This window comes from Salminus brasiliensis, chromosome 4 (genome assembly GCF_030463535.1).
Source record: "Salminus brasiliensis chromosome 4, fSalBra1.hap2, whole genome shotgun sequence".
Classification (NCBI taxonomy): Eukaryota; Metazoa; Chordata; class Actinopteri; order Characiformes; family Bryconidae; genus Salminus; species Salminus brasiliensis.
The window spans coordinates 5,910,909-6,024,435 of NC_132881.1; the positions used below are offsets into that span (position 1 = coordinate 5,910,909).

Genomic DNA, 113,527 nt, shown 5'->3' on the forward strand with positions numbered 1-113,527 from the left:
ACGCTGGACTGGGTTACTTGGGTCTAATATATATAGTTTTATTAGATTTATTAGATTATTAGATTTTTTATTTAAGTTGTGGTGGAGATCTGACACATTTCAGACCAGGGTTATGCAGAAATACCGAAATCAGTCCACAGTGGACTGTTCAGCAAACATTTCATTAGAGCATGAGCAAGACTTTTGTCCTTGCTAAGCTAAAGGTGGATGGAAAATCCCCATAATTTAGGCTTAGTTGTGGAGTTTTTAATATAGTTTATGAGTAGTAACAAGCTTTTCTTTCAATATTGTGGGAAAGCGCATATTTCAAACCCACCAGAGATGCCATGATGAGTAATCCAGACAGAAGAGGAGAACAGTTGACAAGCAGCAACAGCATCTGTCAAGACGGCAGGCCATCTGTAGAGCAGGCACACACAGATTCAGATAACGCTTTACTGTAGCGCAGAGATAAAACACATCAGGGGGCGGCAAATGTTACCAGGATCCACATCCCGTCCTATCAGTTTAGATCAGGTATGCTATTATGTTAGAAAGTAGGCTGAGGCGTGACTATCAGCGTTATTAGCTCATACTGTAGAACTGCTATAATCCAAACCCACTTGCTCTTACCTCATTTTTCAGCTGCATGGTGTTGTGATGATTATATATCCTTTTAAATGCTCTTTACTGGAAATACAAGAAGATTAAAACATAGTTAATGTACTACAGAAGGTTCTTCAGAAGATAAGTAACAATAAAAAATAATAAAAACATTATATAAAATAAAATGTTATAAACATACACAAAATAAACAATATACATAAATCAATATGTTGTATAAATAAACAGTATAGTTGCCAAAAAATTATAACACCATATATATAACACTTTTATATATTTTATATATAATATATATATATTTTTATAATATTATAAAAATATTTTATATAAAATTATAGAACATTATATATTGTCGATGTCAAATAAAAAATCTCACAGCAACTTTCCAGGAAATTTTGTTCCATATTGTCATTTTGAAGAATTTCTATTGGTCTATCCATCCATTTAGATCACAAGTATATCAAATATATATATAAAAAAATACAAAAAATGAAAGAAAAAAAAATTATATATATATATATATATATATATATATATATATATATATATATATATATATATATATATATATAGGGACCTACAAGTAAGAAGGGATTCACTTAAATACCAGCAAATTCTGGAGGCAAACACCTCCACACCATCTGTAAACAAGCTGAAGACAAAAAGAGTATGACTTCTACAGCAGGATAATGATAACCCCGCAAATGAACACACCTCAAAATCCACAATGGTCTACCTCAAGAGCTGCAAGCTGAAGGTTTCCCTTCAGTGCACAGACATATAATTATCTAACATAAACATGACATATTATACATTATAATATATATATATACACAGTATATATATATATATATAAAGATCGATTTTTTTTTTGTTCGGGTGTTTTTCGTGACTTTAAGGCTTGTGTAATTCCTGCTTTATTGCCTGGTGAAATTCACAGGAGGCTTTCCCCTCAGTCCTGCACTAAACTGTTTGCCTCAGCTAATGTCGGGTCTCGCCCCATAATCACTCGCTGCCGTTCTGAAAACACACTGCAGCTGAGATAGCATTTAGTCAGTTTTGCTACATTAAATCAAATCTCCCCAAGCAGCAGATGCAGAGTCGACGGTTGTATGTTCACGCAACTAGCGGTAGCATAAACACCCTAAACACGGCTCGGGTGGAGACGGTAGTGCTTCAGCGCGCTGAGTCTCTCCATCGTCATTTGCAGAAGCTAATGTTAGGAGGATTAGAGTTCATACTGTATATACTTAGCATTTGCCCACACACACACAAGTAGCATTCATTTTCCCATGAAACTCAAAGTAAACAGTAATCCTCAGAGATGGTGGTGGGGTGGCGTCAAATCGTCTGCTCTGAGCTTCTCCTGGCAGCAGGCCACTCCTTGTTCACCTGTGCACACAGGTGCCAGCCTGATGAGGACAGACACCAACAGCAAACAAACGGGGGAAAGACAGGAAACACTGCGGCCACCTTAGAGCGTATCCGTGAGGATGGGCATTAACTGCAAACAGGTGGCCCAGTAGCGCATGCTATCTGTTCAGACAGAGTATAGTGTATTGCCTTTAACTGAAACGGTCAGAGAAACTGAGATCATTGATTAATATGGACAGCCTGTGGCAACTTCTTGTATCTCCATTTTTGCCACTTTTGACAGTGGTGTCAGAATTTCATGATGCTGGCCAATAGGAATGCTCCAAAATGACTGGGAATCAGACCTTTTGACCTTGACTTCCATTGAAAGCTATGAAGGTCTTTTTTTATGACTGTAACGTTGCCTATTTGGGGGGTACAAGGTTTGTTGTGTGACATTGATGAAATGAATGTGTTCTCTATTACCATACAGTCTATGCAAAACGGGTTGTTAAAGTACTGGTAACGATAGAGAAACCCTTCTCGGAGCTATACAGAACCACCTTTTAAAAAAATACATCTACAGAAGGTTTTCCACCAAGGCCAGGAGCGTCTTTACCCAGTCAGAGCTCTGTTTATGCATGCTACGGGCCCTATTGTAGTGTGTCCATACAACAGGAAAAGTATGCCATGCACTGCTCAAAGCGCACAAAAGTCATGTACTAAGTCTCTTAATTAATTATGGGTGTGTTTTGGGCATAACGTGCAGTAATAAACCAATCAGCGCGTCACTCGCCGTTCCCTTTAAGAGCCAGGTGCGGTCTGATTTATACGAGCGTCGGGCTGCACGCGCCTGTTTTGACAATTCACTGCCAAGATAGCAACGAACGTCTGACTGTTGACGTCTGCCTAGGCTGTTTTCAGTCAGTGGAGCATCCTGTGTTTTCCATTACCCAGATAGCAACACGCCAGAAATGTACCTGAACACCCCTCATATCGAGACCACCGTGCTCATCTGCGTAGATATATTCACAGGCACCATTGGATTTAAACTATGCAGGTGGACAGCGTGAAAACAGACTGTTGGCGGGGTGTAAGATAGCAATAGCATTGCGACGCGCCTTGTGCAGAGTGTATGATAGAGCCCTAAGGGTTCACTGATTTCTATGTAGAACCATTGAAGAACCCCTAGTCATTTAGATAGCAGGGGTGCACTTCTATCTAAACATCTGTCTGCAATTTCTAACAGAGACAGCACTGTTCCAGACCCACAGCACGAGACTGTTGTGTGCACTGGTCTGCAGCCGTGAGACATAATCACCACATGGATCTCAGAGTCAGACTCACAACAACATCTTTTAGAAGACCAGTCTCTTGACTCTGAGCCACAGGGTTGGGTTAATCATAAGCTCATTCCTGTGCTATCTTGTTTCTACTACAGGCAATATGATGATATCCTTATCGACATAGATGATGTCATGGTATGCTTTTCTAGGAGTATCATGGGAATATGATATTTTATGTTTCCAAATAGATTCTTCTTCTTTTTGTTGATGATTATTATGATCACAAAGCAGTGGGGAACCCTCAGGGCCTTCTAGACCTTCAGAAAAGGCTTACTATTTCCTGAGATCTGCATTTTTGACTTCAGACCAACAGAATCTTGTTATTCATGGCATACAGACACAGGCCAAGCCAAGCTCACCCACTGATTAGGCCTTCAGAAGCCGGACTGAAGTTTAACCATCAACATAATAAGGAACTGACAGAGGAACCAACCAGTCGTGTTTTGATGGTTGGACCAATTTTGTGACAAATGTCACTGTAGGCCTCCTAAAGTCCTATATCCTTCACTGGCTGGAAATGAACAGTATGAACAGTAATCTAGCCACACTAAAAACTGCTGGGTTGTTTCTTCTACCCAAACTCTGAGTTGAGCCTGTTGGGTCCTTTTACTGGGATATGTCCACAATGCTGGATAGTTTTGGGGTACTTTTATGTAGCTCAGCTGCTGGATACTGACTGTGGTCAATAAAAAGCCAGCTAATAGGTTAACTATCAGCATTGAATTTGAACTATATAGGGATTAAGGATTTGCATTGACCAAAACACAAGGCAAAACACAGACAAAAACCAGTCAAAAATATTAGATTTGAAAAATTGAGATTTGAGATCAGATTTCATTACAAAACTGATACAAAGGCAGCTGTAAATGAAAGGGATTCGCTCCTTCTGTGTAAAGCAAACTGTTACAGCTAGTGCTCCAAAAGTGTCACCTCCTACTATAACAGACTGTAAGCAGCTTTTGAGTCATGGGGTTTTCAGTGGACTCTTCACTCTCTGCTCAGGATTTGCAGGCGCTGGAGAGCCAGAAGGTCAGTAGGATTTTCCTGGGGAAGGTGATCTGACTAGGTTGATCCTGAAGAGCTCAGTTAGCAGTAAACAATACATGAACACTGCCGTTAAACAGTATTTAGCAGCAAACGTTGACTGAAACAATAGGTGATTAACAGAGAGTAATACCTTTATTGTAGTTGGCTAACATTGGCCTGCCAGCGGAAGGTACTTAGCTAACCAAGCAAAGTTGTTTAGACTAGCTCAGTAAACTGTTAAATACAGTACACTGTGAAACCTGATGAGCTAACTCAAATGGTTTGAGGAAACCAATGGGGGTACCCAGTATATGGCAGTATATACATGGTGCCAGGAGCCAATGGGAAGGGTGTGAGTTCTGTTCCTCAAGGCTGCCCAGCCCACACATAAGGCACACCCTAAAGGTCACCCACCATATGTCATCAAGACAACCTAATTAGTTGCATCAGTTACATTAACCTAATTATTCCACTGAGACATTCACTATGGGGTATACAGAGGGGGTGTGCCAATTGAATGATGTGCGAGTGTGTAGGGGGTCGGTTTAGTCCTTGTGTGCTGAGGAGTCTGATGGCCTGGGGGCAAAGCTGTTGCAGATTCTGTTGCTCTGGATGCTCTGCTACGTTCTGCGGAATGGTTGGAGGTGTCCAAAATGCTGGTGGCTTTGGGGTTTGATGGAATGGAGAGCTGGGAGGGGGAGATGAGCTCTCCTAAGTCTTGCAGGATGTTAAGAAACTCCTGGGCTTTCCTGGCTAAGGAACCGGTGTTGAGGGACCAGGGAGGTTCTCCACAGATCTTGGTGCTCTTAACAATCTCCTGATTGGTTGGTTCTGCCCCAGTTCGTTAGCCGCTTGGAGGGGGAGATGACCTCTTCTCAGTCTTGCAGGAAGTCGAGAAACTCCTGGGCTTTCTTGGCTAAGGAGCCTGTGTTGAGGGACCAGGGAGGTTCTCCACAGATCTTGGTGCTCTTAACAATCTCCTGATTGGTTGGTTCTTCCCCAATTCGTTATCCGCTGGACCTCCCCTCCACTGGCGCCCCGTACTGGTCCCTGTAGCTCCTGCAGTCCATCTGAAAGGTGTGTTATTGGCTGATTTTGAAATCTCTCTTTCATAAACATATTACATATTCTTCAATTGCAGTAATACACATTCTCAGCTTTGCTGGGAACAGCGCTCAGAGACAGCAGAATCAGAGCAGACAAAGAGATAATCCCTATGAGATCTGTGTGCTTTAATCCTGCAATATCCAGGCAAGGAATGGAAGTGGCCTAATGCTGCAGATCTTGTTCTCACTTAGTGGAGGCTTTGTAGACATGACTGAAACCATGATATCTATCAACGCTGTGTTTTAGCTTGCATGTATGGTTTAAATGGTTTGTACAGAAATGAATGGAACTGACTTCCCATATAACATGCCCAAGTGAGGCCTGTATGAATGGCCCATGGGTCCATGGGTTCCATGTTGGCCCCACATATGGATGCCCAACAGGTCAGTGATGAGACCAGGAGGGGTTAAACATGGGCCCTGTTTGAGTTGTACACTGCACATGGGGCCTAGATGGGATCCATGTAGACTGTAAAGATGGTGCCTGTTTGGAAGCCCAATTGGGTCCCAGCAACAACATCTGTACAAACCCACTAAGAGCCCATGCCCACCTGTAACCCACATAGCCCATGTTCCACCCATGTGAGCCTCACATGAGCATGTTGACTGGGTTTATACACAGATCACACATTTGAGGTCAGGACTTTGGTCATTATATGGTTGAAACACACAAACACAGGTTATGCTAAAGACATTTTCCCCAAAGCCCCAGAGCATGATGCTCCCACCACCATGCTTTACAGTTAGTACAGTGTTCTTGAATTGAACAACTCACCTTAACACCTACAAACCTCTTTGTCTCATCTAACCGTGAAATTGTCCTCGAGAAGGCTTTTTCGGTCCATAAGTTCAGCTGCAAACTTTAGTTGAGTGAGTTCTGAAGACCACTGGTTCGAATCTTGGGTCATGCTGCTTGCCATCAGAGTGAGCGCAACTGGCCTTGCTCTCTCAGCGATGGGTTGATGGCACTTTCTCCTCACATCATTCCCAGTGTGATGTTGGTCAGTCCTGTAGGCTGTCTGTTAGCTGTTGTATCAGAGCTTTCCTCTGAGCGTGTTGGCTACCTAGTGATGCTGCATCAGTAGCCGTTTGAAAGGATGTAGTGGCTGGTTTGTGTGTCGGAGGAATTCACATGTGTTGCTAGTGATAGAGGGAGTTCACATGAATGGAGATTGGGTAATCAGCCTTCCAATTCGGGTAGAAAAATGGGGTGAATAAATTATTAGGTCCATATCATGATATGGGACTTTGCACTGAGGCCTTTTAAACCCTGAAGCAACAAGGAGTTCAGGATCTCCTTACTCCCTGCAAAGTGTTCTACTAAGATCCATGGCAACCTACAATGGGCTTTTCCAGTCTATATTGTTCAAAGAGGCAATACACACACAGCTAAGAGCTGCTGTGGGCTTCCTGTGTAAATGCTTGTTGAATGGCAGTAAATCGTGGGCTCCTGAATGGCTTGATTTATATTAAGGCAATAACTTTTGCCTTCCAATTCAGATCTCTGCGCTTGATTTGATGGGTCAGTATTTCTCAAGTGCTAAGCTGTGCTTTAGCCAGCAATGCACTAGCACAGTATTTGCATGGCTCTAAATAATAGGCACACTAGGTGTTCATCTTGAGTCAAAAGTTAGAGTCCCTCGTAATGGTTTAAGTGGATTTGGTCACCAGGAAAGGGGGTTGTATTTATAGCAGCTGGCTAAGAGAAGGCCTTTATGTAGGTATGCTAATCCTGCCTGGTGTTGCATGTTTCTGCCTGCCAAGGGCTAGCTCTGCCCTGACAGGATTGCAAAGGCATGATAGCGGCTAAGTGTGAAAGGTAGTGAACCCTGAAGCCCAGAGCTGCCAGCCTACAATGCCACTGTGCTACCTTAATAAGGGCCAATTCACACGTCAACATGAGGGCAGTTTTGAGTCATGCTGAAGAGCAGGCTAAATAAACATGTGGTCAATTATGAGAGGCTGTCCATGCTAACTGATTAGCATGACAAACATTTGTTTTAATTCCAGTCTATACTGGGGTGCTTATGTGGTTTCTTTGTCCTTAGCTAAATTTGTAATTAGAAGTGGATACACAGTTGAGTTGTACCCCTGACTACTTATTACTTAGTTAGCTTATTATTTATTAGCCCAGTCTACTAAGTTATTAGGAGTGTCTCAGCTCAGATTAAGCATGATATGGGACAACATATCATATCAGAGGTCAGTCCTAAAGGCCCAGTATCATATGGCCAACAAATGTTACAAATGGGCCTCTAGGATAAAAAACAAACAAGGAAACAAACACTCCCTACAACTTTGGTAAACTGCATGCCATCAAAACAGCTGACTCTACACTGGTAAAAGTATAAGAATGTTGAGGAACTTATGGAGGTTCTTCAATATGAAACTGTGGAGAAACCTCTTGGGGTTTTTAGAAGAAGGTATTTGGCACCAAGACTGGCCATGCATCCCATAGGTAAGCAGCACTCAGGTACATGGCCATCCAAGTGATGTAACAGGACTTATCAAACCAGGCGACCTTCTTCCATCACTCCAAGGTCCAGTCCAGCAGCTTTTGTGCCCATTGTAGGCACTTCTGACAGTGGACAGGGGTTAGCATGGGCATCCTGACTGGTCGCATCCTGACTGGTCGCATCCTGACTGGATGCACTCTGTGTTGTGATACTTTGTGATACTTTCTTCTGTAACCATCACTAAACATTTTGGAGACTCGCGCCACAGTAGCTTTTTTTGTCGGTTCCACACAGATGGGATAGCCTTTGTTGTCCTCACATATTGATGAGCCTTGGGTGCCCAACACCTTGTTGCCCTTTTTTTTATCAGACCACTATTGATAGTTAACCACCATAGCTGACCAGGCTTTCTGCTTTGGAGATGCACCAACTCTTTTTCTGGCCATAACAATTTGCCCATTGTCAAAGTCGCTTAAGTCTTTTCGTCTGCCCGTTTCTCCTGCATCCAACATATTGACTACGAGGAACCAACAGTTCGGTCTAGTATACATCCCGGAAGGGGCTCTGAGTGGTCTAGTGGACTAAGGTGCTGCCACCATGACAAGAGGATTGAATGGTGTGAATCCCGGGTCATGCTACCTGCCATCAGCTGCCAGAACTAGAGAGAGCACGATTGGCCTTGCTCTCTTTAGATAGGTAGATGGCCCTCTCTGTCCCTCCCCACATCACTTCAGTGTGATGCGGGCTGGCACAGGCATCTGCTGGGCTGTTTTTCCAGCCCAGTTTCCATAGCTGGACTGTAAGGACTGGAGAGTGAAATGTACATTTGTAGACATTAAAACCTGAAGTACATTTCTAGGCTTCTGTGAAACAAGTCCTTTGCATTCCAGCACTCATTTATATGACAACATAAGCATGATCACCCCCATGTGCTGTTTCAGCCTCATGATATCAGCTTGCCATGTTCTTCAGGGCTCATTAAGCTAGCAACACAGCCACGCTCATCTCATCTATGCTCAAAACTGCGACTGAAGTGTGTGTGTGAGTGTGTGCGTGTGAGGTGCGTTGTTTATCAGTCTGCCCCACACTGAGGTGCAAAGGGCAAACACAGGCTTTTTCCAGCACCCCCAGCGGCCTGGCCAGGAGGCCTGCAGGTTAGCACATAACTGAAATGAAGGAACTGTAAATGTTCACTCACCCCCTACATTGAACACACACACACACACACACACCAGCATTCATAAACACACACACACACACACACACACCAGCATTCATAAACACACACAAGATATTTATATGTGTAATGTTTAAAGGCCTCATTCAGACACACTTGCTCTCTCACCCAGACCCCTACATACATACATACATACATTCTCAAACTATAGGCTTTGAATACACAGGCCATTCATGTGCTTACTGACAAGTGGGTAAGTAAATATTGCTGGTGGGATTCTGCTGACAACCATATGAACTACATTTGTGTTGCAGTCATGGCAACCCCTGGTACCTATCACCACCACTATGTAGAAACCTAAGCCTGTAGGTTTCTCCACAATGGACCCTTTCACACCAAAGTACAAGTGAATGACTTTCTAAACACCTCAGCCATTGAGTTCTGTGGAAGTGTGAAGCTTTGGTGGAACAATTGGTGGAGCTCTTGTTTAAAGAGTGCTTCACTGGGATGCACACGTGCATACTTGGCAAAAAAGTCCCACTAAACAGGACGTGACACCCGTTAGCATGAATGGTCGAATACAAATTACATTTTTTCTACTTTATTAAACTACACTTTAAGCAAAAAGGGTTCCGTACAGTACTGAAAAGGTTCTTTGGTGCTATAGAGAGTCTTTTTAAGTAGTGTCCATCTACAAATACATATACACCAATACAAAGAACCCAAATGCTTCTTTGTGGTGGAATGGTTCTACGGTTCTGTATAGAAGTCTTGCATTGAGGAAAGAACCCTTGAAGAACACTTTTATTATTAGTGTAGGTTTCCTATGGCCCGGGGGTCGCAAGTTTAAATCCAGAGCCATACCGCTTTGCCATCAGCAGCCGGAGCCAGAGAGAGCACAATTAGCTGTGGTCTCTCAGGGTGGGTAACTGGTGCTCTGTACCCTTGTCCTTCTTAAGCAATGTTGGCCGGCACAGGCGTCTGTTAGCTGGTGTGGCGAAGCTGGGGACTCTATCACTTTTCTCAGAGCATGTCGGCTGGCCGGCAGTGGTGCATCTGCGGCAGGCTATGCATGTATGGAAGGAGACGTACCCTCCTAGCGGCGAGAGCATTGCTAGTGCTAGGGGTAGGTTTTATGCTTCTATAAAGCACCATGTTTGTCAGAGAGAAGAAAAAAATAGTAAAATACTTTCCACCAGTTGAAGGTTTTTCAAATCTTTGCAATCAAACGTGGTTCTTCTATGGCATTGCTCAAAGAACCCCTTAAAGCTCCTTTATTTTTAAGAGCGTAAACAGAATCAGTATCATGAGCAAGTCGGATGACTGGACACTGTTTGAGACACGGACACATCAGAAGCTACACATCCACTGTTATCTAACCTGTTGGCTGTATTGTTAACTGTGCTGCTCAGCTGCTGTACTAAAGTTACCCCTCCCGTGCAAACAGTAGTCATGCTTCATGTGTTTTGCTTTAGTGAACATCCTCCATTCGTTCCGGAAGGGCAAGGTGGATACACCACTGCCTGGGGGAAGAGCTTTGTGAGAGAGAATAAAGGGCTTATGTGAGTGATTACATATTCAGTGCTGTCTGATTGTGATTACAGCCTTTCTTTTAGCAAGCATGTGAGAACTCAAGCCTGAGCCTCTTTCTCACACTGTACCACAACTCATTACCGAGAAAGCCATGATGAGTAATAGAACTGTTAGTAATTATGGTTAGCTAGAACCCTGAACCATTCAAACAGTTTCGTGTCAGACATAAAATTGTCCATCTGGCTTTTATTTGTTCAGGACTTTTGGAAAAATTTCAAACATAAAACTTCCACCTCAACTTTTGGAATCGATGGATAAATTCATGAATTCATAAATTCATTTTTCACAGTTTTTTGTACAGTATGTGTCGTCTGCTGTCTGAGATCTTGATGAAACTAAGCTAAGGTCAGTTTGATAATTCAGCTGGTCAGCCAGCATCGCCAAAGGGAACGACCTGCATGAGCAAACATGACAAGCTTGAGCATGCGGGTTGATGGGCACAACCAACATAACTAGCTGATGAAGCAGCATGACCAGATTAATTTACTTTATTTAAGTAAATTAATTTCATTTAATGGAGATTAATTAAGAACTTGGCACAGTGTGAGGCATGTATGTGATGATTTAACCATGTGGTGTAGTCCTAAGTGTTGAATGTTAGCTACATTAGCCTTAACCTAAGGAATAAAACATCCAGGCATCCAAGTAACGCATCCAGGTTTATTTTCACCCAAAAGGGAGCGCGGTGGTTCGGACGACAAGGGAAGTGACTTGTGTTTGCTCTCTCCCATAAGCAGAATTACTCGTTATCTGGCTTAAAGCAATGTTTACTGAAGGCCTGACACTCAATCCCACACAATGCAGCTCTGGTCAGCAGGTTCAACAACACAACAGAGAAGGACTTACAAAAAACCACAATGGCTTTTATTCCAAGTCGTTTTGGAGCATTTCTATTGGTCCATTCATCATGAAATCATGACACAATGTGAAGAACAACCCCCAGATTTAGATGACATCAAAAAGTGAAAAACGGTAAAAATGGAGATACAAGGTTTTTGTGTGACAGCAATGATGTCACACAGGTTCTCGCTCCCTCTTCCTCTTTCTCTACAAATGACTCCCAAGGGCCTTCACATCCAATCTCACAGCATGTATGAGTCATCCTTGACCCCCATGCCACTTCAAACCTCTCCTGGTTTACAGGGTCCAGGCAGGAGGGACACGGCAGGAAAAAGCAAAGACGTCTTTATTCCTTCCTGTGATTTAACGTGCCCCGAGGACTCTGAGCCACTAGACACCCATCCAGAGGTCACTCACCTTGACCTTTGCTTTTTTTTTTTTAAAGGCAGCAAAGCAGAAGTCTCGCTGGTGTTGAAAAGCAGCCGGTGTCAGTGTAACAGGAGCACCACGGAGGATCCTTTAACCTTCTTCTGAACCTTGACCATGTTTTTGTGTGTAGTTTGCCCTCTGCCGTGTGGTGCTGAATGGACTGAGGTGGGGGGATGTCACATTCTGGTGATACTATAGCATGTTAACATGCACTAGAGCTCGTCTGTACAAAAATACATACCACACTATTGCAGTCTGGTCTGTATATGACTTGTGGGTTATACGTGGGGAGCTTATAGGCCCCATTCAGCCATGTTTATCTTTCAAGGGTTCCTTCGTAAAGGCAGATTTACAAAGGTAAGGTAAACCCTTGCTATTTGGAGTGTGGTGTGTACTTCGTAGTACAGGCTGGTAGGAAAGCTCATAGTGCCTAAAGAAAAACCCTAAGTAATCTGCTTATCTCCAGATCAATAATGTGAAGATCAGTGTTGCGATACTGATAACAAAATCACATGATTAGCGGCTATGTTGCTGGTTTTACACCAGCGACAAGGCATTTTATCTGATCCCGAGTTATGACACTGCCCCTGTCTGTCATCACCTTTAGTATTTCCTTATTGTCTCTCTCTAACACCTTATTTATCTGGTGCAGCAAAACAGCCCTCACACCTTACCTGCTGAAGTTCAACACCTAAGCTAGAGAAATACTTAAATACTCATTGGCAGACACATGATCCAGCACCCAATTGGTATGCCGGTTCTAGACTTCCTCAGAAATGACGCTACGCTACGTGTATGCAAGGCGCAATACACACAAAAACAATAGGGGGCGCGCAGGTACTCAACAGCATCATCTGTGTGATGTGTCCTTGTCGCTACACAGTGACTAGCATGTTTGTTAGAGATCAGTATCATTTCGAGGTTGAAGTGGAAGCCTGATCAGTGTTCCCTGGTGTGCCCTCTAGTGAAAGCTTCTAATAGCACGTGTAGCACATAGGCAGGTATGTGAAGTCCATGTGAACTCATGGCCAAACAGCAAGTGTATCTCTAGCCTTAGGCTGTTTTCACACTGAACGGGGTACACACTGCACTCGCAACAGTGGAAGCTGCTCTTTGTAGCGAGGGAGGGTCTTGCGTATGGGTACTGGCTTATTTTAGAGGCCAAACATCTAGATAACCAGCTTGGGCTGACACCTGCTTCCATCCTGAACCTTTTCTTGACCATAGTTTTTTATAGACTGGTATCGTACAGCTCTTTGTGTTCAGAAGCAGGTAAACCCAGCCTATCCTCCATGTTCTCCACTGCTCTCCAGAATCAACCACGGCACAATTCCAGATCTGCCACATCGAAATTCATGCGTCAATTTTGCGTCAGTCCAATTCGACATTCGCAGAGAAGAAGGGAAAATGGGACAGCATTTGGGGAGTTCTCAGGGGTGGGATAGTGAGGTAACAGACTTCATGGTAATGGCTCTGTCTCAGAGTGATGGAAGAGATCTAGCCATAGAGTTTGACTCCATACCTTAAATGCTGTCATTTCCCTGTACAACACCCTGTTATCTAGAACAATGACCAAAAAGTGATGTTTCAGGGAAGCAGCAAAACAGGGGCAGAATGTCTCCATGCCCCCCTCTTTCCAGCTCTGTCTTTGTGCCTCTCGTTTTAATGGTGACTGGGATCAATGAAGTCATAAAGTCTCATGGGTAAAGTATTATTGAGCAAACACAAATAAAGATGACCTTCTCCTAAGTGTGTGTGTGTGTGTGTGTGTGTGTGTGTGTGAGATTGGGGGGGGGGGGGGGGATTGCTGGTGGGTGAACACTAGTATTTCCCCTTTTGCTCTCACCTCTTTAACTGTTCTCCATATCTGGTTCACTTTAATACCACCTGCCTGATATCGACCACAACAGTGCTGACCCACAACAAGGCATGGACTCCACAAGACCTATGAAGGTGTCCTGTGGTATCTGGCACCAAGACGTTAGCAGCAGATCCTTTAAGCTCTGTAAGTTGTAAGGTGGGGCCTCCATGGATCAGATCAGTGAGCCTCATTGGTTCTTGGGCCACTGCATGCCGGTGACACCTCACAAGACCTGCCTGATGTTATGGAGATGGATGTTCTGACCCAGTCATGGAGCTATTTTTTTAATATATATATATATGGGGGGAGATGTGAACAGGACAAAAACATGTCAGCTCTGAAAATGAGGTTTGTTTACCACAGGGTGGGATAGCAGCTGTTTCTAAAAACCAGGACCTCCTAATATGTGCATGATGTCGACTACAGAAGGACCACACCGCTTCAGAGACCTATAAATCTTGCAGAATTTAATTAAACTGAATTGAGAGTGAGAGAGAGACATGCAGACAGACAGACATGCTAAGTCCCTTGGGGTTAAAACCTATACCCTACATGCTGCAAAGAGCCAGTGGGAGTTTAATTAAACAGAGGACTGTTAACACAGCCTGTGTTATTAACACAGCATGAACGGTACCGATCACTGTCTGGCTATTTTAAAGATGTTCAATGCTCATAACACGTAACAGTGGTCAGTACCTACCAAAAGAGGCCCAAAGAAAGACAGCCAGTGGATATAGGTGCTCAAGGCTCATCGATGTGATATATGGAGGCCTCACCAAACAACATTAGCCTTAAGGTTAATATCGCTGGTGTGGTTCTCCCAAAGCTCAAACCCAAACCCATGTGGGTTTGCCATGGTTGTGTTTGCTTCTTCAGTTTAGCACTGGAGCTATGAGGCTGAAGAAGCTAGCAAGTAAAGGAAGCTTATGCTTTACCAATTAGCATGATGCTAACTGCATGCTGAGCTGTTCAGTAATCTTTAACAGACTAGCCTATGTGTTATCTAGCGTAGTTAAAAACAGCAGAAACAGCCATCTTGAATCCTCACTGTTTGTAGATGAACAGATCCGTAGATGAACAGGCCCATGTCTCCCAGTCTGTGCCGTCTGTGTACACTCCAGCCCATCCCTGTAAAACAAGCATTGTCTGTGTGTGCAGATTTATGGGCCACAAAGCTGTAAAGCAGCCGAGCAACTTTAACCTGCTCTGCACCTTCCTGCCTTTACGGCTCTGTCTGCTCATCACACACCAGACAGGCATGGTGGCCGTACACGTCTGCTGTCATGTCTGTCTCCTAACAAGAACCTCTCTGACTCTTGTTTTCTCCTCATGCTCTTATGGAGATCTACTTTTTAAGTCCTAGTTCCTCTCCATGTTCCTTTCCATGTGTCCTTTCCCTTACAGACTTGGGGGACAAGGGCCAGATTCTGATGTCTAGACTATAGGGTCAGAACACCTCCAAAACATCAGACAGGTCCTTTGAGGTGTTCACCTTATGCAGTGGTCAGTACCTACCAAAAGCACTTCAAGGAAAGACATCCAATGGACTGGTGACAGAATCATAGGTGCCCAAGGCTCATCGATGTGATATATGGAGGCCTCACCTCACAGCCTACAAACTTAAAGGATCTGCTGCTAACGTCTTGGTGCCAGATACCACAGGACACCTTCAGAGGTTTCAGAACTGTTTTGGAGGCATGAAAGGAACCTACACAATATTAGGCAGGTGGTTTTAATGGAATGGCTGGTTGATATGTGTGTATGTATGTGTGTGTGTGTGTGTGTGTGTGTGTGTGTGTACACTGACCTCAGAAGAACCTTCCAGGAATATGCATGTACGCCCTTTGCTGTTAGATTAGGGCTGATCTGCAGGTGGATCATAAGTACACAGAGTTGACAGAACAGAGCATTCAGCTTCCAAGGTACACTACATGGACAAAAGTATTGGGACACCTACACATTACACCTAAATCCATAGATATGGATATGGCGTTGCCCCCGTTTGCAGCTCTAACAGCAGGTTTGGAGCTCTGCAGTTATTGAGTCAGCAGAGCACTGGAGACTGTTATGCACTATGCGCTGAGCTCAGCACTCGGCCCTGACCCGGCTCTGTAACTTTACGTGGTCTGACACTTGGTGGCTGAGTTGCTGTGGTTCCTAAATGCTTTGTGGTGTGCAGTACCGCACTGGAAATCAGTTCTCTGTAGAACCACCCTATCTGTCACTAATGTGTGGAAAGGCAGACTGCATGGCTAGGCACTTGATGTTATACATCTGTGGGAATTGGACTAAATAAAACACCTGAGTTCAGTGATTAAGATACATTAAGTGTCCCAATACTTTATTTGATACCCTTGTGATACATCTATATTTTGTAGAATAGAAAGGGAATAAAGCCCTGTGATGATGATGATGATGACAATGATGATGATCTACATTAGGTTATGAACTAAGATCAAGGAGCAGGTCAAAGATTTAGAGTAAGATTTTTGGGCCAGCGCAGGTCTTAAGTGTACCAACGTCCACCAAACACTCAAATACAAAGAGCGTACAGTTCTGGTCAATGGTAACTGAAGGAGATCAACAGGAAGTCTTTAGTGTGTCCAGAACACCACTACACCACTACAAATTGGCGGAACCCCAAAGCAGTGCACACCCCAGAACCCTAAATGTAGTGAAAAGGGCATTTTGTAGGTCATTTAGTAGTGGTGGAACCTCAGAGTAGTGTACTATGTAGTGAAAATGGCATTTTGTAGGCCATTTAGTAGTGGAGGAACCTCAAAGTAGTGCACTATGTAGTGAAAGGGGCATTTTGTAGGTCATTTAGTAGTGGAGGAACCTCAAAATAGTGCACTATGTAGTGAAAGGGGCATTTTGTAGGTCATTTAGTAGTGGTGGAACCTCAAAGTTGTGCACTACGTAGTGAAAAGGGCATTTTGTAGACCATTTAGTAGTGGAGGAACCTCAAAGTAGTGCACTATGTAGTGAAAGGGGCATTTTGTAGGTCATTTAGTAGTGGTGGAACCTCAGAGTAGTGCACTATGTAATGAAAAGGGCATTTTGTAGGTCATTTAGTAGTGGAGGAACCTCAAAGTAGTGCACTATGTCGTGAAAAGGGCATTTTGTAGGTCATTTAGTAGTGGAGGAACCTCAAAGTAGTGCACTATGTAGTGAAAAGGGCATTTTGTAGGTCATTTAGTAGTGGAGGAACCTCAGAGTAGTGCACTATGTAGTGAAAAGGGCATTTTGTAGGTCATTTAGTAGTGGAGGAACCTCAGAGTAGTGCACTATGTCGTGAAAAGGGCATTTTGTAGGTCATTTAGTAGTGGAGGAACCTCAGAGTAGTGCGCTATGTCGTGAAAAGGGCATTTTGTAGGCCATTTAGTAGTGGAGGAACCTCAGAGTAGTGCGCTATGTAGTGAAAAGGGCATTTTGTAGGCCGTTTAGTAGTGGAGGAACCTCAGAGTAGTGCACTATGTAGTGAAAAGGGCAGTTTGTAGGCCATTTAGTAGTGGAGGAACCTCAGAGTAGTGCACTATGTCGTGAAAAGGGCATTTTGTAGGTCATTTAGTAGTGGTGGAACCTCAAAGTAGTGCACTATGTAGTGAAAAGGGCATTTTGTAGGCTATTTAGTAGTGGTGGAACCTCAGAGTAGTGCACTATGTAGTGAAAAGGGCAGTTTGTAGGTCATTTAGTAGTGGAGGAACCTCAGAGTAGTGCACTATGTAGTGAAAAGGGCAGTTTGTAGGCCATTTAGTAGTGGAGGAACCTCAGAGTAGTGCACTATGTCGTGAAAAGGGCATTTTGTAGGTCATTTAGTAGTGGAGGAACCTCAGAGTAGTGCACTATGTCGTGAAAAGGGCATTTTGTAGGTCATTTAGTAGTGGTGGAACCTCAAAGTAGTGCACTATGTAGTGAAAAGGGCATTTTGTAGGCTATTTAGTAGTGGTGGAACCTCAGAGTAGTGCACTATGTAGTGAAAAGGGCAGTTTGTAGGTCATTTAGTAGTGGAGGAACCTCAGAGTAATGCGCTATGTAGTGAAAAGGGCATTTTGTAGGTCATTTAGTAGTGGAGGAACCTCAGAGTAGTGCGCTATGTAGTGAAAAGGGCATTTTGTAGGCCCTACAAAATAGTAAATAGTGAAAAGAGCACAATTTTGGACAATTTTTGTTTTTTCTGTCTCTCTGTAGAATGAGGACCAGAAGATGTGACCTTAAGAGTGTGGAAGTACTGCCCTCTACAGGACAAGCATGAAGCTACACAACTGTGACAACTGTTCTGTGTATTTGGTGAATAATGTTGCTTTTTTAAGTAACTGACTGTTTTTCTATGGTTAACAATGATGGGTATGTAGAACAGTAATAGGTAGGCTGTTCACCTGCCTTCAACACTCTAACTGAACTGAAGCTGTGCTAGATTATCAAGAAACACCCATGGCGTGTGATCAACTGGGCAGGCCTAGGCTGACCCACTAGGTCACACATTGATTGGTAGATCAGAGCTGTTACCATTGATGTTCATTGAGCTGTTCATATACAGTACGATTGGCTGTGTGTTAAATGCCTGCTGCTCATAGACAGAAAGACATGGAGTTTGTGGATGCTGTAGAACATAAAGGAGTGTTTAATAAGCTAAAGTGGGAGGAGTTTCTATGGTGTGCTGTAGGGGGATGGATAATGAACCCACCATAAATGATAAGGCTAGTTCTGTCAGACGTATTGGTAGGCTTACTGGTGTATATTGTTGTGGGGGAAGAAAGGTTTTTTCTTTTTTTTTTTTTTTTTTCTTTTTTTAAAAACCTTGTCTTATGGCACCTGAACCAGCTTAAAGATGCAGTTGTTGGTGTCAGATCTTTGATGTATATTAAACAACCATGTCCCTTAAACCTTATAAATGGAAGTAGGTGTTCATAGTAAGTGACAAACAACCCAGACGCTCCATGTTAAGAAGAAGCAGAACTTCCAGTGTGTGTATTTCAGATGATTTTCTAGAAGAATGGGAGGAGCTTTCATACAACTCCTTCAGGCTGTTGGTTCTGAATCAACCGTGAGCGATGAAACTAGTTCTAACATACTTACAGCTGCTGAACGGAGGGCTGTTATGAACGTGGGTCTTGGTTTATTGGTCCAAATTTAACTCTGCTCTGTGTGGTTGCAGGTTTGGGGCATTGCTGGCCCGATGTGGGTGCTCTGTTATTTCAGGTCTGCCAGAAAGTGAGAAGGTCTTCCTCTGAGAGTACTGCAGTGTTGCAGTAAGAGGGTGTTTAATATTAAGTACAAGATGATGAGGTGCTTGTTTCAGGGTTTGCTTCTGTGGGCTGTTTTTTTCTATATTTAGTAGAAACTCTCTTTTTTTTTTTCCACACTCAAAGTTGAGCCAGAAGTTGAAAACATATTTTTAAAATTCACCACCATCAAGAACGTTGTGTATGATGTCACATTAGTGGGAGGAGTTTAGATGGATTTCACGCATCAGATAATGAATCTACCATAAATGAGAAAACTAGTTCCAGCATACTTACAGCTTCTCATCACAGCATGGTTATAAGTTTGGGCTTTGTCGTCCCAAATTTACCTTGTTTCACTTTCCACCCAGTGTTGGGGAGCAGGCTGGAGGAGTCTCTGATCCACTGTGGTCCTGAGATGCTTCAGGCTTGACTGAGAGTGACAGCTCTGTCTCTGACAGTCTGAGTGAGGGGCTTTCACCTGAAACCTTGCCCAGACTGCAGCAGTAAATAGTGAGCTCATGATGTTTAATTTCTTATTAGTCTATATTTGCTTATTGTTTTATTTTTTTTGTGTAACTTAAAAAAAAAAAAAAAAAAAAGGGAATTCTGGGACGCTGAGTTTTGACTTATTCTGCTGTTCTAGTGTTCTCGTCCGCGGTGAAGAAAAACTTATATATTAAGTTATTTTTCCAATCCACCACCATCGAGAACACCGCTCACATCCCAAGGTTTAAAAGTGATCATTGACTTTGCTGGAATCTCATTGGTTAGTTATCTAATTAATATGCAAATGAGCACTCTGGGAGTTTGTTGTACAAATCTCCCCATAGACCCCCATTATAATGGGTTCTCCCTCTCAATACACACATAAGGTCTCTCGCCCTCTCTCTCTCTCCCTGTTCGAGCGGTGTTATATGGGGGTGAGCTGGAGTTGAGCCGAGACTCAGCAGCTCATCATAGGAACTGCAGTGGAGATGTTCCTGACTGGAGGACTCTCAGGATGCTCTCTCTCCACACTTTGGAAGGAGGACTGGACAGCTGGAAGGAGGACTCTCACACTCTGATCTGTTAGAACAGCAGTTTAATCACACACACACTTTCTCTACAGTCTTTCAGCCTCTGTCTCTTCATCACGTTTCAGGAAGGGATGCAGTCCAGGAGCCAGAAGTCCAGTCAAAACAATCTGGAAAAGGGTGGTCTGTTGTTTTTAACACTGGTTCCACTGCAGAGTTTCAGCCTTTTGAAGAAACATTAACGTGGTTTTCTTGGCATCAGGGGGTCATGGCCTGGAACATTTGGGAGACAAAACATTCTCAGTGTTAAAAACAGATATTGGACGAAATTGAGACAGTCTTATTATATAAACTAAGTCTCACAGAGTCTTGTTTGTTAGCAGCTTATCGTTTTATCTCACTGTGCATTGATTGGCTAATGCGTTAGTTAGGGGCTACTAATAGCTTGTGACTAGGGTAGTCCTTCCTTTAGACCAGCCTTTCCTTTAGGCCTTATGAGAAGCTCAGCTGTTGGATGTTGGATTGTCTGGACATAAAATCAATTTTTTTACTGATGACAATGTGGGAACAATTCAGGGGGCTATCTTGCAGCATTAACCATCGCGGGGCTACCTACAGTACCAGCATTAACCATCAGACGGCTACATGCAGTACCAGCATTAACCATCAGACGGCTACCTGCAGTACCAGCATTAACCAGCAGACGGCTACCTGCAGTACCAGCATTAACCATCAGGGGGCTACCTTGCAGCATTAACCATCAGGGGGGCTATCTGCAGGACCAGCATTAACCATCAGACGGCTACCTACAGTACCAGCATTAACCATCAGGGGGCTACCTTGCAGCATTAACCATCAAATGGCTACATGCAGTACCAGCATTAACCATCAGGGGGTTACCTTGCAGCATTAACCATCAGGGGGGCTACCTTGCAGCATTAACCATCAAATGGCTACATGCAGTACCAGCATTAACCATCAGGGGGCTACCTTGCAGCATTAACCATCAGGGGGGCTATCTGCAGGACCAGCATTAACCGTCAGACGGCTACACGCAGTACCAGCATTAACCATCAGGGGGCTACCTGCAGTACCAGCATTAACCATCAGGGGGCTACCTTGCAGCATTAACCATCAGACGGCTACACGCAGTACCAGCATTAACCATCAGGGGGCTACCTGCAGTACCAGCATTAACCATCAGGGGGCTATCTTGCAGCATTAACCATCAGACGGCTACACGCAGTACCAGCATTAACCATCAGGGGGCTATCTTGCAGCATTAACCATCAGGGGGCTACCTGCAGTACCAGCATTAACCACCAAGTGTATTTATACATATTACAGGCCTTTTAACAACTCTCGAGATCATTTCCGGAGGTTGTGAGGATCATATAATGTTAGTGTAGTAAATAATAGTCGACACAGGCCCTCCAACCTGATCTTTAAACACCAGCTTTCACTTCAGTGTGGAGCTCCAGTCTCACAGCTGAAGCTAATCCTCACTAAGTAGTGTGTGAAAGTCTTTAGCATGAGGCTTAACACTGAAGGTTAGTGCTAAAACAGGTCAATTCATTGGCTTCACCGACAACGTTCTGTATTTTACTTTAGATTTGACTAATATCACATCATCATTATCATCATCATCATCAGTCTCATAAGAGCAGTGTTTGCTAGTAACTCACCTGATCTTGCTGCCTGTCTCTCCACTTCCCTTTGTCTGGAGTTGCTGGGCTGCCATCTTGTGCTTAAAGACGATGTTGCTCAATCTGCTGCTCCTCCTTAAACTAAATCAGGTGGACGTTTGATTATAGCTGTGTTTCTGACCATTTATTTACATTCTGGTTGGGAATATTTAAGGGGCGTGGATGTGAAGTTTAGCATAGGAAGTTTAGTATGTTAACAAGGTGCGGCCTTCTGACAACAGGAGTGTCCTGTTTTGGTCCTCAAAGGCTTAAACTGTAAATGTTCAAACCCAGAAGCTTCTTTCATCACTTTCAAAATATTACATGTGAAATACAAGGATGGGGAACCCTGTCCCCTTATTTTGGTGCCTCTTGGAGATGAAATCTGTCTTAACCAACTGAGAGTCCTGTGTGTATTTTGTGAAGCATGTGGACGGTGTCCTTTTGGAGTATTAAATAAGACTGAGGGCGAGTAACTACTTAGCTTGGATGTTTTAAGGTGTGGATAAAAGCTAATATATTGAGGCCACAAATTAATATTTTGAGACCAAGAGATAATATAATAAGGCAACAAAAACGGTTATAGATTGTATTTTGCAGCCGAGGCCTCCATAGTTGACTCCTACAGTGAGTGGCTCCATTGTTTTCCTTATGCTGTAAGGGGTCCACTTGTCCTACTACATGGAAGGGTCAGGTCACTGCAAATCAATACAAAGGTATTCTCACTGACCTTGGTCCTACGATTAAAGATCCTTATCCTGATGGGAGTGGTCTTCGTCCAGGACGACAGGGCCCCTGCTCACAAGGCTTGAAAGGGTCACAGAATGGATTGACTGGTAGGGAAACCTTATGCTATGGTATTCACACCAGATCTTAACCCCCTTGAACAGTTGTTGGAGGAATGGTGTTTGATCCTTCCAGTACATTTCCTAAGACTTGTAGAGCGCATTCAGAAGAGGCACTGCAGCTAACAAACTATCCAACACTTTTATGTTACTCTAGTATGGACCACGCTCTGGGACGCGAACTCAGAAGACTTTGGGGCTGGAGTTCGGGGCAGCTTTGTGGTAGGTGCGTGCACGAAAGGTGAGGAGGAGGAGTTCAGGTCAACCCCACTTTTCTCTTTGGACACTTTAGGCCAGATTTACCTTGTCATTAAGAGGAAAACAGCATTGCTGTAACATGTTTGCTTACTCAGAATGAACAAGGATACCCAATGTTTTATCATCCGTGTCGTATCATCTCTGAGGCACGGACTGACGCAAGACCTCTGAAGGTGTCCTGGTACGTGGGACCACATCATGGACCACTTCAGTGAGCCTAGGAAGACCATGACCCTGCCACTGGTCCACCGGTTGTGCTTTTTTGGAGCACTTTTGGTAGGTACTGACCGCTACATAGCAGGAACCTCCCAGGTCTTGTAATATTTTGGAGATGTTCTGGAGATATTCTGTCCCAGTTGTCTAGCCATTACAACTTGGCCCTTGTCAAAGGGGCTCAGATTCCTATGCTTGCCCTTTTTTCCTGTAGCCAACACATAAACTCCATTAATTGACAGGCTGTTCCCTTGTTGTCTACAATGTGTCCCATCCAAAAAGAGATCTGATTAGTGCTGGTCCTATGGTCACTCTCCACGCTACAGTTCAGTAACGATAAACTAATTAAGGTATTCTCACTGACCTTAGTCCTACGATTAAAGATCCTTATCCTGATAGGAGTGGTCTTCGTCCAGGACGACAGGGCCCCTGCTCACAAGGCTTGAAAGGGTCACAGAATGGATTGACTGGTAGGGAAACCTTATGCTATGGTATTCACACCAGATCTTAACCTCCTTGAACAGTTGTGGGAGTTTTTGGACTCCATCATCATTAGAACATCAATTGAGGAATATCTGTTGGAGGAATGGTGTTTGATCCTTCCAGTACATTTCCTAAGACCTAGAACGCATTCAGAAGAGGCACTGCAGCTAACAAACTATCCAACACTTTTCAACACGATAAACTAATTAAGTGTATCTAAATGGTTGATATCCAATAAACGGACATAAAATGTTTCTAATAAAGTGGCGACTGTTCAAAATTTGAGCCATGTCCATCCATGCCTTCGGTGTTCCAGAAGATTGCGCATTTTATTGACTATTTCATTAATCATTTCACTCATACATAACAATAAATGGCAGTGCGGGTTCAATATTTGTTCATACATTGTATTTCTTTTATGATGTTCAGTACATTGATTTAATGTACCAGATGTGCAGTGGAAGTCAATGAGATGAGGGTAGATAGCATTGCTTAAACAAATCAGTAATGGAAAAGAAATAGTTAGGAATATTTTGATTTAGATTCTTTTCTTTTTTTTTGGAGCCAGAGGGAATTCAGAGTTTGAGTAAAAATATGGAAGCTTACGGAATGCGCCGTCGCGAGTGGTGAGAGAGTCAGGCATAAAGACATACCAACATACAAGCATACATACTGTACACTAAAACATCTACATTCAACTCCTTGTAAATGTAACAGCTCACGTTGAGGAGCAAGCCCAACTGGTTGTGTGTTTGGACTTAAGACTTTAACAAGAAATGATAGGAAATGATATGTCTGCTTTATAAACTGGATGGGGATAACCGGATAACTAAGACGTGGGAAGACAGAAGAGAATCATAAGGGATAGAAACCAAGCACAAGAGACTTGGACATGCTGCAACATGTACTGAAAATGTAAGTAAATGTAAGTAAATGTAAAACCCTTTGAAAATACCTATATTTCTGCATTGATGACTAATTAAATGTGGTCTAATCTTTATCTAAGCCACAATTTAAGACAAACACAATCTATCTAACCTAAGGACACTCATACCGTTTTCTGTTTATGTTTTATTAACCACTGTAAGTAAACACCAAAAGTGCAGGCTAGAAAAAGTAAGTGAACCAGTGTTAATGAATTGTCTAATTGGCAAAAGCTGTTATGATTAAGTATGGGTTTCACAGGTGCTTTGGCCATTAAATAATTGCACAAAAAACCTGATTACTCACATGGTTAATGGTAATGATCCTGTTCTTCATGAGAGATTCATGAGATGGAAAAAAGACTTGGCTGTAATGCATGGTTAGACAAACTGCCTACAAATGGGACAAAAATGTAGGACTGTTGCTACTCTCTCTAGGAGTGGCCGTCCTGTTATGATCATATCAACAATGGGCAATCCTGAAAGAGATGAGAAAGAATCTATGGTTCAAAAGACATACGACTTTACAAACTTCAAAAAATTGGATGACGATTAAAAAAACAAGAATGGTATCATGAAAGGATACCACATATTAAGCTACTGCACAAAAACAAACAAACCTTCTTAAGTTCACTTACTTTTTCTAGCCTGCACTGAGAATGTGTAGTCACTTAAATAATCATTAGACCACATTTAAGTAGTGATCACTGCAGAAATCCAGGTACTTCCACAAAGTTCAACTCACTTTTTTCCCCCCAACACTACAGGCCAAAAGTATGGAAGCACACAGTCATTTATATGTTTGAAGTTCAGTGCAGTCAATTTGCAACAACTACTCAAGCTTATCACTGCTAGCGAGAGGAAGAAACTTCACCAGAGGTACATCAGAATTTTCTCAAAATGGACTTTTGTAGTTTTTAATGTTTTTAATTATTAGTTTCACTTTAGCAGAGCTAAATATGTTTTCATTTACTCTCTCAAAATGATGACATTTTTTCTCAATATTTCTCAATTTATTTTTATTTTTCTAAAAAAGGTATAATGGCTATAACTCAAAATTATGACTTAGTACCTGGAAATTTGGATTAATATTGTTAAATAAGACAATTTTCTTTTAACAATTTCAAATATAAAGTAAAAAAATTGCTAAAATAAATTCAAGAAAATAACTTCTGACCTAGTATGTCTAAAATAAGTTCTTTTCTTCATTTTGACTTGGTTTATTGAAATAATGACTATTGATTATTTTCTTGAAGTCACTGTTTCAACATCATAAGTAATTATTTCGACATTCCAAGCCAAGTCACTGTCTTGAGAAAAATTAGTTTTCTCAAAATGTCAAAACACTCACTATGTTGAAGTAATGTATTTTCTCAATTTGTAGGAGTCTTTATTTCAGTATACTCAATAAATAAAGTCAAGATTTGATCATTTCCCTCTCCCTGGCAGGAATGGGCTTCTATAAACAATTAACAGGCCACATCTTCTTTAACAGCTAATTCAACCATGGATGTTTGTTCTAGAATAGTTTGTTGGTTTTTGGTGCTGTAGCAGTTCTTTAGTGAATCCTATGGGCCAAAGCTTTCATTCTGTTCTGTTGATACCTGTCCAGCACACCTGATTCAGTTCATCTGTACGTGTGAAGCAGCTCAATGAAGGAATCACTGCAATGCACTGAAGAAGAATCAGCAGTAGCTACAATAATGAAGTTCTACATTATTGCTTCTATACTTTTGACCAGTAATGTAAATTTAATCAGCATACCTGCAACACTTACCCACTTTGGAAAACAAACAAACAAACAAATGTTGTACATCTACAATCTTGAAAATAAAGGTGCCAAGAAAGGTTCTTTGGAATAATGCCACAGAAGAACCACTTCTGATTTCCTAAAGAACTTGATTGATGACTACTTGATTGATACTTCACTCATATGTAAATAAAGGGTTCCTCACTGTTCTCCACCCTTTAGATTACCTGGAAAAATGTGGTTCTGGAAAGGTTCTTTGGGCTACCAAAAGCGATCCTCCTTTGGCATTCCAACAAGAACACTTTTGGCCCCTTTTTCTTAAAGGCTGTAACATGGTAAACTGTGGTCCTGTTACAATAACGATCCTTGGTGTAGACCAATGGAGTCCCTTCAGCTTTGGAGTCTCTTCATCCATGAGGAAAAGAACGGGATTACGAGGGAGCTGTATGGCTACGTTAGATGAGCGAGGGAGTACTGGAGTTTCGTATGGAGGTACGGCAGCATGGCTAGAACAGTCTGGCTTTCTTCTTCATGTCATTTCGCTTCCACAGGGGCAACCTGTCAAACTCCTCAATCTCCATCCCAAAGATGTCAAAGAAGGTCTCAGGGGCCAGGTGACGCTAGAGAGGGCACGGGGTGCAGACAAACGCAGAGGAAGGAGAAGCAAAGAAAAGCAGGAAGGTTAAGAGGGAAAGTGGAAAGCGACACAAGAGTGGGAACTATACTGATTTCTGTGATTTCAACAGATCGGTAGAGGTGGGAATCGCTAGAGGCCCCTCAATACGGTGGTCATCACAATACTTTGGTATGTGATCTGTTTAATATTAGTGCTGCAGTGATTGGGCATTAGCCACAAGCTAATGTGTTAACCTTAACATGCTACTTCTAATAGTATATGAACATACAACACAACGCATTACACAGATCAGCCATAACATTAGCAAAATTAGTGCTACCAGAACAAAGGCATGGACTCCACAAGACCTCTGAAGGTGTCCTGTGGTATCTAGCACCAAGACGTTAGCAGCAGATCATTGAAGTCCTGTAAATTGTGAGGTGAGGCCTCCATGGACTGCATCAGTGAGCGTTAGGAGCCCATGAGCCGACTTTCCCCCCCAAAGACCTGCCGGATGTTTTGGAGATGTTCTGACCCAGGCATCTGGACATCACAGTCTGGTGTCTCAGATTCTTATGATTGCCCATTTTTCTGCTTTCAACACATGACATTCAAGAACTGACCGTTCACTTACGGCCTAATATTTCCACCCCTTGAGAGATGGCATTGTAGATGGAGATAATCAATGTTTTTTACTCCACCTGTCAGTGGTACTACTGTTATGGCTGATTAGTGTATTTTGTAAGTACTGTTATGTGATCTTGCCCTAGACTTGCTTTATTATACCTCCATTTTGCAGATTCAAGTTTAATTTGGTATCGTTAATATATGAAACTATTTCTTTACCTAAAATAGCGCAATACTACGTTTTATTGGATTCTTTCTCCCAAGCCTTCTGGTTGGATAAGAAAACTACCCCCCAAAAGCATGACAATGGATCATGATGGGACCTGGACGTGACAAGGGAAAAAAAGCAGGATTTCGTTCTAGTTGGAAGCCCTGTATACTGACACTACTGAAGAGCTACAGCACATACTGCCCTAAAGGTCATACCCAGGCATGCAAAGGTTTGTGCACCCCTGATCAAACTTTCTGTTACCGTGAATACCTAAGCAAACATAAAGTTAAAAAGAAGTTAAACCTTTTCTTTCATATTTTAACCAAATTTGTATCTTTCCATCTTTATAGTTTTAAAGTAACGAAAAAGGAAAATGGTCCGAAGCAAAGGTTTGGGCACTCAGCATGGTCATAACACCCCTTTTCTCAAGTATCATAGATTGTAAACATTTTTTGTAGCAGCTAAGAGTCTTCAAAATTTTGTTTGGGGGATTTTCACCCATACGTCCTTGCAAATGTCTTCTAGTTCTGCAAGATTCTTGGGCCATCTTGCTGCACTGCTCTTTGGAGGTTCACTCACTGCAGCCAAAAAGTTCTAAATACACTGAATCCAATGTTTCCAAAATGCATCAGGTTTCTGTAGATGTCCATTTGGGTTGTGGTGAGAACACAGAATTGGTTTTCTTCTGATGACTCTTTCATGAAGATCATATTGATGGAAGTAGAACAGTGCACCACCACTCCAGAGTCAGCTAAATCCTTCTAAGGTCTTTTGCAGTCAAATAGGGGTCTCTGATATGAATTTTAGGATGATTTTAAGGGCCTATGACTGACAGGGGTATACAAATGTATAAATTGAGTATTTTAGCAGAATGGTTGTGGGGCCTATTGTAATATATGTTCATGGGGCCCTAAATCCCTAGCAGTGTCTCCTGGAGATCCGTTCATCCTCTACTCACTTAACTATTTACAGGAAGAGATATTCTGACCAGGGGTGCCCAAACCTTTGCATGACACTGTATATGTCCCGTACTGACACATGCAGAACCGATTTTACCTCCAGTCGGGTTCTGTCCACATCTCTAGGCAGCATAGCGCGGCCACGGCTGGTTACCAAGAGCATTTCGTATGGATAAACCTTCAAAAGAGACACCCAACAGTCAAGGATGTGTCCATTCTGGGTGAGCTGCATGCAAGTCTTAAGAGTTTGTGGTGTCCTTCTAGCGCAGACCCAACCACAATGAGCTGAGTTTACTCTAGGGATGCACAACGGCTATGTTGAATCAGTATGTGCAGTTTTTCTAGTTTATCAAGAGCGCCCCCTTGCTGCCTGAGGGAAGACACACAGGAGAAGGTAAACTGATGGGCAAGGCGGCACCGTGGATTGTGTGTGAATTGGTGAGAGATGTGGTGGAGATGTGGTGATGAAAGATGAGATGATCAAAGGGAATCATTTCACAATCTGAGGACCACCCGTCAGCTGACCCTCAAACCCGTCATTCATCGTTCTCTTGGGGAAATCTCTGATGGCATTACAAAGGCTGTTACTTTAACGTATTATCTCAAATGAAGTCCACTATGTGAGCCCTTATAGGGGGTAGGGATCAAGTGAACATAAGCGTCAAGTGAGGACTTAAGCAACAGAACCCAGGCAGCACATCAAGTTCTATGACAAAGCTAACCGCCAGACACACTATTATTATCATCATGAAATGCTAACAATGTCCAAAAATATCCTGCATTACAGGCTTTGCATGGCTAGCTGATTATCTACCTGAGGCTAGCGTGCTCCAAAAAAACTGAGTGGCAATTTGGCCATGACATGTTTTGTATCTATCGTTTGCTTTTTAAAATGTAAAGAAAAGCTAATGTAGCTAATATAACCAAAGCTTATGCCAACTAGCCTTGTGTAAATATTCACCAGAATTACAATTTTTAATCAGAATAGTGGCTGTAGTTGCAGTAGTGGTAGTTTTCTTTAGCAACAACAATGCAACTTTAACCCTACGGTCAAATAAACAGATGTATGTATTGAACATGGATGACCTGCAAAACGTTGTGGAAGTTGGTGCCAGTAAGAGGCCAGAAGTGGCATGAAGCATAACATGATCTAGTTAGCTTTTCAAATGCTATATTTATAATAACTGAAATATGCCAAAAAGTAAAGGAAGGAAAGTAAGGGAATTTGATGTAACTGCTAGTTAGCTTTTCAGATGTTCTGCTAAAATAATAACAGAAACCCGAGGTATCTGCTAGTTAGCTTTTCAGATGTTCTGCTAAAATAATAACAGAAACCCGAGGTAACTGCTAGTTAGCTTTTCAGATGTTCTGCTAAAATAACAATATAACCTGAGGTAACTGATGGTTAGCTTTTTAGATGCTCTATTAAATATAACTGAACCTGAGGTAACTGCTGGTTAGCTTTTCATATGCTCTATTAAATATAACTGAACCTGAGGTAACTGCTAGTTAGCTTTTCAGATGCTCTATTAAATATAACTGAACCTGAGGTATCTGCTAGTTAGCTTTTCAGATGCTCTATTAAATATAACTGAACCTGAGGTATCTGCTAGTTAGCTTTTCAGATGCTCTATTAAATATAACTGAACCTAAGGTAACTGCTAGTTAGCTTTTCAGATGCTCTATTAAATATAACAGAAACCTGAGGTAACTGCTGGTTAGCTTTTCAGATGCTCTATTAAATATAACTGAACCTGAGGTAACTGCTAGTTAGCTTTTCAGATGCTCTATTAAATATAACTGAACCTGAGGTAACTGCTAGTTAGCTTGTCAGATGCTCTATTAAATATAACAGAAACCTGAGGTAACTGCTGGTTAGCTTTTCAGATGCTCTATTAAATATAACTGAACCTGAGGTAACTGCTAGTTAGCTTTTCAGATGCTCTATTAAATATAACTGAACCTGAGGTATCTGCTAGTTAGCTTTTCAGATGCTCTATTAAATATAACTGAACCTAAGGTAACTGCTAGTTAGCTTTTCAGATGCTCTATTAAATATAACAGAAACCTGAGGTAACTGCTGGTTAGCTTTTCAGATGCTCTATTAAATATAACTGAACCTGAGGTAACTGCTAGTTAGCTTTTCAGATGCTCTATTAAATATAACAGAAACCTGAGGTAACTGCTAGTTAGCTTTTCAGATGCTCTATTAAATATAACTGAACCTAAGGTAACTGCTAGTTAGCTTTTCAGATGCTCTATTAAATATAACAGAAACCTGAGGTAACTGCTGGTTAGCTTTTCAGATGCTCTATTAAATATAACTGAACCTGAGGTAACTGCTAGTTAGCTTTTCAGATGCTCTATTAAATATAACTGAACCTGAGGTAACTGCTAGTTAGCTTTTCAGATGCTCTATTAAATATAACTGAACCTGAGGTAACTGCTGGTTAGCTTTTCAGATGCTCTATTAAATATAACTGAACCTGAGGTAACTGCTGGTTAGCTTTTCAGATGCTCTATTAAATATAACAGAAACCTGAGGTAACTGCTGGTTAGCTTTTCAGATGCTCTATTAAATATAACTGAACCTGAGGTAACTGCTGGTTAGCTTTTCAGATGCTCTATTAAATATAACTGAACCTGAGGTAACTGCTAGTTAGCTTTTCAGATGCTCTATTAAATATAACTGAACCTGAGGTAACTGCTAGTTAGCTTTTCAGATGCTCTATTAAATATAACTGAACCTGAGGTAACTGCTGGTTAGCTTTTCAGATGCTCTATTAAATATAACTGAACCTGAGGTAACTGCTAGTTAGCTTTTCAGATGCTCTATTAAATATAACTGAACCTGAGGTAACTGCTGGTTAGCTTTTCAGATGCTCTATTAAATATAACTGAACCTGAGGTAACTGCTAGTTAGCTTGTCAGATGCTCTATTAAATATAACTGAACCTGAGGTAACTGCTGGTTAGCTTTTCAGATGCTCTATTAAATATAACTGAACCTGAGGTAACTGCTGGTTAGCTTTTCAGATGCTCTATTAAATATAACAGAAACCTGAGGTAACTGCTAGTTAGCTTTTCAGATGCTCTATTAAATATAACTGAACCTGAGGTAACTGATGGTTAGCTTTTCAGATGCTCTATTAAATATAACTGAACCTGAGGTAACTGCTAGTTAGCTTTTCAGATGCTCTATTAAATATAACAGAAACCTGAGGTAACTGCTGGTTAGCTTTTCAGATGCTCTATTAAATATAACTGAACCTGAGGTAACTGCTGGTTAGCGTTTCATATGCTCTGGTGCTTAAGCTGAGGTGATGTTTAAGCTGTCATGTTAATGGAAAGCAGTGTTAGTGGTGTTAGTTTAGAAAATGCAAGTTTGCTTATGATAATGAAGTTCAAGATAGGTTATGGCAGCTTCCTTCTGAGGCAGGACCATCAGATAATTCGGTGTGTGGCAGTTGGAGTTATTTGTTTTCCTGGACTGTTCTCCAGTGTTACCGGAAAGAGTGGTAGCAAAAGGTTAGTGGGTAGATACTTGCTTTTGGCTCCAACATATTAGGCATAGAAACTCCCCTGTCCATTCTGCTGACTGACCGATGGCCGTCTTGCAAGGGCTACGAACACAGAGCAAAGACATAGACAGTGCAAACGGACTGACCGTCCAGAAATCACAAAACAAGTATTTTTTTAATGTTTACTTCACATTAACCAAGTTACAATGAACAGAAATACAGTGATAATCCAGTATGTTGCCAAGACTGTTACCGTTCATTTTACTATATGAAGATGTACTAGGTTTCCTTGTAAGTGTCATGGTAGCACTTTATAAACAGCTCAATGTAGGATACACTGACATTAGTTGAACAATGAATTACGATGAATCATGAAGTGTAAAAAATAAAAAGGAAAGTCTTCAGTGAATTGGAAGGTTAGCAGAAGTCTGAAGGTGAAAACTTTCAAAGGAACATGCAGGTTCTGTAGCAATGGCTGGGTTCACGGACGAGGCTGGAGGAGGAGTGTAGAGTGGAAAGTGGGTAAAATAAACTTAAATAAAATGAAGACAAAGACAAACCAAAAATCATATATTGATGAAGGTGCATGCCATGGACACGAGGATGATGTGACACTTACCTGAAACTCTGTTAGGAAGACAAAAACAAAGCATTAACTCTAGTAAGAAAAAGGGATCAAAATATGGGTTTACTAATTCGATTTTATCTGAGTTATGAAAAAGCAGCTGAAGGTGGCGAATCAACTGAATACATTTTGGAATATTGGTAAAAATATGATTTATATTCTATAAAATAGCACTGTTTAAACATCAGAATATGGCCAAAAAAGTGAACTGACCTCTCACTCCGCCACACACGTCACCATAGCTGTTATACTGGGTGAAGTCAGTGGACTGAGGCTAGACAAATAACAGAGAAGAATAAGTTCAGTCATGTTCAGTCACCAAAGACCCAACCCAAGAAACTACAACCATCTAATTCACTTGTCTAACAACATTCAAAGGACAGCTTGCTCCTTTGTCTTACCCTATGCAGACCATTGCGTCCATAGCCGGGCAGTGAGCCTGTTTTGGAAGGGGAATTTGGATCTGCAGGTTCAAGGACACAACATGCAAGTATTAGAACATGAGGCATCACAAGCAGCGTTGATCGAAGTAGCCCAAAACCATCCTGCGCAAGCACTGCTGAGTCTGTGAAATAAAAACTCTGAAAATATTTCCATCATTTACAGTTTCAAAACCGCAAAATGGGAAAAGGGTCCGAAGTGGTCAGTGTGTAATAACACCCCCTTTGGCATGCATCACAGCGTGTATGCTTTTGTAGCTGCTAAGAGTCTTTCAGTTCTTGTTTTGGTTATATAAGTGTAGGTGTTGCTGCACAGTAGAGCAGTGCACCACCACTCCAGAGTCTGAGGGGGCTGATTTGACTTTCTAGCGATCTTATGAGCAGCAGTTCTCTCTGAAACAGCTTTCTCTTTCTTGGTTCTTCTCAACTTGACCTCTACTGTTCCTGTAAACTGCCATTTTTAAAAATTACAATACAAACTGAGGAAATGGCCAGTGGTTATGCCATGTTTACTCGACTAGTTGTCTTGTAATCGGGAATCTTTCAGTGGTTGAAATTTGCACACTACACGAATTATCAGTGACATAGGGTTACAAGAGCTTTGTAAGCTTTGGAGGCTCTCCAAACACGTTTTATCATGAAAACGCACACGAGAACTGATGCGATTCCAAAATGGATGTCTGTAAGAGACGAGTGATACGAGCGAATGATGAGATGAGAAAAAGGGACAAAGAGAAACTCTTCACTCTACGTCTTGTGCGGTCATTGACCTCACTGTTACTGTGCCCCACTGTTTTGCGACAATCCACATTATTTGCTTGATCTGTGAGGGGTCATAATGTTTACAAGACTGAGGGCAGTTAGCTGGGGAGCACCTGCGCTTGCGTGCCGTTGTGCAGATAGGCTCCGGGCATGGCGCTCTCGAATCAGCTGTTTCTCCTTCTCCTCCTTCAGGATGAGCTTTCCGAGACCGGACTGCATCTGTAATTACAGAGAGACACTTTGACACACACACTAATGCCACAGTGTGTCTTCACACCACTTCACTTTACAATACAGCAGCACAGATACATGTTAGCTTTTTATGGCAAAATGTAAAAATGTAGTCATCAGACCGTCAGCATGAGAAAACGTTTCAACAAGGTCTGTAAGTGAGTCAGTCACTCACTCAGCCAGTCTGTCAGTAATCACATTGCCCCATGCAGGCTGACCGGCTAGACTTTATCCGTGACAAAATAACAAAACAGTTTTCACAAGAAGGAAAAGCACTGGAAAGCTCAGCATCACCAAAAGGCCTGGAGGAACATGGAATAAAACCAATGTAGATGATTGCAGAATGCAGTCCTTGGTAAAGCAACACCTTGATGAATGAATGAACTGCCCAGTGTCTCCAGTACAAACCTAAAGAATTACACTGGACACCAAACATGTCTTCTCTGACTGACATAATTTGGGGTAAGAGGGAAATGATGGAAATCCAATTCTGAGTGGATGTACATGCATTCATGCTCTGTCACCTTAGTAAGATGCTCTTCTTGGAGCTGTCTGCGTTTTTGGAGTTCCTCCTCGTCTTCCTCTCTGGACTTCCTTCTTCCATCAGACCCTGAAGCGTTAACACACCGGTCACTTTTACTCTTCATTCGGTCATTACGATCCTTCATCATTTCTCAGAAACTTGAACACAACTACTAGAGCGTTAGCTGAATGAAGAATGAATAGAGACACCACAGGTGAGGGGAACAAAGCAGACGGGCAGGCAGCTAAATAAAAATAAATAAAAATTAAAAACAGAATTTACTTTTAAAGAAGCCACCTTTTAGTGTACAGGATATACCCTTGAACTGCACAACTATTGTACACTACCACCACCATGTTTAACAGTTGTCAGTTTTATACAAGCCGTCGATTCTTTATAAGCTTGACTGTAGACACTGACACTGGTGTTCTAGCAGCTTCTGGTTTACATTATTTCTATGCATTGGTGGTTCTTGGGTAATTCCTGACCATTTAAACCAGTTTCCTCTCAGTTGAAGGTGAAAGTTTGGGTTTACTACCAGACTTTGGCGAAGTTTTAAATACTTCAAATTTACCGGATTCAAATGTGAACATACTTTTCTAGTGTAAGAAATGTTTATTACATCAACACAGTAATCATGGGTTTCCTTGAATTGTCTCCACCTTCTTATATCTCTGTGTTTAGCCATTTTTCTGATGTAATTTGAGGGAGTTTGTCCTTGCTGCCGTTGCTCACGGGGGGTTTTAGGTTTATGTTTTAATATTTTAATTGATAAATTTTCATTGAATGATTTTAAAACTATGTTGTGTAATATCACCGTTATAAACAACTACACATTTGAATTCTCTCGTCTGATGTGGCTTCATTTAATATAAATGCTTTATGAATAAATACAAAATAATTATTTTATTTATAATTATTTTTACAACTGTACTGACATAATACATTTTATTCTATGGGAAATTATGAACATATTTTACTTAATACTTTACTTAATTGAATTCAATGCACCATCTTTTTTCAGTGAAACTAAATAAACTTTGCCCGCAGACTTTTAGAATGTGATGTTATCCAATATTATTATTATTATTATTATTATTATTATGTCTAGACCCAAAGTTAACTGGGTGTGCAGAATGTGGGTCACAAGCATTTCTTCAACATTTTGACCTAAAGTAGGCCCATTGTTTATGTAGGTATGAAGCTGGTTTGCAGTTTTATCAAGAACATTAGATTTATTAGAACACTGATGACTAGCTGGAAAGAAAGCTGGGTTCAACAAAAAGGGGAAAGGGAGGCCGCTTAAGGGAGAGTCAGCACTTGCACAGTTTATTGCTTAGTAGCACGAATCCAGGGGGAACGCAATAGCAGCAAGCTTAAAGGGATGTGAAGGCCCAGGTGTGTAGACGTTACAGTACAATACCTAGGGTGACGCTGGCAGGCGGGCATGGCCAGTAGTCTGTCTCTATGTTAGATGCTTCGTCTGGACTGGGGGCGTACGCCGAAGGAAATTTGGCAGATTTGATGATGTCATCCGCAGACTTGCTTTGGGCTGTAAAGGCAGCCGAGTCTGGATTGGTAAAGCAGGGGAACTGCACTACAACTGCACAACAAGAGCTAGGCTACAGGTCAAGCCAGACTACGTCTAAAAGGCCTATACGGCAATGGCATGAGGTGGAGGACCTATAGCAGTCTTGTAATATCAGTTATTGAGACTGTGAATTTTGGTGGGACTTGGAGGGGGGGGGGTTTAAACTACCCTAATTATAAGCAATAATTATTAATTATTAATTATTATTTATCAATTAAGGCAATGGGGGTAGGTTCTTAAAAATTATACTTAGTAAGTCATTTTAATAGTAAAAAATGGTAGATTGCCTCTTGCAAGCGGTTGTTTGCTACCAGCCAGCATTCAGCCATGCACAAAAGCTAGACCTGGCCTTTTCTAGGCCTTTTCAAGGATCCGTGGTGGTCATTTACAGCACACTCAGAAGTCTAGATACACTCATCGTGAACATGAATGTCATAGCAATATTGGGCTTTCAATGATTTCCTTGAACTGAACATACATCTTGAAAAGAAAAATCAATAAGGGTCAAAATTATACATACGGCAAACTTAATATTTGATTAAGTAGCAAGCTGCACCTTGATTAGATGCTTTTGGTATTCATTAATAAGCTTCTAGCAGAAGCCAGGTTGGATATTTGACCCGTTTTCTTGCCAGAATTTGTAGAGTTTGTTTAAATTTAGATGGTTTCCAGACACAGACCCTGATATTTAACAGTCCAAATATTTTCGATAAGGCTGAAGTCTGGACTTTGGAAAGGCCACTCCAGAAGCTTAATGTTTGCGTTTTAACCGTCTAGCTAGTGGTTTGAGTTTCTGCTGACGAATACATAAGCACTATGCACTATGTACATCCACTTTGTGCAATGTAGCAGTTCCACTGGCAGCTAAACATCCCTAGAGCATGATACTACCACCATCATGCTTAACAGTTGGTATAGTGTTCTTGGGATTGAATTTCTCAACACAAACATTATCTCATCTGACTACAAAACCTTTCTTTAGAAGTTTTTTTCTTTGTCCATGTAGTTTAGGTGACTGCTTAAAGAAACTATTGAATGCCCACTATTGCTGTGATATTCAGGTTAATGACTGCATGTGAACTTCTGACTACAACTGCAACTTTAAATTACTTACATTTATTTAGAATATATGATCAGTAATTGAGCTAAAATAAAAATTACGAAAGTGAATTTCTATGGGTCAGTCAAAAAAGCTATTTATATGGAGCATTAAAGCAGATGTGTCAGATTTACTGCTGTATAGAATTTAAAATTCGGTGACCGAAATTGTGCAGAATTTTGAAACACATCAATATGTTTATTTAAAAAATATATTATTTGTAAATTTACTGAAAGTCCGAAATGCACATACGTCTACTTTAGCACTGTTAATATAACTAATAAATTGTAATTGAGAAGACAGACATTTATAAAAAGATTTTGCAACACAAACAGATGCACAATGAAACACACAATATCAAGAGGTAAAATACTACACTGGTAAATATGATTTAGTGGACTGGATTGTTTGATACTTTTGGCAAAGCATTACTCCAAGACATATCTTACAGTTTAATACAAGCCCATGTAGTTGCAGTATTTTACCTCTCAATCTACCAGGATGAAATGCTTAACTGCGGCAATCCTAAAATACACACAGTACCAGTCAAAAGGCTGGACACACCTGCTGATGAGTTTTTTCTCTCATAATATACTTTCCTATTCGGTTTTCCACATAATACTGCTTAATACTCTCTATTATTGATGTTTTTCACTTTTTTGTACTGTATTTAAATCAGTTGTCCTTCACATTTGATGTCATGATGAATGGACCATTACTAATGCTCCAAAATGACCTGCAAATGATTTTTTTTTCACTGGCATGGGTTGCTGAGGGACCCCTAGAATTAATCATCGTGTCTCCTTTAAAATAATAATGAAATATATAAATTTAATAAAATGTGTCCACACTGTTGACCAGTACAAGATGTTCAGCACTAACAGTAATAATACTTGAATAATAATTGCTAGCCAGGAGATTTTCAACCCAATTATCCAAATCTCTGCATAATTCTGTGGTTGAGTTGGGTTTGGTGCGAAATTGTTTATTATAGAGAAACTTAACAACTCTGATAACTCTAAATTTTACACCAAAAAACTTAGATTTTCTGTTTACAATCTGACCGTTTAAAATAAGTGGAAGTCTTAATTACTAAACCTGCTTATTTTAAATGGTCAGATTGTTTAAAAGACTCAATTAGTCCTGACTGTTTATAGATTAAGGCAATGTTCTGACCATCATGCTGTAATCTTTTCAACATTTCAGAGTCACATCTCCAAATGTTCAGCTTGCAGTCCCTACCGTGCTGTTTGTAGATGGGGGGCTTCCTGTAGATGTTGACGCTCTGATCTGAAAGAGAAGGACTATTACCATACAGTGAAAACACCACTGGTTATCATGATCTCCTCAAAATTTTCTGATGAAGTCAGAAAAGCATGAGAAGTCACAAGCTTCCTGAAAAACAGAGTAAAACCGGTGTTCCAGTTGGTCAAGATTACAAGACGGCTCAGCTGACATGTCCATCAGCACACCAATAGTACAACAGTATAATAGTGCAAATGTAAAGACAATAAAGGCTAAAGTCGTGGGACACACTGACAGGAGTAATGACTGTTTTTGAGTAACATTTAAAAATGGAGAGAGGGTTTTGTGCTGGGGTATAAAAAGTGAGGGTGGACCGACAGAAACAAAAGAAGACAAACCAACCAGGAAGAGAATGTAAGATATTAAAGCCATAATCAGAAATAACTGCAACTAGAATTAGCATCAGAGACTTTTAACAGTAACCATTTTACCACACACATTTTGTCAGAATGATTATTTATTTTCTCATGATTTTTAGCTATATTTATAAAATAAAATCATTTTGTTGAACTAATAACTTTTAATAACGTTTCTGGATATTTTAAACTAAATAATAATTTATCCTCATGATTTACTTATCTTACTTGTTGTGATTCAGCTATTTTGTAACTTATTGTTTTTTTGTGTCAGAAAATATTTTTTTAAATATTATTTTCTGGTGATTTGGACAGAAAATGATTATTTTCTCATGAGTGACTTAAATTGTCGAAATAATAATTATTATTACTAAGATTCTGAGCTATTTTGTCAAATATAATGACAGTTTCTACATTATGACAAAAACTGTCAAAAATAATTACTTACTTACTAAGACTGGTTTTGTCAAAAGGAAAAAAAAAAGACTTAAGAGCACGGCCAATTGTGATCTCTCAGACGCTGATGACAAAGCTGCATGGCTCCGGTTCGAACACGGGTCATAGTAGTACTGCTTAATACTGCGGAGCCACTCAAATTCATCTACTGATTTTCTCATACCTCAGCCCTATTTTATTCAAATGACTCATTGTCTGTGATTGTAACTCAGACAGGAAAAGTCAAAATGCATTTTAATTGACATTTAAGAAAACCCATGAAACCCCAATACCCCCACTTCACAATCCGCCAATTGATGGCCGAACTTTAGACACCAAGCTTATCTTGTCTGATCTGATACATCTGACTTGGCTGATACTTTCGGGGTGAGGGGAACTCAAGGGCATCAAGCTGTTTCTGCTCCCCTGATAACAGCTTTAATAGACACACGTACAGTTAAACAGCCAGTGCTTGAGAAAGGGACGTGACATGCTGACATGTGGACAGTTGTGATGGAAGGAGCTGGGAGGCTCTCTCAGTACCTGGTAGATGGAAATGTTTGGGGGTCGGGGGCACAGAAGAAGTGCTGGCCCCAGGGGAGCTCCGGCCACTGGACGGCTCAGTGCCTCGAATCAAAAACAACCGAGGCCAAAGGTCAATGGTGGTGAACGGACTGGACTTGTATGCACACTCCTGTTGGCGTATGTGAAAGACTACTGCCTGATGGCCGGCGGTAGCAGAGGCTGCGTTTATGACAGTAACTGCTTCAGCACTCAGACTAAATGATGGAGCTCCTCAAACTGATCTGAGTGATCTAATGGAGATAGCTAATGGAGAATGTGAGCAGGAATGATGGAATTTATTTTATGGAAGAAAATTAGGGAAAAGGCAAAGTGTTTCATGGTAGGACTGGGCGATGTGGACAAATCACAGTTCTTCCCATTTAATTTGGGGCTAATAATTACTGATAATTAATATATTGATGCTGTAATGCAAAATTGGAACCTTCAGGAAAGATAGGTAAAAACAAAGGGTTGATATATGAAAATAAAATATTTCAAAGAAATATAAAGAAAATACATCAATAACAATAATAATACATTTCTATTTATTAGCTAAATTAACATATTGCACAAAAACATACAATATTAAATGTGACCTAACCTTTTCCCCTTATATATTAAAATGAGCAAATAAGCAACAGTAATGCATTTAAATATGCAGAAACCCAAGAAGCCCAAAAAATGATTTTCAGGCAGGATCTGAATCGTTTTTGGGTTCATGTTTATTTTTAGGATTGTAGTAAACTTCTGTATTCTATATTTCAACATTTGTCAAACTTGCGTTCGGAGTAGCAGCTTCGGGTCGGGTTCAGGGTTCACAGGGTTCACACCGCACAGCGAAATGTGTCCTCCGCATTTAACCCATCTGTGGTAGTGAACACACACACACTAGTGAACTAGGGCCAGTAAGTACACACACACCCAGAGCAGTGGGCAGCCAACTCCAGCGCCCGGGGAGCAGAGAGGGTAAAGGGCCTTGCTCAAGGGCAGCTTGCCGAGCCCGGGAATCGAACCAACAACCTTGTTATCGACAGCCCAGCGCTCTAACCGCTGAGCCACCACTGCCCCAGGTGTGAGCAGGCCAGGTCTCCATGGATATAAACTAGGGATGTCCTGATTTAAGTTTTTAAGTTTAAGGTAGCATCATGCAAGCACTGTTGTTTTGCTATTGGGAGTGCTAACTATTGCTATAGCTATACAATTCACTTTTACTCCACTGTCATGAATACAAATCACACTTCGAGCGCCCCCTCGTGGACAGCTGTACATGTGCATTTCCAGACAAGCTGAGAGATACAGAAGCGGCATCTGAAGTAAAAGAAGCATGTGGACAGAGGCGGTTGTGTTGTCCTGCCTAAGTTTCATAGGGCAGGTGCATGGTGTCTCACCTGGCCTATGAAAGTGCTGTGGCGAGCGTGACATCGTTGGTGTGTAACTATGGCGACTATATATGGGTGATCCAATGGAGCCTTGGCTTGTTGACCTCTGGAGGATGTGTCCTCTTATATCATAACTCTGGAAAAAAATAGAACAATGAACCATTTATCTACAGAGAATGATTATTCATTTTCTATCTGAGGTAAACAGACCTAGCTCATTATAAATTTGGCTGAAGGCTTTTCTTAAGGCATTAACCTATTCCAATGCTATCAAATTAATATGTGAAGTTGTGGTCAGACATTAACGTAGAACTTATCATGGATAGTTGCAACACATCTTTAATATATAAATATCTGTAATGTTTCTGAAATCAAAACACTTTGATAAAAAAGACTTAGATTAGATAAACACAAAGATTATTAATTCAATGCTGTGGAAAACTTTCCAAAGCTTCGTAACTTTCTGTCAGTGGTCAACTGGCTACAGCTGGTAGCTTCTCTGTGCCCACATACACTGGATTTGCTTGACAGCACTCATTAAGCTGCTTTTACACTGAATGCAACTGACAATATCGCAATTGCGATACGGGTATGTATAAAGTGTGAATGTGAATTTTCATCTTTTTCCCATCACAGATCATCTCAGTGTAACCAATTGGAAAGCAGTGGGTGTGTCTAGTAGTTTTATCAGTCTCTGAACATGAAGAGCTGTAAAATCATTTTAGATTCAGGATGGAAGCAGGTGTCGGCCCAAGTTGGTCTTTCAGGTTTGCAGTAACCAGCGTCTAAACTAGCTAAGAAAAGGTAGCCTCCACCATAAACAACTAGCAAAAACTCCCTCGCTGAAAAAAACACTTCCTAAAAGTGGTGTGGACAGAAGGTAGCACGGACATGAGCAGCGTGTGCAGCTCTCATACCACGTTCAGTGTGAAAACAGCTTTTAACTGACCAGCACAGAGTACGATGGGAATGACCCTGCCCCAAATTTAACACCTTCAAGCTCAACAAGCTCAGTTTGGCCACAATGACTAGACATATGTTTGGAAGAGTAAAAGTGAAACATCGTAGTAACTGTTAAGCATGGCGGTGGTAGCATCACACTTTGAAGGTTGCTGCCAACCAGAAATCTGCTAGCTTGTTGGTGGTTACCAAAAGCATATGGTCAAGGTTCAACTTGCTACTAAACATCAAACCGAATATTAGAAGTGCTGTAAAGTATTTTTGACCCTGTAATTATAATTATGATCCTTTGTTGCTATTTCTATTAAAGATATGAAATAATTCTGCGCCCCCCCCCCCCCCCCAAAAAAAAACAGTTCAAAGAAATGACTGAAAGCCCAAAATCGGCATGACACTCCATGAGTAGTGTCTCATCAAGACTGTAACTCACACCGATCAGCCATAACATTAGCACCACTGACAGATGAAGTGAAACACATTGATTATCTTCATCCATAGTGGCATCTGTCAAAGGGTGGGATCTACATATTAGGCAGCAAGTGAACAGGACACTTGGACAGGCGTAGGTATCTGAGACACTTTGACAGGGGCCAGCTTGTGATGGCTAGACGACTAACTGGGTCAGAACATCTCCAAAACATTAGGCAGGTCTTGTGAAGTTTTTCTAGTCTGCAGTGGTCAGTACCTAAAAAAAGTGAACCGGTGATAGGGTCATGGGCACCCAAGGCTCACTGATGTGTCCCATGGAGGTGACCTTACCTCACAGCTTACAGGACTTAAAGGATCTGCTTCTAATGCTGGTGCCAGATACCACAGAATACCTTCAGAGGTCTTGTGGAGTCCATGCCTCGAATGGTCAGATCTGTTGTGGAGGGCCAACTCAATATTAGGCAGGTGTTGCTAATGTCGTGGCTGATCGGTGTATGTCTTATGAAGAATTACATCGTGGACATGGAAATAAAGGCCTTCGCTTTTAAAGGGTTAACGACTAAAGGCAAACTGCACTTACGTCCGCAGATGGAGTCGGTGACATGGTTCTTGGTGTCTGAAAGAGTGAAGATAAACACAAACTCACCGTTAACAGCTAACCCTAAAGAACCTTCTCTAATCTCAGACCATTCTTTACATTCTGCTTCACTGCACTGGAGATGGAGCTTCAGTTAGATGTCATGGAAGCACAAAGCAGCAGAAAGGACATTAAAAGTGGTCAGTTCACTCACACAGCGAATGGACGAGTACATTCAGACCTAAACAGACACTGAGGCTTGAGCACAAACACACCCACACCCAGCTTGTGGACGTACACGTAAATATGCCTACAGTAAGAGTGACCATGACTGGTGGAAAAATCGGATGGAGTGGCTTATGAGTGATGAGGTGAATGTAGGGCTGAATGATATTGAGAATAAGTCACAGTGTGACATTTTCTGCATGTATTTTCTGCAGTAAATATTTGAAAAGCAAAAATGCATCTAGATAAGCTACACACACACTCACACTCACTGAGCAATGTATTAGCAACACTACACTATTCTATACTAATAATGAGTAGCCTCCTTTTGAGCCTTTTAAATTAGTCTCGATTCTACATGGCATGGATTCCACATGATTTTAGAAACATTCGTTTGAGGTTTTGGCCCATGAGTGCATCCTGCAGATTTTTCAATCTGCATGCTCTGAATCTTCCATTCTACCAAATACAGAGGTCATCCTATGTGTACCATCAGGCTCCCATGATTGATCCAGAATGTGGTGGCATGGGTTGTCTTCAATGTTCCTTCTAAGTTCCTCTGCGGCGTTCTCTTCACATGCTTCCTGTCACTGCCCACACCAGATTCCAAACCCTGACGCTGGCCTACAAAGCCAAGAATGGACCAGCCCCTCCATCCTGGTAAAGCCTAAGCTGTACCAAAAGCCCTTTGAGCTTCCAGCACAGCTCGGCTTGACCCGCCATCCTTCAAGATCCATGGAAGACAAGCATCCAGGCTTTCTTCTGTCCTGGCCCCGAAGTGGTGGCTTGCGGTCTTCCAACGTAGACTGAAGAGCCACCTTTTCCAAGAGTACTTAGGCACAGTGTTGCGTATGTTAAGTATTGGGGTCTCTGTACTGTTTAGTAGTATCTAAGCTTAGAGGTATCCTTTAGATTCTAGCCTGTACAAAGAGTGTCTGCTAAATGCCTGTAGTGTAAATGTAGACTGAGATGACTTTTGCTTTGTGACATGGTGCATCATCATGCTGGAAGTAGCCATAAGAAGATGGGTCGACAATCCTCAAACAGGCTGTGGCACTCAAGCGATTAATTCATTGGCATTAACTGGCCCAAAGTAAGCCCAGAAAACCTCCCCCACGCCATTACACTGTTGACGCAAGGCAAGCTGGGTCCATGGATTCTAACCCTATCATCTGTGTTCCTCCAGAAATCCAGAAATTGAGATTCATGAGGCCAGGCTACATTTCTCCAGTCTTCCACTGTCCAGTGTTGGTGAGTTCCAGAAATACACTGAAATGACATCTCCCCCCATTTTTAAATGCTGATATGAGTCTTACCTGTAGCTGCTGACCTGTATTTGAATAATGTGCTGCATTCCACTTCTGCCATATGATTGGCTGATTAGATGTGTACAGGTCTTCCTAACAAATTGCTCGGTGAGTGTATATTCTACCATATTCTGCTACATAGCAATATACTGGTTTTGACCAACTGTTATCTTTAACAGGACACAACAGATCACATTCAGGCTCATTTGCATATTGCAAACCTGCTGCAAAACCAGTACTGGTGTGATGGTAATGAAGACGAAATGATGCCGTACATTGTGCAGCGCTAGGTTAAAGGTCAAAAGCTGTGTGTGTGTAGGCCACACACCCTTTAACCTTTAAGGCCTTTTTATGATTATGGTGGGGTGTGACTTACTCTGTCGTCTGGCATGGGGGAGCGTTCTCGCCTCAACGTCTGAAGCTGTTAACAAAGAGGGGTCATGTTGCCATGGTAATAAAGCATTCGCCTTTCACGTGAACTCCAATACGGCAGCAGTTCAGCTGTCTGCTGGTCGAGTGTGAGGGGAAACATGTTGTGTAGAGTTCCAGCACTGACTCTAAACTACAGCTGTACCCATAGATCAGTTGCTAACCTGTGGTTTTATTGGAATCAGCAAAAAAATAAATGATGTTTTATTTGATTGTGGCACTGCTGGGGTTCGAACCCCAACATTTTCTGCAGTTTAACTGGGAATCTCATACCCACCCAGCACCAGGTGTTGTATGGATGTTGTTTTTCAGGGTAATTGTGGTGGAACCATCATGGACTTTTTACCCCAAAAATTTATATTGAAAATTTGGCCAAATTTGGCCGTCTGATTTGGTCCAAAGTTAACCCAAAGTGGATGTCTTTTTAAGAATTAATTGTTCAAACCCAAACTTGTCTTTCTGAACATATTCACTGCAGTTCCAAAACTTTATATATGGAAATCTTTGAAAAAGAAAGACAGCTTTTGATGTCTGCTCTTGCAGTACTGAAGGACTGTCGCCCAAAGCAAAAAGTATGTGGTCCAGGGGTGACGTGGCGGATTGGGGTGGTGTTTAGCGCAACACTGCAGTAAATTCAAGGTTGGGTTGAAGTCGCTGAATCAACCTAAAAACGATGTCTTTTAAACACTTACTTTGCAACCAAATTTAGACATAGAGAGTTTCACTTTTTTTTAACCAAATATCAGTGTTGTTAAGACCTTATGCAAAGTCTGCTAGGAGGGTACTAGAGTCACCTTCTGTTTAACTGCATGACTGCAACACAGGCAAAACTAGTAGAAATTAACAACAAACAAAAAAAACCTACCATCATGGTTAACATAACAAATAAAGCATGTAAAATGCAAATGTATTAAAAGTGAAAGATCCACTACTGAGCTGGACTGGGTACCTGTGGGGTAGTGGAGTGTCTGAGTAGTCTGAACATGATAGCCCTAATTCTAGATACTTATCTTAGATACTTAAGTAAAGTGCTTCAATTAAAATCAGCTCATTATCCATCTTATAATGGTTTTAAAGAAAAAATATTGTATCACCAGTGTCGGACGATACTCAGAGTTTCAATGTGGGCATCGTAAACAAAAAAGTACCATTCTGCCCCTAATCAGAAACCAAAGCTGCAAGAGTTCTAAGGACTTCAGTGCACGTCTTGCGGAGAAGACATTCGCCTGGTGGAGTCGTCATTCTCCATGACCCTGTTTAGACCTGACTAGTCACTAGTATCTGGATTGTATCCTGATAAGATTTTAGCCACATGTGTTCACACCAAGTAGCCAAATGCTGTGTCTGGTTGGTCAGACTGAATCTAATTGCTGCGTGGGACAAAATATGCTAATTGGCTTATCTTGCAGCAATTATTACTGGTGTTTAGGTTGTACTGAGGGGGTTTTGGTTGTGGAATCTTGGAGTCTTGGAGAGATGCATGCGCTTACACTGCTGGAACATGTGGCTCAAATGTGTCTCAGACCTCCTCCTGGAGTGGTTTCAGTGATGGGATTTGTATCTGGTACAAATCTTGAGCGCTGGGCGAGTTAGCACTTGCGTTTTGGTGCGGTCTGTGGGCCTTATCCAGATATAATCCCGACACTCATGACGCACTGAAGTGACCAGGTGTAAACAGGATCCATGTGGCACGCATGGCAGCTGAGTGAACTCTGCTCACGAACACGCCACGCAATAAAACAACTGACTGGTTGGTGCTATAGAGGTGGTACAATCCTCTTACAGTAGTTTTGATGAAATGACCATAAAATCTCACAGCGCCACCTGAAGTGCTGGAGCGCCTGTAAGCTCACAAAGGTGGGTTTACGTTTGCGTAATCCTTGAGAGCCTTGTTTTACTGAAAGTATTCCGAGGCCTTGTGTAGATCTGCCTCCAGTGCTCCAAAATTTATACTGCATTTAATTTGCATATGTACACTGTATTTAATGTGATTATTTAACTTTAAGGTAAGAGACAATAGCAGATTGACAGTCAGAACAGTCAGTTAAGACCTGTTCAGCTAAAACTATAAAATTACATTTTTAACTTAACATAATTACATCAGTTATCTGACTTTAAAACCTCCCTTTTAGGTAATAGCCACTAAATATTTCATATTTTCATAGGCCCTACTCTATATTCTAGAGATGAAAGAATATAGATTGACCAAATATTTTTTTCAGACCAAAAAATTCAGCCTATATGGTCCATATCTTGAGATTTGCAGCATTGTTGCACAAGGTCACAGCACGCTGCAGAACCACATTCAAAGCTATATGGCAATACGGACCTCACGCATGGCTTCAGAGTCCCATTAAGAGAAGGTGCAGAATTTTTTTATCCATATGTGACTCAAACAAATTTGTAGAATGTGTAGAACTAACGTGACTCGTGGGGGAAGCAGAGTACAGAATTTTACAGCGAGCAGCCCAGTACAGTGAGTATCAGTGAGTAACGACACTAACGATGGAGTATTACAGCGCAAGTAAAGTTCATTTCAGCTTGAGAGACGATGCAGGAGCATTACAGGAGCCCTGCACGATGATGCATTACCAAGTATGCCTGGAAAGCTTAATGTGGCATCCAGCCCCGCCCCCCCGATCGGAATCAGGGATCGACCGATCTTACTCAAAGACAATTGGAGATCTCGGGCCCCAAAAACACTGATCGGTCCTTCTCTACTATATTCCATGATACACGTACTAATTATTAAATTTGGCAGGTTGGGGGGGGGTGTTTTTGATTTGCTGTTGTGCAGTTTAATCCAACGTATCAAACACACCGGATACACTCAAAAGTTTGAGGACACTTTGCCCTATTCTGAAATGTTCCCTGCTCAAGTCTTCTTGTGAAGACGACTCTGTAAAAGCACATGCTGAACCCTTTTTTTGCCGTAAAGACGGCTTGAACAGCTGAAACATCACAACAATGGGATACCATGTGTGGGCTTTGGCATTATTCTCAGAGTAGGGCTTTTGTCAGTTGTTTCATCGGATCCAGCACAATCCTAACAGCTTTCTAGTGACTTTCTGTAAACATGATTGTGTTCAAACCCTTTTTGAAACGCCAGGTGTCCCCAAACTTTTGACAAGCATTTCCACACTCGTGAGTGGAACACACAGATCGCTCGTGCTTTACCTCTCCCACACTCTCTCTCTCCTCTGTCTCATCAAGGGAAGTGGTGTAAAGTGGCTCGTAGTTGATAAGATCAGGACGCTCAATGTCATAAATGGCTTTGACTTTGGGAATGGCAGCTAGATCCCTGTAATCAAGGATCTCATTGTCTACTTTTGCCTAGAGGGAAAACACACACACACACACACACACACACACACAGACAAACACAGGGCATTACACAGCGCTACAGAGCTAGCAGGATGTCTATTAAACTACACAGCTCAAACTAAATCGGCCTGTAAAAGGCAGAGCATGTACACACACATGCATTTTATAAAGTAATACTGGGTCTTGCAGTGTTTCTGTATGTACACACTTTCAGATGTAGGTTTTTACGAGGTGGTTAGCCTTGTTGGGCAGCTTTGGCTTGGTGTGTCAGTGTCAGCAGAGCAGGGAAAACATGAATCTGTCCAGTGCATTGGGAAAAGGTGTAGTCTAAGGTAAGGACTATATTTGACTAATGTGAAGCTATGCAGGATCGGGATTTAAACATCAGTGAAGACCATTTATAACACTGTAGTGAGCAGTTTACCCTGCCAGGCTTAAATTAACTTGTGGTAGGAGAGAGACTGTGGGTCTACATTATAGTGGGACTGGACTATAGCTGCTTCATGGGTTACATAGGGAGCATGATGCATAGCACTTACATATATGGTGTGACCCGGTGAGCCAGGTATGCTTGAACCAGGTCTGGAACACATACTCTCGGACGATGAGCGTGTCGGCTGTGGAGCGAACACAGGTTTAGTACCGGCAGCCAACACAAAAAAAAGACACCCCGGCAGACCAAGGGCTCTCCACCAGCATTGGTTAGGTTGTTACAGACAATGTACACACAATGTAATCCAATCATCTGGGTGATCTAGTGTATCAGATGGCACAATAAACAGGATTAATTGGTGAATAAAATCTAGGAACACTTTTTTTCATCATTCACACAGACGTGAATGGCTAAATGATGAGTGAAAAGACCCCTTATGTCATTCCATGAAGCTAGTAAAGCTAGGTATGTCAGCACGGGTAGGCTTCAGCTAATGGTTATGATTATGAGACAGGTAGAGCATGGCTTAAAAGGAGGACTAATGGCTTATGAGGGATGAATCCAGACCTGTTGTGACTTTTCTCTAAGTAAATAGGCCTATGTAGGCTATGATTATGATAAGATGACAGTTAAATGATGGATTAGACAAAGCAACAGGTTCTCACAAATGTCTACTTGGGTGGTGCCTCAAAGAGCGGCATCACAATTGCACAAACCTGGTCTAACTGCAGGTTCGTTGATGACTCAGCCAGGATGGAATATGCACTCACAGGTCACTGTATTAGAAACACCTGGTAGCTCCACTTTGCTGGTGTACAGATGGAGACATGCTGTTTGTGCTGGCTGTGCTGCAGCTTTTTCATTAGTTGTCAGTGACTAACTACAGAACAAATTTTAGCTCGGCTTAGTTTTGGGGGGTTGACCATCCTAAACACGGCAGTGGCACCGATGTGTGTATACGGCACCTGTGGCACCTGTAATTCTCTCTGAGCTCCAACCCAAATCAAAGCACCAGCTAAAGAATAAAACTGACCAACAAAAATGTGTCACAAACACACCACTAAACTAAGTCCAACCGAGTCCAAGAAAATTCTCCAAAACTGACCCAAGCCCAAGAAAATATTCCAAAACTGACCCAAAAAAACTGACCAGAAAAAAAACTTGCCTGAAAATTCTGTCCGTAACTAACCCGAGCCCAATAACATTCTCCGAAACTGACCTAAGCCAAACTAAGTTCTTCTGGAAACGTCTCAATCCCAAGCTCCCACAATCCCACTCAAGCTCATTAAACCTGAGCCCATTAAACTTGTGTCCAAAACTGACCTAAGCTCAACAAAGTTCCTCTGGAAACTGCCTGACCTGAGCCCAATAAAATTCTGTCCAAAACTCACAAAAGCCCAATAAAATATGGTTAGAAACTGACCAGAGACCAAGAAAATGCTCAGAAACTGACCCAATATAAAATGTACCTGAAAAAAAAAATGACCTGAACATTCTGTCTGAAACTGCCTGACCTCAGCCCAATAAAATTGTGTCCATAATTCTCCCAAGCCCAAGAAAAATGACCAAAAAATGACCAAAACTTACCGAAACTGACCGTGCCCTAAAAATGCTCCAAAACTGACCAAAACCAAGAAAATTCTGTTCAAAACGGACCCAAGCCCAACAAAGTTCTTCTGGAAACTGTCTCAATCCCACCACCATTCTGTCTGAAACTGACTGACTTTAAAACTGTGTCCATAACTGACCCAAGCACAATAAAAGGCCAAAGAAATTATGTCTGAAACTGATCCTATTTGTCCCAAACTGATTCTAAAAAAACTCTCGACCCTGTCAAACCGACCCAAACACAGCAAAAATCACAGTAACCGCTGTGTTGAGAATGATCCATTTAATAATGAAATGACTCAAATAATATCTTGCTGACCGTGGCCTCACGGTCAGAAACAGACCAATTCTAACTGGCAACTTCTGCTTATATATGGTGAACCTCTAAAGTGGGCGCACCTCATGAAATGTCCAATGGTAATTTACATTTACATTTATGGCACTTAGCTGACGCTCTTATCCAGAGCGACTTACAAGGTCACTTGTATTACAGAGGAGGGCCAACCTAGTTTTAGGAGTCTTGCTCAAGGACTCTTATTGGTGTAGCGCAGCACATTCATCCAGACCGGGAATCGAACCCCAGTTTCTCACGTGGTGTAGTAGCTCACTGGCAGGCAGTGGTGTTACCTGTTGCCTCACAACAACAACCAATTTGATCAGACGGGACTCGAACACACAATCCTCAGCACCGAAGGCTGATGCCTTATTCATTAAGCCACTGGGCCTAACTGGACGGCAGGTGGTTCTAATACAGTGAGTGGTTAATGTATATACAGTATATCTTACTTATATAAGTAAGTGTGTGGGTGTGCATGTGGCTGTGTGCTTGCACTTCAGCTTAGCCAAATGATGTCATGATTTCATGTCCAGCTGCCAAAATAAACGATGGTTAACACATGTTTGGCATGTTAATCCAAATACTGAGACTCCAAAAACTGTGGTTGAGAGCATTAAGCACTTTTCAAATTTGCTCTGTGTCTCTTCACAACGCACTGGCTGGTCAATCAATCTGACCTAAATAGTTTCAACAGTGACTGCAGATCATTTCGCATGGCCTGCGATGCATTTCCTGCCAACAGCAGTGAGAAACACAGAGCTAATCATTTAGCGATGAGCTACTCATGGCTGATCATGGCCTTACAGTGAATTTGCCAGTAAGGACTCGGCGTCCCATGTGGAGCTACCGCTGTATCGACTGTGCTGAGCGAGAACAACAAGATGCCAATGGCGGATCATGGTCCTACGTGGCTGCGGGTCGAATGCAGGCATTCTGATTGAGAATGAGTCTACGGTACGCTCGGGGGAGGGGGAGGCGGCGCTGCAGCCGGGGCCGCCTCCAGGGGGGGGCAGCGCATGGTCATGTGATGCCATGGCACAGCCGATAGCAAATACAGTACCTGCCTTTCTGTTTTGGCGAGGAGTGCTAGTGACGCGGGCAACAGCTGTGGAGGAAGGCAGAGGGGAGGTTGGAGAACACACCTGCTTCTATAGGTACTGAAACAGCTTATATATGGAACCGGACTCGTCTTGATTCTTTAAAGTTCTGAGACACCCATGGTCCTCCAGAGAGCGTCACACTTTCACAGGCGTAGTTTCTGCTGGAAATTGGGGAATGTACCTCCACCACTTCTGGGTTCTCCACTTTCAAAATAGGCTAGAGTGGAGGAAATCGCTACACTTGCTGCCCAACTGTCATAATCCGGATTACAGAAACAGAATCATAACACTGACTGGCTGACAGAAGTTCTCCACAGTCTATTGGTCTCACTTCTGGAACCAACCCTACGCCTCTACAGCACAGAAAAGTGGACGCCAAAAAAGGCGCGATGCATCAGCTTCACCGTGTCAGAACGTGTAGAGGCAGGATGGAGAGCCTTACCCTGTGTCTCTCTTCTGTTCTGGTAGAGCTCTTGCAGCCTGGATGCCAAACAGTTGATCCTGAGCAAACACAGAAACCAGTGCATGAAACAATCTCTCAAACACAACAAGGGCTTAAAAGCATGTCGGTGATACAATGGCTGGTTAATGCCTCACTTCAGTAGGCCGGAACCTCAGGAATCAGTGGAAGGAGGCTGGGGTGAAATCTATGAAGCTTTGAGACTTCCTTGTGTTGTACAGCACTGTCCACTTACATATGACAGTACGTTTGCCCATGTTTACAGATAGATAAGAGATTACCTGGATTTCTGTAATAATTACTAATGAAATGGGGTCTCACTGTTATCCAAGCCAAAGTTATAGAAAATGACACTCTAACTAAAGAGTTCTTCTGTCTATTATTTAGCACATCGACTAAACATGCACAGTGCAGGCTAGAAAAAGTAAGTGAACCTCTGTGTTGATGACTTTTTCTTAATTGAAACACTTCTGTCAATTAGCTCTAGCTGGAGATGAGACTAGAAATATGGATTTTGCCTATTAAATAAGGGCACACAAAGTCTGGTAAGCAACAAATCTGTTCTTCTCCAGAAAGAATGACTAGCGTGAACCATGCTGTGATGCCATCGACATTTTAGAAGGCATCAGACGACTCGTTATACAGACTCATGAATCGTGAAATGGAGACAAAAGCAGACCTGGGTGTACATCAGTCCACAGTTAAACACACTGTCTACAAATGGAGACGAGTCAGCACTGTTACTACTAGGAGTGTCAGGACTGTTACTCCTACACCCTAGGAGTGGGTGTCTTGTTAAGATGAACCCAAGAATACAATGGCCAACTCAAAAGACCTATAGAAAACTACTCCTGTGTTCATCTGAAGACTATTAGATATACACCAAACAAGAATGTTGGCAGGAGCATCATGGTTTGGGGCTGCTTTGCTGCCTCAGGTCTTGGAGGCCTTGCAATCATTGAGGGAACCCTGATCGCGAAGGGAAATTCAAGGGTGCATCAGAACACTACACAGGAGAAAGGGCAGTAGTCCATGACCTCAAGCTGAAGAGATGATGGGTAATGCACCAAGACAACGACCCAAAGCACTCAAGTAAATCAACTAAAGAATGGTGAAAAGGTCAAGTCAGACGTCCTAACCTTAACCATATGGAGAACCTGTGGGCTGTGCACACAAGGCATCCATTAAAATTGATGAACTGATACACAACTGCGGGTCTGAATGTCCTCTTTAAAGTTGTGCAGATCTTGTTAGCAGCTTGAGGAAATGCTTGGTGGAGGTGATTGGATCTACGGGTTATTAGATTATTGTGGGTATTATTAGTTTATTAGTTTAATTGATAGATTGGGCTTGTCTATGATTGTGACTTGGATAACGATCAGACAGTCACCATTGTTCTTCATTGTTCTCTATGATCAACCAAATTTGACACCAAATCTGGGAATTATTCATATTTCAACCATTTAATTAAAGCAGAAATTTAGAATATGTGGTGAAATCCTCCTTCGAAGCAGCAACAAACTGAACTAAAGTGTCTTGCTTCATGTTGATGTAGCTGCAGACTCACCTTGCAGGTACATTTCCTCTCCTTCAGTGAACATCTGATTACATCTGCTACAGCGAGCACAGCTGGGGTGGTAGTGCTTATCCCCTGCCTTCAGATGACACACACATAGTGATACATGGTACATCACATTGAGAAAGGTCCTTTGTAGCAAACAACTAACACAAACAGTTGTTTTCCTTTATATACACTACATTGACAAAAGTATTTGGACATGTGTTCATTCATTGTCTTACAGAATCAATCTTATTTATAAAAAAAAAAAGTTTATCCTGCTTTTGTTTGAGCAACTGTCTCTACTGTCCATTTTAAGGCTTTCTATTCTGGAACATTGCTGTGAAGATCTGACTGCATTCAGATTGTTCGTGAGGTCAGGATGTTGGCTGCTCATCCCCCTACCACATCCCCAACTTCCTAAAAGTACTGGATGGAGCAGCGTCCATCATTCCAGAGAAGACAGTGCTTCCACTGCTCCACGGCTCAGTGCAGGGGGTCTTAATACCCCTCTGGCCCACCTTATAGTAGCTGAATGCATGCCTTAGAATGTGGTGTCCACAAATATTTGGACATGTAGTGTATTTCACTGAGAGCATCATTTGTATATTTAACAGCAATCACACAATTACAAGTATAAACTTCTAGGAGAGGAGAACTTCACAGCGAAGTCGATTTGCATGCGCACTATCAGACGGACGGCTGCCAATCAAATAAGGTCAGCCCATGGTACAGCTGAAACTGCCTCTCGAATGCTACCATTTAAAACTAGGGTTATTTGCATTTATGGTCTGGATGATCTCCATGCTTGCACTAAGAAGGCCTTTAGTTCATACCAATTATATAAACTCGCACTTAACTTTCAGGCCAGGCTGTGTTTAGCATCTGCAGAGTGTGCAGGTGGGCAACATGACCGTAGCATTGGTCCATTCATCAGGACACAATGTAAGGAAACACTGCCTATGTCGGAAAGTGAAAAACTGCATGGAGTATATCGTCGCTGTCCAATAAAAAAAAACCTGTATCTTCAAAATGGTGACTTAACAGGAGAAGGCTAAAATGGTCTTAACTCTGAATGGAAATCATGTAAAATATGTAAAATAAGAGTTTATTCCAGGTCATTTAGCGCATTTCTATTGGTCCATTCCGCATTTCTATTGGTCCTTAGAGTGTACAGGGCAGCTGCAGGGTTCAAACCATGGAGAAAACTACAAACGGTATGGTCATTGCTTCGAGAACACTAAACAACTGCTGGCATCATACAACTGCACACAGCTGGGGTGTAGTGACCGCACAGGCACTAATAGCTGACTGGCTGTGTATTATGTCATTAGTCATATGCCAGCCTGGGCACCCTGGTCAAATGACAAGTTTTCAAAGTCATTAGTGATTGACAAATCCACTGTAGGGCGGTCACAATCATTTATATTGTATTTCTGTAATTTTAAGACCATTTGGCCAACAATATAATAATAATAATAATAATAATAATAATAAGCTCATCGGCTGAAATATTAGCTACCTTGCGTGTTTAAGGTGGTGGCACCTCCAAACTCATGATCAGGCTATAAATACCTGCAGGGTATGTGACGGGATTCATAGATTGAGAGAAGGTGGTACCACGCAGTGAGTGTATCGTGGGATGTGTGGGAAATGGGTCACGAAGATGTTAATAAATGGCTAAATGGAGTGATTGTACGGTCACACAGGTCTACTAGCAGTGGCAGAAATCCCAGTCTACAGGAAATTCTCCTCATTCTCGCCATTCCTGAGCAGAAGTGAGCATCTTGCCTGTCGCTCTGCTCCATATGTTGATGGTCTGCAGTTCCCTGCTGTGTGTTCTATCAGACAGTGATGGTGAAATTGGACAGACGCTCCCTGTACGTCAGTTTCGTCTTTCGCCCACAATTCTGACGAGAATTTCCTGTAGACTGGGATTTCTGCCACTGCTGGTAGACCCGTATGACCGTATGCTTCCATACACCTGCAGATTCAGCTACTTCACACTGTGGCCTTTGGCACACCAAACTGCAATCACATCTGCTTTGCTTTGATTTTCCACACATCCAATGATACACTCACTGCCCTGTACCACCTTTTCTCTTTCTATGAATACCGTCACACACCCTGCCTGTATTTATAGCCTGATCATCCACGTGCAGCGCCATCTGCAGGAGTCTGCAGTTACTACCATACAAGATGACTAAATTGATTTGTGACTTATTCTTGCAAAACCATGCAGTGAATGAACTTTTCACTTTTGAGAACAGCCAGGCAGTAAAATTACAATTTCAATAATGTTCAAATATCCAACATAAATAAAACATAAATACACAAAACTCAAAAACTCACACAAAAGTGCTCCCTGAGGCTGAGGTAAACTGGCAAAACTGAGGTCAGCAAAAATGACTGTATATTGTATGATAAGCTGATGATGTAATTATTGTGGAAGGCTTATAACCCCGTGTCATGTTTGTAATTGGACAAAGGCTAGCAATGTTGTATTAGCTATTCTATCATGGGGATACTGCAAATGTGTGACCTATGTTAATAATAATAAGAAAGGTCATAAAAATATATAGGTTTAAAGATATCACTAGCTTGGTTTATATGAGAAGCCAGTCTAGCCAGTATTCTGTTGCTGCTCCTGGTATAAAACACACTTCAATTTATAGACCTGAGACCAACAAACGACAGTGGTAGTCAAAATACTGTTTCCCACACTGCCCAGATGTCCAGACTTGAGTAGTGATATGGCTGATATTACTGGTCATAAGAATTTTAGCCCTAAAAGTAATATTAGGTGAGGCCCTAGTTTTCATAGTCACTTTTTAAATGCACCACTACTGTTCGGCTTCTGTATACAAACTTGAGAAACACTGAATATTGTGCTCTGCATCATAATATCTGTTATATTTTTGTCATATTGTCCAATCATAGTCAAAAGTCTATAATGCACATCATGATCTTCATCGTTTCCAAACCAACCAAACCAACTCTTTGCTACGCCCAGGGGTCCACTATGTCGGCAAACTACTGAAACGGAGTGCGCTCTGAAGAACACGGGGACAGCAAATTCCTCGCACTACCACCCTGAGCCATATACAGCACCAAGCACTACACTCTCAAAAGAGAGGTACTGATGTTCCTCTCCTTCAGAGGCCTTTCAAAAAGCTCTTAGAGGAGAAAATGCCTCCACAGCGTGACCCTTCTGCACTCTCTACCTCTTACGATGCAGAAGGATTGCGGGAACTCGCTCGTCTAATTACAGCTCTTCTGCAAAGTACTACTTTGCCAATAGCCCCTACAAGCACTTGTAATGATGTGCTATTGCTGCCACATTGCCCACCCTCAGCATATGATGGTACATGATGTCTATAACGATACTGAGCATTTCTCATGTTTCTGGCACACGTTGGGATTAAAAAAAACTGCCAGGTTGAAATTAATCCCAAATGCTGAAGGAGTCTGCAGATTTTTATTCGGGCCCCCCTATACCACCATGCATATCTGCATTTGCCCAACCGCAGGAGTTGATTAACCTAGCATCGGTGTGCCAATTATGAAAATAAATGATAATATAAAAATCACTTTTTCCTGTGTAATACCATTTCACTGTATTATTCAGTGTTATTTTAAAAATAAATATTTTTTATCATGATATCTTGGTGCTCTTGGGGGCCCCCCGGTGGCAGTGGGGCCCTAAGGGGCCGCGTAATTCGAGTATGCCTTGAGCCAGCTCTGATTTTACTGGGTTGTGGAAAGTCTTTGGGTAGTTGTTGTGTGGTCCAACCACAGGGTTAGTAACTATGTCATTGGGACAACCCAGCCGAAGGGTCAACCCTCAGTTTTAATTAACGTCAACTGAGGAAGCTGATTGGGTCACAGTTGGTTAAAGGGCTTCTCATCTAGCAGTAGCACTGAGAGGAATCACTAAATATAGACATTTTAATACGTTCAGTCTTATGCAAAAGTCTGGGCACCCCTGGCCAAATGAAACATTGGTTTAGGAGTGTGAACCGTTTGAACGAATGTCAGATATAAGTTCCATTTAAAAGACAGTGTGAACAGCCTAAAAAACACCGGATTTGATGAGGAAAATTGATTTGGGCCACTTAACCTGCTGTGTGAGTGTAGTGTAAGTAAAACAAAATCCTAAACAGGAAACAACCTTTAAAATAAACACTTTCTGCACATTTTAGAGCATAATTACTATTTATTTATAAATAAAAGCTATTTATAAATTAGCTTTTATTTATAAATAAAAGCTAAAAAACATATTTAATGGGTGATTAGGTTTGCACACACACATTTATTTATTATTATTATTATTATTATTATTAATAATAATCATAATTATTATTATTCATTAATTTTTATTAATGATTTATTCATGCTGAATTTTTTATGATAATGATTATTATTATTATTATTATTATTTATTTTTGTGTTGAAATATGTTTTTATTTTAAGCCAGTAAACAGCAATCATGCTGATGTAAGCTCTTGCAACTGAATTATTGAGTGAAACCAGTTTTATTTCCAGTAAAAAACAAATACAATATTAAAAACTGCATTTTGAGCTGAATATCTGATGGGTGGTATTTATGCTGGATGAGTCTACTGGTTCATTTCACTGGGCTATTCCCAAAGTGCTGGGTAGTTTATGTGTAATCCAGCCACAGGGTTAGTAACCCATTTTTACTAGCATGCTGGGTTATACTGGATGATACTGGGCCAGTTTAACCCAGTATGTGTGTTACTATACAGGGACCCAGCACCCAGTTATGGATTTTTGAAGCATGAATTGTGGGGTGTACTTAAAAGGGACATGAAAAGAAATCTTATTAAATAAGCTAAAGGCATATTATGACAAACATTAGGTCATTACCTGAACTAAACAGGTATAGCTTTCAATATTTCTACAAACCTTAATCCATGATTTGTCCTATTGATGATAAAAGCAGTTGTTCAATGTACTGAAAGTAATGATGAAAAAAACCTACACTCAATAAATTTTGACAAATTTGTGATAACAATGACTACATATCCTCATATCACCCACCTTAATGACACACACTCCCACCACAAGCCCTGTAAATCTGAAAAGGGTCTTACTAGAGGTCAGTCCGGATGCATTCCTGCGGTCCAGTTCAACCATGAGCAAAGCCATTAAATATCAGCCAGTCTGCACGGTGTGTAACTGCACCTTCCTCCAGTTCTACACACCCAGTAGATTATGATATGCAAAAAGTGGTGCTAAAGAGGTGGAGCCACTTTCTTTTCAGAGCCGGTCAGGGAGTGGCAATCTTTAGAAACGTGGGTGTCAACAGTACCATACAGCACCATTCAGAAGGATCTTCTCTGTACTGTTCATTTTTTGGCAGAATGAAGGTAAATAAATCTAAATACAAGAGCCATTACTCAGATTGATATAAAGTTATTATTATTGAACTCTGTGTGCCGATCTTCTCAGTGAATTCCAGTAACTGTATGGCTTAGTTCAGTTCCACCAGCAGCTCACCTGATGTACTGTAAAAGAAGGACTGATTAAATAAACAAGGTGTTGGGTGGAAACTTTAAATTCTGACCTTTCTTGAGGAAATTTCTTACCCAGATATAAATAACTACTTAACACTACATATCAAATAGACCAATACTTTTGCACAGTACTGTGTAAGAATATGGTTCTCATTCAGAAAAAATCTTGCATCTCTAACCTGACAACAGGAGAATGCAAAAAACTTTCAATGGAATTCAATGGAAAGATTAAATTCCAAATATTTAATTTATATTCATTTAAAAATATTTTAGAGAATTTCTATTGATGCAATTATCCTGAAACTGTGCCACGATTTAAATAGTCCCAAATAGTTCCAGTGGACTGAGGCGCTGCCACTACAGCCAGAGTGCTGGACGATATATCAGAGCTGGGTACCCGGCACCCAGTTTGTAGCCCAGTGATGCTGCATTGGCAGGTAGTTGGATGACATATGCAGGACACATTCATGACACCCTGACATGAGATAGGGGGAGAGTACGGACGATCGGGTTGGGTAATTGGTTAAAAAAAAAAAAAAGTGTGAAACAGGGAGCGCACAATTTAGGGCCAAGCTGATGTCACTCTACCTCTAGAACTTTGCCTGTGATGAACTCGTTGCATGCCTCACACTTCACTCCAAAATGGACCTGGTAGTCTTTCTCACAGTAGGGGGCGCCATCTCTGTGCAGAAAGCAAGAAGTACAGGCAACATGTTAGAAAGACAAGATCAAAATGAGTGAGTAAGAAGAGAACACAAACTTTGGAATAAAATGGGGTGAGCATGTGCACGTAAAAGATGTGTGTATGTTTGTATTCTTGGAGAAGACCCTTTAAAATATGCTTCAGTTTGAAGGGAAGACCACTTGTTTTTGGTTATTGAGGTTAAGGTTAGGCTGGGCTTAGAACATGAACAGACAGATACCCATACACTAATATATATATATATATATATATATATATATATATATCTGAGTATGTGAGGCATTGACTCCGTAAGATCTCTAAAGGCATCCTGCCATATGTGGCAGCAGGATGTTAGCAGAAGTGAGGTGGGTGGGACCTCCATGAGCATCAATAAGCCTCGGCCGCCCATGACCCTGTCGCTGGTTCATCTGTCATCCTTCCTTGGATCGCTTTTGGTAGTTACTGACCACTGCATACCCAGAAACATCCCACATGACCTGCCTGATGTTTTAGAGAGGTTCTGACCGCGTTGTCTAGACATAGACACAGTTTGACCCAAATAATATTGTCTAATGTTGTGGCTGATCGGTGTACAATTTTACCATGTGCCCATTTCATAGGCTTCACAGGGGGCTTCAGCAACATGAATGGGGTAACCTTAATGGGGTTCTTTTCCCAAGGACATGGTTAATGTCTCACGTTACTGCTATTTATCATTTATAATTGATTATTTATATACATCAACATTTCTAGGCATTTCCTTTTTATTTAGAAAGGTTGTAGTTTACTAAACCTTGCTAGAGACCGTCACACCATAGGACAGATTTGAGATTTGGCTAAAAGTAAATATAAAAAAAGAAGATGTTTATGGGTTTGTATATATATATATTTGTGTGTGCGCGCGTGTGTGTATCTTACTTGCTGATGTATTCTCCGGTCAGTACTTTGCCACAGGCTTTACATTTGAAGCAGCCCAAGTGCCACTGCCTTTCCAAGGCCAGCAGGGCCTGGCCATTCTTAATGTCTCTGCCGCAACCCGCACAGGCTGAAAAACACGTACACACACACGCACGCACACACACACACACACACACACTGTATTATTAACTGTATTATTCTAACATGCTCACACTTACTCCCTTTTCTCACTTAAACTTAACACTCTTTAAATGAACTGAGTTATTTAAACACTAGGTGGTGTCATAGAGTCATTCACGCTTCTGAAAACCTCCTATCCCAGATCTTCAAAACGCATTATTCTTTTATAGTAGATCATGAATAATTGACAAGTACTGAATACATTGAATAATTAGTAATAATAATAATAATAATAATAATAATAAATCGTTTACTAAATAATAAGAAGCTACTGAATCATTCATAAGTACTACATAACTGGCACTTATTGAATAACTAGTAGTTACAGAATAACAAATCAGATACTAAATAACTATTAGGGACTAGTAAATACCAAATTATTAGTAGGTACTGAAGCGCTATATTTTATTGAACAATAATTAGTAGGCACTGCAAAATTATTAGATCCTAAATAGTTATAGTGGGCACTAAATAATTAGTATATGCAGAATACGGAATATTTTTAGACACTAAATAATTAGAAGGTACTAAATCATTTGTGCTTGCTAAATAATAAGTATTTAGTGAATAATTAGTATTTATTGAATAATTAGAAGTTACAGAATAATTATTAGTTACTATTATTAGTAGCTGAGAAATGACTAAATTATTAAATTATATTAAATAATATTAGTTACTAAATTATTAGTAGGTGTTAAATTATTACTGCTCTTCATGAAATATTTAGTATTTAGATACTGAGTAATTAATATATACTAAATAGTAGGTAAGCAGTAGCTAAATAAAAGACCTTTAAAATGTATATACAAGCCAATAATAATAATAATAATAATAATAATAATAAGTATGCTTAAGTGAGTAAGTAAGTTTGCCTAAGCAACCTGAAAATATACTGAAACAAAATACTATTAAAAATAATAAAATAATTAAAATGACCTAAAATAGTTTGTCGTTCCAGCATATTATTTTCCATGTAACCATGTAATCAAGAATGATTTTAATCTCACGCACATCACACACCACCTAACACTGCCCTGCTCAGAGTAATGTTCTGTAAAATAACAACATCTGCTACCATGCAGACCTCAGTGAGTCACGAAAAGAGGGGAATGGTAAGGAGGATTCCATTGGGACTCTCAGCTTTTCGTTACTGGTTAATCTTGCAGTTGGAAACTCAAGGCTGTAACAGCTGGAACTGTATGGCAGAAGCGTAGTGTAGCATTTCTAACGTATGGTGAGACTTTGGAGGAGACTCACTGCTGGGGCCAGTGATGCCCTTGGTGGGTCCGGGGGACATGGGCTCAGCGCAGTACTGGCATAGGCAGTCCTTTCCATTAAATGTCACCCTGTCGCCAGCAGGAAATGGACGTCTGCGGGGCATAAAAGAAACGAGCAGCTTAACAATCCCTTTAGAACTTTACCAGCTAGTAAACCATGCGGTACAGTATTCTGCAACCCCTTATTTATGTACTGTATGCATTACCATAGGCACCAACTACAGGGGAGCATTGGGCCATTTGCCCCCACAAAACTAAAGAAAGGAGCGCAACACCATCTTAGAGCCACGGTAGTGAAAACCAGCTCAGCGTTTCTGGTTGCCATAGCAACCCTGCAGAGTAAAATCATGCATAGATTCGTGCTTTTCCCGCCAAACTGGGGCAGTCTGAAAATGCAGTCGCGGGTAGAAATAATGAATTCACAGGGCGTGTTACTTTACTAGTGAATACGGATTCTCATGCTGAATATCTGGCAACCCATACAGACAGATACAATGCGTTTACTGGTGTCTGCGCCTGTGTGCATTTGACTTACTTGCAGATGGTACAGACGAAGCAGGCTGGGTGGTAGGTCTTCCCCAGGGCTGTGACCACCTCCCCCTCCACGAACTCGCCACAGGCGTTACAGCGGGTGCCGTGGATGCGCTGGTAGTCCAGAGTGCACAGGTAGTCTCCATTCTTCATGAAGAATCCACCCTGAGCCAGGTCGCATCCACACACTGCAAAACAGAGACAGAAGGTCAAAATGCTCCAAACTGTGTCGGACTGTTATCCTAAAGTCCAGGATTTTCCCTTCTTCTGTCCTGCTGGAGTAACAAACTTTAAGCTAAAAAAATTGACCCCATGGGTGAACCAAGCAGTACCTTTATTTACCTGAAATAGATCATTCTCCAAAAGAGAGAAAGGAATCCTCGTCAGGACACCCTAATCAAAAAGGGGTTCATGCAGTAATGGATTAATCTACAGCTGAATTTCCTAGTATTTTAAAAACCAAGGATTTTGGTTCCACAAATAAGATGTAAACAATGGCCATTCTCTGCTGGCCTTGGGCACAATGGAGCCAGGTTTCCTGTAGCTGAACACAGTAGATGCTAAATATGTTCTGACCTTGCTGGTCCTGTAGAACAACAGCAAGATGTTCTTTGCACTGTTCGGGTCAAGATATTCCATTGGCTTGCAGTTCTGTACTCTAACTACAGAGCACTGTATTGTAGATAGCAGCCCCTTACACTCAACAGTGTTCTAAAAGGAGAAATCTGGTAGATCTGACACTGCAGGAACAACTGAACTCATCAACTCCTGAAGATTTTGTTAGTGCTACACTACTACACTGTTACTACACTGAGGACATTTTGCAAGTTTTTGAGTTTGACAGTGTAGAGAATCATGTTAGGGTGCTTTAGGGAACCTTAGAACCCTATTCTTCTATTAAAAAAACAGTTTCAAATTGAAGAACTTTCAAATGTTCCTCAAGGATCTTATACTCTTACACTGTACTGGTACTAAGAGTTTTTTAGTAACAGCTGTGATTCTATATAGAACCCTGCACCCCTCACACACTGCTCGGTTCTCTTTCCAATTGTCCAGACCAAATGACTAAAACCAACCATATAATAATAATAAAATAAAATAAAAAAATACTTAGTGTTACCCAGGCTTACAATACTGCTGTTCATGGCCAAATAAAAAGAGTGAGTGGAATTCCATGACTCAAGAGTAAAAGACGTCACGTTAAGAGTATCTGTCTGGAATCGTAAAATCAAGCACTGCAAAGAAAAGAAGCAGCACACACAAGTCATATTGAAAATTTAGAACTACTTATATGAAGACTAGTTGCACCTGAGAAAGTAGGGCTAACAAACTAAACACAGGTGAAAACAATAACGACAAGGGAGGAGACCAGAGGGGGTGGAGCCAGGAACAAGCAGCCATGACATCACTTTAGAGCAGGAGCTGCAAATATGCTTACATACTTTTTTCTATTCATTTGTAAAACATGATTAAACATGATTAATTCATAGTGTCTGTCAAGGTAAGGTCAACATATGAATGACGAACGACTCTTAAACAACTCATTAGTCAGATTTATGTACTGGTTTCATGTAGGGGCAGTGGTGGCTCAGCGGTTAGAGCTCCGGGCTGTCGATAACAGGGTTGTGGGTTCGATTCCCGGGCTCGGCAAGCTGTCACTGTTGGGCCCTTGAGCAAGGCCCTTTACCCTCTCTGCTACCCGGGCGCTGGAGTTGGCTGCCCACCGCTCTGGGTGTGTGTGTTCACTACCAGATGGGTTAAATGCGGAGGACACATTTCGCTGTACAGTGACAAATACGTGCACCTTTTTAGTCATACTGTGCTGATATTGTTTATTTCTTTATTATGTATTATTACATAGTTAAGTGTTCAACCTATACCCCACAACGGACATGTGAAGGGCTACTGTTTGGGTACACACAGGTCTGAGTGTAAGTAAGAGGGAGTGTGCATGTGTGTGGGACAGACAGAGAGAGATCACAGTAGGCTTTCAGCACCGGCTGTGCTTTAGTTAATGAGTTTAAACAGGGATAACCGAGGAAAGGTGTTCAGAGCTGCTGTGTCGTGACACCTGCTCTTGAGTTTCACACTCTGACTCGGTGACTCGGCCAACGGCAGCCTTACAGTTTATTGCACGGGTTGAATAACGTGAAATATTTAACATCAAGGTTTTAATATTGCCAACAATTTTTTTTTTTAGATCCGATTTCACAAAAGTAAAAAAAACCCTCCCATCTCCATATATGGTCAGATTCCAAAAACAAGGCATATTTCCACTCATTCAGCCTACAGCAGCTTAGCCCCGCCCTCCCATTCTAAAGTAACACTGGAGCCTTTCTGCCTGGACTTGTTTTTCAGAATAAGACAGAATACCAGGCAGCCAATCAGAACAAAGCTTGTCTTAAAAGCATAGTAACAGAAAAACAAGCTGCTTGACTGGCCAGCAAGACCAAGCTGGTTGACCTTCATGACCAGTAAGAACACGACGGATTAGCTAACATGACCAAGCATTACCAAAATCAAATGTAACATACACTACGCTGGTCAAGAGCTGGTTAACCAGCTAGCCTTCCAGCATAGAGCATGTTTTCACCTAGATGACCAGCTTCTGACCATCCTGACCATCAAAGACCAGCTTAAACCACAACAGCAACAGCTGGTCTTGAGCTGGATTTTTTCCAGTCGTGCACTCTTAGACTCCGGCTGCTGATGGCAAAGCGGATTCGAACCCGTGACCCCCAGGCCATAGTGATAAAATATCTGTGACATTTTACACCACAACCGTTTGCATCCGTCCATCTTCCCTATTGTTTTCCCAGCCAGGAAACACAAGAGCTGAGCCACTGGCTGCTCTTACAGTGTATCGGAGAAAATGGAATAGCTGTCTTTGCTGCTGAAACATCAAAAGCTGATCAGCAGATTCACTCGAGCCTGTTCGAGAATTGTGAGTGTGTTACAGAATCCTAATGAGTTCTCAGGCTGCAGAGTGTGACTCTACGAAGACAGCCAGCCTGCTTTGCACCACGATCAGGGCTCAGTCTAAAGGAAGAGGAGAGGGATGCTTTCCTCTGAATGCACTAATGTACATTATTGGCGGTACATTACCTCATTATCTAATCCATACACATACGCTCTGAAAACAGGTGGGCAAAAACCTAGCAAGCAAACCTGGATAAAGCAGTCTACTAAATGAGCCTGAATCAGAATCAGATAGACTTTATTGATCCCAGGAGGGAAATTGCAGTTGTTACAGTTGCAACCGTTTATATAAGAATAAACACTCTATAAAATAAAAAGAGAAATATGTATATAAATTATATGAATATAGTAAGTGGCTATATTGAATTACAGTACTATTATTATTGCACATATGAACAGTATAGTTGAAGTACTGCACAGCTGAACCATAGTGTCACACACTGAGGGAGGAGTTATAGAGTCATATGATGGCCACAGGTAAGAATGACCTCTTGTGGCGCTTTGTGGTGCATTTCGGTGGAAAGAGTGTTATAGAGTGGGTGGGAGCCATTGTCCATAATGGCATGCAGCTTAGACAGCTCCATCCAAAAACACAGAAAGCACTCCTAAGACCACTCACTTGACCCCGTGCTCCCAGATTTAAGGCTTTATCCTCTAAACGAGTGTGATTTGAGCCTCTGTTAGCTGGAACACGGTCTGTACTGTGGTGTTTAGCCTGCTAGTTAACTTATTTAAGTCTAGATAGCTGGCTATGAGTCCAAACACAGCAGAACTGGTCTCTCGTTTCCCACCCTACACCCTTGCACACCTAGCGAGCATGCAGAAATGGGGGCAGTGTGTGAATAATGGGAAAGGGTCGATGTAACAAAACCATGAACCTTGATTTCGGGCTTTGGTCTGGACTTTCCGATGTTCTAAAAGAAACTGACCGAGACTGTCAGTTAACCCACTGTTCATAGCTTCACCTAGGACTAGCAATGCTCCTGATACTAAGAGGGTAAGGAGTCGGTTGACCAGCTTAGCTCTTGTCCAGCATAGGGTGTGTCCACACCAATCGCTCAATCAAGATGCCATGTAAACTTAATATTCAATATATTCAATCCATCAATTACTGCAATATCAGAAAATAGTATTATCAATCATTAGTCCAAAGCTAGTCCACATACTGGTCTTTGGAGTTTAAGAGGTTAACAGATTTTCTCTCATTTCTCTCCCAACAGTGAATGCAGACAAACCTCTGCAGACAGACATTTAAGGGAGCACCGTGCATTTGCTAGACTCTGTGGCTCTGTATCTATAGATTATTTCAGGTAGCGGAAAACCACAGCACACGCTGTGAAGATATGCGTCAGCGTGGAAAATCAATATTCTGCAGCTTTAAAGAGTTTTAAAAGCTCCAGACTGCGGATTACTCGTCACAGGACTGCGTCCAAAGGTGAAAAGCCGTAGGTTCTGTCAGACAGACACAATGCTCTTTCCCAACAGACGGAATAAACTGAACTTGAAAGGGAGTCAGCGACAGACAGCAGACGTGAGTTTTCACAAATGATCAAAATCTGGCTCTGCTAAATCTGGGTGCAAACTTGATGCATATATGAATATGTAATCATTTTGGGCAGAATATCCCTTTTAACCTCCCCCTCGAAACACACACACACTAACCCCAGCACCAGTAACCCCACCCCGCTGCCTGCCCCAGCAAACCTGCTTTCATCTCCGAAAGCCTCAGACACAAAGGAATACATTAAGTTTAGCGTGTAAACAATTTGGGGTGTTCTGCATCGCAGCATATAGGACATCTCCATAAATGATGCCAAAAGTTAGGGCACCCCGCACTATAGGGTAAAACCCTCCTTCAATCCTGGTTTGGAGGTTTTTCACCCATTTGCAGAAGTCTTCCAGTTCTGGACGATTCTCAGGCTGCCTTGCTCTTTTGGAGTGTAAAAGTCACCCAAGAGCTCAAATCTCTTTCGCATGGTGCTCTTTTCCTTTTCCCCACTTGTACAAAAGACTAATAATACTAATCTTTAAAAAGTCAAAAAGAATGTTTCATCTTTAGCCAAAACTTTCAGTTCATCTTCTCCCCCCACTTAAAGGAGCCGTATACGATTCTGGAGATTCCCTTCAGTGCTCCCCTCCCCAGATCTTCATGGCCATAAAATCCTTCGCAAATGTTGTACGATCAAATACCATGATAATAAAACGTTAGTGAGCTTTATCATAGTTAGCGTTAGCTTACCAAACTGTTGTTATCCACCCTGATCCGAGACCTTTTGTTCAGATTTGTTCAATAGACAATATGTGTAGCTCAACACGTAGCACGTGCTAGATACCCAGTCTTTCCCGCCCTCCCCCTCCCCCAACCTGCGCACGAGCATGAATGCCCCCCTCTGCTGATTGGCTGGAATAGTCTTGTTTCTGGGTCTGAGCCACTTCGTTCGTTTCCTATTAACAGAGCCAGGGTTGAGTACGAACATCAGACTCTTTCCAGGGCGCAAACAGACCAGAGAGCTAGCAAACCGTGAGCAAGCATCCGCTGAATTTTACTGCAATCTGCAATTGCATATAGCACCTTTTACTGTAACAGTAACAATTTTGACCAGGGGTGCCCAAACTTCATCAGACCAAGATAATCGGACATCAGCACTGGGCCATAGTTTCCATATCATGAGTCACTCTGCGATTAAAAATACACCTGCATCATGTTATGTCCCTTAACAAACACACCCCAGCGCAACCTTATATAACAACCCTCTCCTTGCAGATAAGGTAGGTAGTGTGGACAGAAAGTTAAGTGGATAAGGGCTCAGGCACGCTAGCATGACTAGATTTACTTCTTAACCTGGGATTGCATTAAACCCAGAGTCCTGCCAGATGAGTCCAGTTTTATCAAATGACAGCCTGTGTAATCTGCACTGATTGTAAATAGCCAGGTGAGATAAGTACTTTATAAACTGGATCCCAAAATGGGATCGTGGGGAGACAGTCAAACAGCAAACTGATTACCCAACTGATTTGTTTCCATGCTCCATCATGAGACAACGTCAAGAATATGATCTTGAATCGAAACATACAGTAGCCTTATCTAACCTAATTGAATCTGCAAGATTATAATGCGCTTAATCTCATGAGGAAAAGAGGGCTGTGTGGTGTTTGACCTATTTGGGATCCTGAGCCTGAGCAGCACAGCCTAAAAATGTCTATCCAGATAAGCTATTAACCTTAATGACCTTAACTCTGTGGATGCATGGGAAACCTTTAGGAAGAAGACGCCAACATCAGTCTTAAACTGCAAGGATGCGCAAAAAAAGGAGGGCAATGCTGTAGACCCTACAGAGTATCCCTGAAATACTGGAGGCATCAAGTAGGTCCTCAATTGAGAGGCTCCTGTTATTTGACTGAGAGGCTGCTCGTTGATGTACACCCATGAACCCACAAGAATGGGCATGGACTTCACAAGACCCCTGGAGGTGTCCTGTGGTATCAGACACCGAGGCATTAGAAGCAGATCCTGAAGAAGTAGTCCTGTAAGTTACAAGGTGAAGCTGCTGTGGATCGGACTTCTTGTTCCAGCACACCTTATAGATGCTTGATTGGTTTGAGATCTGGGGAATATGGAGGTCAGCGCAACTCCTTGAACACTTTGTTGTGCTCCTCAAACCATTGAAGGACTGCCATTTCCATCCAATCCTGGATCTTGGCTTTCCCAGGAGATCACACTGCCTTTACTAGTATGCCTTCTATGCCTTCTTCCTATTATCCTTGGTGCCATCACAAGGTGACCTTCTTCCATTGCTCCAAGGTCCAGTTCTGTTACTCACCTGGCCATTGTAGGTGCTTTGGACGGAAGACACGGATCAGCATGGGCACTCAGACCGTGGTCTAGATGGGACATCCTTTGTTACCCCACATTCATATTCACAGCTAATCAAGAATTAGTCCATGAGATGGTAGCATCTCCTGGAGCAGGGTTGCCCCTCTTAAGACCACTGTCGGTAGGTACTCACCACTGCTGACCAGAAACACCCCATAAGCCTTGCAGTTTTGGAGATGCCCGATCATCTGGCCAGAGCGATTTGGCCCTCATCAAAGTGACTCACGTCTTCAGGCCGGCCCATTTCTCCCACAACCAATACGTCATACCTACATCTCGGACCATCCCAGAATACATGCCATTACTCACCTTTGCACGTGAAGCACTTGATGTGGAAGTGCTTGTTCTGCACTCGTAACACCTCGCCCTTGCATGGCTCCCCACACTTATAGCACTGGATCAGAGGCTTCTCCGTATGCTGTTGAGAGTCCTGCGTATGGGCCACTGTGGAAAACACAGAAAGGTTGCGTTAGGATGTGATTCAGTATCCTGCTTAGATGAAGATCTGGAGGTTTCAGGGTTTTCAATCACTTACTTGAACAAATACATGGAAATTTAAAAAAAAGGAAATGATTAGTGCTGATAAAGAGAGAATATAGGGAATAGATAATGTCTGAGCTTTGGTCATTTACAAGGTAGAACTTCTGGCAATGGTTCCTTTAATGGTAACATCTAAACAGTTTATTTAAACAATTTATTTGAGAGGTTATACCTTGATGGTCTGTAAAAATCATCAAATCATCATTCTCTCTCACTCAAAAAAAGCTTGGAGCTATCTCCAATATCTCCATATCCTTGAAACTCAACTCAACGAACAGATGGTCGATTCAAGTTCTGGTACTAGGATCTTCACTTTCTATTAGTTATTCCTTTTGTCTGCTCCATTTCTCTCCCTCCAAGACCCTCCTCATTGAGAACAGCCTTGACACAGAGCAAGCATCAAAAATGAATGAGTGGCCTTTTAAAGGGCCAGACAAAAGACACTCCTTGTAGACTACACTCCCAAAAAGGGTTCCTCAGAGGTTCTTTAGTATAGGCAGTTTTGAATGATCAAATGGTTACAAGCTGGTTAAAAGCAATAGTCTCAGACCCTTCTCTTGGAGAGCAACCTCCCTCAAGGTTTCAGATGCAACCAAAATCTAACCTCCACATTCAGCCAATCAAGAATTAGCTGGGTCGGGTGGGGTGGAGTAGGGTTGGGTTCAAAGTCTACGAGAGGCAGACCTTCAGGAGCAGGGTTGGAGACTGCTGGGTTATAAAATGTTCAATGCATTAGTGGAAAATGTTTTTGTACATGGCTCCATTAAACACCAAACATGGTTCTACTGTTGTTAAGAAATCTTGCTCAGTACTATAGAGAACCCCATTAGCTTAGAGGGTAGGCAGGCCAATCTACAACAATGGATACTATTTTGGCCGTATCGCCCACCCTTATCGAGCACTGTGATCCTGCTCATGCTATCAAAGTCAAAATTCTGCCATCACCATAACCCTAACTAGCCCAACAAGTACCCTCAGATGTAGCACTAAAGGGAAGGTTCACTCTGTAGTATAATCAGCAACAAAACATGCTGATTCTGCAATGGAAACTGATGAGGACTAGCGGCCTATGAATCCCCCCAGGGACGGATTTCAGGGTTATGCAGGCATGGCCCCTCCAAAGAACAAAGCCCTTTAACGCTGAAGGGAGGATTAGCTATTGACAGTGCTTGCAAACACATGAACACATACTTCATTACAGTGCACACTTCTGCACATGGTTATCATGCTTCAACTCAGTACATAATAACACAGGGCAAAGTGGTGCACAGGAAATGAGACGGGGTGAGCATATATATATATATATATATATATATATATATATATATATATATATATATATATATATATATATGTGTGTGTGTGTGTGTGTGTGTGTGTGTGTGTTTTCAAGTCTGTCCTCTGGGGATTGCGATACTATTCACCAGACAGACATAACAGGGTCTTTCGAAGCCATGGTTCATGAATATTTATCAGAAGATTCAATACGCCACCTCCCCCCCCCCCCCCAACTTCCATTTCATCTCAGCCCAAACAAAGCCTCCTCATGGAGGGTAGAAAGAGAGATCAGGACCCTATCTCACTCTGCCAGAGACAGTCAGCTGGCCCAACCAAATCCATCCGGTTATGAAAATGGCAACACTTTTGATTTATTTAAGAACAAAAAAAGACATTCAGCCATTATTCTGTCCGTCTGAAGCTCATCCAAGCGTTCCCGAAATTTCCTGGAATCCACTCTTATTAATTAAAACAACATACTCCATCAAATACAACCTCACATACAATCTTAGACGTAACAATCTTAACCACACTTGTAAGACAGGCTAGCAAAAATGCATATGACAGATCAGCCATAACATTAAAACTACCTCCCTAATAATGAGTAGGTTCCTTCATGCCACCACAACAGCTCTGACCCAGTGAGGCATGGACTTCACAAGACCTCTGACAGCATCCTGTGGTATCTGGCAGCAAGACATTAGCAGCAGATCCTGCTTTAAGTCCTGTAGGTTGTTGCTGGCTGTTGCTGGTCTACCAGTTGGAGCACTTATGGTAGGTATTGACAACTGTATTCCAGGAACACCCCAGCAAGACCGGTCTTTGATGTTTTGGAGATGTTCTGACTCAGTCGTCTAGCCAATACATTTTGGGGCTTGTCAAAGTGAACTCACAATTTCCTTTGCTGATTAATACGTGGATCCCACCCCAAGGGTCAGTTCCAGGTGCCACTGGAACCAGATGACCAATGTTATTCACTTTGGCCGTCGGTGGTTTTAAACTTATGGCTGGTCTATGGTAATACCTAGAAGAACATTTATCAAGTGTATCAGTTTTCTTCTAATTATTACCAGGCCAGAGTAGATGCAGATATAACACCTACACCTGCTGATCAGCAAGTCTACCAAGTTAGAGGACATAGCAATGAGGTCTACAGCACAAAGGTCTACAGCCAATCTCCTGTCAGGCATTCAGAGCCAACAAGGTACCTACATTTGGCCCGAGTAATCTGCAATCGGTTCTACACGCTGAGAAGTCTCCACATGCCTTATGCTGCTGAATCATTGTTTTTCCCCTGGCATGTTGTATCCTGTTCAAATGGAAATGCCGTATTTAACCCAATTGCATTACATTCAAGCAGGGTCAAGTGATCACAAGTGACCTTTGAAAGAGGTTCAGCCGGGAAATCACTCTATACCATCAACTAATGTCTCAGTTCCAGCAAACAGATGCTAGATGGAGGAACAGTATACGCACAGTATACGAATGGAAACTGTAGGCAAATAGAAGTATAAAACTAGGGCTGGGCAGTATGATCAAAAAAATGTGTATCACAGTATTTTCACAATAAATCAGTATTTCAATCCATTCAGATATAAATTATTTTTGCTAGTAAAAATGACTAATGACTTGCCCTCTTTTTACAATAGAATCCAAATAGAAACCCACCTTACCACAAATACAGTATTTAACAACAAAAGTGTTCATTCTTTAAAAAGATAAATTCTCTGAAATCTCTGAAAGTTTATGAACTGGACTTTAGAAACAAAACGTGAAAAAAATGTGCTTAATGTTCAATTTTACCTCAGAAAGCCTTTATTTTTTCAATCATTATGTTCATTAGCAAGTGCTGTCAATACAGAGTACTGATACCAACTCTAACCTAAATACTCGACAGATGTCTATAAATCCTGATGTTTTTAGGGTTCCACTTTTTATAGGTTGTACTTTTTATAACTTCTCCCAAATAATATACAATTAGGTTGATAAAACAGAATTTACTGGTTGAGGAACTGCACATTTGAAAGGTTTCAGAGTTATGAAAAAATTCAAATGGCCACAATTCAGAAATAAGTGCAGTTAGGGAAGCATAATCTGGCTAAGCTCAACCAAACAGCTTTTTAATCTGTGTTTAAATTCATAGTTCAGAGCAGTGAAAAAAAAACACCAGTTTAGAAACAAAAAGTGCTAATGCTACAATTTCACATCCAGGTACACATCTCTGTGGAAAATGGTACTAAACTTCAGTCCTTAAAACAAAGTCAAAAGTCTAAAGTCAAAGTCAGTTATGTAATATGTACAGGACATACACAGGATTTAAACATTTGTTGCGTTGGTGCAACAAAATAGACATCAAACATTGAAATAAACATTAAATATTATATAACACAAATCAAGAAATCAAGAAATGGTATTGCACTAATTTATAGGATTGTAGTGTATAAATGTTTCTTTAAATAAATAGAGGTCCCTGACACTGATATCAGAAGTAAAGTGTCATATGCAGAAATATGTACTTATAAAGTGTATGAATGAAGTATATGGATGGAGGTCCCTGAAATGACATAAAAACATAAGTGACTTATGCAGCAGATTAAAAATCTGGGTATGGTCAGGGCAAATATAGGCAGCAGTGCAAATTGGAGCCTATGACTCTATGGAAAGAAAGAGTGCAAAAAGCTCATTAAATGTCTGTTTAATGATAATAATCTATTTTATTATCTAATAACCTGGCTTTTACTGGTTGTTTAAACGTTTGGATTCATAAAGTTATAAAGCAAATAAAAATGTTCTATGTAATAATAACAATAATAATAATAATGATGATAAAAAAAAAAAAGGGCGTCAGTAAGCTTCATGGTATCAGTGCTCTCTATTGCCGATACCGATACTGTGTGTAAGTGTCAGTATCGACACCGATACCGATACAGTATCACTATCGGTGCAACACTAGTTTTTACTTCAACCTTTACTGTGTGGTGATAGCGGTGGTGTCTCACAGGCCCCGCTGGCTGACGGCCTCTCCCGAGCGTTTTGCGATGGCCACTCTCAAGAGTTTCTTCTTTAAGCTTGTGTGTTAGAATTCCCGGTCATTTCGTATCAAATGGTTCATGATCGTATCGTATTTAAAGTAAACGCAGGCTGAAGTAGGCTGCTGCTGTGGACACTGATCAATAAAGTAGCTAGTTATGCCAACCCAACACTCCAACAGGCTATTTAAGAGCTAACTAGCTTTCCAACACAACAACAGGACCAAAGCACTTAAAAAAAAAAATTTAATAAATAAAAAATAAATAAATAAAATAACCATTTTGTGGAGGGGAAACCAACCAACACCACAACGTTCTTGCCTCACAACCTTGCAACAAACATGTCCACTTTCAATGTGCCTTTACGTACATGTACAAATACGTACACACAAATGGTTGTGTTCAGAACACTGTATATTACAGCATATTACACATACTCATTCTGAGTGTTTATTAGCACTGTGGCTGCAACGTCTATTAATGGATCCGCAAAATAATATAAACAAAAAATGGCTGCGACATTGTTTAATGGAAAATAAGGTGGCTAGGACGTGTGGCGTCACCGGCAGAAGCAGTGAAAACAGCCCAGGGTCCTTCACAATCATTTTAGCCGTTTGTATTGAATCTGAATTCTGCACTTTTTTGTATTACGCTATGTCAGATACGCATCCCAGCACTGGTTCCCTCAGGTGCAAGTGGCTAAGCAGGAGTCTCGACTCCCTGTTGTGTCTGCATTATCTATAGGGTGAGTATGGCGGCTCTGACACAGGAACAAAGCCTTCTCCAGATATGTAGAACAAAGCTCTATAAATACCAGCTGAGGACTAAAACAGTGCTCAGGGACGTTCTTAGAGAGAAAGAAGAGCGAAGGAGAGGAAGAAACCCCAACTGCAAATTGACTTACACTTAGGCCCTATTTAATTGATGACTGCTGGCATGCGTTCTAGAGGAAACACACACACACACACACACACACACACACACACACACACACACACACACACACACACACACGGTGAGTGTGGTAAAGGCCGGGGTTCCAACAAGATTGGATGATTAAGATCCACAAGATTTAGAGGAATGGCCAGACTGATTAATGCCTCACACTGAGACTTTCCTGTGTCACTGGAACACCTTCAGGCTTAGAATAGTCTCGTCACCATGACTCAATCTTCTGTAGAATCATCAGTTAAATGTACCCTCTCTATGACGAAGCATATTTTAAGATCTTCTGCTCTCTTGACACCGACACATTAACACTGATACAATGACTGTAGGAAACACAGACACCCTGATCCTATTCCTTTTAGTCCACCATGTTTGTCAAATTTGCAAAATCTGCGCAATGAAGACCAGAGGTGAAGCCAAAATCGCCTACTAATTTGGTAGACTCGCCCCTTCTCCCAGACCAAGTGTGTCTCAGACTGCCTTCACTGAGCTTACAGCGCTGAAGCAGAGCTGATTCGCACCCCCTGGATTCCAGGTTTGTCCAGTGGAATGTGTGTTCCACTACAAGTCAGCTAATAAAAAATGGAAAAAAATGGAAAACGGGCTGTTTAGTTACTGAAACATATGGGAATGGGTGGAGCTACACATCATCCTGTGAGCAGTCAGCATTGCACGGATATAATACCCTAAACATGCTATGGCTCTCCTGTGTCATCCCGATGTTATACTGATAACATTGTTATGTTAGATGTTAAGTACTAATGAACTTGTGACTGCATATAATATGCCAGAACATGTTTATTGCATGGTTATAGCAGTATTAGCTGTGTCGTGTTCAAATTAAGTTTTAATGCAGTTTGTTATACTGTCTGTATAATTTGTTGTTGTTTAGTTAATTATTAAAATCTAATTATTTAATATTAACAATTAACATTAAGTAATTTTTTTTAATCAGCCTACAATATATTTCTACTATAATAGAACCAAAAAACAAGAACATCCAATTAAATATTTAGGTTTTTATTAAGACATATGGACATATCGCTTTTTGACCTTCTTTCAAACAATATCTATACATAAAACAATGAAAATGATTAATTTACTTAACACAATGAAAAAAAAAGATGCCAAAGCCTACTGAGGAAAAAGTCCGGACATAGCTGGACAATCTCTATTTGGCTGAAATAACCTCAATTAGACATAGGGACATTTCTGACATCGAGTGGGAGAAAGATTTTGGTGGTTTTCCTGGAATGTTTTGGGTCATTGTAATGTTGCGTAGTCCACCTCCACTTCTGCTTCAGTGCTTATAAGATGAAGAGTTCTTCATATATTTAGCCGGTATTAGTTTCTCCATTTAATATTTGCCCTTTGTAAAACTCAGAAACTGTAGCATACATTAGACTATATTTGGTCACCAAATACCTTTAGATTAAATAATTATTGTTATTAATACTTGGAAAATGTTTAAAGGATACCTGATTTAGCTTGATCCACATTAGCTTGCTCACATTAATGGAGAATACAAAATGCAAGTACAGCAATAAATATCCAAGTCCTGCTTGGATTACATGCTTTAAATATTACACTAGACCTGTTCTCATAAGACAGAAAACATTCCATGCATTTGTGGCTGCTTTCATTTCATTTGCACCATCACTGCCATACACTTACTACATCAGTGTTGCCTACTCTATATGCTGTGTTTTGATCTATGTCAAGTTAATTATGAACTAGAAATGCACTAAAGCTCTAAACCTGATACCTGAAGGCATGTTCATGCATGTTCCCTACACTATATATATATATATATATATATATATATATATATATATATATATATATATATAAAACCCACAATAGCTCATAATGTAGTCTTTTAAAAAGCCTTAACAACAAGCTCAGATCCAGGCCTAACTTTGCACTAGTCATGCTCCTATTTCCAGACTGCAGCTACAGCATCCCACTGAGTCATCCTCGGATCTGTTTAACTCTGGCTGGTACGCAGAGTGCGTCTGAAACCCTGTGTAGTGGCACACTTTCACAAACCAAGGCAGTTTTAATGAACAAACTCGAGGTCTCCAGACTCAGTGTTCACTAGAGCTTCAAAACCTTCTAGTTAGAGCATTCTGTAGTTATGCAACTACTACTAATTATGTGATGCTCCAAAAAGTGGTGGGGCAAACATCTGCAACGTGGTTCTGGAGACCACCAAAGTTTTGCATATATTGTGAAATGTTATGTTCTGTTGAATTCGTTTGAAATAAGCCAAAAAAAACACACCAAGAATTCAATAGAGGGGTCTAAAGCACCCCCCCAGCATTGGGCTGTGGAGCAGAGGAACCATGATCTCTGGACTTCTGACCTTTGGGATGAACCAGTGCCAGAACTTATCAGGCAACATTTAAAACCTGACTTCACAAATGCTCCCGTGGCTGAACGCAATCAAAGAGAAATGGTTCAGAACTACAAACTGCATAAGTGAAAGAGGCCACCACAGGACAGCCAACAATGGACCATACCTCTTAATGTGGGTTACCATGGTTACGGCTGCGGGCTGCCCGTGGGTCTCCCCCATGCAAGTGTGTGTCCCATTTAAGACTGCAGCACCGCGGCACAGCTACAGCGTCTATAGACTACAGACACGGCTCTAGACAACCAATCAGTCAGCCAGTCAATCAATCAATCAATCAACCAGTGAGTCCATCAGTCAGTCAGTCAATATGATTGCTTATCAATGCAGGACGGTAATGACTCAAAACAGATCACATGCAGTGTAAAATGACTCATTGCCTTATATAACCACTCTGAGGCAGAAACAGCTCGTACCCCGTGTTCCCCACAATGACCTGGGATTATAGAGCCGCAAACAGTGGGGAAGCACTAGAGTCAGTCCCGATACACCACTGCAGTGCACATGTTTATGGCGTACGGGACTGCAGACTCCTGCATGAGACGACTGTGCGTGGGTTTAAGTTCCTTACAGCACGTTCCTCTGTGAAACATACAAAAATGAAATATATATATTAAATTACATTTAAATAAGAAAAGACGTATCATCGCTGTTCCTCTACTGGCCCGTTTACTATTGTACGCTTACATTTACAGCATTAGTCTGATGCTCTTATCCTGAAGTGTACGTGATTGGTGTACGGTGGTGGGCTTGCACAGCCGGGGAATCAAACCCCAGTCTGACACATGGTTATCTACTAAGTTTTGTACTATGCTCATTTTTACCTGAATGCCTAGTGGGACGGTCTAGAAGAGGCAATTTCGCTTGCTGACTGGCTGAGTGAGTGAGTCAGTGACTGACTGATGAGCCTTGTATGTAATCTTAGGTAAGCTGAAGTTGGGTCTCCTTGCTAAAAATATGAATGTAAAAGGAAGTGGTGCAAAGACATACTGTGGCATATATGCATGTGTCAAAGTCTGTAGCGGTAGCATGTCACCTCAACATCAGCATCATTACCACAGTGTTAAGCACTGCTACGGCGCCGGGTGCCGGCTGCCGGCCTCCGGCCTCACCCAGCACCGCTGCTATGGCGTTAGTCTTGCTACTGCGCCGGCCACCCACAGTGTTAGCGTCCCTTCCACTGTGTTAGCTTTAGCCTAGTATCGCAACTGCAGTGTTAGTCACAAGCCATGTTAATGGGGTCCTGGGCCCTTAATGTCTAAACACTAGTAAATATGGGGTCTACATCTTAAGGCTCTGAGGGCAAGGCTTGAGTCCTGTACCAGGCAGGGTTATGTGAAATGCTACATGAAACATAGTTAGAGCTCATTTTATGCCACCTAACCTTTTTCACAATAACGAGCAGATATTTGGTGCCAAACTGTCCCATTGTTGAACATGAGCCCATGTATTCCAGTTGAGGTACCGCAAAACTAGGCCAAGAGTGGCCACCAGCAGCAATGTAGCCTAATGGGCAGATAGACTTCATGCTGAATAAAAAAATACAATAAAATAAAATAAAGAAAGAAAGAAAAATGAAAAATAAAATGCGCTCGACTGATTAATTCGGGTGGGAGGTGTTTATTAAAATCAGTAATACGGCTTCTTTCATATTTTTATATTTCGTTTTGTTACAGTATATGTAATTAAACTGTACCTTGATGGCGCCGCCTAACTTAAAGAAAAACCAACTAAATAAATATTGCTAAATAATCTCTAAATAAATGTGAACGTTTTTACTAATCTTCAGAAAATCATCAGGACCAACGTGTCCAAACAGTTGGGCTGCCCGTTCGCGCACTGTACGGCCCATCTGTCCTCAGGTAGCCAAGAAGAAGATTGAGAAGATTTGTTTATAATCTCCTTTTGTCTGTAATCAACGTCCCTTAGAAAGCACCTCAAAAATAAAGCAACCTGCACATGATGCGAAAGCCGTAAATCTGGCAACCCAGCAGGACAAGGACAAGACAATATTTTATCGTATCGTTAAAAAATGTCATCCTGATACTTTTCTAAGCAGATCAAAGATATTGTTAGTGCCTAAAGAATACTAAATCAACTGCAAGTTTCTTTACCAACAGTGTTTTTGTTTTCACGATACAATAAAATATCGTCTTGTCCTGCTGTGTTGCCAGATCCCAGTATTCAGAATGAGACGATCTGAAACCTAGTTATTAAGAATCTGTTGCTACTGATGTATTTAGTCTGTGATTACCTGTATTGCGATAGATATGTGTATTGCAAAAAATGTCTTTAAATATTGTCATATAATATTTTTAGCATATTGCCCAGCCCTAATAATAGACATTAGGAAAAAAGGAAAATCATTGTGATTTTGGAATGAACTAAGCAAGCAAATCATCCAATATTATAAAAAACAAAAAATTACACTGATTAACAAGGAACAACGTTTGACGAACAATTCAAACATCGCTCGGTTAAGCTAACGCTACTCAGTTAGCTCAGGTTAGCCCCTATACTTCCTACGGTCTCTTTTTGGCTGTTAGCGACGACATATACAACGGTAGGTGGCATTTTCAAATGTTATTAAAAATGAAAAAGTAGCGTTTTAAGGATTCCTCTTAAGCAACAATTTTATAAAACAGATGTTCCTGGTTATTTTAATGCCAATTTTAGTTCCAGTTTTAACCACAGTGTTAAGAGCATCACTGGATGTCCCTCAAAGCAGCTTTATCCCCAGCTGGCTGCAGAAGCGTGGACGTTCTCAGAAGGTAAATAAAAGAGTGGAGACCATAATATCTGACCCTTTATTAAACCAGCACTGAAGAACCCATTCAGAACTGAGGGGAGGCTAACGCTAATGCTTACACACACACACACACACACACACACACACACACACACACACACACACTATAGAAACCCAATCCCAGCACATTTACCCACTATAAACCAGTTATTACACACCAGTAGACCAATAACCACAGATATCAGTACCACTACACACACACACACACACACACACACAGGAAGTGATTAGACTGCAGTGTTTTAAAGGAGCTGGGAGCTGATTGGTTATGCAGGAGAGTTAGTCTAGAATTTATATTAAATAATATAACTATTCATTTTAAGAAAAGACTCGACTAAACTAAATCAATCAGTCCAGAATGGCTCAATTATAGAAACTTATAATAAAAATAAAGGGATTTTACTGAACTGATTAATCAACAGCTTATTTGATCTAAACTGTGTGGCTGGATTAATTATATAAACACAAAGATCAGATTTATATTGGCTGTTACTCAGCAATAAGAGACTTAGATTAGATCGGAGGGCAAAACAACCTGACTGGGACGTCCCTGGTTTAAAAAAATAAATAAATGATATATATATATATATATATAAAGATTTGAATGAGCAGCATTTTAAACTTCGAGACTTTTATTGTATCATCGGTGGCATGCAAAAAAATATATATATATATAAATATATATATATAAACAATATAAATAAAATGTTATTTATATATATATATATATATATATATATATATATATATATATATATATATATACACACACACACACACACACACAAATATATACATATATGTATATACAGACACACACACACACATTTTTGCTGTTTTTCACTTTTCAACATAAAGTTAATCTGCCAGTTGTCCTTTACGTTGTGTCACAATTTCAGGATTTACGGACCAATAGAAACGCTCCAAAATGACTTAGAATAAAATCTTTCTACATCGACTTCCATTGAAAGCTAAGCAGGTTTATTCCTTCTCCTGTAAAGTTGACATTTCAGAGATACAAGGTTTTGCATGACAGCAACTATTATTCAGTATTTACATGGAAAACAGCGCAGACTGGCCGAGCTGATCTAAAGTCATAGGAGTGGTTCTTTCCACAGTAAAAAGGAAGAGGTCCTTAACCTTTAAAAATGGTTCTATACAGTTCTAAAACGGGTTCCACCATCATTACAGTCAAAGAACCCTTTCATTTCAGAGCCTTCCTCACAGTCATACACACACAGACATGCACACACGGACACGAGCACATCACCTTTCTTCTTGACCATGACCATCAGCAGTGAGATGAAGCCAGGCTGTGTGTTGGTCCTGCTGCGGCTGCTGCGGCTGCTGATGTACAGAACCGCCCAGAGCTTCGCCAAGAGCGAGAGAACGAGACACAGCGCAGAACCGCACAGACAACAAACAAAAAACGAAAGCAATGCCGCTGCCCGAGAGCAAAGAGGTGGTCCGGCGCGTGTCTACTCCCTGTGCTTCTCTTTCTCTCTCCCTCATCTCCTCCTCTACCCTTACCCCCCTCCCTCCCTCCCTCCCTCCCTCCCTCCTATATCCCCTCCCCCTCCTTTCTCTCTCTCTCTCTTTCTCTCTCGTCCCGCTGTGGGCTCACCCATCTCTCGCTGCAGTGTGGAGGTTGCAGGGGCTGCCATGTGACAACAGCACAATATGTTAGTCAAGTGGGCTTCTCTTAAAGTGCACCTGCACACCCACCCACAGGCACACAGTAACGGCAATACGGACACGCTACCTGACCAAAAGTTTGTAGACACCCGCTCATTCAAATGCTTCTTGTGAAAGCAAGAGGATTAATAGAAGGGTTTTGTCCCCCATTTGCTGCATGGAGTGATGGACTGCAGTCTTTTCGGAAGGGTTTTCGGAATATCGTTGTGAAGATCTGATTGCATGCAGCCATGAGAGCATCAGGCCAGGTAGTAGTGATGATGTATGATTGGGTCAACTGCTCCAACTGCTCCAACTTAAATGTACTGGGTGGAGCAAATCTCTCCAGAAAACCGAGTTCCTCTGCTTCACAGGCCTTTGCTGGGGGCTTTATACCCTTTCAGTAGATGCTTGGCATTACTGTCACTTAGAAAATGCAACAAAACATGGAAGCTGATCAAACCTGCAACACTTTGGTGGTTCCAGGAGTTCCACTGTTCCACAGCCCAATGCTCGGGCACTTCATACTTCTCCAGTTTACACTTAGCATGATCATTGGGCCTGTTTTCACTAAGGAATACCAACAAAACATAGAATTTGATCAAATCCGTGAAACCTTGGTGGTTCCCAGAGTTCCTCTAGCAGATGCCTGGAGATATTACTGGGCTTATTTTTACTTAGAAAACCAACACAACATAGAATCAGATCAAATCCCCGAAACGTAGGTGGTTCCAGGAGTTCTACTGCTCAACAGCCCAGCGCTCGGGGACTTCATACTTTTAAAGTAGATGCTTGGCGTCATTACTGAGCTTATTTCACCCCCAGATCCCCATGGAATTTGATCAAAACTTTGGTGGGCCTCAGAGTTCTCAATTCTAATCTTTCCAAGTGGTGTTTAGAGTACGCATGCATATGTGCCATTAATTACACTTTCATAAATAACATTGTCTCAAAAGGTTCTTTGAGGGATGCCATAGAAGAACCACTTTGGCATGTTTGAAGACACTCACATGGCTCTTCATGAAACCAAACATGATTGTTCTATGGTATTGCTCAAAGAAACATTTCAAGCACCATCATTTTCAGAGTGTAGCTGATGATGTTCTGTTATGTATATTCCAGTATACATTCAACTAGTAGACACTCCATGGTGAACTTTCCATTATGCTTGTAGGCTTCAGAACACAAATTTGCCTCCACAGTATTTATTTCTTGACTAACTGTGCAGAACACAGTATTTAACTCCAGAATAATTAGTATTCATCACTATTTACATAACACAAGTGCACTTTGGAATGAGGACTGCGAAACTATTCCATTAGCTAAAGGCAAAATGTCAAGCTGACTTATTCACCTTCACTGTTTCCCAGAGCTAAGTGCCTTCAAACATTTGCATCAGTTGTCCCTTTCAAAATAATCATATAACACTAAAAGCAGCACCTATAAACTGCCCAAAAAAACTAATGAAGAAGGTGTCTCAACATTTTCAGGCCAAAGGAACAGTAACTGGATAGCTGGCACAAACCTATCCAATTTGTATTCATGGATTAACTGCAACTGCAGAGGGAGGCCTACAGTAACTGGACCGCAAAATAATTTTAAAACACCCATTTTTACCACTTAACCATAGATTGTAATCAGTTAAATCAACAAAAAAATGAACATAAAAGACAGTACAATAAGTTGCATAATATTGGCACTTATTAAATTTCTCAGTTTTCAATAATGTCCAGTATCAGCTCAAGGCCAGAATCATCAAATACCGGATATAAGCTTTGGCTCACAAAAAACAAAAATACAGATATGCAGCAATAACTAGTTAGATAATAATTATAGTAAATTGACGCAAGACCAAAGAGAGACCAGCAAAAATATTTTATATATAATTACCAAGGAACCTGCAGCATTGTCTAGCTAAGTCTAGAACAGAGGTGCACCATTCCACTGTGCAGCGTTGCTTCATGAGAAGGAAAAGTCTAAATGTTTGAAGTTGCTACAGAACATCTAAAACAAGCCAAATGAGTGTTTGAGGAAACTTTACTGTGGGCTAATCAAGTCACAATCAAATTCTCCTGCCACAAAGGTATGCTTGGAGAAAAAAAAGGAACTACACATCATGAAAAGAGCACCTTGCCAACTGTGAAGCATAGGGTTGTGTTGCAGTCAGTGGCAACTGGCAAAACTGGGGGGTGGGGGAGGGGGGAATTACCAGCAAATACTGGATGCAAATGTGGATAGCAAGAGGATGGCAAGAGGATGGCTTCTACAACAAGATAATGACCCAAAACTATGGCTGGGCGATATGGTAAAAATATTAAATCACGATATTTAAAGACTTTTTTTGTGATACACGATATTTATCAAAATATATGTTATCAAAGACTAAAAACATCATTAGCAACAGATCCTTATAAACTACTATTCAGATCCTCTCCCAGACTGAGTACAGTGATTTACATTCAACATCTTCTGCTCTTCATCTAATTAAAGCAGTCTAATCACACTGTTGGTAATGAAACCTGTAGCTGATCAGTGTTTATTAAGCACTAACAGTATCATCCAATATATATATAAAAAATATTGTAATATTGCCCAGCTTTAACCAAACATCCTTAAAATTCACCATTCACCAAACTACCTGAAGTGACCCCAAGTGAAGGTTTTGGAATGGGCCTCCCAGTCCCCTGATTTAAAAATAATAGGATGGACGTTTAGCAATCTGTGCAGCAAAAATGACCAACAGATGTCTCAGAACTAGAGTCCCTCTGCAAAGAAGAGTGGAAAATTTCCATTTACAGGAACGTCTTTTAGCTGTTATATTTAAAAAAAGTGTTTGCAAGCTGTGATATCTGCTAAAGGGGTGTCAAGCACTGACTCAGGGTTTTATATTTATAAGTTATGATAGATCCAGAGACAGTGTGCTATTTCTAAATTAAAATAAATTACAGAATTACAAGGATTACAAGCCCAAGCTTCTGCATACATGTATACACCGGGGTGGGCAATGGAGGCCGGAGTCCAGCACAGTTGGCAGATTTCAGTGCATTAACAGGAGAGTTGAATCAGGTGTGCTTGACCACTCTGGAAATTGCCCACCCATTGTATACACACTACTTACTGCTTACCTACAGCTTACAACCAAAGGACAGCTTGTTTTTTAACACTCATATACCACGTACTTACAAAGCAAGCAAAAAAAAACTCCAACCCAGTCCAGCATGTTGCTGTCCACACGCAAATGACCCCGTAATACCAAGTTTGGACATACAGTTGACAAACTCTAATAGCTAAAACATTGCTCTGTGATTGGCTGGACATAATCCAGTTGCCTGATGAGGTCCAAGCCACTGAAGGCCCCAGTCAGTCAAATAAATCTGGAGATTTGAATCCCAGCTGGCTCAGTCACTGGATGAATCAAATCTAAAATGTATTTACCTACTGTTCCAATGTAATCCCCTGATGAAACACTCTGGTACTTTGCTGCTTAGCCTGCCCCTCCCCATGATTAGCAGCCAAAAGCCTGCAATTATATAAGTTAGGATCTCTGAACCTCCGTTCATTTTTATTCCTAAACACGGGGTCGTAACTCTACTCGGCTTTTGGATACTGATTATGAGATTGCGTAACTTGTGTCTCTCTCTCCCTCTCTTCGTTTCCTGTTGCTCACTCTCTCTCTCATGCACACATGCATGCATAGACACTGTGAAAGGGTTTTTGATAGCAGCACTTCTCAAATAGTATAATGAATCACTTCCATCCTGTTAACAAGGAGTAATCTCTTTTCAGCGCCTGATGAATTCAGATTGGTAATCTGCTTGAGCCCACATGGACTCCACTGGCAAGCCAAGCAGTATTAATGGTTGATGGTAAAAAGCACTGATCTGAGGGAAAAAGCAGTGCTCAAATTAAGGACGATGATGAAGGGTGCTGTGGTAAGCCTCTTCCTGAGATAATGGCAGTTAACATCTGGAAAAACGCTGTTGATGATCATGGTTGCACAGCAGCAATCATCTCAGGTAAGGCTTACACCAGTGCCTCGAGAGTTCCTGCCCACTGTAGCCCACTCTTCCACAAACTATGTGCTTCAGGCTCAAGCAAGCACAACACAGACCCTCCTACATTCTAGGATGATGGAACACTGGGGCACTGTGACTGACCAGCAAAATCATCAGACCTCGATCCCAATCCTCAACCTGAAGCAGCAGGTGAAATGCAAACTCTACAAAAGGTCAACCAAAGAGGCGAAGAATCTGTCCTCCTCTGAGAAAAATAACAACGTCCGAGACTCCGTCGACTACCTATGAGCCTCGCTTTTCACAGACGCCCGCAAGAGGCTATGCGGCTCAAGACAACCTCCCACAAACCCACCCCCACATCCTACCTGGCACCAGACTCTCACTCAGGTAGTAGTCATCAGGGTTGATGAAGGGGAGCTGCTGCATCATGGGCTGCTTGGGGATCAGGTAGAGCACCTCTGCCACACGCCCATCCTCGATGACGGATATCCGTTTGACCGAGTTCTTGCGCTTGATGCGAGTTTTTGTGCTTTGGTCCACTTGCTGGCTGCGCCCGGAGCCGCAAAGCTTGCCCAGGCTGTTCAGAGTGGGCAGAGAGGGCATGGCTGCGGTCCACTCTCGCTTGACCTAACACACCTATAAGCTCTTATCCACACCTGCTTTGGTGCAACTCTTGGGTACCGTAAGCCAATGTGTTGGTCCGCTTGGGAATCGTTTGATCTACGGAGAGTGCCACCAATGGCAACCTACCGGCAGACCTCCATTGGCGAGATCTCTTGGGATTTAGCCTTGCGATCTCAGATGTACGGAGATGTGGGGAAAAAAAAGCAGCCTTCACTTGAGAATCTTCATGATCTGACCACATCTGGACGCTCAGGTTTCTGTGATAGATAGTAGTCTAGTCTCTCATTCTTCTGTGAGATATCCCCAATCTTAAAAGAAATACCCAACTTCCCATGAAGTGACCTACCGCATCTCATCGTCCAGAATCCACTAGGCGGGATGAAGGTCTAAACCCAGAGCGAGATCCGCAGACTGCAGCCAGAGCAGAGGGCAAGAGACAGCTTACAGTATGAGATCTGCCCTAGGCTACACCATGAGCTTCTTGCCTTGCCCTAAGAGGATTAGGCCTGACGTCCACGCCCCGATTATCTCTAAGGGTGTGATTAGGTGACGCTGGTACCATATGATCTCGTCCCACCTGATTGCAACAGCGTCTCTCCACAAATGAGGAATGGGATCCCGCTCAATGCACAGATACAAGGAAGTGTGACATCTGAGGCTATGATCACCCTGATCGAATTCTGGAACAGACATTTTGATTGTAAAACAAGTACAGAATCTTTTCCAGCACCAAAGGCATACATCCCCTCCTCTGGGCTTTACGCACTCAGCCATGAGAGCACTAGTGAGATCAGGTACAGATGCTGGAAGTGCAGTTACGGATCACAAATGCCTCTCCAACTCATCCCACCGCTCCACAGCCCAATTCTGGGGGCTTTATACCCCTCTTGCCAACCCTTGGCACTGCATATGGTGACCTTAGGCTCATGGGTGACTGCTCCAAAGAGTCCCAATCGATTGGCACGATTCTCTGTGGTTATAATAAGCTGCGTGTGCACAAGTAAATGCCTGTGTCAGCAACGAGTGCACCTTAGCAACGAGTAGCATTAGGGGTTTCTGTATACTTTAAACAGTAAAGTGTATATAGCAGCGTACAAGTACGCCATGCCTCATTAACAGTCTCGGACAACGGCTGCTTGGGCCATTTCCAAGCACTAAGAGCTCTTGCCTCCATCTGCAGATAACTTATCATCATCCACATCACAATCGTGAACCGCTGGTGAAAGCATGAAGATTGGGACATGAAGTTCTTTCACTAAAAAAACAATATAACCAAATGAAGCTGCATTAAAAGGCTTTTCTGAAAACGTGTGATCTTACAGAGTCCCATCCCAGAGTGTGATGACGATATACAGCAGAAGACTGCACAGCTCAGCATCCCACAGCCCTTGGGATGGGCGAACAGTCCGCAATGTTGCACACTTGCGTGCACCGAGTAGGCCTGGGCTTCTAAGCAGGATTAGGATATGAAGATATGAACTACGCTGGTTTAATCTTCAAGATATCAAATGTTGGCCCAAAATGATTAACATGCTGACTTTAAATAGGGTTTAAAAGGAAGAGGGCGAAGGGGAGAGAAATTGATTTGTCAGAGTTAAGGTTTCAAGGTTCCTCAGCCGGTGTGGAGCTTTATGAATAATAGAGTTGTTCTTCAGCCTCCGTGATGGAGCACTCTGCTTCTCTCTCTCTCTCTGACATCATCAGAATCATTTAGAATTTCTTATTTTTAATGAAACCATCAGCACCTACAGCACCCAAAAGATGCTCTCTGCAAGCTCCGGTACATACAGGCCAGCGACAAAGTATAATCCACAGTCCTTAATCTCGCCGTTTACATTATTATGGGTGTGGGGTTGCACAGCAGCTAGAGCCCCAAGCTAAAACCAGCGATCATACACTTATTTGATACGTGCTGCCAATTACATTTACATGTATGGCATTTAGCAGAAGCTCTTATCCAGAGTGACCTACAAGGTTACTCATATTACAGATGTGGGCCAACCTAGTGGACTCTTAATGGTGTAGCGCAGCACAGTCACCCAGACCGGGAATCGAACCCCAGTCTCCCACATGGTGTGGTATCTGTTGCGCCACACCAACCACTGCCACACTGAAACCACCAGCCCTGAACCATGTCTCCTACCTGATTAACATTGATCATTTCATCTACAGTGGCATTTGCCAGGGGTGGGATCTACATATTAGGGAGCAAGTCACCAGTCAGTTCCTTGTTAACAGTCAGTGTTGGTAAAAAACATGGGCAAGTGTAAGAATCTGAGCCACTTTGACAAGGCTCAAGCCGTGATGGCTAGACGACTGGGTCAGAACATCTCCGAAACATCAAGCAGACCTTGTAGGGTTTGTCTGGTATGCAGTGGTCAGAACCTACAAAAAGTGCTCCCCCCCCAAAAAAAACAGTGAACCAGCAACAGGGTCATTGACATTTAGGGCTCACTGATGCGATCCATGAAGGTCCCATCTGACAACTTACAGGACTTAAAGGATCTACCGCTAAAGCCTTGGTGGCAGATAGCACAGAACGCCTTCAGAGGTCTTGTGGAGTCCATGCCTCAAATGGGCACAAGGGGGACCTATTTTATGGCTTATCGGTGTAAAAATGTATGCATATCTCATATCTCTGTATTTGTGTTATCTTCTCTGCAGTTTGGTTGATAAGGTTCAACTGCACTTTTACAAATAAATATGGTTCTTGAAGAGACGCCACAGTAGAACCATTTTTCGTTCCATAAAAAAACACAAATAGATGAGTGAAGAACCTTTTAATACTTTAAATAAGTCGATTTAAAGGTTCTTCACAAATGTCAAATGCAAATGTAAAAATTACAAAAATGATTATCTATGAAATTGTTCAAAGATGCCTTTGGAGGGCTTTTATTTTTCAGACTGTGTAGCGATCAATGTGTAAAGAATTACGCAAACATGTTCTCAGTAAGAACATTAGGAGATGCACACTTTCAGAACATTATGATCCATGATAACATGCCAACTACACTGTAATTTTATCCGCATCATTTCTTGTAGCTCATTGAAACTGCAGATTCTAAGATTACAATCAATACGTTTGTGTTCGGAAGCAGAAGAGCAGAGCAGATATTTTATTATGGATTTGATGGATTTGAAGCATCAATTACATGACATGAATTTTGTGTGTCCAGATCCAAAAGTCTAAAAATGTCAGGTGGTACAACTGTCCAACTATAAACCGTTCACATGAAAACCTTCAACTTATTGGACATGTCATGCAGCACAATAACAGACAGACTACTGTCAGTAAGTTTGAATCCAGGAAAACCATGAAAATGCGTTATTTTGTGTTTTTTTGTAATTTTTTATTTATTGAAAAATATAAATCTGTATAAATCTGAGATGAAAGGTAACAGGCTACAAGGGTGTCCAAGTACGAAGACTAGTAGTGGTGGACAACTTCTGTTAGACAACATCTAACATTTTATTAATCTGAGGTTGTGCTATTCAAATTCTTTAAAACTGGAGAGTTTATTTGAACTTGTGATCCAATAGTAAAAATAAAGAAATAAAAAAACACCTGCATACATTTTTTGTTCTGTATTATATTGACACATTGGGATTCATTTTCAAAACAAACTAAAACATAATAGTTTAACTGCTTACAAAATTAAATGAAATAAAAATGTACAAGTAATTTCAATGTCTGTATTTTATTTTCTTATTTACATAAGACAATAAATTTATTCTTATTTAATCTCATGTTACTTATTATTTTGTACTATTTAATAATTCTATAAAGAAACAATTTTGCAGAGGGTTTATAAAACTAAAATATGTATCAAATATGATACCTCATATTAAATAGTCTTGTTTTATAAGAGATCCTGGTATCTGATGACAATTTCGTGATATATAACGCAAATAGTTCAACATGGACACACAAAAAAACTTTACTGGAGACTTTACCCGTCATTCTGAACCATTTCTGTTGGTCCATTCATCTCAACACTTTGATCCAATGTATAGAACAACTGCCAGTTTCGGCTTATGGCAAGTTTTTGTGACGATTTGTAGCTAAACATGCGTTTATTTGGTGTTCTAGGAGCGGTGGACAATGTCCAGCATATGCTCAGAAAAGCACACTGGTGGTGTAATATATCACAGGAAACAACAGCGTTTCGGTATGGCCACACCAGGATGTAAATGGCCAAAGTAATTCAGTATGTTTATCAGACCACCCATCAGTCCTTCACTAGCTGCACTTTTCAAAGTATGCCGAGCATATTCACAGGCCCGTACAACATCTGGATCATCTAATGCCACGAGTAACCCGTGCAGGCTCTCAGCACTCTGTTCAGTCCTAAAGCCAGCGAACAGGGCGGGGTCCAGGTTGTTTTCCATGTTTTCCGCCACATTCGCTGTCCTCAGGGGGCACACCGAGGGAGTCAACAGAGCGCTGCCTGCTGCATGCATCCGTCTTCGGTACGTTTCTAGTGCTCCCGGACTGTGGCACACTAGGCACCTCATGTGCCAGTGGAGTGCAAGATTACCTCAGCGCTAATCAAAAGACAGAACACAACAGGAAGGACGAAGCCCTTACGAGCCAACTCCGGCTTCACCTCAGCTCCTCTCGAGAATCGCTAAAGCCCGTTCAGTCAGCTAGCATCACTCCCACTGCGGAGGCTCTGGGACAACTCCCAGACAGGAGGGAATACACTCACCCGCCTAAAACCGAGCCGCATGCACACAGACCCACAAGACACGGGCACACAAACATGCCGAGGTCGGGCACAGAGAGAATCCAATGGGAAAGCTTCTCCGGCGAGCCAGGGACTCTTACTGTCTCTTACCGTCCAGTCCGAAGCAGGAGGTAATTTTCTGGGCATAGTTGCACAGGCCGTCGTACTGAGGCTGCTGCACCGCGCTCCTCTCCCCCATCTCTGCTGGCACATGCGCTCACACACACACACATACACACACGCATGCATGCATCTGAGCACCCACCCTCGCTCGCTCCCTCTCACACTCTCACAGAACAGCTCTGGCAGGACATTCCAAGGATCCGTGCTCATCAATAATGCAGCCTCATGCACTGTGTTTCCTGCACATGCACACAAACACACACACACACACAAACACACACACACACACACACACAAAGTGCTGATGCGGAAGGTCCTCGCTGCGTGGGTTGTAGTGTCCGAAAGCGGGAGGAGGAGAGGTTTGGGTTGTGCAGATACGGAGGATGCTGCAGCCTTACAGGTAGCCTTACAGAGTCCGGCGGCCTTGAACGGGAGAAGGGCGGGGTCTTTACAGGAAGCGCGCCGCTAATGCTACGGTATTGACCCACCTTCGCAGAAGTGGGTCGGTGTGCAAAGTGACTCACTGAGGAATGAACCCGACACTGTCTGACTTGCATAAAAGCCACCATACCTTTGTTTGACGGACCCCCTGATTGAAGGTGCTGAAGGTGATCAATCCCATCTCTGCACTTAAATGGGATTTCCCCTGATTTACACAACGCTCTGAATAATTCAGCGGTGGAGAGGTTTCATTGTAAAGAAGCGGATGGGCTCTGCTTTCTCTACAGTGGTGGTGAATGGAACAAGGGGGGGGGGGGGTGTCATGATGTCTACCACGTAAATAAAGCCATTCTATGTACTATCCAGAACCACCAGTGAACCTAAAGTGATCACCGCCAGTGGCCAGGGATGCACCGATACCACTTGTTCCTTTCTGATACAGATACCGATAGCAGAATTTCAAATATCTGATATATACCGAGTACCAATACTGATACCAGCTTTAACCTAAATACAAGACAGATGGCTATAAATCCTGATATTTATAGTGTTCCATTCTTAATAGGTTGCACTTATTATATCCTTTCTCAAATAAGATACAAATTAGGTTGAAAGTAGGGCTGGGCGATATGGTAAAAATACTATATCACGATATTTAAAGATAAGATACGATAAGATAATCCTTTATTAGTCCCACAGTGGGGAAATTCTCAGTATCACAGCAGCAAATGGATAGTAAGACACTCAAAATGCAAAAATGTAGATAATTTACCACTATATATACAATAAAAATAATAGAAGTAAAATTTAAAAAGCAATAACGATATTATTTACAGACTCTTTACAGATAATTGCAAATTGAACACACAATATTCATCACTTATCCTCTCCCGATCTGAATAGAGTAATTATTATGCAACTTTTAACCAGTCCAATCACACTGTTAGTAAATAAACCTGCAGCTGATCAGTGTTTATTAAGCCAAACAGATACCAAATTGATCACAATACGATAAAATATCATCATATTGCCCAGCTCTAGTTAAAAGAACGGCATTTACTGGTTGAGGAACTGCATATTTGAAAAGTTTCAGAGCTATGAAAAAATTTAAATTGCCACAATTCAGAAACACATGCAGATAGAGAAGCATAATCTGGCCAAGCTCGAGCAAACAGCTTTTAACTGGTGTTTAAAATCATATTTCAGAGCATTGACAAAATGTCAGTATCAGCACTTATGGTGCAACACTATCGATGGCTTTAGAAATTACATAAGGCAACTGGCAACACATACAGCAATTCTAGCTGTTAGCTCTCTTCAAAGACAAAATGTTACATATGTGTGCCCCCAAAAAGAAGGCTGACTCAAGTCTTAGACGCCCGACATATGCGTCCCAGCGTGTTAGGCCGGCAAGCAGCCTAACTAGCCTCATTTACAAAGTTAATGTAATTTATATCAGTTATGTGTATCTCGTATAATTTGGTAGACAATCGCAGTCTAACTAGAGCTTCGGATTAATATGCCTTAAGATTAGATGACTTTTGGGAAGTTACCTACCTAAACAGCTGCTTAGGTAGGGCCAGGGTCTACTTAGGAAGCTTACTAGATTTGGAGACAGACCCAATGATGAGAAATGATACCACCTGCCTAATATTGAGTAGGTTCCACTTGTGCCGCCACAGCAGATCCGAGCATTTGAGCAACGGACACAGTATCTGGCACCAAGATGTTAGCAGCAGATCCTTTAAGCCCTGTAAGTGGTGAGGTGGGACCTCCATGGACAGCATCAATGAGCCTTAGGCGCCCATAAGCCTGTTGCCAGTTTACTGGTTGGAGAACTGACCATTGCATACTGCCTGATGTTTTGGACATGCTTTGACCCAGTTGTCTGGACATCATAATTTGGCCTATGTCAGAGTGGCTCAGATCCTTCTGCATGTTTCATTTTTACTGCTTTCAACACATCACCTTCAAGTACCAAGCTAGCTGATAAATCTCAAGGTTGAGCATATTCTTGCACCGCAATTAGCAAGGTCTAGCTTCAATACATGGAGTTAAAGCTGGCAACCAAAAAAGCGAGCAATACTTTTACAACCATCAGGCCATCTTTAGAATGAGGAAGCACGTTGAGCTGCTTGCCGAGGCCAGTGGCTCTACTCATTGACTTCTTCAATAGGTATTAAGTCAGTAATCTAGAGTTCTATATAGTACATGAGAGGAACCCCTTTGGTGCATTTTACTGTGTTTGAACAACCCTTCAACCAACCAAAGAACCATTACTTCATGTTTCTATATAAAACCAGTTCATTTTACTAAGGAACTCTTGAAAGTCCACATTTTTAGGGATGTACAGATGAGCAGTTGCTATTCTTTAAATGGTAGTCAAGTACAGCAAACTGGCTTGGCCTTATCCAGGTATAATATTGATCTAGATGGATGAAGTGAACAGGTGTAAAACGAGTCTTAGATGGTTAGGGTTGGGGGTAGGTTGGAAGGAAGACGGTTGGATAGGGCTGCTTTAGCTTTTTATGCTCCACAGAACTACCAGTCTTCTGGATCTGCACAACGTTCAAACTTCAGCCACTTTGCCTAGGGGCCTAGGGTTAGCCTAGCCTTGTAATATTGTAATACGTTTTGTTTTTTTTGGTTGGTTACGCAATGTTTCCCTCTGACCAATTAACTAGTTAATGTTACCAGCAAATGTAACAACAGACAAGCCCAATATTACAGGTACAGGTTTGTACTCCTAGCTTTAAGGCTTTGACCTTCTGGACTCTAACGGCAAAAGCCACAGCTCATTATGGAAATGGGAATGCTGGAGCTTCATAATACAATCACGGCCCTCATGCTCTTCTCAGGCCATCAATTCTGCACCGCTGAAGATCGATTCGTGATCCACAAATGTGCCCTCAAACTGCACTCAGGAAATAACCAGCAGTTTTTGTTTCGATTGCAGTCCTAATTCACCTACCATCCTTTACCACCCTTTACCCTCTCAGTCAAGCAGCCAGATGGTTATGGGACTGCATTAACCAAGCGGTGAACACCAGCACAGCATGAAGAGATCACTGACAAGCAGTGTAATTTGGGTCATCAAGCAGTTTCATGGCCATGTATGACTTGTTTCCTTATTATTTCATGACAAATGAAGGAGATTAAAGATCTGGAGCTGATTCCAAGTGCTAAATTGACCCTTGGTTGCTGTTCATGTCATCAACTCCATCAAGAACATTCTCGAGCGGCTCAGCGGTCTATTGTGCTACCATTATGGCCAGAGGGTTTGAATCCCAACCCATGCCGCTTTGTCAACAGCGGTCGGAGGCCAAGCGAGTACTATAGGCCTTTCTCTCTCTCCGGGTGGGTAGATGGCGCTCTCACCCCTCATCACGTGACGCTGGCCGGCCCAGACCCCTTTGCCAACAGCGGTCGGAGTCCAAGAGAGCACTATGGGCCGTTCTCTCTCCGGGTGGGTAGATGGCGCTTTCCCCTCATCACACGACATTGTGTTAGGTGGTGTGGCGGGCTGGGGACCTGGGGCTGTCCTCTGAGCAATGCCGCACTGGCAGCAGTTTGAGAAGAGGCAGAGGCTGGATTTGCATGTATTGGAGGCATAGCACCCACTTTGTACAGTGATGACAAGCACCTAGCACCCCCACTGCAACCACTTGGAAGACTTTAGCAACAGCACAGCAAAAACTTGGTACAGCATAGCAACCACCTAGCAACCACCTAGAGATTAATACACTTTTTAATGAATAATTAATACACTTTTGTGAAGTTAGACTCTCAAATGACTTCAGAGACAAAACCATAGGTGTCCTTCTAGCATTTCCGCCTCATATAATGGGTTCAAATAAGGGTTCAACCCTCGGCTAACTTCACTGCTGGCAGCGCTCGGCGGCACGCCCTTGTCACATACAACCTTTGCTCACTCTCCCTCTCTCTCGATTTCCCTTAACAGGGGCTGACAACCATTTCTCAGATCTTCGGGTGATAGTGGAGGAAGAGCGAGAGAGCACAGGAGAGCCCCAAGTCCAGTAGGAACGGAGATGACTGTAAAAACCAGCCTAGCAGACCGTCTGTGCTAAGCTCCACTAAATCTGTTATGAAAGAGACTTGGGAGGCAGAACATGCAAAGCTCCTGGTGATTTGTAGGGTATCACATGGTCACATGGTCCACAACTGACCATTTAAGGCATGGATTTCACAAAACCTCTGAAAGCGTCCTGTCGTATCTGGCACCAAGCCGTTAGCAGCAGAACCTTTACAACCTGTAAGCTGTGAGGTGTGGAGCCTCTACGGATCAGATGAGTGAGCCTTAGATGCCCATGACCCTGTCGCTGGTTCGCTGGTTGTCCAAGTGTTCCCTGGAGCACTTTCGGTAGTGGTAGTGACCACTGCATACCGGGAACACCTCACATGACCTGCCTGATGTTTTGGAGACGTTCTGGCCCAGTCGTCTAGCCGTCAGACTTTGCTCAAATCCTTATCCTTCCCCATGTTTCCTGCACATCAGGTCTGTTATTTCCAACACATCAACTTCAAGAACTGTCTGTTCACTTGCTGCCTAATATGTAGATCCCCCTCTTTGGGAGATGCCACTGTAGATGAAGATCATCAATGTTTTTCAGCTCACCTGCCAGCGGTGTTAATGTTATGGAAATATACACTGCACTTGCTTAAAAATCCAGTCAACACCACAATGCAATCAAGAAAACACGCAACTAAGGCTTTCTTTACACTTGGTCCAATCAAAATCTGCCTAAAATTCAGCTTGAATTGGGACACAGCAGCTGTGTCCCAATTCAGGGGCAGGGGCATCCTTCAAAGGATGCAGTACTTCTCGCTGCATCACAAAAACGGCAATCCTGTAACCTAGTAACCTTGACGGCTGCGGTTGGCACAGCTCTCGGGACGAATCTCGGGATATGTTGGCTGGTGAAGGATCCAACGGGTGCCGTGGAAAAGGGAAGCTCTGAGAGGGGACAGTCTAGTCGCACCACCATACTCAACACTATCAATATTTGAATGCAGCCTTTAAAGGATGCATCCCTGAAAATTGGGACACAGCTGATTTCTCTAGACTGGTTAAATCCCAAATAGCTTCCTTCACTCTATAGCACATTTCTACCATTGAATAATGTAGTGTTTGCAACAGCTAGAGGTGGACTGGGGTCAGGTTCTCCAGCCGGACGAGCCCATCATGCTATACCAGTAAGAGTCCTTGGGCAAGACTCCTAATACTACGTTCTCCTACCTGTTTAACATGAAGCCGTTACTTAAGTGGAAAAAAACAAACACACATCGAAGCACATCTGGAGTTTGCAGAACTCATCAGAGTGACTCAGCTGAACTGCAGAATTCAGGGAGACGCAGCAAGACAACCTCCTTCAGTCTGAGAAAAAAGCTAAAGCTTGGGAGAAAGGCCACCCTTCAGCAGGACAGTGACCCCAAGCACAAGGCCAAACACTACAGGGGAGGCTAAACGACAATAAGGTGAACGTTCTACCATGTCCAGAGCTCCAGTTTTTTTAGACCTATTTGCAGATGTATATGGACAAAAGTATTGGGACATCAATCATCCTTGATTGTTTCTTCCAAATTCAATCGCATAAAAAAAAAAAAACCCACTAGTCCTGCTTTTCTTGAAGTAACTGTCTACTGTCCAGGGAAGGCCTTCAACTAGATTTCAGTGCATTGCTGTGAGGATTTGATTGCATCAGTGAGCAACAAGAGCGTCAGTGAGGTCAGGATGTTGGATGATCACCATCCTACCTTATCGCCAACTCCCCAACTCATCCCAAAAGTACTGGATGGAGCACCATCCCTCATACCAGAGAACACAATTCCACTGCTCCACAGCTTAATGCTGGATACTGAGATAATACCCCCATAATATAGACTAGGTGGACAAAAGTATTGGGACACTCATTGTTTCTTCTGAAATCAAGGGTATTAAAAAAGAGGTTATTGGATGGAGCACCAACATTCCAGACAACACAGTTCCTCTGCTCCACAACTCAATACTGGGGGGCTTTATACCCGTCTAGCCCACGCCTAAAATTAGACATGGCGGCATTAGGTTCATGAGTGTCCTGTTATACTGTAATAACGATGTTTGTTGGCGAGCACTGAAACAATGTCAAAACAAGGTGCTATATCGGTCAATATCCAATCACGGACAAACTTTCAGCATTCTTAATAAACGAACAACGGGCTTTGGGAGAGAATTGTGAGTGGAATGCTGCCTGAATGGCAGGGCAGGGCCATCTACAGGGCAGAGTGGGTAATGCGCTTAAGTTTTCTCTGTATATCTTGTGATTTATATCCCAAGACATTTATCTTGAGAAAATAATCTTGATATGATGAGAAAATTGCCCCTCACTTTTCCATCTGCTTGGTTGTTATAAATGTTATAAACATTTTTAACCGTTAAATGTGTTGCTTTGCTTTTGGGTCCTGTTATATGTGCATTATATGTACTAGTGTAACTGCAACAGCTAAAGGTGGACATGAAACTGGGCAGGAATCAGTTCAAAATGCTGCACTGGACACTGGAGGTCGATAAATGCAAAAAGAGATCACATGATATCAGTAATACAGATCTGCATCAATCCATAACATAACATTTATAATTGATCATTATTTCCAAAACATTCCAAAACAATATAATAATGTGTAAAGTTATCCAGGAAACATTACCTTTAAATATTAATTAAAAAATTAATTTGAGTATTTTTTTTAAACATATTAGAGAAACCCCCAAGTCATCCCTCAAATGTTCTTTGAAGGCTTCATTTTTCTATATGTAAATAAAGGGTTCCTACATGGGTTTATACTTATACTACTATTATTACCAATAATATATATAGAATAAATATTAAATATTAAATTAGTGAGACTAATTAACACGATTAACAACCAAAACAATGTAATTTAAGAAGATTTTTTTAGTTTTAATAAAGCAACAGTACAGGGAGAGGCATTCCCTCTAGCCCGCTAACGACGTAGCTATATACGGAGAAAAATACAATTCCCATAAAGCTTTGCTGCTAATGTAACTTTTATCCGTGACTAATCATCAATATTATCAATTTATTTTTATTTTGTTTATTAACTAAGCCTTTTTAAAAGCCTGACAAAAACTGTAACCTTTTTTTAAACCCTTATAATTTCACGCTTTTAAAAACACCTGTAACCTACAGACTCGAGCTCAGGCTGTTCCCCAGCTGCTCCAACAGCATCCTCAGCCTGACCGAGGCTTTGTCCGCTGGATGACAGGCTTATTTACAGGTGTATCAGAGCAGGAAACTCAGCTAAAATGTCGCAGGGTGTTTCATCACACACTCACCTCTCGCAGACATGACAGGAGCTCCGAGAGCTGGAAATGTCTCCCCGCTGGTCCTACGCGGTGTCCCAGTGTGGCAACGGCTCCCCCTCGGACGCATCTCATAGCGAAAGTGCTAGTCTGACATTTCAACAAGACAGGGAGGCGACGATGCTTGGGCGTGTCGTCGCAAGTGCTCTCGGGAAATGGAGTCCTCGCAGGTGCCTGAGGACTGCAGCCAAAGCAACAGCTGTAGCTAATAAGGTTGGGTGGGACAAGAGTGACCCAAAAATAGTAAGTGGTTCAATGTCGAGAGCAAAGACACAGTCCCCCCCTCCTCCTCACCCCAGGTCCATTTTTTTGCATTAAAAGTCACGAAAGAGCTCGAAGGGCATTTTTTTACAAACTGTGGTTGTTTTTAATAAGGCGTGGCCACAAGATAATTTATTGAGGTATTGAGATAATATAGACTACACAGACAAAAGTATTCGGACACCTTCTTGGTCACTGATTCATCTGAAATCAAGGCTCTTTCGTTGGAGTAACTGTCTCTACAGTCCAGGGAAGAAGGCTGTCTACCAACAAGAGTGTTAATGAGGTCAGGATGTTGGCTGACCACCATCCATCTCATTCCCAACTCCCCAGTTCATCCCAGTGGTACTGGATAAGGCACCATCATTCAAGAGAACACAGCTGCACTTCTCCTCAGCTCAATAATACACCCCTCTAGCCCAGGCCTGGCATCATGGTGCCAATAGAGTCCTATTGTACTGGCATGTGCATTTGCACATCTGTGTCAGCAATGGTTGCAACTTCAAGTAGCTGAATGCATTCAGTAGAAGAGGTGTCCACAAACATTAGGGTAAATAGTGTATTAAGGCCACATAATAATATATTGAGGCATATATATTATTGTCAGCAAATAACATTGAGGCCATCACATAATAAGTTATGGCCATAATATACAGAGGCCACGAAATAATTACCCCCCCCCCCCCCCCCAAATATGAATTATATTAAAATCCATAATACACCCAGGCTAGAAAATAATATATTGAGTTCAAATCATAATATATTAAGGTCAGAACATAATATAATAGAGTAAGATTAAATATACTGAGGCTCATAATATATGAAGGCCACACAATATTATAATGAGGCCACCACATAATATCTTAAGGCCATTATATAATGTGGCCACAAAATATTATAATGAGGCCATCACATAATATATCAAGGCCATTATATAATGTGGCCACAAAATAATATATGAAGGCCACAAAATATTATAATGAGGCCACCACATAATATCTTAAGGCCATTATATAATGTGGCCACAAAATAATATATGAAGGCCACAAAATATTATAATGAGGCCACCACATAATATATTAAGGCCATTATATAATGTGGCCACAAAATAAAATATGAAGGCCACAAAATATTATAATGAGGCCACCACATAATATCTTAAGGCCATTATATAATGTGGCCACAAAATATTATAATGAGGCCACCACATAATATATTAAGGCCATTATATAATGTGGCCACAAAATAAAATATGAAGGCCACAAAATATTATAATGAGGCCACCACATAATATATTAAGGCCATTATATATTGAGGCCACAAAATATTATATTGAGGCCACCACATAATATATTAAGGCCATTATATAATGTGGCCACAAAATAATATATGAAGGCCATAAAATATTATAATGAGGCCACCACATAATATATTAAGGCCATTATATAATGTGGCCACAAAATAATATATGAAGGCCACAAAATATTATATTGAGGCCACCACATAATATATTAATGCCATTATATATTAAGGCAACATTATAATATATTGAGGGAACAAGAATATATTAAGGTCAGGAAATAACAAAGAAAGGCCACCATATAATATATTAAGATTAACGTATTGTATTATTTTGTGGCCTCAATATATTATCTTGTGGCCCTGCCTTATTAAGAAGCACCATCAGGTCACTTTTGAGGCTCTGTAGTAAACAAAGCGGGCCAATAACACTGTATATGCATTTTTAGGTAAAATAATGAATAAACGTCTGACTGATGTTAAGGAGGAGCAGAAGAAGTTGCAGCAGCATCTTTGGGCACAAGATGGCAGCACATCAACTCCAGACAAAGAAGCAGAAAGATCAGCAGTGAAATCAGGTGAGTTACTAACTAAACACTGCTCTAATGACGGATTGTGGCTTATTTCAGTAAAAGTTTTAGTAAAGCAGAGTAACTGACCTGTTTTGGATCCTCCTGTTTCCACACACTGCTTCATCCATTTAGAGAGGATGAGCTTCAGCTGAGAGACTGGAGCTCCACCCTCAACTGAAAGCTGGTGTTTGAAGCTCAGGTTGGAGCTGCTGTGCTGTTTCTCATGAAGAAACTGCTGTAGTTTTACTACAGTAACGCTGTGCTCACCCTCACACCCTCCTGAAGTTCACCTGACAGTTGCATGAAAGGTCAGTAATCTTCTAAAATGTTGTTCAACAAAAGTCTCTGTTGGACAGGTGGTGGTACTGAATGCTGGCAGTGCAGATGGACACCTAGTGGTTCATGCTGGTAGTGCAGATGGACACCTGGTGGTTCATGCTGGTAGTGCAGATGGACGCCTGGTGGTGGTTGTTGCTGGTACTGCAGATGGACACTTGGTGGTGGTTGATGCTGGTACTGTAGATGGACACCTGATGGTGGTTGAAGCTGGTAGTGTAGATGGACACCTGATGGTGGTTGATGCTGGTAGTGCAGATGGACACCTGATGGTGGTTGATGCTGGTACTGTAGATGGACACCTGATGGTGGTTGATGCTGGTAGTGTAGATGGACACCTGGTGGTGGTTGATGCTGGTAGTGTAGATGGACACCTGATGGTGGTTGAAGCTGGTAGTGCAGATGGACACCTGATGGTGGTTGATGCTGGTAGTGTAGATGGACACCTGGTGGTGGTTGATGCTGGTAGTGTAGATGGACACCTGATGGTGGTTGAAGCTGGTAGTGTAGATGGACACCTGATGGTGGTTGATGCTGGTAGTGCAGATGGACACCTGATGGTGGTTGATGCTGGTACTGTAGATGGACACCTGATGGTGGTTGAAGCTGGTAGTGCAGATGGACACCTGATGGTGGTTGATGCTGGTAGTGTAGATGGACACCTGGTGGTGGTTGATGCTGGTAGTGTAGATGGACACCTGATGGTGGTTGAAGCTGGTAGTGCAGATGGACACCTGATGGTGGTTGAAGCTGGTAGTGTAAATGGACACCTGATGGTGGTTGATGCTGGTAGTGCAGATGGACGCCTGGTGGTGGTTGATGCTGGTACTGTAGATGGACACCTGATGGTGGTTGAAGCTGGTAGTGCAGATGGACGCCTGGTGGTGGTTGATGCTGGTATTGTAGATGGACACCTGGTGGTTGATGCTGGAAATATAGATGGACATTGTGGTGAATGCTGGTAGAGCAGAAGGACATCTGGTGGTGGTTGATGGTGGTAGTGTAGATGGACGCCTGGTGGTGGTTGATGCTGGTAGTGTAGATGGACGCCTGGTGATGGTTGATGCTGGTAGTGTAGATGGACGCCTGGTGGTGGTTGATGCTGGTAGTGTAGATGGACGCCTGGTGGTGGTTGATGCTGGTAGTGTAGATGGACGCCTGGTGGTGGTTGATGCTGGTAGTGTAGATGGACGCCTGGTGATGGTTGATGCTGGTACTGCAGATGGACACTTGGTGATGGTTGATGCTGGTACTGCAGATGGACACTTGGTGGTGGTTGATGCTGGTACTGTAGATGGACACATGGTGGTGGTTGATGCTGGTAGTGCAGATGGACACCTGGTGGTTGATGCTGGTACTGTAGACGGACACCTGCTGGTTGATGCTGGAAATATAGATGGACATTGTGGTGAATGCTGGTAGAGCAATTGGACATTTGGTGGATGATGCTGGTAGTGCAGATGGACACCTGGTGGTGGTTGATGCTGGTACTGTAGATGGACAACTCATGGTGGTTGATGCTGGTAGTGTAGACGGACACCTGGTGGTTGATGCTGGTAGTGTAGACGGACACCTGGTGGTTGATGCTGGTAGTGTAGATGGACACCTGGTGGTTGGTGCTGGTACTGTAGATGGACACCTGGTGGTTGATGCTGGTACTGTAGATGGACACCTGGTGGTTGGTGCTGGTACTGTAGATGGACACTCGGTGGTTGATGCTGGTAGTGCAGATGGACACCAGGTGGTTGATGCTGGTACTGTACTAATGACCAGGTGTAAATAGGGTCTTGCGTCCTACTGTGCTTCCTGCATGAGCTCCTGAGTTAGCCATCAGAAATAAAGATAAAAAACAATGAATAAAAAATAGAAGAAAGAATGCATGCCGGTGAGGATGCCAGTAATCACACTTTTTCTGAAATTTATTGTCGTCATTTTTATTATTATTTAGTGAAAATCACAATCAAGGACATCCAGCGGGGAAGGGCAGGAACAGCAGTGCTGTGATGCGAAGAGGAAATCCACTGCAGACTGTCTCATGTTGGTTCGGTCTGCACAATCTATGTCGACTTTGAAGGCTATACCTTTGTCGACTGCATCCTTTGAAGGATGCAAGCCCCTGAAATAGGACACACATATAGAACATAAAGCATATAGACATTTAATAATGTGAGTGTGGTTAGTTCGGAATGAGGATGGGGGAGGGGTTATGACGAGAGTGTAAAGTGCAGTAAAGTGTGTGTAATTCCAGCAGTAGGTAATAAGTGCCTAACAAGGCTGTGGTGTTCCTTGTGTGGATGGTTTTGATGGTATAGGTGTAGAACGTCTGCGGCACCTTGGAGGGCAGCCTGAAGTCCCTTCAGCCTCTGAGGTGGGTGAGATGCTGATGGAGGCCGTCTTTGAAAGGGTGTAGGGTGTACTGGTGATCAACAAGACATAAAAGACCCCCAGTGTGCAAGGACATGGACAAACCCCCTAAGAGCTGGAGGATGAAACCTTGGGAGGAACCAAGAATCACAAGGGGGACCCATCTAGTTCTACTGCTCAGGTGTGCTGATCTAATCATAATGTAGTATAACTAATGTAATCATAGTAGTGATGATGAGAGTAATGAGAATAATGATGGTTAATGTTAGTAATAATAATGATGGCAGATAGTTAAGAGTCTGTGTCATTTTTAACATAATCATTAGGCATAACAATGCATAACAATGGCAGTCAAGGCCACGGTTGCTTATAACTGAGCCCAGTGGCAATATGTGTAATGTAAAAAATAGCGGTCCTCAAATAGAGCCTTGCGGAACTCCATATCTCAGTTTTGTATAATTTGAAGATAAATCCTTTACCTTTACCAGTTGATAATGTTTAGTTAGATATTATTTTAACCACGATAGGGCTGGCTGTTCCTGTGATTCCAACCATGTTCTCTTAACCATTCTAGACGGATAGTGTGATCTGTTGAATCAGGTAGAACTAATAAGGATACATTAGCGAACAAGGGGCTGAAATGGGTTTGGGATGCAGGCCCAACTCTTAGAGAGTTGAGAAAGCAGGTGAAGTTGGCTGTTGTTGGAATTTAGAAGGTTTGGTTAGGGGTTAAGCAATGAGGGCAGGGCACCAGAATGGTTGTGGATTGGAACGATTGAAGCGACTGCAGTAAGGCCGCTCTACAGAATGAAGGGCAGGATGGGCGAGCAGAGAGGAGGATGGTGGCGGAACTCCTTTAGGTAGCTGCGGTGTTTCCCTTTGGCCCACACGGTCATCTGGATGAAACCCACCAGGGTAAAGAAGGCCATTGGCAGACACTGTGCCATTAAAGTGAAGCCCAGCCATGAACCCTGCTCGTAGGTATAGTTGGGGCAGGGCACCAGTAGATGTCTTCTTTTAGTAGTTGTGAGGGAATTGAGTCAAGCGTGAAAGTTGTACAATTAATGTCACCTAGAGCCTTTATTTATGGATATGTTGGCCAACACACTCATAAAGGGAGTCTCTGTAGGTCATAAACAGCATCAATGCGTTAGCTTTGGTCTTCACTATATTCAGTAATAGGCTAATTAATACATTTTTTTAATGTTAAGTTAAATGCAGCAACTAACAAACCAGGCAGTGTATGAACCGTGAGCAAAAACTGCATTGTGTACCATTACTGTTGACTCAAGCTATGAAGATTTTTGCTCTTTGACTTTAAATATTTGACTATAATAGCCCAAGGATCGGTCCTCATGTAAAAATAAATACCCTGTCCCTTAATGAAATGACTGTGAGGCGTGATTTTTGAGCACACTGCTGCTGGATGGCGTCTGGCTGGCCTACAAGTATGTCTAGTTGACAGAGCCAGTCCTGTTAGCGACGTGGGTTGGGGAGATGGGACTCGTACCTGATGCTTGAAATTCATCAAAACTCCTCCCATTAATGTGAAATCTTGCACAACACCACCAACCAAGTGTTGCCAGTATAAGTTTACCTTCCATTTGATATTTTAATCCTTGCTTGTGGTAGATCTTCAGTTTATGAGTTCCTCCTGCCGTACATGCTTTTAATGATGTGTTTGGTCTCACCAGCCTCATCCTGGCAGAATCCCAAAACCCATGTGAAAGATGTAACCAAGTAAACACTCCACAGAGCTTAGAAGCTAGCTCAGTTTTGAGCCAGTACATATGAATAAGGAAGTCAATTCTGCTTTATGGAAGGTTCATTACCAGACACCTTCGGCTACACCAAATGTAATGCTGGTAAAACTTCAGTGAATTGCTGGTAGAATTTCAGTGAGAGTTTTATAAAGGCTCAGATATTATGGTCTGCTTATGTTCCACTGAAAAATAGCTCCACACTGCAGAACCTCAACTCCTTTATTTACATTCTGAGAACTGGGCAATATACTAATGCCGTTAATGGTGCATTGAGGCAACCAGATGGCGCTCTAAACACCAGGCCATGACAAATACTGGGATTAAAACATGCTTGAATTGAATGGGGAAGCCCAAACATCTGGAAACTCCTCAAGTACTACCATAAAAAGAAATCTTGTGATAGGCTTCACATTGACCGGTGTGTGATCTGGTGGGTCATTCCTGGTCTACACATGAACTCCGGAGGTCGTTTACGACTGGTGTGGTTCTCCACTCTCAAATTTCACCTGCTGGTCGGACTGGTAGGTGGCAGCTGGTCTGACGCAGGTAGAGGGAACCCCAGCGGGCCGTCTTCCAGCAGGGCGGGCTGGGTGACCATTTACTCTGAGAAGGTAAAGAGACAGAGTTACTTCTGAGAGGATTTATAGAGGGCAGAGAATGTTGAGCAGTATCAGAGTGTGTCTGGCGACTCCGGCAGGTCTGACTATAACAACCTCATTAAAAGGAGAGAGCCAGAAGGTAACACAGACACGGGAGTGCCCTGAAACACTAGCATCCATCTGCTCCACCTCCCACAAACCTGAGTGACCGCGTGCAACCAGCAAGACGACAGCTCCAGCATGTCAGTATACTTCAATTCCCTGTGTCCACGAATCCCTGGACCTACAACCTTTCTAAGGTCTTTCTATCTAAGGGAAAACATTAATTACCTAAAGCTAAACTAAACAGATTAGTTTTTAGCCTAGATTTGAAAATTGTCCCGAACATTATCTGGAAGATTATTGGGGGCTTTATAAGAAAAGGCTTTTCCCCCTGCTGAGGTTTTCTGAGTTTTGAGAATTACTAAGAAGCAGCGACCTGAGATCGAAGTAATCTTGATGGTTCATAATATGTAATAAGATCTTGCAGCTACTCAGAATCGAGGATAGAAGAATTTTGTAGTCAGTGCGTAATTTAACAGGGAGCCAATGAAGTGCTGATAGAGTGAGTTTGTATGGGGTGGAGGTGTGATGAGAGAGCTTTGTGATAGACTGGACTGATGCACTGTACCACTGGCTGTTCAGCACCCTGATGGCCTAGGGGTAGAAGCTGTCTCGGAATCGTCTGGTTCTGGTCTTCAGGCTTCTGAACCTCCTGTGAGAACAGGCAGTGGCTTGGGTGGGTGGGGCCTTTAATAATTTAGTGAGATACAGGGTTATCCATATCAGACTGGTTCAATGTAGTGTCCTGATTTAGCCGTAAACTCATATAGTAGTGCTGAGTTTCACTCCTCTACAGTAAGATCCACTGTACTCTCACAGTACAATACTGTACAAGAGCTCTTGTTAAATTGTGGTGAAATCCTTCAGTCTGATCTTGAGTCTGATCTTCAGGATCTGAACAGTTTAGTACCTCGACTTTCTCATGTAATAAGTGTGTTCAGTAAGACTCGCTTCTCCACTGTCTGTTTATATTTTATGTAAAGTCGGTAAAAGGGAGTATTTTCTCTTCCAGTCTTTTTCAGGTCGGGACCCCGAGCTGATGTCGAGAAATCTCAACCCCTGCTCTGGACCTGATGTTTAAACATGACACTTCTGACTCCTGGACTGCATCCCTTCCTGAAACGTGTCCATCAGTGATGAAGAGACAGAGACTGAAAGACTGTAGAGAAAGTGTGTGTGTGATTAAACTGCTGTTCTAACAGATCAGAGTGTGAGAGTCCTCCTTCCAGCTGTCCAGTCCTCCTTCCAAAGTGTGGAGAGAGAGCATCCTGAGAGTCCTCCAGTCAGGAACATCTCCACTGCAGTTCCTATGATGAGCTGCTGAGTCTCGGCTCAACTCCAGCTCACCCCAATATAACACCGCTCGAACAGGGAGAGAGAGAGGGCGAGAGACCTTATGTGTGTATTGAGAGGGAGAACCCATTATAATGGGGGTCTATGGGGAGATTTGTACAATAAAGTCCCAGAGTGCTCATTTGCATATTAATTAGGTAACTAACCAATGAGATTCCAGCAAAGTCAATGATCACTTTTAAACCTTGGGATGTGAGCGGTGTTCTCGATGGTGGTGGATTGGAAAAATAACTTAATATATAAGTTTTTCTTCACCGCGGACGAGAACACTAGAACAGCAGAATAAGTCAAAACTCAGCGTCCCAGAATTTACACAACTTTACACAAAAATAAATAAATAAATATAGAATAACAAGAAATTAAACATCATGAGGGGTTTATCACTCCATAACCTGTAGTTCACTGTTTTCTGCTGCAGTCTGGGAGTGGTTTCAGGTGAAAGCCCCTCACTCAGACTGTCAGAGACAGAGCTCTCACTCAAGCCTGAAGCATCTCAGGACCACAGTGGATCAGAGACTCCTCCAGCCTGCTCCCCAACACTGGGTGGAAAGTGAGATAAGGTAAATTTGGGAGCCCAAAGCCCAAATTTATAACCATGCTGTGATGAGAAGCTGTAAGTACGCTGGAACTAGTTTTCTCATTTATGGTAGCTTCATTATCTGATGCGTGAAATCATCTAAACTCCTCCCACTAATGTGACATCATACACCACGTCACAAATAACATCAGTGTTGGGTTTTATTTGGTTTGATATTTCACTCTTTATTAACTTCCATGAAGGTTCAGGTGTTTGAGCTTCTCACACTTCACACACTGTTGATAAAACCTAACGCCTCATCAACCAGAGTTTCTGGTGGCATTCCCAAACCCACCTAACAGATAGACCAATACCTGTGGACAAAAAGACAAAAAAAGGCACCTCCACTACAAGCCAGTACACGTGATTGACACAGTCTCCTGAAAGATGGTAGGTCTTTTACCAGCTACATTGAGCTCCACCCAGATTTCAAGCCTAGACCAATAAGAACCATCTACTCTTCATCATAACAGTAGATGAGGAAGAAGCCAGTTCAGCACAGAATGATCATTCCCTGATGAGCCGTCACAAGACAGTAGGCTTCACACTGATGGCAACAGCTCTGAGCTGCCAATCATTATGTGACCTGGTGGGTCAACCCAGGCCTGTCCAATAGATCACATATCACCTGCTGTAGTTTAACACAGTGTGTAGCCTATGACTGTAGTGTAGCACAGATTTCTAACTTACAGGCTTGGTTTCCTGGAAAGAGATTTAGCAGATTCCACGACTACACAGCCTGAATGAAGATTCCCTATTGGAAGGACAAGATAGTCCAGGACTAGGCTTAATATTTAGACCTAAAATAACAAGAATGTTTAAGAATTAAAGTCACTGCTACTCATAGCTTGGGCGTTCATTAAAACATTTGCACCATCTGCTTTAAAACTAAAAAAACACAACATCTTTGGTCTTCTGCAGGAAAGACTAAAGAACTGGTGGTGGATTTCCGCAGGTGCAGACACCCCCCTCCATCAGTAAACATCCAGGGTATGAACATCGAGAGAGTGGACTCTTATAAATACCTGGGTGTTCATCTGAACAACAAACTGGACTGGTCAGTCAACACTGCAGCACTCTTCAAGAAAGGCCAGAGCAGACTCTACCTGCTGAGGAGATTGAGGTCCTTTGGGGTGCAGGGAGCACTCCTGAGGACGTTCTTCGACACAGTGGTCGCATCTGCCGTCTTTTATGGAGTGGTCTGCTGGGGCAGTAGCATCTCGACGGCAGATAAGAAGAGACTGGACAAACTCATAAAAAGGGCCGGTTCTGTCCTGGGGTGCTTCTTAGACCCAGTGCAGGTGGTGGGAGACAGGAGGATGACAACCAAGCTGGCATCCATGCTGGAGAACAGCTCCCACCCCATGCATGAGACTCTGGCAGCACTGGGCAGCTCCTTTAGTGACCGGCTGCTTCACCCCAAGTGTGTGAAGGAGCGGTATCGCAGGTCCTTCCTTCCTGCTGCTGTCAGACTCCACAACCAGCACTGCTCCCAGCGGACCACATACACACACACTTAAACTACACACACACACATGTTCAGGGAACAGAGATCCCTCAATGTAACAATACTATCTGCTAAGTCTAAGTCTAAGTCAGGTCCCCAAACCTGTTCACTCATATGAACACTGAGCTACACCAGTCATGTACAGCTCCAGACTGCTGTCTGTTAGCTAGCTGACACATCCAGTGTTTTATTAAATGATCAGATTGTAGGAGATTGTTACTAGCATGCCATCTCAGACACCATTTAGAAGCACTGCTAAACTTTCACCTGTGTTAATGTGAGCTACCTCTCCACCGCTTTAGCTGTCTGGCTATATGGCTAATTGGTTGGCTCCCTGATTCTCCAGCTGAGAAGGGCAGTGGTGGCTCAGCAGTTAGAGCGCCGGGCTCGACAAGCTGCCACTGTTGGGCCCTTGAGCAAGGCCCTTTACCCTCTCTGCTCCCCGGGTGCTGGAGTTGGCTGCCCACCGCTCTGGGTGTGTGTGCTCACTGCCCCTAACACATGTGTGTGTGTGTGTGTGTGTGAGTGTGTGTTCACTACCAGATGGGTTAAATACGGAGGACACATTTCGCTGTATAGTGTACCTTTCCCTTTGAAGCTGAAGTTTCTGAGCTTCTCGAACCAGTTCTTGTGGTCCGTCAGAGATATATATATATATGTATATTTATAATATTCTTTGTGGTAACTTTTTATCAAAGCCCGTCTGACCTTTCCTAAAACGCTCTAATTCTGCAGATACCAGATTTTTTGGAGTTTGGAGTAAAGATATGTTAGCCTACAGATCCTGAGTTCAGACAACGTATACAAGCGGTTTCTATGCTCTTGCACATCGCTTTTTAGTAACAAATTCAGCACAAGGCAACATAAAGTAGGCGGGGCCTATATACTGACCAATTGTAGCCTGACTTGAGGTTACCATAAATGAAAAAGCTGTAGTGAAACCTGTACTCTGCAGTGTTTCAGTGTCTCATGGTTTTAGGAGCTGAAGTTATGAAAAGCTGTAAGACTGACTGTGGGTTTTTAAGAGTGTTTGTGTTTTTCTGAAAGTGATTGTTGTTGTGATATGGTGGTTGATTGCAGTCGGCTTATGAATGTTAACACAGAGTGCTGAACCAAAGCATGTAAACATGAGACCATGTGACCATGTGTGTGGGTGGTCCCAGCAGATCTGATTGGCAGATCAGGGCTGTCACCATAAACGTGAAGCCTACTCATGAAGTGTGGACTGGTTCTGGTACAGTTTCCAGACGCCAGTCTTTTATCTGGGAGAGCTTGTTAAGCTATTTGGAAGCTTGATTGCCTTTTGATGTCTTGATTGATGTGTGGTGTGAAGATGTATGAGTTCTGATTGGCAGATCTGTATGCATATGACATCAGATAAATGTTCTTATTAACCGTGTGAAAAAAGCAGTATGGAAAAACTTTCTTATTGTTGTAATGGGCTGTAGGATGGGTGGAGTTTCCATAACGACGCCACTGAAATCCAGGTGTGGCTTGGTAAGGTGTTTGGTAATGAATCCACCATGAATGAGAAAACTAGTGCTAACATAGGTGCAGCTTCATTACAGTGGGTTGGTATAAATTTGGGCCCATTTTTGATGGCCCAAATTTGCTACTATCATTCTCTACCCAAGTGTAGAGGCTGGAGGCCTCACTGACTCTGTGTGGGTGGTGAGACGCCTCAGGCCTCACTGAGAATGAGGGGCTTTAAAGAAGGAGCTCTGGAAGGCTGCTGCAGTGTGGAGCAGCCTATAAAAAGCTGAGTGATTAGGGATAGCTCATGTTTGTTAAAATAACTAAATAAAAATTCCCACCATTAAAAAAAAAATTGACTCATAAGCAAAGAATTCTGGGACGCTGAGTTTTGACTTATTCTGCTGTTCTAGTGTTCTCGTCCGCGGTGAAGAAAAACTTATATATTAAGTTATTTTTCCAATCCACCAACATCGAGAACACCGCTCACATCCCAAGGTTTAAAAGTGATCATTGACTTTGCTGGAATCTCATTGGTTAGTTACCTAATTAATATTCAAATGAGCACTGTGGGACTTTGTTATACGAATCTCCCCATAGACCCCCATTATAATGGGTTCTCCCTCTCAATGCACACATAAGGTCTCTCGCCCTCTCTCTCTCCATGTTCGAGCGGTGTTATATTGGGGTGAGCTGGAGTTGAGCCGAGACTCAGCAGCCCATCATAGGAACTGCAGTGAAGATGTTCCTGACTGGAGGACTCTCCGGATGCTCTCCCTCCACACTTTGGAAGGAGGACTGGACAGCTGGAAGGAGGACTCTCACACTCTGATCTGTTAGAACAGCAGTTTAATCACACACACACTTTCTCTACAGTCTTTCAGTCTCTGTCTCTTCATCACTGAGGGACACGTTTCAGAAAGGGATGCAGTCCAGGAGCCAGAAGGTCAGTCAGAAGAACCGGGAAGGTCAGGGTGGTCCGTTGTAACATTGGTTCCACTGCAGGTTTTCGGTCTTTCAAAGAAATATTTATGTGCCCAGACCCGTCCTGACCTGAAACAGTCTGGGAGACAAAATATCCACACTTTAAAAACAGAATCAGATAGAGAGAGCAGTCCACCAAACAGAGTCCTGTGGGCAGCGTCAAGTGACCACTGCT

At 42.0% G+C, this 113,527-nt stretch overlaps 1 protein-coding gene across 4 annotated transcripts; it reads right to left on the reverse strand.

Annotated features, from left to right (window-relative positions):
* Positions 1-23,818: 23,818 nt before the first annotated feature.
* On the reverse strand, positions 23,819-100,242 carry ablim1a (actin binding LIM protein 1a). 4 transcript variants are annotated; one of them, XM_072677402.1, is made up of 24 exons: positions 100,136-100,242; positions 70,472-70,606; positions 63,314-63,497; positions 62,759-62,871; positions 61,322-61,448; positions 60,307-60,400; positions 54,188-54,275; positions 52,603-52,661; positions 49,222-49,299; positions 48,536-48,691; positions 45,306-45,350; positions 43,401-43,436; positions 41,441-41,567; positions 40,032-40,115; positions 38,635-38,682; positions 36,126-36,254; positions 34,704-34,789; positions 34,062-34,167; positions 33,148-33,209; positions 32,960-33,020; positions 32,741-32,748; positions 32,149-32,223; positions 28,699-28,779; positions 23,819-26,808 (listed from the first exon to the last, which is right to left on the reverse strand). In XM_072677402.1, the coding sequence occupies exons 1-24, from the start codon at positions 100,230-100,232 to the stop codon at positions 26,695-26,697; spliced, it is 2,193 nt and encodes a 730-aa protein (XP_072533503.1). In that variant the 5' UTR covers positions 100,233-100,242; the 3' UTR covers positions 23,819-26,694. The 4 variants fall into 4 exon arrangements, with proteins under 4 accessions (XP_072533503.1, XP_072533500.1, XP_072533501.1 ...); XM_072677399.1 differs by lacking the exons at positions 23,819-26,808; positions 28,699-28,779; positions 100,136-100,242 and adding an exon at positions 92,332-92,598 and having other exon boundaries at positions 32,157-32,748; XM_072677400.1 differs by lacking the exons at positions 23,819-26,808; positions 28,699-28,779; positions 100,136-100,242 and adding an exon at positions 82,450-82,705 and having other exon boundaries at positions 32,157-32,748.
* Between the last annotated feature and the right edge of the window lie 13,285 nt (positions 100,243-113,527).

Excerpts from the sequence above, each read along its gene's own strand:
- ablim1a (XM_072677402.1), bottom strand. The coding sequence starts at position 100,232 with ATGCGTCCGAGGGGGAGCCGTTGCCACACTGGGACACCGCGTAGGACC. Across the intron at positions 41,568-43,400 it reads CACCGACTCCATCTGCGGAC|AGTTATGATATAAGAGGACA; the intron begins GTAAGTGCAGTT and ends ATTTTTTTCCAG. Across the intron at positions 34,168-34,703 it reads AAGAAGAGCATCTTACTAAG|ATGCAGTCCGGTCTCGGAAA; the intron begins GTGACAGAGCAT and ends CTGTAATTACAG.